The following is a 144,179-nucleotide window of genomic DNA, read 5'->3' on the forward strand; positions in this document are numbered from 1 at the left end:
TACTCTTTTAAACTGTTAAAAATCATTTCGGGCCATGTTTTATTAATCAAATTTAAACATAAACATTAAGTTTTTCAAATTAAAATATGTTTTTTTATTTATAATGAAAAACCGGTTAACCGGTTTTTTCTGAATTTGAAAAATATCAACCGGTTTTTTTTAAATGTCAACTATTCGAACTATTCGAAAACCGGTTTTTGGAAAATGTCGAATAATCGATCACCCTAATACATATGTATAATATACATTGTACACAAAGCTGAAAGGTATAAAAAATACCTTTATCCAAGTTTGAACTCTTTTTGAAGAGCTAAATTTTTAGATAAATTAGAATCTAAATGTTTTTTATAGAAATTAATTTGTTCCGATAATTAATACTTAAATAGTAAAAATTGTGAAAATAAAATTTTGAAAAATGTAAAATAATTTAATTAAAATCGCTGGCAAAATTCTTAAATTGCTCTGAAACTTGAAAATATCTCGACCATGAGTCCATACAACACACCATAAAAAACTATGCATTTGCATAATTCATAATTGAAAATTTCTGGCATGATATGAATTTTTATGTCCTTGAGAAAACGAAAGTTCTTCTTCAGGCTAAAGTACCTCGTATTATACATTTTGTATAATTAACAAACATTTGTAGTTTAATTTCAGTTATTTTTTATTGTTTAACGCACTTTTAGTGTTCATGGAAACTTTATTTAATTTTGTATGATTTTTATGTTTCCGCTTAACATCGTTCAAAAATTACATACATTTTAGGTTTACAAATTCTTTTATTATTTATGAAGTTGAATTTTTATTTCAAAAGAAAAATAAAATGAAAAGACTACAATTGTTTCCATATGTACTATGTATGTATGTAGTTTCTATTGCAAACGTATTACAGTAGTGGCTTTAGACGTCTTTAAGGTTTACGTTTTGTGGTAAAACTGGATTTGCACGTGCTATGTTTGTGAATTTGAATTTAAAGATTTAAGACAAACAAAATACATACTTTTACATACATACAACATACTTATGTACAGACTTACATAGTTAGACATAAATAAAATAGTTTTTTTTTTTTTAATTTAAAAACTAGTTTCCTTTTTTTATTAAAAACATTTATATGTTCAGTATGTATTGGTCCACAATGGCCATTTGCATAATTTTAATTAAAATCAAGAAAATTTTCTTGAGTCCTTAAAGGTTTTGAATAAAGAGTGCAACGCAAAAGTCAGCACACCTAAATTTATTATAATTACTTGTGTTTTTAATAGTTTACCATTTGTAAGTATATACATATGTATGTATTTTTAAATTAATCATACTTCATATATGTACTTCAAGACTGGCAAAAATCAAAAAAAAAAATCGTTTCAAGAAAAACGGCTTTAAATGTTTTATGGAATTTTAGTTTTTTTTTAAATACATTTTAAATTAATTATGGAATTTAAAAAATAGAATTAGATAACAAAAGTTAATGTTTCTCATCTAAATTTAAAACATCTTTTTACTTATCAAATATATGTGAAAAGCAAGAGTTTTGTTTTTGACGAACATTTAGAAAAAAACGGATTTTTATAATTTTGATCAGAAATAAATTATCTGATTTTATTGTTATACATATTGTTTGGAATTGTGTAATTAAATTTTTTTCTCAGGTGCTATATTTTATTTAAATTTCAGAGGATAACTGTCTGTTTCACAATATCGAAACAACATTTTCTTTCTTATAAATATATTGTAAACAAAAACAAAATTTTAAATTTATTTGTTGTTTTCAATATATTTGTAAGAATGAAAATGTTTTTTCGCATTTAGAGAAACCGGCAGTAAAACTTTTGAGGGTCAAAAATTAAAGTTGTGGTGGAACCAGTTCCTCTAGAATCAGATTAAAAAATATTAATTTTAACTTTGACCTTAAAATAAGGGGGTATATATTTAACTGCTAAACTAATTTTTATACCCACCATCAAAAATTGATTTAGTCTGTTCCGTTTTGATCATAGACCCACAAAAGAATATATATTCTAGGACCTTAATAAATTCTAAGACGATCTAGCCATGTCTGTCTGTTGAAAGCACGATAGAGTCCGAACGGTATGAAATAGAGGATTGAAATTTTACACAAATATTCTCTATAGGTTTGTTTGGTATTGAAAATGGACAATATCGGTCCACGTTTTCGAATAGACCCCATACAAGTGGACCCCCGAAAACAGCTTTTATAAGCATATCTGTTTCAAAAGTACGAGTATAGCAATGAAATTCGACATAAATAAGTTTCATATGATTCAAAATCTCCCCACCAAATTTTATAAGGATCGGTCCATAATTGACCCCACCCCCCATGTAAGGCCCCCTTCAGAATATTACTTTAACGCTCATTACTGACGAGTAATAGCGATGAAAGTCGACACACATAACTTTCAATGTAGCCAAAATCTCTCTATCAAGTTTTATGTGGATCGGTCCATAATTGACCCTACCCCCATATAAGATCCCCTTCAAAAAATTAATAAAACGCTCATTACTAGCTTAAAAATACGAGTATAGTGATCAAATTTAACACACATAAGCTTCATATGATCCAAAATCTCCCATAATTGATCGGTCCATAATTGACCCTACCCCCCATATAAGGTAGCCTTCAGAATATGACTTTAACGCTCATTACTTGCCTTAAAATACGAGTATAGTGATGAAATTTTTTCAATGAAGCCAAAATCTCTCTATCAAACTTTATGTGAATCGGTCCATAATTGATCCTACTCCCCATAAAAGGTGCCTTCAAAAAATTACTTAAACGATCATTACTGCCCTAAAAATACAGAATACAGAAAAGCGATGAAATTCAACACACATATTTTTTTATACGAGTTAACACCTCTCTACCGTATGTATTTGGGATCGGTCCATAAGAAAATTGCTTTAACGTTCTTTGCTGGCTTGAAAATACGTGAACAGTTATGAAATTTTATATAAGAAACATTTATAGGAACGTAAATCATCTTACCGAATTTCATGCGAAAAGTGTCGGAAAGTGATATTCGATGTAAAGATGTTTTGTATGAACCAAAATTGGCCTAAAAAAATTTTATGATTTTATGCTATAATTTTATGATATAATTTTATTTTACCCTATTTCTCATATAAGGTCTTCTTCAGTTAATTTGATTATTAATATCACCCTGATGTTTATAGGGGAGCATTCCTTTTAAGGCATACGGTTTGATGGTGGGTATATGAGATTCGGCACAGCCGAATATTTTTTTTTAATTTTAAGTTATTTAACAGAATTTTATTCCGATCAAAACGTAAATTATTTCCATATTAAGAAAGAGAAATACTAAAATTACTTCCGTAATGAAACCACTTTCAGTTTTTAAAGTGGAATTAAAATCAAAGCCTTTATTTTTAAGTAAACATTTAAATTTGTTTTTTTGCTAAATTAACAAACTTAAAAGAAAATTAAAACGAGGGACTTCAAACCATCGCAAGCTGAATATCTCACAGCCGAAAAAAATATTGTTACATTTATGGTTAGGAAATATTGCATTTAAAGTGTTTAAATGCAATATTTCCTATTCAACAATATGATGACATATTGAGTCTTTCGTCTATTGAAAGCTTTTTATGAATTCGATTAAAATTTAATATTTTAAGTATTAGTACACTGATATCATTTATACTCTGAAAATAGTAATTTCTATTTAGTAAAACTATTATCAGTACAAAATGTATGGATTAAGCTTAACATTTTCTGATATTAAAACAAGTAAGAAATTATAGTCGGGGGAGGCCGACCATATTATACCCTACACTAGTTATAAAAATAAAATGTGATTTAGTTTTCATTATAAAGCACTAGCTATACCCAGTGTGCTTTGCTACCCTAAAAGCAATATGTATAAATAAAAAACCCACTTAACCATTTTGAAGATTCTAACTACAATAGTTTTCCACATTTACAATATGTTACATTTGAGAGATGTCAAGCAAATTATTCCAAGTTCGCCTGTTTCTATCTATCGCCAATTTCTATCTATCTATGAAAAATTTGAAGAATATAAGAGTTTCCAAGATACACGAAATTTTGTAATTAATTCATATATGTGGTGCCAAGCCACGCATTGAAAGTCCGCCCGTTATCCTCTAAATGTTCCCATGAATATCAAAGTTCTTCATGTAAAATTTTAAGATTCTAGCTCTAATAGTTTCTCAGTGGGGCTTCAAGCTCCCCAGATGAAAGCCCGCACTTTTTCCCTAAAACGTTCAGATGAATATTAAAGTAATTTTTGCAAAATTTTGAGAATCAAGTTCTATTAGTTTCCCAGATAAACGAAATTTTATATTTAATTCATATGGGAGGTGTAAAGTTCCCCTTTGAAAGTCCGCCCGTTATACTCTAAATGTTCAGATGAATGTCAAAAGTCTTCAAGTAAAATTTGAAGATTCTAGCTCTAATAGTTTCTCAGATATACGAATTTTTCTATTTAATTCATATGAGGGCTTCAAGCCCCCCTAGATGAAAGTCCGCTTTTTTTCCTCCAAAATGTTGAGATGAATATTTAAGTTCTTCGTGCAAAATTTGACGAACTTAGTTCCATTAGTTTCCCAGATAAACGAATTTTTGTATTTAATTAATATGGGAGGTGCCGCTCCCCTCATGGGTAGTCCGCCAATTTATTACCCAAAATATTTAAACATTTTAAAGTTAAAGTTATTCATACAAAATTTTAAGATTCTAACTGTAATAGTTTCCAAGATAAACGAATTTTTGTATTTCATATATATGGGAAGTGCCACGCCCCTTATGCTAGTCCGCCTACTTTTTGTCCTAAATAATCATATTGACACTAAAGTGGCTCCGACAAAATTTGAGGACTCTAACTGTTATATTATCTCAAATATACGCATTTCATATTTTCTTAATATGGGCGTGGCACCCCGCTCACTTGGAATTTCAAAATAAAAAGTAGCCCATATACTTAAGCCATTTATTGTTAAATAAAATTGTGGACATTTATGTCACATTTTGAAGTGGGCTTTGTATTGGAGGGTCAAATGAGGTCCTATCATAATAAGATTCATCAGGGTCATTAAGGCCTTGGTTTTGCAGCGTTTTGTCAAGATACGAGTATATTAAACATACATAATTATGAACCTAAAAGCCATATTCAGGGGGTTCAGTTGTATAGGGTTTCGTCCCTGGGACAATAGAAGATCGTGTGCTAAATTTCATAGAATTATCTTCAAAATTGCGACCTGTAGTTTGATTACAAGGACGGTCAGACGGCGGACATAGCTAAATCGACTGAAAAAATGATTCTAAGCTATTTGGTGGGTATAGGACCAATATATTGTACGTTATAAACATCAGCACAAACCCAATATACCCTCCCCACTAAAGTGGTGTAGGGTATTAAAACTGTTAAATGGAATTCCTAAAAATTCTCAACAAAATTTTCCCGGGATTTCCGAAAAAATTCTCGGGTCATAGTTTTAAAAACAAATAGTACAATTGTAATAAAGTTTTACAAATTTATTGCTGTTATTAAAAGTTTAACAAACAAATAGAAATATTAATAAGTATTTTAAATACACATACATATGTATAACTTGAAACTATATATCTAAATGTTTCAAAGCCTTCTTTTTTCCCAAATTTTTTGCTAAATTTTTCTGTAATTGCCGTTCCGAAATCATCTGACATATGAAAGGAAAGCATCAAATGATAATATGTATATACAAATGATTGTGTAAATACACAATGTCTTACCGGAAAATATTGCAAAGAAATTCTAATAATTTTTTATATTTTCATGTTGCTATTTGTTAAATATTTTTTGATACCATTTTCATGGTATTTATTTTTTATGTTATTATAAACAAACACTTTATAAAATCTTAGAGAAAAACTAAAAATATAATTACAAAAATGTCTGATTCCATTCTGATCAAATGATAAATTTGTCGATGATGACAAACACAGGACATTTTACGTTTATTGTCAGCTGTAGAATGCGAGACGAAATGTCATCAAGTCGTCCCATGTAAAATGTCATCACCTGCTGACTCGTACGTAAAGAATCACTTCTGACATTCTCCATAAGACACAATTTCCAACTGGGTAGTAGTTATTGAAAAGTAAATCGTTCTGTAAGTACAAGTCATACCATGTTTTTGGCTTCATCAAAAATTTAATTTTCATTTTTATATGAGGCAAATAATTTCAAAACTGCGAAAAAGGGGTACATAGGTACACGCTAACTAATATTAAATGGCGTTAATTTATCTAATATAAAAATTGTTAATTTATACTGATGTAACTGGACACTAATTGCATATTAAACTCACCTTTTCAATATCTTTAATGTCAATACATGGTAATTTATGTATTTTTCATTGTAACACAATACATACACATAGTGCATATTGTTTTAAATTCAAAGTTACATTAGACGTGTCCTTTAAAACTAATAATAATAATAATCAGTAGACCATCTCAGTTTGTATGGAGAGCAAACCAGTGTTTTTATTCTCCCCATCAAGAACGGTTATACCGATTATATAGGAGCCAAGTTAATTTTGTTCGACGAGATCCAAAAAATACTTAGTTACAAATAAAACTACAAATAAGTTAATATTTATTATTGAATGGGCCTAGAGTCAAATGAGGTCCGAGCATTACGAAAATCAGCCATACCATTTAGGCTCATATAAATTACAGATATGCTGATGTTACTATTACTAAGGCAGGTCTAATGTACACAATATTGGATCTTCATGTAGTATGAACAATGGGTATACAAAAGGAGTCAGACTAGAACGAGGATTTTTTAAGTATTTTAAGTCAGAGTTGTTAGAGAATGGTGTCCTCACAGATAATCCTATAAATATGTAAATGTGAATCGGAAAACTATTTTTTGTAAAACATGTTAAAAGCATTGTTAGCGTAAATCATATTATACCTCATTAACAACATAGACATAGATATACATATACATATAATACAGCGAAGTTTTGTGAACTTAATGGATTAAAAAAAGTTTGAATTAAAATCCCAGTATTACCAGTTTTGTTTAATATTAAATATTTCATATTGAGTAAAAATATTAAATATTTGCCGGTGGCAGGGATGGCAAAATTGGTACGATGGTACTTTTTTTGATACTATTTGATGTTCAAAAGTACCGTTGTACTCCCGAGTCTTATTTGATACTCTCACGGCCACAATCACAATATCCGATTATCGTTTAACAGATAGATAAAGAATTTTTTTTAAAAACCTTTAATATATCGTTTCGATAAAAAATAACAGGTTAAAGTATATTTAAAATTTTAAATTCCAAGAGTGTTTTACACTCTAAAAAATGCATGTAAAATTACTATTACAAAGTATGTAAGTTTTTTGCGAAAATTACAGAAGATGCGTAAGTTTAAGCATAAAATGTTTATAAGAATTAATTACAACATTATGCCTGCAAAAATACAAATAAAATGTAGTATTTTGGTTATTCATAAACATGTATCCAATAAAATAAACATTTCAACTTTATAATTACACATGTTGTGTTTAAATTTTATATTTTAGCCCCAATGTGTGTAATTTTAATTTAGACGAGTAATATTGAAATGTCAAGCAATTTTTAAAAAAATAAAATATTTCAACAAATAAAACATTTTCAATAAGATTATGTTAAGAAGCAATAGAAAAAATAATACAAATAGCAAAAATATTCAAAAAATTGTATTAATTTGGTCCACTTAAATCGACAATGAACTAGTCCAAGACATCGCTCAAACAAATGCTGCATTATGCTGTTGTCAAGTTTGAATGAAGAAGGATATTTGAATAAAAATCCAATTAATGTGCGTGCTCCGTGGCTACATTTGGTTCCCATTGGTTTCTTCCAATAGAACATTAAATTATGAATATGTAATCCATCCACAAATATGCGAATATTCAAGATTCCTCAATATTTACTATATAAAGATAAAATTTACATAAAAATCCATTTAAATACAAAAGTGCATCAAGTAAATGAGATCTAAAGATAATTCTTTTGTAATTTTAAAATTAAAGCATTCTTTCAAAATAATTTTAATGTGTTTTAATCTTTTGAATAGAAAGTGGTACATTAAAGGTTTAGATTTCTATGTACAATTAAACATTTCAATATTAAACTTACATGTAAAAATGTTTTATTTAAACACAAAAAATTTAAATTTAGACGATTTTGGAATGTTGCTAAACATTTTTATAAATACAAAAGGGTAAAAACACACATTTTGTATCAAAGGATTTTACATACAATGTGTTTAAAAATTTTGAATATTTTTGAACATGTATTTTTACACTAATTATACTAGGAGTCTGGTTACCTACAATAAATAGTGTAAATTTAAACAAAAATTTATAAGAGTGTAGCACATTGTTATATAAATTCTCAAAAATGCATCAACTAAAAGCCGTTTTTTTTTTAAATAATAATAAAATTATAAACGGCTAATAAAGTTGTACATATTTTTATATTGATTGACATTATATGAATATTAATCTTATTAAAATTTCGCTGTTAATATTTTATGAGAAAATTACCAGAAATTTGAATTTTGAAATAATATTTGACTTTAAAACAAATGATTTCCAAATGATAGGAACTCGAAGGATTCAATCTACTATAAAACGATATGTTTTGAAACTAAGCATTTAACCAAAGATAATATAAGAAGTTTTAGGTCAAAAATATTTGGACTTTTAAGCAAATTAATGTTTCATGTCATATTCAGAATCGGATGTACGAGTAAATATCCTATTTAAGGTCCCACGACGGATTTTAATTCAATAACACATATTTAAGCGATTTATTGACAATGAACAGTCGATACTTATACTTGTAGCTCAATTATTAGCATTAAGTTGAAATTCTAAATTCGTCCTTTTATAGGGCGAAATGTGGCCTAATTTAATTAATGCCGGATTTATTAAAATATAATAAATTATATCATGACAGCTTTAAATTTAAGATATTTACATAGTACAATATCTGGCTAATATTTGAGATGTAAAAAGGTGAACATTGAGGGACGGACAAGGATTCATCATATTAACATATAATGCCTTTCTACTTCTGTTATGGATTGTTTAAAAAAATAAATGTAGTTAAGAAATTGCCATCATTTAGCAAAAAAAAATATTTTAGTACTTTGAGATCCAAAAAAGTACCCTCTGAAATATTTTTTGATACTGACACAAAATCTCATTTTGCATCCCTGGCCGGTGGTTTACATAAAGTTCCTATAAATTGTTTGATTGTTAATTTCAATCATGTTAAATGAATTCATTATGTTAAATATCGCCGTAAAGATAGTTTAATAAAATGTGGCTAAACACAATATAATTCTTATTTGCCTCCATGTAACTGCTCAGCGTGAATTTTTACAAGAAGAATGGAGGATGTATAGTAAGAAAGGAGGAAAAACATTTTTATTTCTTTAACGCTGTGTCTGACGTGGAAATAGATAGGGATAAAGGTACATTCATACATACTTATGTATGTATGTATGTATGTATTTCTGGTAAGACAGATTGTGTGTACATATGTATGTATTTAACTGAAAGGATGAAGTTGAGGATTTTTGAGATGATGGAAATGATGTTGGACTTAGAGATGGCAAAAGAGTCTGTTTAGAGTTAACAAAACGAAAATGAAGATGCGGCAACCTGTTGCCTTATTTGTGTTCACAGTTGTATGTATGTAGTTTATGGTTTATTTTGGTTTGAACTTGGTCATTACATTGAATTAGTTGTATGATAGTGTGTATCGGCTGCATTCGTGGTGTGTCTTTGGTTGCAGTATGTAGATATGGGCCTTACATTTGGCATAAAATAAATTTATTGTTTATTATTGATATTCTGTCTGGTCTGTTATAAATTCGCAAACGAATATGTATCTGCTTTCAAATACTGGATGGGATGTAGTGGTTAACTTTGAGGATGCGAATGAAGATGATGACGATGATTTTTAGATGTTATCAAAAGGCGTATATTGGTGTATTTTGTTTGTTTGCTTGTACCTTACAGTTGTTGTAATATTACCAATTGGAGTTTCTTATACCGAAGTATTTATTAAACATAACATTAGTGTAAAGTGTAGAAGATACTTTACGTACTATGCGTTGTGTATACACATGTAGATGATGTTCGATTAATGTTATTTTGATGTGTAAAGAAAAGGATCTTCAGTTTGTTATTGGCTTTATTTACATCCAATGGACCTGTGCTACCCAGGTGGTCTAACTACGCATGCCTTTATCACGGTGAGTAGCAACAGATAGAAGTTAAAAAATTATAATGGATATTGAAAAGAAGTATTCAAGTGTCAGAACTAATATAAACTATAAACAATATGAGACAATCACAATTTCGCTTTATTTTCTCAGCAAGAATCGAAACGAAAACCAAAATAATTAACAAATAATTTTATATTATTTTGTTATCGACAAAAAGAAACAACAACGACTACAACAACGACAGCAGCAACCGCTTTAAAAAAGTCTACAGCCAATACTTGCAGCAACAACAAGAGGTTGCCGTGAAAATTCTTTAAATTCAAAGAGAGGACATTGACTCGATAGAATTTCTAGCAATAGAACAGTGAATTGTTGCTGGCTGTGCATGTTTGTATGAATAGTTATGTATATGTATTTGTTGTACTACTTGAAAATGTTTGTTGTTTCTGTTGCTGTTGTTTTATTTGTACATTTATTTAGCAACAAATAAAACAACACACCACAGCCTTTTCGAGACTCGAAAGTAAACGAGTTTAACAAAAACAAATAGCAAAAACAACTACAACAATAATGCAAACTAAATGCTGTCTTTCGACTGTTGATGTTTGTAAGTTGTAATTTGGTATGATGCAACCCATTTTGTAAACCTGGTTCAAACCTTCACTTCAAACCATGACTTAATGCCTAAACCAGTTTTTTTCTGTTTGACACTCTCTTCACTACCAACTACTCATATCGATGAGATTTTTACACTACACCTGTCCCTCAATATAGCACGAAAATAAATGTGATAATGAGTGTGTACTTTTTTAATGTAGGTATGCATTTTTTCGTAACTGCTCCTGAAAAAGAACAATTTTAAATGAGAATCTAACATCTTGATCCGGTAAACGTTAACAAAGTGAAGATATACAATATTTATGTATTTTAAAATTGTGCAACTAAGCTGTTTAACTGACACTGTATTAGATGACACAAATAACAATTGGGTGCTTTGAAAACAGTTTAGAAATCCAGGTCGGGGAACCTACAACGCAAGAATCTTCTTTTGAACTAATTATTAGTCTATTTTTATATAATTTTTTTTTAAGTGTATGAAAATTTGAAGAATTCCTCCCTCCTTTTTAGGAGTCTTTCACTTCCTGTAGTGTTCTAGGACAGAAATTTTATTTTAAAATTCAAATTGCTCTTGCCTCATCTTTCACTGTAAGGGACTTTGAATCTTTTGGTTTTCAATCTAATATGGATCGTTAAATCACCATTTAATTTTAGATCCAAAAATATTTAATATATAATATCATCAAATCGGAATGTTTCTACAAATAATTTAATGTTAAGAGAGGTATTGGTGTTAAATGTTCGGCTTGATTTAAGAAAGAGTATGTTTTTGTTGTGACGTGTTGTGTAGACAACAACTTCTTTCTGGTCGATTGGTTGTCAGTATCATTACGACCTTTCTGCGGTACCGGTGTTGGGATCGGTAATCAAACAAATATCGTTTATAAAGTTTTGAATACAATAATATTCTCTTGTTAAGTGAGAGTGCAAAAATAAAAACAAAAAATATTTGAAACTAGAAATAAGGATAAAAATATATATATTTTTTATGAGAATATTAAACTTATCTATGTATTTTAAGTGCCATTCAAATAAGATTTAAAAATGTAAAAATATGTATGTATATCTAAAAAAAAATATTAGTCTAATCGCGATCCAATAAGAATTGAAAGTATATATATAAATTAAATATGTAACTAGTGATAATTTAATAGTTTTATAACATGTTTACAAAAACAGTTATTATAATTATAATTGTAAAAATAAATTTATAATGGTATATTGGATTATAAAAAGAAATCGTGCAATCTCGCCTGAAATTAGACTAAGTAATTTGTTAAATCATCCACAAATATTTTAAATTTCTTTTATAGAAATAAAAAAACAAATGAATTAAAAAAATCGAAAACAAAACATATTATGAAAATAACATAAAAAATATCGCACTAAACCTCGACAACTATAGAATGAATAAATAACAAAACAAATGCTAAACGTGTGATACTTTGTTTATTTACTTTTATTTTATTTTTTTGTAAAATCATGAATATTATTGTGTTTTATAAAGTGAAACCACTTGCTGCATGTGCAAATAAATAAAAGAAACGAAAAAAAAAACAACAAAAGAAATGAAATTTGAATTGATTAAATGCAAAAGAGAAAAAATAATTAATGAAATCCCAGCACTTTGTAAATTTCTTGTTATTTGATATCCCTCATAATATCTCACCAAAAAAAAAAAAGAAAAAACAAACACAAAAAAATTAAACTATAATTAAACATTAAAAGAAAATAATATCATGAATTGAAAATTGTGAGAATATCGGGCTTAATAATTTTAAATAAACAAAATTTTTAATCTCAATTCCATATTGATCATTTAAAAGAAACAAATAAGACAATTTCATCAGCACATAACAAATAGAATCCTAAGACACCGATCAATCAGATCATATTGGATTAACTTCCTTTGATATTCAGAAAAAGGTATGATTATTATTTGCTCTCCTCTCCCAGGAAAATTAATGTCTCAAAATGTAACTAGATTTGTTTAATGATGCCTTTGAAAATAATGGCCGTTCGTGAGCGTAACAAAATTCAAAAAGGTTATTTTTAGTTATTTTATTCAATTTTAGTTTAATTTCATGAACTGAACTGACATCTAAAGATTCATATGTAAATTTGTATAAATTTTAAAATATGTACATATTTTTGAATATTTTGTTTAATACCGGTACATACTGCTCGCGAACTACCATCACTTGACTTAATATATTTTGGGTATTATGTAAAAACATTTAGTCTCAATTTAATTGTTGTATATTTTAGAATTAGAAGGACTACAGGAACTCCATACGTTTTGATTTGCGTCAAATCGTATGGTGTTCGGTAAAAGTTTTATCTAATTTCTACCAAAACATTTGGATATTCTTTAGGTGAATCATCATTTGTTTAGTTCTCAAATCATATACATATAAATATTCTCAAACCATTCATATGTATAAATATCAAATAAAATATCAAATAAATTTAATTTTTTTTTCATTATTTCCAATATAAAATAATAAATTCCTGCAGTTAGCAATATCATTATGTTAATTTTCCGAGAAAATGTGGCTAAGAGTGGTATTAAATAGCTAAGTTATTTACTCTCAGATGTATCCAAACCTTACGTCTGAAAGTTTTTCACAAAGGTACGAGCAAAAACAACGACTTTTATACTGTGTGTAGTTGAAAAGTTCTTTTTAATGTTTTCGTTCTTTTTTATACAAAGCAAAATTTTTTTTATACAAATTAAAAAGACGAATTTTTAGTTTGTCACAGCATTTATATTTTTAGAAATTTCAACTTTAACCACTTACAGCTTTTAATTTTAAATACATATTTTTCGTACATCGAATTCGCGAAATTTATAAATCAAAGTGTTTTTAAATTAATTCTGTACCAATTATTACTGGTCTGCAATGAAATCCTACTTCAATATCTACATCTGGTATTAATTTCATTCTATCACGTCGAGTTTCTGAAATAAAAAAATTTTGTTTCAGCGACCTCACTCCAAAATATTTTTTCTAAAATATATTTTTTTAATACCATTATCATATTTATAACATTAAAGGCTATGTACCTGCTAAAATTTAAAACTAAGTGTGTTTCCATCTGGAAGTTATAAGCACTCAAAGTTGAAAATTTTCAAAAAATTAAGATGAAAAATTCCTAAACTTTTGCTTAATCTTAAAAAAATAATTCTTAATCTTAATAAAATAATTCTTAAAAAAATCCAAAAGAATATATATTTTCTCTTAATAAAAAAAAATAATTATCAGGAACAGCATCGCGGCTCAAGTTCAGATTATGTATTTAAAATGGATATCGAGTAAAAATTCGACGTGCTAAAAATATTTTAAAACCACATCTTGATTCAAGAGCACTTAAGCTATCATAACCATGCACTAAAATATAAAGGAGTGAAAAAAAAATATTTTTGCAGATATGAAATTAAATAGCACTTCATTTCATTAAAAAAATAAATATTTCTCATTTTAATGTATACGTTCATATATGTTTACCATATAACGGTAAATAAATTAAAAAATAATTATTATTTTTTATTTCTTTACGTTTTTCAAAAGGAGTTAATGGTTTTTGCAATTGAGGCATCTATACGTAAGTCAGGTTCATCGATATGAACATTTTTTGGGACTTGACAATATACATTAAATAATACACAAAAAACAAAACCTAACTAATGTCATTTATGAACGGCAGTATACATTATAAATGTTTTATAGATTTTATGGCATTAAAACTCAACTAATATTCATTTTTTAAACCAAGTTTTGTAGTTTGACGCCAAAAATATATGTATTTACGAACATACATACATACTACTCTTAAAAATTCTTTAACGATCACAATAAGTACATGATCGTACAAATACAACAGAGTATGTATTTATGAGTATACGATAAAATATATTACTAATAAAATACGATACAATATGGTGAATAATAGTTTTTTTTGTATGAGCAATAAATTACTCACGTAACGCGATTAAAAACATAAATGCGAATAAAAGTCGACCTCATTGTTGAGCTTTCAAAAACATTAACAGCAACTGAAATAGCTGCAAAAAAGCTAAAACAACAACGATTTTTGCGAATGGCAAATTGTGGTTTTAAACATAAAACATCTGTCGTACGTTCGCTTTGCGAGAATTTGATCAATCGATGTTGGATGACGACAACTACAGCGATTCCAACTAAGCAATACTTAATAGCTACGAGGTAGAAGTTTTATTCTTTATATGTATTTACGTATTTGTGTGTGTGTGTGTATGTATATTTACGGTAACGACCAGATAAATAAATATTTTTGTATAAATATGCTTTTAAAAACAACAACCACAGACAAACAAGCAATCAAAATATGTATAAGAAATACGCAAAATCTGAACGGCCTTGTCTGACCCACTTTAAACGTACTTTGCACAAAAATGTTAAGACTCTTAAAAAACGTTGACTTGAAACACAGAAGCTCAGATACTACAGACATGTGAAGAATGAAGAGAGGGTATTGGGTAACGATTGTATGTTAGAAATATTAAAAATAATAAAAATTCAACTATGTAGATATTGTTTGGAACAGCCAGCCAGCCAAGCCACCTACTTGAATAATTGTAAATTGTCATTTTTTCGTCTAAGTGAATGAGCAAGCGAACAAACGATCGAGTGAGTGTATTTATGTGAATGTCTTTTTTTTATTTATTTTTAAATATTTCTATATTGATAATCAAAACTATTTATGTATGCCACAATCTGGTGTGACAACTTTTCATTAAATATTTTTATGAAAATATAAAACGCACCACACAATTTTGTCGACAGCAAATAAATGCGATACAAACGAAAAGTGAATAAATTGTTAAACAAATTCCTTTCAAAATATGTACTACGATAATACTTTTGTGACTTTTACTAAACCAACTCTTGCTTAACTCGTGTGTTTAAATACTCAACACTTAATTGCCACAAAATATTTACTTTAATGATTTCAATTCCTCGATCCTCTACTTTCATAATGCTTTTTTTCTTTCTTTGTTGCTTCACGTACAGATATTTACAAAAAATATTTTGTAATTTACTAGGTATTAAGAACACCCAATGAATCCAAACATATGTACATATATAAATTCTGTTGAGAAGGGTACTAAAATGAAAATCAAATCGAAATGTTAGATAAAAATCTTTTTCTCATGCACACTTTAAAAATAAATGTTCTTTTCTTAAGTCTTTTGTTTACTTATTAACAAACAACATGTCAGTGTGAGTGCACGCATGCACGCACTTCATTTCATTTGATCGCTACTAAAATTCTAAACTTTCTCTCCCTCTATCTCACTATAAATACTTTTTTAGTTTACATTTCATTATCATCTAATGACGCTTAATTGGGTAGATGGAAATTAATAAAAGATGGAAAAAGGTCTATTCTCTCCTCTCAAATGTCAATAATAATAACGAAAATACTTCTACAAACACACTAGAAAAGTGTTGAAGAGAATAAAAAGTATTTAAAGCTTAAAAAAACTGAGAAACTCCTACGTTTCCCTGTTTTGCTAAATAATTAACAATTGCTTAGCCCGAAGACATGAACAGAATAGTATGCTTTTATTAGCAAGTTCAACTATAAAAGTACATATGTACTAAAAATAACGTTGTTCAACATTCGCATATAGAATTAATGTTTATTTTCTTGTTAAATTTTTATTACCTTAAATTTGAAGAAAATTTCTAATGTTATTTTATATTATATTGCAAATTATGCATTTACAGCCAGTAGAATGTAAGAAAATAAATAAAAAATTTACTTTATACATAAATATGTTCGTAACTAAAATTTTACAGTTATTTTCGCAAACTCTTATTTATTAAATTTAATTAAGATTTTTAAATAAAATCTATTTCAAAAGCCTTTATCGTTTTTAAATAAATTTGAAAATTAAGAATGGTATTAGAAGAAGATCTAAAACAAGTTTGAAATAAAATCACACAGAAGTTTTTTGACAAATTGGATCCAAAGTTTTTCATGAATTAAATTTAGCTTTAATTTCAAATGAAAAACTTATTTCTAAAGTGAGAATTTTCCAGTTTTAAATGAAATTGCTGTTTTCTTCTTAATTTTAGAAATTACAAAAGTGAAGATTACCACCTTTGCTTCTAATTGCAGTTTTAAAAAATCTCAACATTTGTAAATCAACTAAAATATTGATCCTTTGATGAATTAAAATATTAGTTATTACAAATTTGTATTTAGATGTTAATGGCTTGTAATTATTTTAAAATATGTTTGTGTGTAAGAAATTTCAGTAAAATGCAATTAAAGTTTCATGATTTTTAAAAATGTTAATTAATTTGTATTTGTAGTGTTCATAAATATATTATGAGTTATAATAATATTTTATGTAATTGAGTGCATTTAATATAATTATTTTGCTGTACAATGTTTTAATATAGATACTTATGTATGTACATTAGAAAAAAATGCAAGTTGCTGATGTTCCCACCGAAAATGAAAATTTAGTTCATTCTAAGATACCATTTCTCAAAATGTTTGTCCTGGCGTCAATATTTGGTGACCTGGATCTTAGTATAAGATTTTTCTGATTTTTATCATATTTCTTGCAAATAAACCATATGCAAATTTGGTTGCATATAAAAGGTCTTTGGGAGACGATTTCAATGACAATTCCAATACAATTTTGTATACAACTCTAAAATTATTACAAATGTCGTATTTTTTCGGAAAATTTAAAAAATTTTCAAATTTTAACATAGATTTATTTAATGTAATTAATTGAAATTATTTCATTATAAACCTCATATAATTTCACCGAAATGTTTTTTTCCTGTTTTTCGAAATTCGATATTTCTCTTCAGTATTGTGCTAGCTATATTTATCATAATATACATAATATGTACAATTTCATTAGCTTTTTTTAGTTTATGGTTTCATTTTATTTTAGATAAAATTTTTCAGTAAAACTAAAATATGAACACAATTTATCCTAAGCATCTACTTGTTTGTTATGCTTGCTTTGTATGTTGTTGTTTACATTATTTTGCAATGTTTTGGTAGCGTACATAGGTGTCTATAAAATCAAATAAACTTCGATCTAGATTGAATTTTGAAAAACGGAAAAAACCGTTTCCGTAGATTTTATTGAGGATTATCATGTATTAATTTCAACGAATTATATTAAATTCATCTATGTTAAAATGCAAAAAATCTAAAAATTTCCCGAAAAATTAGAAAATTTTGACTACTTTTGCTGTTACGCAAAAATTTCTGATACAGAATTTAAAGCGTCTCTCAAGGACCTTTCTAATGATACCAATATTTTAAATCTTTCCTTTGGAAGAAATATGAAAAAAATCGTAAAAACCTCAAAAAAAGGACCTTTTTATCCTTTGATCCAGCTCACAAAATATTAACGCCAGGACAAAAATTTTGAGAAATCGTATCATAGAATCAATTAAACTTTAATTTTAGTTGGGAACATTGACACCTTATTTTTCCTCCATACAAATGTAGATATGTATATATTTCTAATGTAGATATGTATATATTTCTACTAATTATATAATTTCAAGAATTTTTGAACTTGAACTGTCAAACTCTAAAGTTTCGTTCAAATCAGCTTATGTTAATCCGTACTACATATGCTCTAAATGCTTAAAATTTCAAACAAATGAAGCAAAAAAAGTATTTTAAAACAATATAAATTTGAAACAATCTTCAACTAACTTCAATATTGTGAATTGAAAATCATATCATCCCAAAATGAAATTTAAAACCAATTTCCAAAATATTATAGATTTTTTTTAACGTTTTACTTTTACTGAGATCAAGATTTTCAATCGCTGATAGGAAATTGATGACCTTTTCAAAAATTATTTTTCCCCTAAAATAAAAAATAATTTTAGTTCGGAACTGTCCCCCCTAACTGCTAGGCTATATGTATGTACCTATGTATATATAAGACTGTTGGTATGTTGATATGTATGTTTTTACTTATGTACAAATGTACAATACTGCAACCATGGCTTGTTGTCGGTTATTATGTCTATTATTATCTTAGTCGTTTGTTAAGTATCCCACGCACAATTTTTTCTTAAAATTTTATGTGCCTTTTGCACATTTGTGGTATTTGGTAAGTACGTGAGTGACTGAGTAACAGAGTCTTAGGTTTACTTTAGTATTTTAAGTTGGCAAACAGTCCTGGGCTTAAACATAGTGACAGTGCAACACAATTTATTTTCTGTTTACTGCATTATCAAGGTTTTTATGCAGTGTGTTATTTATGTCATATACATACATATTGAAAATATAGAAAATATATATGTATATAGTTTCTCTATAAATTACCCACCCGGCTAAATTTCCATAAATAAAATATGATGACATTCCAAGTTATTCTAAAGTTTATATTTTTTTAATTTATTTAAATAATTCGCTCATATATTAAATAGCTGAGGCATTGACGTGATTCTAACAGAAAATATTCTGACAATCTTTGTTATATTTTCTAAACATTGGTTAACTTTCTTCAGAAACAAATTAATCTCAACGAACATTTAAATAGCATATCTCATTGCTTTCAAAGTTTGCTTGACTATTGTTAACCCAGAGTTAAAGAACCAGTGTTGCACATAGCGAAGAGTTTCTGATTTATCGGTCTATTCGTTGCACTTAATATCACATCATTAAAGTCAAGAAATTCGTTACACTCTTTCTTTAGAGCAAGTAAGAAAAATCACGCTGTTAAAAATGAAACCCTAAATAAACTGAAAATTTTGAAAGAGCCACAAAAATGTACAATAAAACACAACAGAACGTAAAATGCAATGTATGAACATTCATACATACATATGTATGTATATATGTAAGTATGTATGCATGTTACTGTCCGGAAAGAACTCAACTAAAGGTACTTTGGCTTAAAGATAAATTAAACTAAAACATACTAAAAGGCAGACGGGCAAATATTACATCAAAAGACATCGACAAATGAGACAATTTCTTCATTATTATCACAATAATTATCATTTTGATCGTTATGATCACCATTAACAGAATTGTTGACGAGTTAGCACACATTCCATTTGCACAGGCAGTTGCATGTGATTTTAAATGGGCCCCAACATCATCACATTTTCTCCCGGATTGTTCCATTTACTGTGTATATGTATATCGCTCGTTCTTTTATCGGTAATGATTATCTGTAGTAAATGCTGTCAATTATAAAAAAATTAAATCTGAAAAAGAAGAAGAGAAACTCTGCTTCACCTTAAAAGATTACAAAAACTTAAAAGAAAAAAGTCTACAAGTAACTTACAACACCGAGTCAAATAAGTCATCTTGACATGCATATATAATACATAAACCTACATACTTACACATTCATAATTGTAATAATGATTTTTTACAGCAACACAATCATTATAATGATCATTATCGCCATCATTGTCATCATTGAAATACACGTAATAAAGCTTGAAAAATTCATTTGTGATGGTCTTGTGTCATAATGACATCCACATCGACTAACACACAATAAACATAAAATGTATTGGCCCCACTTGGCTTAGATGACTTGACTTGTATTGGCCTGGTCGGCCATATGCTTGTATTACAAATGCAGTATACGTACAAATGTACTATGTACATATATTAGATCTGCTCTTAAAAATGAAATTTAATAAACGACTTTAACACAGTTTGCAGAGTTCGAAATCGATTTTCTACGTAAAAAAAAGTAGAATAATGTTTTATGAAATTTATTTATAGAGGCACTACTAGTTCCCTGGTCCGCGTTGGAGTGCCTTGGTTGGACATGTGGATTATGCACGTAAAAATCTATAGACTCCTCAACTTTTAAAATAATTGGTTCGGCGGTTTAAGTAAAGTTGACCAAAATTTAAAACTACGACGCCGTATAACGGATAGTTTTAAAGTTTATTACCACCGCTGGGGTCAAAAATTAAATAAAAATCAATAATTCCAATGCAATTTACAAATTTACTATCTTTTTCGACAGAAGTTTTCATTACTCAAACAAAACACATTTTTAAAGATTGGTCTAATGTACAGCATACTCGTACATACGAATGTATGTTTGTATGTATGTAGATATGCTTTTGTAACAGCATTAATTTTGGTGGGTCATTTAAATTAATGTGTTTATTGTTAATGCCATTTGGAGTTGGAGTGAGTATCTTGAAACTGCGTCCATTTTTTTTTTTTTATTTGGTTTGATGGCTTGCGCCGCCTCAAGTTAAATTTATTTTTAAATGCATCTAATTTTTCGTTTTGCTTTATTATTAACATTATTTATTTTTTTCACATAAATATATTACATTTTTCCTCATTTTTTATTTTGCCATCATAAACTATGTTTTGTCTACATTTACAATAGAGTGTAATAAATAAATAAATAAATAAAACAACCATTGTTATCCTCAGTCTAAGACTCAATTTCAGTCCCTGTCTCGTCAACTTCATCTCATGATCTTTTATTCTCGTCTATCAATGGAGGCGTCAGTATTCTGGCCAATACACTAACAATTTTTATTTTGTCATGTTTCTTCTGCATGCCAGTCCGTGCTGCTGGCAGACAACTCAACTCAAGAGGTGGTAATTGATTTAATTTAAAGTTTTGTTTTATCCATCCAACTAACGTGATCATAAATGCATTCATTAGTTTCAGGTGAGATAAAACAAACAAACAAACAGAAAACATACAAATACAAACATTTTTTAGATGTGTTTGTCTTTCGAGTAGTTTTTGACAAAACGTGAGAAAATATTTGTCTGTCTAATCTTTTAACTTTTGTATCTAATTAAATATATTTCGTTTGGTAAAAAGCGACATTTAAATTCAGATCATTTGCTAATGAATTTTATTGCAAAATATATAACGAGGCGCCATTAAATATAAATAACTATTTGGTTATACATATGTATGTACATATTTTGAATACAATAACTAGTTGCTGATCTGATTAACAACGCATTTCTTAAAGGTATGCAAGCATTATGCTTCCGTTAACAGATTATATTTAATATTTATCTTAATTCCGATATATTTATTTATCTTGATACCGATGCAAGGTTCTCCTTATATATTTTCCTGTATGAATCCTTGTGTATGATTTAATATTATACCCCAAAGATCTCTTCAATAACTAACAATTTTTACTAATTGTAACAAATTTTCTCAAAAATATTTAAAATTTGTATTGAAATACAATATTGTCACCTGAAATGCAAAAGGGAGTAACGAGATTTTCTTACAAGTATTGTATCCCAAATTCGATAAACATTGTCTATTATGTTGCTTTTAAGAACTTTCTTACTTGTGGAAATGGCTGATTTGTTACGCCCCTTTTAATCCTTTTTTACAATAGGATTTTAAAAATTTGCAGCAACATGTATTTTGATGCAGTGGACCATTTTCAATCAAGAAGTCGATTTTAAATTTTTTGGTTGTTACGCCTTTTTTGCATTTCAGGTGACGATATAGTAATTTCAAAATATGCATTTTTTATTTTAAAAGTGGTACATATTTCAATAAAAACTTACCTATATTTTTATATTAAAATAATAAATCATTTACAGATTTTATCAGCATCTCTGCTAAAAATTGATGTTTGCAGAGCCCTGTAATAAATTATGATAACTCTATATAATAAAAAAAAACTATACGTAATATTAAGATCTATAACATTCTTTGGTTCCAATTTAGAATTATCTCTATGTAAAAGCCTTTAAAGATTCAAATAATGGTGTATCATTAAAAAAATATTGGTACTTTTTATATTCAAACATTTCATAATATAAAATATTTGTATTGGGAATAAGTAATAGTAGACGAACAGATATGCCATATGATTTCCTACTTAGATGACGTAAATTCTGTTTAATGGACTCAAAAAACTTCCAAGCTCTCATTCTCTTAGATTGGAAAATTGGTAAAATTATACACTAGTTTATTGTCTAGTTATAGACTAGTCTCCCGTCTATATATAATAGCCTATTGCCTAGTCAACTTTCTTATTGATACATACAAATATTGATAAGTTTACGGACTGAGGGAGTCGGCGTAAAATGCTTTTGATAAAGTTGCAAAAATATGGATTTGGTACAATCGGGTTCAGAAAAGTACACATTTAGATGCTGTTTTGTACAATTTGAAAATTCCATTTGTCATCCCTGTTACGTTAAACAAAATATTTCATTAAATGGTAAGATAACTTACAACAAATATTTGTTCTTTTTTTTTTTTTGTCGACTAAAAGGTACTATCGTAAAAAAATCGCTTAAACATGCAAAATATATATTTTTTTTCATAAATATTAATTAATAAGATTGTTAAAAACGTATTATGGAAGAAGCATTTTCATCTTGGGCAATAATTAGTGAATTAGCGCCTTTTGAATAACTAATATAAGGTATCATATGGTCGGCCAAGCGCGACTATTCAATTTCGTTTAATTCTCGATTAACCATTCACACATTCAATTAATCAACCCAACAGAAGAATGATGAATGAATCAAACAAACATACAATTCAAATCTTTAAAAATTAAGCCATATTAACAGACTTTTTAAATTAACAATAAGTAAAAAACATTTAAAAAATTGTGAGAACATTTTTGGTGGCATTAGCATGACAATACATATTAATAGAATGAAATAATGAAATTCATACCCGCTAAACAATTTTTGTCGAATTCTTGAAGTATTCGTACCGACAGTCTGCACAAGTTTCCGATTTCGTATCCGAATTCCGTCAGAATTCGTTTCGAAAATCGTTTGAAAGGTTGCTCGGAATTCGGAACACTTTGTGTGAGGAAATTCAGAAAAGTGTGCAGAGTCGTCGGTCAGAATTCGGTACGAAATCTGATGTAAATTCCTGGGGAAATTCTGAAGGAATTTTGCGACAAATCTGTTTGAAGTCGGACAAATGTCTGATACCATGTCTGACATTCTTTCGAGATTTCGTACGAAAGTCTGATCAAATATAAAAAAGTCTGATAGATGTCGGATAAATGTCTGATAAAATGTCCGACAGTTCGTACAAAAGTCTGATCAAGTATAAGAAAGTCTGATAGATGTCGGATAAATGTCTGAAAATAATAGAAACTTATAGATATAATTCTTAAGCCATTTTATATTATACTTAAAAAAATGTACAGACTACTCTCCTTTATGTCTAAAAAAAATAATATAGGAATAAAAAACATATTGTCCTCCGCCAATGTGCAGATTAGTTTCATAATTGTCCCAACACTGAAATTCCCTTTCGACGATGTACAGACAAGTCTGATGTTAATCGTTTACTACTTCAGAAAATGTGTAGAAAAGTCTAACAAACAGTTTGCCGATTATTCTGTAAAATGTCTAATAGAAATTCGTTAAAAAATTCTGAAAAAGTATAAGAATTATTTCAGAAAATTTCTGACATCAGACATGTCTGAAAAAATGTTTACTGGGTACATACATAGTTACACATATACATAGTACAATATGTATGTATGTGACCAACAGAATAGAGCAAATTTAAAAATAAATTTCAAAAAAAAAAAATAAAATTCAAATTAACATATTTTATCAATTAATTAATCTAACTCTAGTTTTGCTCACAATTGTTTCTATTTATGTATTAAACTTGAAACATAAAACTAACAGCCCATTAACAAATTGTTAAAAACTTCTTAATTAAAAAACAAAGAATTGCAAATCAAACGCGAAAAAATTAAATTTATATATCATTAAATTTATATAAAATATTTAAATCATTGTCTTTGAAACCGTTTTAATGAGATCTTTATAGTTAAAAACTTTTCACTTTCTACTATTTTTAAAAATATATATGTAGAAAAAAACATTCACATTCCAAAATGTCGATATTTTTTATTTCCTTTATGTGTTATAGTTTTCCTTTATAATTTAACAAGGTCGATATTAAAATTCCATTCACCAATAATATTTATTTTGAAACATGGGAGTGCGTTCACAAAGAGTTCCTCCCCTACATTAGATATGCAATTTTTATATCATGTGAAAGGTCTTTAAGAGACGCTTTCAGTGGCGTATCATATTTTTTGCTAGTTCAAAAATATTCAAAATGTTATATTTTTCGGAAAACCAAAGACAAAAATTTTGATATATGGTATCTTAGAAAGAACTAAATCTAAATCATCAAGAAATATAATTTTGATGTAAATTACAAGTAATGAGCTAAATTCACATTGGAACCTACAAAATATAATTTTGTTGACTTATAAATAGGTAGTTCTTTTTCGTATTTATCAAGTTTTTCATTTGTTTAAATTAGCAATTTTTGATTTTGTCGTTGTTGTTGTTTTTGTTATTGTTTCGTTACTTGGCCATTAAATTGTTTAACATTTAGTTTGAGCGGTCAAAATCATTAAAACCAAAAAATTTACCTTCAAATTTTATTTTACAGTTCATCTCTTGGGAAATACTCTAAAACCATTAAAGTTATTGCTGTTTTGTTGCTTATTGTTTGTTGTGTATTTTATGCCTTCAAAGAAAGAAAATAATAAAATAACAAAATCTTATTACCAATTTGTACGTAATTTAAATTTAGTTTTTATGTTTAATTTTGGTTTTGGCGAAACAATTAAAGCGCATTTTTTATCATCATTAATCTTGTTTGTTGAGTTTTACACCTAAAACACACATTTTATTGGCTGTAATTGCTTAAGGGCTCAAGGCGAATTTAAAATAAATTAATTTGTTTATATTCTACTAACAGCATCTTTTGCCTCAATGCAAAAGTTGTAAAATTTAAAAATATTATGTATTTGAGTATTATTTGTAACTTTATTTATGTTTAGTACTATTGGATAGTAGGCCAGACACACATTTTCAGCTCCATCGGATAAGACCTTCCGGAGTTAGAAGAGGTCAAAGTTGGACATTTTGTTCATACAGGGTTTTCAAGAAAATTGTACAAAAGAAAGTTTATACAATTTCCTTGAAGGGCTTTACAGTCGCTTAATAGGATGCGAGTGGAAATTCTATTAAAAAAATATCTTTTATCCCATCAACGCCGAATGGGTAGAAAAATACCCAAAAATATTTTAGAAAATGTAAAAAAATGCTAGGAGAATAATATCAAAAATCTGCTTTTTGGAATAGATAAAGTAAGAATCGTACTTCTTAAAATAATAAGACCATGTCTTGGTGGGGAACTAATGAGCCAAGTTTAAGCAATTTAACAAAATCACAAAATTTTAAAATAAATGGCTCTAGATAGCGGGGTAGTGGAAGTCTCCAATGTCCTCTATCATGTAGTTTTAGTTGTCCTCTATTATAAGAAAAAGTAACCAAGTGATTAGGCCCACTCCCACTAAGCCCACTAAGCTACAAGTACGTTTTTGTGGATTGGGTATAAAAATACCCACTTCGGCATACGTGGACTCTAAAACGTATGAAATATGAGTTTAATTTTTTAAATAATAATTACTTTTTTTTGCAAAATCATAATAAGAACTTCTTATGGTATAAGAATATATGACTATATAAAATATTTAGATGGTGAAAGTTTGACACAACCTAACTAACATATTATCGACCATGAAATAATGATTAGACCCACAGTTAGATGAGACAGTCCGGATCTAGCAATCTAACCTGCTTTCAGTATACTACTAGCCACAGAATTAGAATTAAATTATAAATTATTTTAACTAAAGCTTATTCTAGAAAGGATTCAATAGACTCCTTGATGACAGTAACTACATTTTGTCTATTATAAATGGAAAATTTACTCTGCGTTTGATTTATTATGACAGGTTAAATCTAGACTACTTAGGACCTATACTGGCGACAAAAAAGAGAATAAAAGTCGTATGATTTGTATTTTTATTTTTTTTCGTGTTTACACGATTGGTATAAAACAATAACAAAGTATGATGGAACAGCTGTTTCACTTTTTTGTATGTGTTTACAAAAAAATACATCCCTGATCTAATGCGACTTGCTTGTTTTTTGAATCATTTCAAAAAATGAAGAGAGCCATACGACTGTCAAATTTTCCATCCGTATTTTCTCTCAATGTGTTTCATTACATATTGCTTTTAGACCATCCCATCCGTTCTATTCTACACAAAATTTTGATCATATTACTTGTGCGCTCGTGTGAAGGGGACTTAAGACAGTTATTTGATAATATTGTTATTTTTTGACAGTTGTTAAAAACTTTCTCATCTGATAATATATTTTGATCTAACTGTCTGAATTTTTTTTACAATGACAACAATTGTCAGATTTTTAACAATATGTTATCAAGCATCAGTCTTACAATGATCAATCAATGCTTTCCCCCCTAATATTGCCACACAACAATTTTAAGTTCATACGATTTTAAGACATTTTCGGACCATATTGTTAGATCTGACAATGTTAAACAGTTCAAACAAAATTTTCTTATAGAAATGTCCACTGTTTTAATTTTTAAAATTTAAAATCGTGAAATTTATGATACTTTTTGTCAGTGATAAAAAAAATTTCAGTTTAATGCATCGTACGGTTTCATTTGCCATAGATTAAAACTACGTATTTAGTGAAAATGAAATAAAAAAAAGTAATAATAAGTCAAGTAAGAAACATGTACATATTTTTTTAAATATTAAATTTTTGTTTTTCCAAAATTGTCCATTTGGTACACAAATGAAAATAACAAAGAATATTGTCAGCCATAATGACGAATGAGGACAATGCGGTTGATGACAATTGTTAAGATTAAAAAAATAAAAAGAAACAACCTGAAACATGTCATCGAAATAGTTAAAACAGTAATAAAAATGAAAACAAAAACATTTTTCTTTTATTTAATGTTGAATTACTTACTGTAGGAAAGCACTTTTACACTTTTTTATGATTTTTCTTAACGGTTTTTTGTTTTTTATTTGATTTTAAACCGACAACCGTTTGTTAATGTGGATTAAACGAAGTGACAATGACGATGAAGATAAAGATCTTGTTGATGATGATGTTGATGGGTTTAAGGAAGGCAATTGACACAAATGACACATGTCATTACTATACGAAAATAGAGACGATAATAGTGATGCCTCGCTCGTTTGAAAGTTCTTCTTGTATATTTTTTTATCACTTAATCAAGTTTTTTTTCTGTTGTTTACATATATTGTGTTCTAAATTTGTGAATTTTTTTTTTTTAATAAAAAGAAATTAATGTTTCAGTATTATAGTTAAATTCAGTAGTAACTTTACAAAAGTACATTTTGAAAACTCTAAAATGTTTGACTTTTAAAATTAGGAGATACATAAACCTGTTCAGTTTCCTGTTTTCGTTCCGAATTCCAGTTAATGTTCTAATTAATTTTTAATGTGAGCCGAATTTGCTAAAATATATAAAAGTTTTAAAAAAATAAGTTTCCGGTGGATTTAATACAATTTATAAACAACCCTTTACACAGATTAATTATTCATCGACATTTTCCAAGATATTTCATATATTTATTTGAATTTTTTGCTGCTAATTTATAAAAGTGCCAACTCGAAAAAGTCTAGCTTTGCGGGAGCAAAAAAACTGTTTAATTCGTGATAAATTGCACAAATAATATATGTACATATTTTTAATTTCTATTTTTGGAAAATTTTTCATATTTCTCACATTTTAGCAAATATTTTTAAGGGAGCACTTTTTAATTATTTGCATACAATTTATAACTTTTATAGCTGAAAAATATTCCAAATTACAACAGAGAATATTATAGAGCAACGGTTCCCAAATGGGGATCCGTGGACCCCTAGTGGTCCGTAGTAAAATCCTAGGGGGTCCGCGAAGACAAACGAAAAAAGCCATGAATAAACAATATTGTATCACTTTTATAAAGTAAGAGATTGCCTGATATGTAATTTTTATTTCCTGTATATGTAGTGAAACAATGTTTTTTTATTTCAGACGGATAATGATCTGTCTTACAATTAAATAAGGGATACTGGTATTCCGGAGTATGAAGTTAGGCCACATTTCATAATTCAAAGACAAGCTTATACCAGATTTAAGTTTGTCAAATTGTAAGCAAAAGTGTTCTTGTTTGTAAGGACTAAAATTATATATTTCAAAAACTGAGGTGACTCTTTATGCACCTTCAATACGTTAATTTAGTTAATTTTAAATATAAATATTCCCTTCCGACGTGATACAAAGATTTTAACTTGATTTTATCGACCAATATTATTAAATTAACATCAGAAAATCCATATCGTTTCGCATAAATATGTAGGCAAAACCATGCAGTAAAAGAGTTCATGTCATATATTATGCGGATAACGTATTCCGCAACAACATGGAACAAGTCCAACTTTCTTATATTATTTTCCCGAAAAATTAGCTCACTTTACCCCTCTGCAATCGCAATAAATTTTTGAAACGTGACTCCTTAAGCACTTGTCGACAATATTTGATAAAGAAACCTTTTTGCTGCCTTGAAGAAAAATGAACATGAAAGATCTCACGATCATAAAATTAAACATCATGTTAACATTTCAACAAAGAAAAAAAACCTATCGGGAATATTTTATAGATATGACATCTCTACATTTATTTGACCTAGGGATTTATGGACTAGGTCAATTTTCGGACGAACAATTATTTAGAACAATAAGATATCAAAATATGTATGTAGGTCCGCGAAATTAAATAAGTTCCTCAAGGGGTCCGCGAAGTAAAAACCGGTGGGAACCGCTGTTATAGAAGGTATATGGGGTTTGTGCTGATGTTTGTAACGCTCAATAATTTGGTCATATACCCACCTTAAAGTATACCATCGGCTTAGAATCATTTTCTGAGTCGATTTAGCTATGTCCGTCCGTCCGCTCGTCCATGTAAACCTTGTAATCAAAATGGTTAACATCGGTCCATTATTTCACCTAGCCCCCATACAACTGAACCCGACGAATAGTGCTTTTAAGTTCATAATTATGTTTAATATACTCGTATATCGAAAAAAAGCTGCAAAACCAAGTTCTATACCAGCCTTGATGACTCTCATGAATTTTATAATTATAGGGTCTCATTTGAACATATTCCCTATACAAAGCCTTAACTTAAATGTCCACAATTTTGTTCAACAATAAATGGCTTAAGTATATCTGAGGCAAGGTACAATTCAACTTAAATGCTTTATTATGAAAAGTAAATCACATTTTATTCTTGTAACAGGTGTAGGCCTCGCCCGACTATCATTTCTTACTTGTGTTTCTTTCAAAATAATATCAATACTAAATTCGCCCAAAAGTTGAGTTATCACTTTTTGCATATAATGTCTAGATATATTAAACTATAAGATAAATAATATTTATAGATATATGGACCAGACGGAGAGTTCATATTTCACATTCATACCCTCTATTCCTAAGAACCGTTTAGGTTATTAATGCTAGCTCAATTATTTAAAAAATTCGTGCATGTATTTATTTTATGTTAACGTTATTGTTTTTGCCATTTTTCGTTAAATTTAATTAATAGGAAAAAACGTATTAAGAAAGAGTTCAATATTTTTTGTTGCTTTTGAAAACTAGTTTATAGTCAAATTAAATTCCTTTAATTAATTCAAAATGAATTGCGATTTATAAAACGAAAATGTGCCAGCAGGGAAAATTTAATTTAAACCAACTTCTTAACTCCCATATACTACAGATATAGAAAACGCAACAATCTAAAAAACGACTTGGAAATGAAAAACCTTTAAGGTGTGTTTTGAAAACAGTCTGACTTCAGTTGTGTGTGTCCCACGCAAATTCCTTTTTCTTCAGAGTGAATTAGCATCTGTCGTAAAAAGCGTTCCCAAAGAAATAGCTAGAGTTTATTACGAGTTCATATTTCGTGGTTGTTCGTGTGGTTGTTAGTTTCTTTTTAATTTGTATAGACATTATTTTGCGTTTTGAATTATGCGTTCGAATGTGTGTTGACACATTTAATAATAAAACTGACTCCTTACGCCACTGGCCATGTCGGTCGGTTGGTTTCTGGAACTCATTTTGTTTTTTTTTTTTTTTTCAAATCGCCATATAATAATGAGATTTTGAAAACTTACAGTTGCTGCAGCTCTGCAACTGATTACTTATTTAAGTGGTTGTTGTGTTACGAGAAGTTTTAAAACTAAAATTAAGTTAAAGTAATAAAATAGCAACAACAGCAACATGTTTTTATACTCCACAAGAAATATAAAAAAATGTAATAAAAAATAAGCACTCGTAACAAAATAAATGCACATTTGTTTTAAAGTTGCAGTTGTCAACTTTTCATTGAGGTGTGGGCGTTAATAATTTTATGCCACCAATATGCGAATAAATGCCTTGTTGTTGGCTAACAATCCCAGTTTATTATTATCATTTGCTGTTGTTGTTGTTATTAACAGACACTTAGTCAGATAGTCAGGCAGCCTGTCACATATACTTGCATAAGTAGTTAAAGTTCTCAGTTTGTCAGTCACTCAGTTAAGTACGTACAATATTAAAGTTTAGTTTAAATGTAACCAATGCAAATATTATTTCGAGTCGATACTAAATTAGTAAGAACTGTACAATGGTATGGACTAATTGTCCGTTTATTGCGCATTAGACTGCATAAAAATTAATTTAAAAAACTTTGAATATCAACTTCAATAAAAACTTGTGGATTAAAATATAACGAAAAAGCCGTGACCGAATTTCCGCATATTTACATGATCGAATAAGCTTTCGTATCAAAAAATGTTTCGATATCGAAATTTATTGTTTAATATCGAATTGGACTCAAATTGGAAACTTCAGTTACTCAATATCAAACACATTTTTATGTGTCTGATAATTAGGTGCGTTTTTTTGAGGTTTTTCTCAAAATTGGACTTCTATAGCTCCAACCATTAAAGTTGGATTTTTTTTATCAAACAATAACAATACGCATCAAATATCTTTCTGTTTACCAGTTATAAATATTCGGAGCAAAATCATTTTATACTGTCAACTGTCAAACACATACTGGAGTGTTTGGAGGAGGGAAATACCAAGAATACAATAACGTTTAATTACTTAAATTAGCTTTAAGTTATGTTTCAGAAACTATACGATAACGTTTTGAAATCAATTTTGAATTGATGGGAAAATATATGATTGTTGCTGGTATGGATGCCACCACATTCCATCATTATGAAATATTTTTGTACATTTTATTTTTTAATATTTTAGTACGTAATAATCATATTTTTCAGAAATTCTCCATATGGTGTTTCTAAGATGCCGCAAAAATTGTGTAACGAAATGTATTAACAAATATTCATTTTGTTGTTTCCTTCGTTTTTTTTTTTTTTTTTTTTTGTTATTTTCCTTGTTTAACAAGCTCAACCACATACATTATGAACGTGGTACTTATGAAATATGTATGAAAGTATATATGTATGTACATATGTATGTATTATTTATATGATATATATTTTTATGATTGTGTTAGTTAAAACTCTCAAGAAATACTCAAGCAAATATGGTCAATTGAACATACCTGGACTTACAATGTTTATCCTCATGAGATTCACATTATATTCGTAAAAAAAAGAAAACGCTTAAAAAATACGAACAAACAATCTTCCAGAGCAAAAAACTAGAAACACAACAGCAGAGATACAACAATACATAAAACGGAGCATCTAATGCCCATCCAAATACTCATTCAAAACATACGATTACGTTTCGATATTTTTATGGGCATTAAGTTGTAACGCTTTGCAACAAGATGCACATTTTCTAAATCAAACTTGGAAAAGTCTCTGTGCACATTGTTATGGATCTTTCGCTTTTCGTTTTGTATCGTTTCGTTTCAGCTGCAAGCTTAAGGAAAAAAAAAAAAACAAAACTTTTTGCCGCTGTTGTTGTTTATTGTAGTCGCAATAAGTAGATTTGTGGCAAATAAATACATTTGCGCTCTATGTAAGTGAACATGCAGCTGTTTAACAACAAAATGTTGTATAATGTTGCAATGTAGCAATTCCTGGCAACAAACACAGAGGCACGCAAACTTGCCCAAAAAAACACAGACACATAATCTGTTGCATTCAAGAACCAACGGCAGCAACTGAAACTACCGATTGCTGCTTTTCGTCTAACTGCCTGCCTTCCCCAGTGTTGTGACTTCAACTGCATTTTCTAATTTTCCTCGTCTTTTTTAATGTTTGTTTTTCTCTCTTTTATTTTTCTGCAATTTCATTTTCTTCATCACCATCGATTTTCTAGTTAATTATATATTTTGATCATACGCATGATCAAAAAAAAAGATCAATAGATCGTATTTATGTGAATGTATTTGTGTGGGTACGTGTGTTAGTACATTCATATGTGTTTGTAGAGTGTTGCATTTTATGGATATAAATTATATTCCTTGTCGACGATTACAAATGTTTGAACCCATATTTGGTGAAAATCTATTCATTTTATTCCCCGCCACAGATCATTTTATTACATTACAGTTTGCTCGCAATATATACTTAAACTCGTAAGACAGTTAGTAAACGGCCGAACGATCGAATGAACAAACGACCCACAAAACAAAGGTGTTCCCATTGCAAAACTTTTGTTTTATTGCTCGTTGACTGACCCATATTTACTCGATGACACGTTTTGTCTAGTATTTATTTTCTTTTGTTGTTTCACTTTGTGTTCGTTTTTTATGTGAATATCGATCTTTTTTTATCGGTTTACGTGGAATTGGTCCATTTTTGCTTTTGTTTATTGCTGTTGTTGCAGCTTTTGATTGTCTTATTCCCCCTTGATTTTAATTCCTTTGACAGTATTTAGTGATGTGTACTCGATATTAAGTAAATTGGCACATTTGTAATCATGTACATATGTATGTGTGTATGAAATATTTATTATATGTATGTATCTGTAATGGCTTTTTTCCGATACAATAGATTAATCTTTGAACTTTGCATTTAAAAGATTATAAAATTTAAATTTTTATATTCGAAAGAATTTGTCGTTTATACTTCAGTATTCCAAATTATTTAGTAATATGTAACTATACTGAATATTTTATTTAAACGAATTATGTTCTAAAGAGGGGCTTAATACAAAGTCCAGTAATACGGGAACGTTTTGAAGCATTTCACATAGAATTAGAAAGAAAAACAAAAGAAAAATTATAAAAATGTTCCTATTGTTAAAAATTGTCAAACTTTAACTCAGATCCATTTTTATGTATGTAATTCAATTTGGATTTATTTATTAATGGAAACATAAGTTTTGTGCAAAATATTTGATGAAAGTTTAAGCCTTAATTACGCTAAAATTATTTATTCATAACAATAAACAAACAAATAGTGAGTGAGTGAGTTGGGGAATTAGGAAAACATAGTTGTGGCTTAAAATGTAAATTAAATTGGACATTTAACAACCAGTAAAAAAATACATTTAAAGCAAGGAAAACTTGAGCAACAAAGAAACTCTAAAATTTCAATTAGTTTATGTGGTTAGTGGCACATACAACAACAGAATGTATGAATGTGCAACAAACTACTCAACATTGTTGTAGTAAATTTCCATTTTGGCAAATATTCAAAACGACTTTTTTGTTGTCGGTCTATGTTTTGTATTATAAGTAAATGTTTGTCAGCTTGTTTGTATGTTTTGGTTTTTTCCAACAAAATTGAGTGCAGTGGCAAATTTACTCGTATTTAACAAACAATTTTTAAGGAACTTATTTCGTTTATTAAGTGTTTATAATTTAATAGTTTTGTATAAATAAACATTTTACACGGCATTTGTCAGTTGTGGGGAATGACACCGAGTCCAAAAGACAGACAGAGTAACAGGCAAACAGACAAATATTCAGTCACTTTTACAGAAAATAAGAGATCTAACGAATGAGGACAGAGAGGCCGATGGAGGAGAAGGATGAAGAAAACCGATATATTATAGACACCGAACGAGTTAGTCTGTCATTTGGTCGATTGTTGTTGCTGAGTCTTTAACAATATGCATGAAACACGAAAGTCATGCGGCCAAGCCTTTCAAATTCAGGAAACCACAAAAATAATAAAAAAATGAAACTTTATTTGCAAAAAAAATAAATAAAAACTACTAATAAATAAGCGACATACTAAACTATAAATTTATTTAAGCACCTTTACACTCTCCAACATTCGTCGTATATGTATGTATGTAGATGTAAAATACACAATGAACATGGATCCAGCTGGGGTGGAGGGGGAAGTTTTCTCAGTTTACATAGGTATATTCTGTCTACTCCAGCTAGACATTAAACAGACAGTCGTTAGGCAGACAAAGAGACAGACTAACTAGTGTTGAGACAAACATTGGGAAGGAAGGACGTAGAGACAAACATTTTACTTTCGAATTGCATATAAATACATATGTATATGTACGTATGTATGTATGTCCAAATACTTTTAGTGTGTCAAAGAGGTTAATAAATTTACATATCAATTTTAAAATATTTATACATACATATAAATATATTTAAGTTGTTTCTTATTTTTACGTTCGTAATTCTTTGATAATCTCTTGTGTCATGTTATTATTGTCAACAACATGCGACACATACATACAAACGTATGTATATAAAAATGTTTCAATTACAGATAGATTTGTGCCCAAATACAAATTTGTCTGGACAATTTACTAACCAAAATGGCTTTTATTTAAAACAACAATAACCCAAAAGGAAGAAATATTTTGCTAGGTTATTCACAAGATATATCATTGGATACTTATGTAGTAGCATTTCATTAGGTAAATAAATTTTTTGAGAACAACCCAGTAGGATTTTTGGTATTTCTTCTAACAAAAGACTCGCAAAAGTTGATGTTCGTTCGTGCAGAAGCAAAACAGATTGACCCTACTTCCTGTAAAAGGCGGCCCGAGTAAATACGGTTGTCTTCATGACTCGAGTACTTAAATCTGACGAAATACCATAAATCACTTTCTTAGTCGATTAAGCCATATCTGTCCGGATGACTGTCCAATGAACCATTGTGAGGTACAGGTGGCAATTTTCAAGATATGTTTATAAAATTTGGCTAATTTTTTACAGTTTTATGTAATTGATATGAAATGAATCTACATATGTATATATTTTCGTAATGATCGGGCATCATTACAAAGTCTAGCCCCGATACAAAGTGCTCTTTAGAAAATGACTTGAACGTTCATAATTTACTTACGAACACTAGTATAACGATGAGTTTTTTTATGTATGTATATAGGCAATTTCGTGACCCAAGGTTAGTACTATTGGATAGTAGGCTAGAAACAAATTTTCAGCTCTGGACATCTTGGTCATACAGGGTTTTAATTATTCAAATGTGTATAACTTCTCACCTATTGGTCCTAGCAAAAATTGAAAAAACATAAAAAAATAAAAAAAAATATATATAAAAAAATGTAAAAAACATTTTTTGGAAACAATGAAGAAATAACTAGCTGAACTCCTTTGGACAATTTTCGCTAGCACCAATAGGAGAAACGTTACACTCATTTGAATATAACCCCCTCTACGTACGACAGTTTTTCTGTTTGTTTCTGGCCTACTATCAAATAGTACTAAACGTGATACAAATTTCATCAAAATCGATTTTTTGAGTTGGGTCTCTTGAAATTTGCTCATATGTATGTATGTATATGAGTTTTTAAGCTCAAAAGGACTAAATCATAAACAAACTTCAATAAATTATAAAAATCCTTCGATATGTTTTGATTCCTTTTCATTTATTAGGTAGTAAGTAATACGTTGTTATTTATTTTTTATATTTTTATTTGACCTAAAAATTGTTTATCAAATTTAAACAAATTTTTCATGTTGTTTCCAATTTTAGAAACTTGATCATTGGTTTTTATATATTATTGTTGTTGTCGATGTGTTGCAGTTACACTTCAAGGACGTTGTATGTATTATTCGTACGTACATACATATAACATGTTGTTGTTGCCGTATTTATGTTTCTGGTCCGTTTTTGTTGTATATATTTGTTGATTTGTTCATGTTTTTTTGTATTTCACTGCATTGGTGTCTTGTTTCTAAATTGTACAGTCATGGTTCCGTTTAATTTTTGGGGTTTTGTTTTATAATATTTTTTTTACTTAAAACGATTAAATCTTTACTACAAATACATACACACAATCATATACCTTGATACTTTTAAAGAGCAATAACAGTTTTAAACTAAATACTATTTATTTACTTTGTAAAACTAATTTTTACACACATCTAAACTCACAGATAAATTAAAAATACGATTTTTATTTTCAATTTTTCAACACGATTTCTAATTTTGAATGCTTAAGAAATAATTTTTTGAGTTAGTTTTTAAGTCTTATTTAATAAAAATATTTACAGTTTTTTAAAAATCTAAAATTAAAAAAAAAAATAAATTTTTCTCATAATCACACTTAAAATTTTTAATTTTGAACTTTCTGTCGTTTCCCAATTTTTGACTCTAATGCAGCTGTGAATTAGAAATGGTGGTCATTCATTAATAATCGATGTGGTATTGGGTATTTTGGATAACTTTACAAAATAATTAAGTATATAATACATAAATGATTGTATGTTTCTGAGTATTTTTGTTAACTGTATTACTATTGTTGCATTATTGGCAATATGTTTATTTAGAGTTAATCGTTTTTAGTCTGTCTGCTGCTACAAACCCACAATTGCTCTGGAGATTTGAGTAGGAAATTAAGCCATTAGATGAAATAGAAAGTATACATTTTTAAATATCTATACATTTCGTATTTTATTACTGCATTGATGTAGTTAATGTTTAACATCATTAATAAACTTTTTTCAAGTCAATCAATTAGCGATTGTATTTCAAAAATTGTTTCTTTTTAATAATTTGCTACAGGAAGTAACATTTGTATTTCATAAAAAAAATCATAATATATAATCAATTACACAAGTTCATCAGAGACCAGAGTCGAGTTGTTACCATAACACCATAATGATAATATACCGAACTATCATTTGAATTGAAAACTGTATACATATTTGTGGCAATGAAGTAAGCTAATATTCACCGATATTTTTTATCAAAAATATAACCAGACGTTATACATTTGTTCTTATTTTGTTTTGGAAACCGAAACTTTTAAAAAGATAAAAGTTAAAAGGCAATTTGTGTACAATTTCCTTTCCACAATTATTTATATAAAAATATTAAAACGTAAACCCTCAGAAAAAAGAGATGACAACCGTTATCTTTGTCGATCTAGTTAAGATCAAGATTTTAAAAAAAAACTTATAATTTTTAAATCGATTAAGGCATCGTTATATTAGGTTTTAACCGATTTTCATTTCAGCGATTATTAGTGCAGTCATACTATTCCTAATGTCAGAACTTAAATCATTAATTAATTTAAGTCTTATCGATAATATTTGCAAAAATCTAATTTTCTCCGGCAACTTTTTCGATTTGTATATAAATATGTTTCTGAATGTTTAAATTTAAAGTGATTTTTAAATTTGAATTCTAATTAATAATATTTTTTATTAACAATCTCACTTAAAAGCGCACAAATTGACAGAATAGAACTCTATGATAAATAGAACCATAAATATAATAACCATATGTATAAAAATATTAGAAATATTAAGTTGATCTATTATTCAAAAACACACATAGAGATAACTACAAATAAATTAAAAATATTTTTAAATAAATTCAATTTATGAAATACATACATACATACATATGTACATATGTATGTAAATATGGTAAAATTCAGTTATTCAGTCAACAAGTCAGTCAGTCATTAAATCAGTACATGAGTAGGTATTTGTTGGGGTTTTTTTCAGTGGAACGATAAATATAAATAAAATATTTTTATTTCAATTTTACAAATAAGGATAAGCTGAAATGGCGCCATAATTCTTAGCATATTAAATACATTTCAATTAATTGCAAATGACTTTGCAATTGGTAACAACAACAACGACAACAACCGGTTAAAAATATTTATTTGTATATAAAACAACAAATATAAAAAACACTAATCTAACAAATAAATTACTTACTTGTTGCATAACATTTTATACATACAGTTTATTGTACAATCTGTAAAATTTGATTAAAGGCAGCTAATAATTTTAAAATTATAGCAACAGAGGATATTTCAAATAGTTATTATGTGTATATTTTGTGTTTTCAGTTATTGCATATTTGAGATTGTAAAAAAACAATTTTAAATTTCAGAATGACTTACTTTTCGAATTCCAATTTTCAGTTCGATTATTTAGTTCCGAATTACCGAAGCTATGATTGCCCCTTCGAACGAATAAAATTAGGCAACTTTGTGCGTTTTTAGTAACATAAAAACAGATTCGGATGCTGATGATAGAGCATGGACTCTATCAATTTATATAAAGACTCCATCATTGAAAATTCTCTGCTACTATAACTATTTTTTTTTTCAAATTCATTAATAACTGTGGAATTGTGCATAATTTTTAGTTGACCATTGAATATCGCCCTATTCCATAATTATAAATAAAACTAGGCATTTCCATCTTCTTTCAATTATTTACTTCATGTTTACACTTGTCAAATATTCACAACACAACACTTAACACTGAAGAAAAAATCCCTGTGATATGAATCGTTTCTTTTATTTATTCTATCAGACAGTTTCGGAAAAGAATAATTTTCCACTGAAATCGATCAAAAAATCGATTTGGAACCAAGGTTAGTACTATTGGATAGTAGGTCAGACACAAATTTTCAGCTCTAACGGTAAAGAACTGCCGAACTTAGAGGAGGGAAATTGCCAATTTATATATTCTAGTTTCCAATGATAACTACTGCTTTTAAAACAATTATTCTGAGTGTTTTTACCAAACACGTTAAGCAGTAGTCGCATGTTTCAAATGAAATATATTGGAACGTAGAGTGTTAATAAATTCGTACGTTTGTACATTAGGGTGGCTCCGTTTGTATGGAGGTAAAATAAAGTGTAAATGTTCCCAAATAAAAATAAAGTTTAATTGATTCTAAGATACCGTTTATCAAAAAATGTTTGTCCTGGCATTAATATTTGGTGAGCCGAATAAGAAGGTTTTGAGGATTTTAAGATTTTTTTAAATATTTTTTCCAAATGAAATATATAAAATATTTCTATCATTAGAAAGGTCCTTGAGAGACGGTTTAAATTCCATATCAGAAGTTTTTGTGTAACAGCAAAAGTAATCGAAATTTTCTAATTTTTCTACAAATTTTCAGATTTTTTACATTTTAACACAGTTGTATTTATATGAAATTCGTTGAAATTAATACATAATAATCCTAAATAAAATTTATGGAAACGGTTTTTTTTTCGTTTTTCAAAATTCAATCTAGATCGATGTTTATTTGAATTTATAGACGCCTATATACGCTGCCAAAACATTGCAAAATAATGTAAACAATATCATACAGTACATGTTTAGGATAAATTGTGTTAATATTTTAGTTAAACTGAACAATTTCATTAACAATAGAATAAAACCATAAAGTGTTATATACCAATGTAAAGCTAATGAAATTGTGCGCATACTAAAATATGGGTAAAAATATTTTTATCCTTAGATTCAGCTCATCAAATATTGATGCCAGGATAAAAATTTTGAGAAATGGTATCTTAGAAAGAACTAAATTTTCATTTTCGGGGCCACCCTAATGTACATACATATGTATATATTGGAGCATATACAGATACATTCTATTTTTTTTCTAAGTATTCAAAATACATTAAATGTATATGTTTGTATGTACACGTGTAGTTAGACTATAAAAAAATACTCGTTTACCAGTTTGCTGCATGTTTCAACTCCAAACATTTTGAGTTTAAATGAATTTGTAACCTGGCTTTTGCTTATAATTTCGCTTCAGTTCAACGTTTTTTTCTTAATCTTTTTCTTTTTGATTATTTATTAATGTTTTTTCTGTTGTTAGTTTGTTTTTTTATGGGTTTTTGGTATTCTCACCACATTGACCTTAAAGATAAACATCTAATGTTTTATACAATTTTTATTGGAAATGGTTCATTCTCCATCTGCTCTGCAAAATTAGGAATGAAATTCACACGAATCTTTTAATAAAGCCGCAAACCCAAGAAAGGGCAACAAAAGCGTTTCTCAAAACTCATTCATGATTGAATTTTTCAAATACAAAGGTCACTTTCGCTATAAATGCCAAAGAATAAAAAAGAAAACCACAAAAGAGATGAAAAGAAATAATGCCACAGATTTAGATAGAGAACATGGCAGCAACAAAAGCTACAAAAGGAATTAATTTAACCCCAACAACAAAAGCAAAGAGTATGATACGAAAACAATCAGATTGCAACATGTACTTCCATTTTAAGTTTTAAGTAGACAAAATACGAATTTTACTATTAAAACTAAAGCAAATTTATAGAGCCAAAAAGCTACAACTAAACATAATCAATGAAGAGAATCCACTGGATAATTACAATACATCTACAATGTAATATAATAAATATGTTTGACTGTTTGTTCTCCTTCTTAAGTTCAATCTTTCATATATTCTAGGGATGCCAATTCAAGTATCTTGGAATTTTTCGGGATTGGAAAACCCTAAAAGCCTAATTTTATCCCGGGAAAATATTGCTATTAAATTTTGATAAGAATTGGATTTTTTACTTTATTATACCCTACACCACTTTAGTGGGGAGGGTATATTGGGTTTGTGCTGATGTTTGTAACGCACAATAATATTGGTCATATACCCACCTTAAAGTATACCAATCGCCTCAGAATCATTTTCTAAGTAATCAAACTACAGGTCGCAATTTTGGAGATAATTCAATGAAATTTGGTACATGATCTTCTATTGTCCCAGGGACGAAGCCTATTGAAAATGGTTAAGATCGGTCCATTATTTCACCTAGCCCCCATACAACTGAACCCCCCAATAGGGCTTGTAATCCTTGTAATCAAACTACAGGTCGCAATTTTGGAGATAATTCAATGAAATTTGGCACATGATCTTTTATGGTATCGTAGATGAAGCCTGTTGAAAATGGTTTACATCGGTCCATTATTTCACCTAGCCCCCATACAACTGAACCCGCCGAATAAGGCTTTTAAGTTCATAATTATGTTTAATATACTCATATCTCGACAAAAAGCTGCAAAAACCAAGTTGTATACAAGACTTGATGACCCCCTCGAATTCCATAATAATAGGTTCTCATATGACCCTAGCCCCTATGAAAAGCCCCCATCAAAATTTCACTTAAATGATCACAATTTTATTCAATAATAAACGGCTTAAGTATGTATATCTAAGGCAAGGTACAATTCAACTTAAATGCTTTATTATGGCAACTAAATCACATTATATTTTTGTCAAAGGTGTATTGTATTATATGGTCGGCCTCGCCCGACTATAATTTCTTACTTGTTTATTAGTGCATTCAAATGGTGTCATTAGGCTCATATGTCGCATTTATTTTATTCCATAAAACGGTCGCAAAAGTTTGCTTTCGAAATACATAGTACAGATATTATCGAATGCACCGTATATAGTACAACGACCACATCGGACCAATTTCAAAAGATTCGTTCCATTAAAAATTAAGTTTTTGTTTACTTTAAGGATATTAAGGTCGTGTCAGAATAGTATAAGAAAAATATCACTTAAAAAAATATTTTTTTATAAAAATTTTATAATTTTTAATCCTTGTTTAATATACTTTTATTTATATAAAATTTAAATTGTGTAAATATCTAATTCCATGTAGAAGTTATTCAATTTTGTACACATCATATTTTTTGACCTATATTAGCGACTAGAAAAATTTAATTTTGAGAGTGAAACCTTCGAGCCAAATTTCTCCATTAGCGGACACTATATCGGATTTTTGCCGATGTTTCCATGGAAGTCTTAGGTCACTTGAAATCGTGAAAATCGAACCACTTTTTGTTTTAACTTTTGTCGTTCCAGATTGGGAAAATGTGGCATTATCTTGAAATAGTATTTTTTGAATTTTTTATAATATGAAACCTTTCATTTCCTGGACTGCTTCTGTTCATATGGGTGATTCAGACTCCAGTTAATATGTATGTTTACGTAAAAACATTGTTTATGTGTTGGAAATGTATATAAAAATATTTTAATATTTAAATTTTAATGAATTAAACACTTAGGTGGGTCGAAAATAGGCTTTTCTCTCGTATCAACTTCTACTAGTGAAATTATGTTGTATTTTAACGTCAAATGGAAGACGATTTTGACCCCAGTGTTTAGAGGGTTAATGATTTTTAATTTCGAAAATTTGATCAGAAATAACTTTCCATGGACTCGGAAATAATAATCGCAATTTGCTTGATCAAAATTAAGCAACAATTGGTAATAATATAGTTTTTGCTTAATTATTGGCAAAAATTGCCTTATAAAAACTGTAAAACTATGAGAGGTATTGAGCTCATTCTTTTTGTGTTCATTTCTTATATATATCGTTTATAATATGCAGTATAGAAAAATCTAATTTTTTAAAATCCATTTAACAAAATTTTTTAAAGTTTGAAAATGGAGTTTTGGAGATGCTGTTAAAATAATGGCTCTTTTTTACCACCGACTAAACCGAACAAGCGTTATCCAATTTGAACAAAAATTCGTACAAGCACTTTTATGAATCTTATAAAGATGAATATAATATTTTTTTGTAAAATTTTTCAAAACTAAAAAAATGTTCTTATATTTACTTTTATGTGTCTTCAGGATCACAAATTTCTCGGGGAAAATTTTAATAACTCAAAACTTTTTTAACCAACTTTGAGTTTTTCTATCTATTTGGAAAGACAATTTTGTAGACATTACGATAATAATAAATACTTATAGCTTCATTTTGTGAAAAAACTCCAAAAGTTCCATTTTCTCCCATATAAACGCATTTACAAACTTTGGCTGCGATGCGCGGGCTCGTACACACAAAATAATTGAATAATATTTTACAGTCTTCCATTTGACATTAAAATACAACATAATTTCACTATTAGAAGTTGATCTGAGGGAAAAGCCTATTTTCGACCCACCCTATTAAACACTCTTAATTTGTTTAAATGGTTCCAATAATTTCTTACATGAATTAAGATTTTTTCACAAAAATTAATTTTTAAGCAAAAAAGACCCTCCAGAGACTGATAATCATTCCAAAAACAATAACTTAATATATCCAGCATCACATGAGACCATATCAATTTACAAATTTGTTAATTGTCCATGTATGTATTAAGTATTTGTATGTTAACAATTTAAATTTTAACAATTTTTATTCAAATGAATGAGTTTGTTCGACTTGAAACCCGATACAATCAACATATTCAAAGCTTTTTTTTGAAAGCATGGGTTATTGCCAGCCTTTTGGCAAAAATTTGAAATTAACTTTTTATTAACATATTAACAATTTTTAGATTGACTTTATTTATTTTAATATTAAATCCTTTAAACAATATTATCTGTGTTGATATTAATGCTTATAAATATTAAAGAATAAAATATTTTAAATTTAATAACGTCTGTCAAATCTACACATAAAACTGTCAAATTTATTACATAAAGCTGATAAACTTTACTAATATTCATACACAAGAATTAACGAATACATACTTACATATGTATGTACGTACATATTAAGACGATTTTATTTTTTTACATCTAAAATTTTTTACAATAACAAACTAAAATTTTTTTCCTGATATTGCGAAATACCAATTTTTATTTTTACAACACAACACATTGGTGTCTTTAACTGTTTTTATAAAAAAAATGATTGTTGAATTTAAATTTTCATAATCAGCAACCAATTTCTCTACAAGAACTATGTACAATGTACATTGTACATAAGTAGTATGTACAGAACTTCTGCAACAACATCATCGTCATCTTGCGCGTCAGTGTCACCACATCCGGTGACAACTGATGTTGCGTAAAAGAAATGTATATTTGTGTAGATTCGTATTTTCTTCAGAGGTGTTTTGTAATTTGTTGTTTGTTGCAAATGTATTATCATTTTTTATTATTATTGCTGATACTGCCGTGCTTGGACGTTAAAGTTGGTCCACTAAATATGAAGAATAAGTTTTTAAAAAAATTTTAATAGAATTTTCTATAATATAGAGGACTGAGTGCAGTTAGAAAACTTTTATACCTATAGCATTTGAAAATATTAAATATTTTACAACTTTTTCTTGTTTAGAACTTTTTCAAGTTTAACGCACCGTTTATAGGGCATTGGCGGTCGTGTGTCATACCAGTATGTACGACTATTTAAATCCAAATATAGCTATGGAATGCATGTAGACACATTGACAGACAAACTGACAGCTAGACAGGCGGACAGTTCAGGCGAATGGTCAAGCAAACGCGAATATAACTACAATGTAAAGGAACGAAACAACAAAAAATGCATGTAGTCCTACATACGATTGGAATAATAAACAAACATTGAAAATTTCTTGATTATTTCATAAATAATTACACAAATCTCTATAATTGCCCTGCAGTTCGAGATGAAAGTCCTTGTTATACCCATTTCCAGGTTACCCTGGGTTACAGAATTATCTGATCCGACATGTTATCATATACAAAAATTTACCCACCTCAGACTACGCTTGGTCAAATTGCTCTAAATGTGAGAAATGTTATAAAAGTTCGTCATCTTAATTAACAAGTTAATTACTAATTTAATCTTATTTACTAAAAGTGAATTACATAATAAATAAAAATAAAAATGATAATTGAAATACTAAAAACCATTGTGTTCACCTGGGTGGGTATTGGTAATCCGCGTAGTAAAATTGACAAAAGTTAAAAAAAAAACAGCTAAAAATATAAAAATTTAAAATTTTTTTACGGAATTTGAAAGAACTGCGAATTTGTTCAGTGAGTTAAAATTTTATATGAAATTGGAGCAAAATTGACCGAATTATTAAAAAAACAAAAACGAAAAAGTCACCCGGGTGGGTATTGGTAAGGCGAAGGTTAAAGAGTGCTTAAATATAAAATAAGTACATACTACTATTTTAAAATATTTCTGATGTTTTCGGTTTGAGAGTAATTTTAATCGTCAAAGCTAAAACAACTGTTTTTTGTTATATTTGATAAAGAAACATATTGTATGTAAGTAAATAAATCCCTATAGTATATATGTATGTAAATTCGAGAAGATATTGACTCCTTGTAGAATGGTGGGGTTAATTCTGTCTTGCCTTTGCAAAAGTTGTAATAATGTATTTATTTGGATTTTAGTTAAAAATGGAGGAACAATATTAACAAATAATAAAAACGTTTTATTTTTATTTTCTCGTTACAGCAGAAATGGCTTCCAGCAACAATAATACCCACACAAAAACTAGCAGTAAAAGAAGAAGAAAAAGACACAATCACAGACGATTTACACTGCAACAACAGCAACCATACCAAGAGCAACAAACATCTTTGACGGCCATTCCTTCTTCAATAACAACAACAACATTACCATCAACACTCAACTCCTGCCTCTCCCACAACAACTCTTCAACATCATTATCATCAGTATCGTCTTCGTCATTATTATCCACATTCTCTTCATTCAATTCATATTCATGTCGAGAATTTACAAAAACCACAGCGACTACAACAACTATGAAATGTTGTGATACAACGTCGTTGTCGTCATCGACAACGATGACACGACGACATCTTTCCACCACTGCCTTGTTAAGCTGGACAACGGCATATCGAATATTGACAATCAGCCTGCTAATTGGCATTCTCAGTCCGTCGTCAGTGTTGTGCGTGGATCCCAAATTTGATCCATCGACGCGTATGCGTCTTGTTTTAGTGCCAGCCGATGCCCAGGTCGGCTCAGTCATTTACAGATTGCGTGCCACTGATGAAGAGTTTGACTATCCGTTAACCTTTGAGTTTGTGGGCGATGCTTCATCGTCGACGGTCAAGATTGAATCGCTTCCATGCACAAAGTACAATTCGGTGTGTCAGGCGAATGTCGTATTATCACGTCGCCTGGAGCCCGGTCGCTATTACGACTTCCAAGTATCGGTGAAAGACACAAAGGGAGGCATGGCCACTCAATTGTGTTCAATAACAGCCACAAATTTTACAACTCCACACGACCTCATCTTTCCTCACAAACCGGGTATTATTATGATACCAGAGGTAAGTAAATAATCTTGCAAATATTTATTTGTATGCATGTATGTATGTAAGAGCGATCCGTTATGCGTATGTTGCACGCAATTTTCATTAGCTTTTTACTCATTAGCAATGATGCATGCTACTTTGTTGCCCCAATAGAAGACTTAGCTTTGAAGTTTAAACATCTAAATATTACACTACAGAGATTATTTCCCAAAAGCTTCGAAAATTCTTATTTGGTAAGGTATCGTAAAGATTTAATAGTTTACATTTACGAAAACCTTAGGTCTTGAGGTTTAAAATTTTATTAAAATTAAATATCGTTAGCTTAGTACGCAAACGTAACAAGTCCTCTTTTGAAAATTTTACAGGAGAAGCAAAAAACTTCATAACTTCTCTTGTATTTCATATTTTTAAAATCTGTAAACGTAGTTTTTTTCTTAGATTTCTCCTTTTTTAATATCGGTAGTAAAACAATTTAAAAACTAGTTGGAGTACTATATTCGGCTATGCCGAATCTTAAATACCCTCCACCAGCAACCTACTTTTTATTAAAACTCATGTAACTATCTAATTTTCAGATAACTTGGCAAATTTTTGTTTCCGTATTGAGGGTACTAACATTTATGCATATGTTAAACTAATTTTAATTAGGTCGAGAAAAATGTATATTAATTCCGTAGAATGATTTATATATACAAAATACACATTTATGTCGAATTTTATCCCTATAACTTTGATTGTAAATGTGCATTTGAGTAATTTTCGGAAATGGTCCTTACATGGGAGTTGTGACCAATTATCGACCGATAAGGAAAAAATATCGTATAGATATAGATTTACTAATTAATGAAATATGTGCGTTTAGGTGATTTTCGGAAGTGCTTTATATGTATAGGAGCTATGACCTACACCAATCATATTTTTGTTGAATTCTATCAAGATATCTTTATTTGATAATAAAATATGTGCGTTTAAGTGATTTTTTTGAAGTGGACCTTATATAGGAGCTATTAACATATTTGTGTCGAATTTTATCTAGATAACTTTATTTGACAATTAAATATGTGCGTTTAAGTGATTTTCGGAAGTGGGACTTATATATATGGGAGCTATGACCAATAATGGACCAATCCGGGAAAAAAGTGGTAGAATGATTTATATGTACACAAAATATATTCAAGTCGAATTTGATCCTTATAGTTTTAGAATTTAACGAAATATATGCGCTTAAGTAATTTTCGGAAGTGGACTTTATATGGGAGCTATGACCAATTATGAGCCTATCCGGAAAAAATTTCGTAGAGTGGCTCATACAAAGACAAATTTGTGTCGAATTTTATCAAGATAGCCTTATTTGACAATGAAATATGTGCTTTTAAGTGATTTTCGGAAGTGGGCTTTATATAGGAGCTATGAATAATATTGGACCGATCCGTAAAAAATTTGGTGGAATGATTTAAATGTACACAAAACATATTTTTGTCGAATTTTATCCCAATAGCTTTAGAATTCAATTAAAAATATATGCGTTTAAGTGATTTTCGGAAGTGGACCTTATATGGGTGCTATGACCAATTATGGGCCTACCCAGAAAAAATTTAGCAGAGTAATTCATATTTAGACAAAATATATTTATGTCGAATTTTATTACGATAGCTTTATTTGACAATGAAATATGTGTTTTTAAGTGATTTTCGGAAGTGGGCCTTATATGGGAGCTATGAAGAATAATGGACCGATCCGTAAAAAATTTGGTGGAATGATTTGTATGTATACAAAACATATTTAACGCAAATTTTATCACAATAGCTTTATTCATCACTGAAATATGTGCGTTTAGGTGATTATATGGGAGCTATGACCAATTGTGGACTGACTGAGATCTACGTTGACGGTATGATTTCTGTTCATATTATATTTGCATGTACAAAATTTTGTGTTGATACCGATATATTTGAGGGAGTTATTAACGATAAACTAATTTCCGGGAATATATACCTTTGTATGGGGGCTATGGGAAATATTGGATCGATTGTAAAGATTTTGAATATAATTGGTCACTGCTCTGAAAAAATAATGTGTGACAAAATTCATCGAAATATCTTTGGTAGTTTCTGAGAAAACTTCAAAAGAATTATGAAAAAAACTTAATTTTTTTCGAGGTAGTCTGAAATTTTTATTCACAACTCTTTACATTGTGAACCGATTTTGCTGATTTTCAATACCAAACTGCTTAGGATAATAGTAAAAATTTTGGGTGAATTTGGTTGATATCCTTTGCTTAGTTTTAATGTTAGCGTGTTTTACACAGACAGACAGACGGACATAGCTAAATCGACTTATTTCATAAGGACCCAGAATATACTTTGTTGGGTCTTAGATGAATATTTCTTGGTGTTACACACGGAACGACAAACTTATATATACGCTCTATCACCACTGATGGTGGTGGATGGTATAATAATGCTGTTGAATATTTATGGCGGTTTTTTTAGGACTTAGCACGTTTTTTTCTGAATTTTTATTTTTTGCTGGACTTAGCACACTTTCTTATAACTTTTTCCATACGTACAGGTTCTATTTTGAAGATAATTTCATATAATTTGTCCTTATTATTTGATATATTATTTGATCCTTGTCCCCATATAAGATCCCCTTCAGAAAGCTCTTTTTAACGTTCATAAATCCATTAAACCTATCAGTATAGCTTTGAAATTCTATATAGAGAAAACTTTAATGAACTTAAATTGCTACGCTAATTTTAATGAGTATAGGTCCATATTTGATCATAGCTTCCATATAAAGTACACGATTTCTCGAAAATGATAAAGATATTCTAAGGACAGTTTCAGTTTCAATCCTTTTAAAAAATGTTGGTCTCCAAGTTTGGACATTTTTCAATTTTTTGTGTTATTTAATCATTTTCCCGGGAATAAGAAATAATTCTAAATTCCGTGAAGTTCAAAGGTACATAAAATTAGAAACTCTAATTTTGACTAACCAGAAGTAACTTTCTTCTGTGAATAAAAGTTTTTTTAATGCCTTGTAATTATTCCTAACTTTATTGAATTGCAACATCATTATGCAGTTGGCGATTTTGAGAGGACAAGGAATCAAAAAAGACTGGGAGTGGTACCTTCTCATATCAACCGTACAATTGAAATTATAAACCTATTAGTTGTTACTTCATAATATTGGTATATATTCGAGTAAATATTAACATTTTATAGCATACTCGAGTACTTTTCATTGAATTATATGTTATGAAGGTATTTGAACTCTTCTAGATTTGTTTATAAATATTCTGCCCCGCTCACACTACTTCATTCGTAGTTATAAGAGTAATACATATTATTTTGATAGAACTTTATATTTATGTTTAACTGTTGAAGACCTTTTAAGGCCATTCGCTTCATTCATTCCTTAAAAAAATCTGTGAAACGTGAATACAGACAGTGTTGCCATTGTTAATTTTCATACATTATTTACCAAATAACGATGTTTTTTCGTTGTACAAATATTATGGTCCCTTTGTAAATTTGGGATTATTTATAAAAAATTTGTTTGTACAAAATTCAATATGCAAAACTATTTAAAATTTAATATAATTACGACAACACTGAACAAAGACAACAACTTGTTTTCAAATAAAAGTACTTTTGAATGTACAGAATGGTAGATTGGATACATATGGATGTATATGTATGTCTGTGGCACGTTTTGTTTATATTTAATATTCCTAAGCGATACAGTCCCATTGACTAAATAAACCTAAATGTTGAAACCTTACAGTCATACTATTGATTAATGATCTATCTTTCGCTCTTTTCTTTGAATTTCATTTTATTTTTTAATTTCTTTGGCGAATAAAAAGGAAGGATGATTTAAAGTTTTCTTGAATAATTTATAATTTTGAACGGTTCAAAATACAGGTAAATCCCACTATAACGAACGGTATCTTCTCAGGAAAATTGAGTTTTACTCTTTCCAATTATGAAATGCAAAACAAGAAACTTGGATGGAAGGATATTTCATTATTTTCAATTCGCTTTTTTAATGCTATTTTCAAAATGTTTGTGATAATGATACATAGATATTACATTTTTAAAATTTAAATGTACATAAAGTCGAATTCTCATTAAAAAAGATTCGTTGTTTTCGTGAAAAAAACAAATTTGAAGCGATTAAATGATTATTAAAATTCTTTAGAAATAGTATACACCAAAAGTATATTGCCCATCCACCGAATGGGACTTGTTAACCTTGTTATCAAACTACTAGTCGCAATTTTGAAATTAATTCAATGAAATTTGGTACATGATCTTCTATTCCCAGGGACAAAGCCTATTGAAATTGGTTTTAATCAGTCCATAATTTCATTTAGTCACCATAAAACTGAACCTCCCGAATAGGACTCGTAACTCGACAAAAAGCGGTACAACTAAGTTTTATACTTGCCGTGATGACCCTTCCGAATTTTGTAATATAAAAGTACTCTTGATTAAAAAAACAAAATTTTTCCGAGTTTTTAGTTTATGCTTCATGATCGGTTTTATCGATACGTATTTTTCGTATTTCGATGAATTAGAATAGCCCTCATAATTTTTGAAGATGGGTATGAATATGTGTAACAGTTTAAGAACTGCAATGAAATTTGCAGACAAATTAATCGTCCAAAATCGCCAATATTAGGAATATCAGTGCGATAAGTTGACATTCACCCCTATCGCCAATCAACATTTCTGGTGAAATATGTTCCCTTTTCACTTTTTTTCGTTCACTAACTTTTTTGACGTGAAAAAAGTTTCCCCTGTTGTGAAATTTTTTTGATGAAATTTAGTAAACAATACCAGATTTTATATACAAAATAAACTATTGTGAATGAATTGTTCGGAGCAAATTCACGATAGCAATTGGCGACAAAAATTTCATTTCTATTGACGATCAAATATTAAAATTTTTCAAATACAAACATTTTTAATTGGCAAGTTTAGGTTTAAATTTACTTGATGAAGTTAAAAACTTATAAGAAAATTTTATACTAAGCTCTGTTGTATGAGTACAGACAAAAGATGATTTCAATATTATGAAATTTAGCATTTATAATTTTTTTCTAAGTGTAAAAGAAGAACAATAAGATTGAAAAACATCATCGAATTCATTAACCCGTTTTAGAAAACCACATGTGATTAGAGGTAAATTAAGTAGTGTTTTAAAAAGTTGTATAGACACAGCAAATAGTGTGGAGTACGTGTTGTTACAACAATGACGACAACAAGAGCAAAAACATTGCCACCAACACCATTACCAAGGTGCAATTATCCTTAATTATGATGAAGCACCATTATTATCTTTTTTATGAACAACCACAATAAACTTTTGAATTGAATAGAATTGACGACTGACTGACTTACTTATTGACAGACAGACAAACAGATCGACAGACCTACAGATAAGTTAAATGGCAAAGACTAGATACATAAAATAACAAGGTGAAGAGAAAATACCCATAAAAATGAGAAATAATATTTAAAAGAAGTGTAACAATACGAACAAATCATATATATGAATGTATGTACATTAGGGTGGCCCCGTTTTTATGGAGGTAAAATAAGGTGTCGATGTTCCTGACTACAATTAAAGTTTAATTGATTACAAGATAGCTTTTCTCAAAATTTTTGTACTGGGGTATATCAGGACAAAAATTTTGAGAAATGGTAGCCACTCTAATGTACATATATATGTACGTGTATGTCTGGAATAATTCAATACAATAAATCATAATGATGATGATCATCATCATTACAAAGATTTTTATTATTTTTTTGTTATCTGCCTACCAGCCAGCCATTCAGCCTACACTCATTTACGTATAATAAATGTTCTTAAAATCATTTATTTTGTTAATAACTGACTCTGTTTTACAAATATTTATTCCATCTCGTTTGCTGCTAAATTGTTAACAAACTTAACAAATTATAAACATTATATTTAATTACACACATCATACTTGTATCCAATTTTTAAAATTATTTTTCATGTAGATTGATTGTTCATTAATGAGCGTTTTTTTATTGTTGTGATTTTTTTTTTTCATTACAGGATGCTAAACGTGGCACCGAATTGGATTATGTGATTGCACGTAAAAATCCATTATTCCAGAAACCAGTCTACCTCGAACTATGGGTAAGTCAATACATATTTTTATTATAACAGTTCATAGAGCGCATAAATAATGTATTAATTTTCTATACAGATTTTTTAAATTGACACTCTTTCCCTTTTATCGTTGCAGGGTTCTCCCCTTTTTGCCATAAGACAAAAAATTGTTTCTCCTGAAACAACAGAAGGAACTATATTTTTATTGGGACCATTGGATTTTGAGAAACAAGCCATGTACCATTTGACCATATTGGCAAATGTAAGTAAACAGCATTTCAAATACAAACAAACATCCAAACATACTTCCATACAAATTTACTTACAACTACATGAATACTCAAAATGAAAATACCCGTTCGTTTCTTTGTTTAGATGTAATAAACCTAGAGTAAAATAGCACTTGAACTAGTTTATTGTCCAACCAACTATGTATGTATCTATTTAGCTAAACCTACAGTCAACGAGTAAACGTATTGCTCGTAATAAACCAAGCCTTTTTTGAAATATGTAGTTGCAAACCAAATTTATACATGTTTGGTACAAGAAAAATATTTCCTCATCCTCCACCCCCTTTCAAGATTTCAGTAGTTTAAAAGAATTTATTGGAATTTTATATGAATGTATAAACAGTTAAAATTTTAACTTAATGCCTGATAAATAACGAAGAATAACAATTACAATTGATCTAACGACGACACTTTCTTCAGAAGTGAGAAGTTGTCTTGAAAAGTTTGTATTGTTGGACTCGTTCCCTTTTCGAAATACTTAATTAATTTAAAAATGTCGCTCAAAGTGATTTTAACCAGATATGATGATGTAGGAGCTTAAATTTTAACAAAATAACAACGCCAATTTGAATAATGTCTCAAAAAACGTATAAAAACTTACAAAATCACAAATAGAAGTCGTTCAGTCTACAGTTTTCTTCATAATAAATACATTATTCGATTAAAACGGACCAAAACATGTTTCTTATAAATGCATATTATTCATACATACTATTTAAATATGTAAGTACATTTAAATATGTACATTAGGGTGGCCCCATTTGTAAGAAGAAGAAATAAGACACTGATAATCCAAAAAATTTTAAACTTTAGTCCATTCTAATTCCTGGGAATTACGTCCAGGAAACTGAGTTTCCGAACATTGAAAGATAATGCATTCAGTGAACACTATGTTTTTGTTTTTTGGCCAACAAAAAGTTTTCTTCCATGAAAAAGAGCGCAGAACAGCCCCGATAGTGGCCTAGATATATTTCTTCGGATTTATTGTAGTATACATCTTCATTCATTCTGAAATACAGTTTCTCAAAATTTTTTTTCCTGGACTGAATATTTGATAAAATGGGTAAAGGATAAAAAACCTTGTAAAAATTTGAAAAACTAAAAATATTACGGAAAAATTAAAAATTGCGGAAACATCATCAATTTCCATTTCGGAGCCACCCTAATGTACATATATTTCATGTTGATTAATATTAGTATGTGCAACAAGATTTTATATAAGATGTTTGGACACATAGTATCAGCAAAGTTCATGCCCGTTATAAGTTCATAATGGATGTTGTAAATAAAAATAAATAAATAATAAAAACACAACATCGTCATGTAAAGTTTACACCACACTAGAGTCGAATACCAAAAAAATACTGGTTGTATTTGTACAAAAGTTTGAACTGAAAATGTTAGTCGATCGTTATATGGGGTTTGTGTCTGTTGCCAACATTTAAAAGGGGAGTGAGTGGGTCAGTGTGAATGTACATTTGTTGTGCAGTATATAAATTACAGTTTGCTATAAAAATAGTTTGTACTTTGTGGCAAGAAATGGTTACCGACATACATACTTACTCGTACTTTTAAGTGAATTTACTTGCAGTTGTTGATGCTTCTGTAATACTGGCTTGATAACCTCTAATTCGACATTAATTGTGCAAATTTTTTTTCTGATCCAAATACACGTGAGTGTGTAATGCATAAGTAAATGTATAATTTTGTACACACGATTGGCTTTGGAAATTTAGACGAAGAGAAACTAGAAAAAGAAAGTAAAATACTAGCAATAATAATACTACAGAAAATATACATATGTATGTATCTCTTTACAAAAGAATCAAATTTCAAAATATGCATAAAAATGCGACAATATATAAACTTGCAAATATGTATTATAAGCATTAAAAAGTAAAATCACTTTTAAGAAATCTAAACTAGATGACTAGATGGATTCATAAGTATGCCATGACCACAAAAATATCTAATTATTACTAGATTACTACTGTTACATTAAACATTCACTTAATATTTAATTACTCTAAATTTATCACTTATTGCAAAACCTTTTCCTTTGCGATAATTTGTTGTTAATAAACTTTGGCATATAGTAACTATTAAGAACGTATAGTCGGTCATGGCCAACCCTACAATACCCACACCAGTTATGACTACACTGAAAATAAATTACAAAAAAATCGTAACTACTTTTTTAAAAATATTTGCGAAAATTTCGTGCTAATATGAAATGTGCCAATTTTTGGAGAGATAATAGTATATTTGATATAATTATGGCATAAATAGCCCAAATCGGGAGGTACGGTTGTATGGGGGCTAGGTGAAATAATGGACCGATTTCAACCATTTTCAATAGGCTTCGTCTCTGTGCAAAACATGTTTGGTCCAAATTTCATCAAATTATCTTGAAAATTGCGGCCTGTACCTTGCGCACAAGGTTTACATGGACAGCCAGCCAGCCAGCCGTACAGACGGACGGACGGACATGTCTCAATAGACTCAAAAAGTGGTTTTGAATCGATCGGTATACTTTAAGGTGGGTGTAGGAACAATATTTTTGTGGGTTACAAACATCAGCAAAAACGTATAATACCCTCCCTACTATAGTTGTATAAACAAACATTAATCATTAATCAATCAATTACAATTACTTGCAATGTGTAATTGAGTAATAACCAATTGCACTTACTTATATTGTAATTGAAGTTTTTCCAATTACAATTACTTGTAATGTGTAATTAACTAATTACTTGTAATTGAAGTTTTGATAATTACTTGTAATTGTAATTGAAGTTTCCAATTAAAATTACTTGTAATTGTAATTAAGTTATTACTAATTACAAATTACATATAATTATAAGGAACAAAATTCACAATTATAAGTAATTGTAATTGGAAATTCTTCGATTACAAGCAATTGTAATTTGCAAAAATTCAATTACCATTACAAGTAATTGTAATTGTCAAAATTTTATTTACAATTACAAATAATTGTAATTGGCAAAACTTCAATTACAAGTAATTGTAATTGGTAAAACTGCAATTACAATTACTTCAAATGTAATTGTAATTGAAAATGTAGTCATTAAACCCGAAACCGTATGTATATCACCCAGAATAAAACTCTTTTTAAGAAGTATTGAATAACTGAATAAAAAGCACAGCATTCAATCAAAGGAGAAATATTAATTTTACAATTCCTATCATTGCTTTTGAATGACTTCTATCTACTACTACAAGCTTTTTCTTTGTTGTAAAGTATTCTGTGAAAATTAAAAAAAAATAACAAAAACTTATAAAAAAACATTTCGTTAAAATCTTTATTTTTAATGCTGAAGTTGTTTAAGAATGAAACGAGTATACAAAAAATATGAAATAGTAAAACCTAAGCAGGAAGCATTTTATGGGTGTGTTTAAGTAATAAATATTACAACTTGTGTGACAAGATAAATGTTAATTCTTAAAAACGTCTTTCTAGCTTTATTCATTCATTTCAAACTTGTCTTCTAAAATATAAATTCATACATACATCCATATATACATATGTACATTGTACAAGTACATAAATGAATTGCATGGGAACATTTGCCATTCCACATACGCACTTGCAATTTTATATGTCTTGATTACGGACACAAGTACTCCAAATGTAAAATTTATAGCAATTTTCAATTTAGATACATGCATCGTTTTGCTGATGGCAACTTTATTATTACTTCTCATTTTGTGTATATTTTTTATTTAATACATGATTTAGAGTTATTTTCAAACTTGAAATTAAGTAAATCGTATTTGAGAGAATGAGGCATTTAGAATTGTATGATTTATAGCGAAGCTAAATTGTTTTATATTAGACCAACTAACTCTCTATAAGATCCTCTTAAAATTAGCATTGCTTTGTTTTATGATGATTCTTAAAATATTTTAAAGTTTTTGGAATTGGTCTAGCTCATGGGTCAAAATAATTCAGTAAACGTAATAAAACAAAATTGGGATTTGAAGCCGCCATCAAATTGACATTAAACAAAGTGAAACATTTTTAGCATAAGTTGTTAACTATGTACTATGTATTCCCTATTTAATTTCATATGTTGAAAAATACTGAAAATTTTTAACAAATAAAAAATTGTTTGTAACATTGAGAAATATTCATCTGATACCGAATAAAGTATTTTTGGGCCTTATCAAATTCTGTCGATTTAACTACGTGTTTCTGTCCATCTGTCCGTCTGTATAATACAGAAACCACATTTTTAGCTCAATTTCGCTTTTATTGTATGACAAACTCATAGGTCTCAACTTGTTACAATTATTCTCATAAAAATCCGTTTTATTTAAAAATCTCTTGATTTGTAAAGATATCGTGCAATGACAAAATTAAAGGCAATATCAAATGTTTGCGATTTATGGTTTTTCAAGCTTCAAGTTAAGATATATCGAAGAATGATGAAGATATGACAGCGGCTAAAACATTAATTAAAAGTGGACTGATTGGATTGGACTTTAAGAAGACATAATTGATTTTTTAAATGAAGGTGTCTTCCGGTTTTGATAAGGTCTCAAATAAGGGGCATATTATGAAAGATCCCATCGTGGTGTGGTTGAGAATGTCGGTTAGAAAACTGATGAACGATGAAATCTATAATTTGGATATGTTCGGTGCTGTTGCCGAAGTCAGCATATACCCCACAGACTGTGACTGTGGGACGAAGCGTTGGAAATGAGTTGGTGTTAAGTGTATACCTAGAGTGAGTGTATCGAATGTTGTTCTTTATGGGTGTGGGTAAAATACACGTTCACGTAAAGCACTTCGACATTCGTGTCTCAAATATGGTCAAAAATGTTTTTTTTTTTTCAGTTTTATGGACTAGGATTCTGAGGCCACATGTACATTTGGGTCTCTAGGTTAAAATTTTTGCCAAATGTTGTTTGCCCGTATTATTTATACAAAATGTTTCGAGATATCATTTATGTAAATATAAAACTGACATTATAAATTAAATTAACAAAAATTTGGAGCCAATACACTTTAGGGGTAAACTTTATTTTAGACACACACAAACTTTTTTCTTTAAGTAGTTTTCAGAAATTTTCTTTTGGGATTGAAATGAAAATTTGTGTAAAAAACGTACTCAAACACTTACACTCAACAAATGGTCATAAATGGCCTAATCTCGTTCCAAGTAAATTACGTAATTTTTCATCATTGTACATTTTGTTTTTATATCAATATAACTGGATACTGGTCTTGTTTGTTACTTGTTTTTGCAAATCACCAAATGGAATTTAAGTTATTAGGCACCCATCCAATCGCCAATTTAGTTTAGTCCATTTGCCGCTAACTTGTTGTTTCATTGTATAGGACGGACTTGCCTTTGGATTTGCAATGTCTTAGACAAAGTATGCTTTAATGGCAAATGTTTACTTTTTTTTTAATTTCTTCGGTATATTCGTTAGTGGTAAAATTGTTTTAAATTTTCTTAAATATCAAATACAATCTTTAAAAGAAAGTCATGCATTAAAATTAGTTAGTAAAATGTTTGGATTTTTTAAAGCAACCTAGTAAACATATTTATCTCAAAATATTAATGCATATTTTAACACAAATTTTACTTTTTTAAATTTCGATCCAAATATTCTTAAATATTAAACGTGCGTAATTTATGCAAATTTTAACCACCAATTCAATCGATATATGTCGAATGACAATGTTGGGGATGTACATTTACATACGTTGTTGTTTTTGATATCTACTGGTTTGTTGCAGTTAAAAATCAAATCATTGTCATTTTAGCAGTCCGAAGTACTCTTTGTAACCGGTAGCTTTTTCTCTGAACACAACTACTAAAATTTGCCAATTTGTACATATTATCTGAAATGTTAAACCAAAAAGGGGACGGTAATTTAAAAAAAAAAAAGTTCGAAAAATTGAGAGAAGACAAGTTAGAGTGCTATATTCGGCTATGCCGAATCTTAAATACCCTCCATCAGCAAGCTACTTTTTATTGAAACCCATCTAACTATCTAATTTTTAGATAACTTGCCAAAATTTTTGTCGAACTAATTTTTATTAGGTCCAGAAAAATTTATATTAATACGCCAGTTCGAAACATTTTAATAGAATGATTTATCTATACACAGAACATACTCATGTCGAATTTTATCCGGATATAATAATTTAATAACGAATTAAGTGTTACTAAGTGATTTTCAGAAGTTAACCTTATATGGGAGCTAAGACAACTTATGAACCGGTCCGCAAAAAATTCCATATAATGCATATACATATATAGAAAATACACATTTATGTCAAATTTTATATCTATGTATAAAATGTGCGTTTAAGTGATCCATATGTGCACAAATCATATTTTATCAAGATATCTTTATTTGATAATGAAATATGTGCCTTTAAGGGATTTTTTGAAGTGGTCCTATTACCAAATATGGACCGATCCAGAACAAATTTGGTAGAATGTTTTATATGCCTATCCAGAAAAAATTTCGTATAGTGATTTATGTAAAGACAAAACAAATTTTCTCAAGATAACTTTATTTGACAATGAAATATGTGTGTTTAAGTGACTCTGAGAAGTGGACCTTATATGGGAGCTATGACCAATAATGGACCGATCCGAGAAAAAAGTGGTAGAGTGATTCATATATACACAAAACTTATTCAAGTCGTATTTTACCCCTATAGCTTTAGAATTCAATGAAATAAGTATATGCGTTTAAATGATTTTCGAAATTTGTGTTGAATTTTATCCCGATAGCTTTATAATTCAATGAAATATACGCGTTTAAGTGATTTTCGGAAGTCGACCTTATATGGGAGCTATGACCAATTATGGGCCTATCCGGAAAAAATTTCGTAGAGTGATTTATATTTAGACTAAACATATTTGTGTCAAATTTCAGCAGAATAGCTTTAGTTGACAATGGGCCTTAGTGGGCCTTATATGGGAGCTATGACCAATAATGGACCGATCCGTAAAAAATTTTGTAGAATGATTTGTATGTATACAAAACACACCCTACTCGAATTTTATCACAATATCTTTATTCATCAATGAAATATGTGCGTTTAAGTGATTTTCGGAAGTGGACCTTATATGGGAGCTATGACCAATTGTGGACCGACTGAGGTCTACGCTGACAGTATGATTTCTGTTTATATTATATTTACAAGTACAAAATTTTGTGTTGATACCAATATATTTGAGGGAGTTATTAACGATAAACTAATTTCCGGGAATATATACCTTTGTATGGGGGCTATGGGAAATATGGGATCGATTGTAAAGATTTTGAACATAATTGATTACTGCCATAAAAAAATAATGTGTGACAAAATTCATCGAAATACCTTTGGTAGTTTCTGAGAAAACTTTAAAAGAATTATGAAAAAAAAACGTAATTTTTTTTGAGGTAGTCTGAAATTTTTACTCATTACTTTTTATGTTGTGAACCGATTTTGCTGATTTTTAATACCAAACTGCTTAGGATAATTATAAATATTTTGGGTGAATTTGGTTGATTTCCTTTGCTTAGTTTTAACGTGAGCGTGTTTTACACAGACAGACAGACAGACAGACAGACGGACATAGCTAAATCGACTCAGAATTTGATAAGGACCTAGAATATATATACTTTGTTGGGTCTTAGATGAATATTTCTTGGTGTTACACACGGAACGACAAACTCATATATACCCTCTATCACAACTGATGGTGGTGGAGGGTATAAAAATGAATCATCATCTGCAGCAATAGTAATGATTATTAACTGGGAGCATTTTGCGCATGTCTAATGGATACAAACGATCATGATGGCAGAAAATAATTTTTTTTTCATAATTTTCCTCACATGTTAACAAGTTACAACATCGTTGTACTCAGCTACCAGGCGAACAGAAAAATGCATCAGTCGTCGATTATGTACATTAAAAAATGCATTGCAATTGTTGTTGTTTTCGTTTTAAATTGTGTTTCTCTTTAATTTTTATACAAAAACAAAATACAAGCATGTTTATTATATTGTGCCTCCTTCATACTGCAGTTGTTCAAACACTTACAAAATTCACTTAGAGAAGAGACTCTTATTAAAAGTAAAATATTATTATTAAAAAAATTATTTTTATAGAAATGCTGACTTAATTGAATAACGTTATTAAGTTTAAATATTGGCTTTTATTGAAAGTTTTCACTGTACATAATTAGAAATGGGAGTAGTCCAAAAAGATGTAATACTGGATCAGAATCGTCCATTATAAAGTACTAGTTAAGCACAGTCTGCCTTGCGCGACCTTTCCTCTTTGAAAAATCACAAAATCAAAGGATAATAATAATACTACATAATCTACATACATACATACATATGTATATTAAAAGGTAAGGAGTCTTATCACATCAACTAATGAAACTGTAAAGTTAATTACCACGGTCATAAAAACGTTTCCGTAAATTAAAAGATTTTTTCTTTTTTTTTTTGTTGTTATTTTAACATACATTTTACAAACATGTACTTATTTTTTATTATACGTGCCAGTATCTATTCAACCATAAATGAAATGTTCTCACTGAACATCTTCGACTTCTTCAGATATAGAGTACACTCAAATAAAAAAGCTTAAAGCTTTAAAAAGAACATTAACAAAGTTATTATGGAAATTTTTCAAAAATTAAATTGTTTAAAAAGAAATAAGTTATATTTATATTTCTCAAAATAGCATGCTGATTTCCGAGTCGGAAATATATTCAGGATAAACTATCAGATGAATGGACATCTTATAAACACACAGATTTCGCTTTTTATCGAAATAGGTGTCAAAATTGTCGTAATTTTTAGCTAATACAGAAAAATATTTAAAAAATAGTTCGGTATTTGGTTTGGTTCATTTAAAATTTTTCTGCCCCTAAAACTAAAAGTCGTTTTGCGGAATAGAAATACACTAACAACCATTTTAATTATTTTTTCCGTGATAAGCTCAATTACGGAATTTTTGAGACCCTATTCGAAAAGATTGCAGAATTTTTTGAAATTAATGCTTGGTTCATTCTATGATTCCGACTCTCAAAACTTTTGTCCTAGGGTGAATTCAATCTTTCAATCTTTTCAAAATATTTGGTTAACTGTTTCAAAAGATAAATTTGTCCTTTTACAAGAAAATGTATTCAAAAGGCGTTTTCGCCATGGTTTTCACCATATATTGATGTCAAGACAACAAATTTGATAAATGGTATCTTAGAATGAACTAAATTATAATTTTATATATATAATAGTATATACATATTTATATATATATATTTATATATATATATATATATATATATATATATATATATATATATATATATATATATATATATATATATATATATATATGTACATACGTATGTATATACATATGCATATGATGCAACAGAAATCTGTACAAAGGGGTTTTATGAATAAAACCCTAAATATTTCAAATATTAAAGAATAATAATAATACTATTTTTTGAGTGTACATATCCAAAACTCATTGGACGGACAATGTTAATTGTCAATAACGGTATCAGTCGGTTATTGTTAATGTACTGACTCATGGTATATTTAAACATGTGCTGCCACTCGTACCATTTCCAATGCTCATAAACATTTTCTATTATAAACTCATCAAAACTACATCGATGATGACGGTGATGATAATAATGATGTTAAATTTGTCGCTATTGTATACTTGTTTTTGTTCTTTTTATTATTGGTGATGATGTTCTTGCAAGCAGCAGTTCTTTTAAATTACTGTATCAGAATAGAAAATAATGAAATAAATGTGGCAGGAGAGGAAGAAGTACAATAATGAAATGAAGCAGAAGCAAAAGTTGATGTAGAAGTAGAAGAACTTCATCATATGACAGCTTACATTAATTTTATGCATCAGAATCATATCAGTTGTCGTTTACTGCCTCTTTTGGCGAGACAAACATTAAACTATTTAAGCGTATTATTCCAATCCAGCTCCACTCTTCTACAGCTGACTAATGCAATTGGCAATTATCACATGTTCTTAATGAATCCATAAAAACAACATATTGAAATACGTACTTACATATGTATGTATATATACGAATCGTCACCTGAAACGCAAACGGCCCTAACTAACCAAAAATAAAATTCAAAATCGATTTTATTGTTGATTCTAATGTATTGCATCCTCTAGACTCTTCCGACAAAAAAAGCGATTTTATTGACAAAAAACAAAAGGCCCTATCTACAAAAACATTTAAATATTAAAGGTAAAAAGTCCAATTTATCCATTTTTATACCCACCATCAAAAAAGATGGGGGGTATAATGTTTTTGTCATTCCGTTTGTAACACATCGAAATATTAATCTAAGACCCATAAAAGTATATATATTCTGGATCCTTATTAAATTCTAAGACGATCTAGCAATGTCCGTCCCTCTATATGTCTGTTGAAAACACGATAATGTCCAAATGGAAGTAGCTAGCTGGCTGCAATTTTGTATAGACATTTTATATTGATGCAGTTTGTTTGGTATTGAAAATGGGCAATATCGGTCCCCTTCAGAAAATGACTTTAACGCTCATAACTGGCTAAAAGAAGCAGCTATAGCGATGAAATTCGACATAAACATATTCTTTAGGATCCTTAATATCTTTGTAAAATTTTATAAGGATCGGTTCATAATTGACCCACCTCCCCATATAAGGTCCCCTTCAGAAAATGAATTTAACACTCATAACTGCCCAAAAGAAGCGATGAAATTCGACACGAACATATTTTATAGAAACCTTAATATCATTGTAAAATTTTAGAAGGATCGGTCCATAATTGACCCTATATAAGGTCCCCTACAGAAAATGACTTTAACGCTCATAACTGTCTAAAAGAAGCATCTATAGCTGGAATTCGACATGAAAATATTTTATAGGCACTTTAATGATCGGTTCATAATTGACCCTACCCCCATATAAAGTCCCCTTCAGAAAGTGGCTTTAACGCTCATTACTAGCCTAAACTAAAATCGTTCTAGAAAATTTGACGAGGATCGGTCCATAATTGACCAAACCTGGTAAAATTATACATAGATGTAATAAGTGAGAAAATTGTTTTGATAATAACAAAAGCATCAATTCTTAAATATCAAAGTTTATTTATAAGGAAGCATTCCTTTTCGGCAATGATTTGATGGTGGGTATACAAGATTCGGCACAGCCGAATATAGCACTCTTACTTGTTATATACGCCATTGTCAACATAACAACTGATAGGTTTCACTATTAAACAATTTGTTTATTTACTACTACCTGTAAAATTTTAAAAATGTTAAATAGGGCCGTGTGCGTTTTAGGTGACGATATACATATATGTGTATGTGTATGATCGTCCGTCGATTTCATTATACCATTACCATCGTCATTGTATATTAGAAAATTGTGTGTGTATGTTTACGAGAAGAAGAGTAAATTTATTTTGTTCAGACATTGAGAAAAAGATGCAGGCTTCCGTTTAACGGTGCTTCAGTATTAATAACTTTTCTTGAGATCGCAATCAGAGAACCAGTGAAGATCAGTATAGTTACTGTTATTTATATGATCATGCTGCTGCTGCTAATATTGCAACAACATGATGTGCTTTCGTTATACATGCAACTCGTATGGACGGTCACTTTAATGTGCTGTTAATTACAAAAATTCCAACATCCAGTTGCGTTGACTCAATGAAAGTCTTGAAGAATTAATTAGTTTCTTTCTTTCTTTAGTTCGTTACACTCAGAGATTTTCAGAGGCCTCAAAGAGTTTTTTCATCCAAATCTGTTTAAAAAAAAAATAAGTTTTTACTATGTACAACTTAATCCTTTGCAATTAATTCTTAATTAAAATGCTTTATTTTTATGAATAATAACTTACTTCGTTGAAACAAACAAACAACAAAAACAAAAAACATTAGATTATTTTAATGATCTGATTACAAATTACTGATCACTGGAAAGTTGTTGTTTAAAGAAAAACGAGAAAAAGAAAGCAAAATCAAATGACATAATATGACGACAAGTGCTATTTATGGATGTGGTATAAAAAATTAATACCAATAATTACACAACACCGCAATGTACTAATTTCTTTATTTCAGATACTTAAATTAGACTCGTTCAGTTTCGTATAGCGAACATAGCTTATTCATATAAAATCATAAACAAACATATTCATTTCTAAGTTACCGGTCTCAAAAAATTGTACAAACTTAAAAACTATGGAATTTTTAAAACGTATGATATATGAATCAAACAATTAATTTTATATTCAATGCTTATGCACGATTGCGCATTTTTTGAGATAAGGGCATTATATGGGAATTATGGCCAATTATTGATCGATCATTAATCAAATCTCAAATTTCATTTATCTTCAAAATTGCTCTATAAAGTTTGATTAAAACTTAAAAGACTTAGAACATGATTAGATTGGCTAAAAGCAACGTCAAGAAACCTCGAATACCCTGCCCTTTATAATGACATTGGTTAAAAAGTAAAAACATTGTGTTCGTTGCATTTATCTCATCTTAGATCATCACCCCTAAACCCAGCAATACTAAAAAAAGTACTTTATACGATTCATAACATATATACATACATATGTATTTCGCAAACGAATTTACGAATCTTACATATATTTCATCTTTGAGTAAACGAAATTCTTTATAGGTATGTATGTGCATAAATATAAAAACCAGAGGTTTAATGAAGATAAGTTTGCCTCTATTCATACCAGTTCAGTCAATTCATTAAAATTAGTCATAATCTGATAATTAATTGTAATGATTTGTTGCAGTTGTTTTTCAACAAAGTACACAAATAAATATTTTTTTAATTTAATTTCATTTTGTTTTTTTTTAAGGATGCCTATGCTGAACCTGGTCAAGATAGTCGTAATATAGCTGGTATGGAGATTGTTGTTATTGTACAAGATGTTCAAGATCAGCCGCCAGTATTTACATCGGCACCACCTGTAACTAAACTACCACCTGGTATACTTCCTGGTGACAAGGTAAGTTAATATTAAAATCATTCATTCACTTTGAATCTAGTTGTTACATATGTTTACAAACATATATACATATGTATATGAACATGAATTTGCCTATAATAACTATATAGTTACAACGTTTGTGAATTTTAATTTGTTTATTTATATGTATATATTTATGTATATTCCGCAGAATTTTCAATCTCAAATTCCCGGAAAATTGTGCGGGAATTCCTTGCAATTGTTTTCCTTAGTTTTATGTGATATTTTTGACAAAAAAAATTTTACAATAAATATGTTGATTTGAAATGTTAAATTCAGAGAATATATCGAGGGACTATATTCAATAGTCTCTATCTAAAATAATAGAAGTTTTCAGTAGAGCAAAAAAACTGCTTATTTAGCTAGTTCGTGAAGATTTTTTTTTTTAAATTTCTTCTATAAAATTATTCACAAATTAATATCAGATAAAGCTTTTTTTTCTATGAAAATTTTCATACAACCAACAGTTAGAGAGTTTTTCATAGAAATATAAAATTTTTATTTGATTTAATATCAATCAATATTATATTTTATGCAAGTTGGTAAAAAAGCACCAGATTATAATGTTTTGGTCCAATATCAACGTTATATGGTTAAACAAGACAGTAAAATTAAAGTAAGTAGTGACATAATGAGCGTTATCTCGAAAACTATTAAGCCGATTTTAAATATTTTTACTTATTAAGAAAACTAGTTTTGCAACAGAAAATTATCCAAAGGGATAGAGTTTAAAGCAATTTTTGGAATAGATAGAGTTTTGCATTCAGAATTTTTTCTTTTTTTAAGATAGAAAAAATTTCAAAATGCTATAAAATTGCCAAAAATATGTTTTTATCTTTGAAATTTATATCACGATGTGATGTGGAAATAAAAAGGTCCGGGAAAAGAAAAACACTAAACAATATTTGCCTTTCAAATGATTAAAATAAAACATTTTCAAACTTTGAAAGATTTTTACTGCTAAACATACGAAAAAAATGTCGATATTTTTGGGCATATCTACCGTACATACATAGATATTAGCTGTGTTATATTACTTGTCAGTTTTGTAGATCTATTTCCTCTGTGTCAGATTTTGAAGATTTTCGGATGATATAGAAAAAAATACCAAGCAGCAAAAAATACCAAAAAATAATAGCAAGAAAAATAAAATTAAAACTAATTTAAACTAAAATTAAAAAAATAACAAAATATTAGTTGGCTAGTGTGTACATGTCCATGGATATAACGAGAATTTCATAGAAATATGTTTAAGTGCAATTATTTTTCATTATCGCATTGCATGAATGAATGAAAGGAAGGATGGATGTACAAAAGCTGCCATAACCACAAATTCGTTTTCAAAAATTAAACAAGATTCAATACAAATATTTAGACTAAAGAAAATTAAAAAAAAAAAAAAAAACACAGTACAAAGGAATTATGGTGTTATACACTTAAGATAATAAATATAAGGAAACAAACGAATTTGTACGACACCCACTTGGCTGTAATCCCTTCGATTGATAATAACATTGGGAATGACTTAACGATAACATATTAAAAGCAAAAACTTGGCAATGAACTTCTTATAGTATTTATAAATTGGATAAAAAGTGTTTCTTTATAAATTTCGGATTATCCCAAAGCGGTTTATTTAAAAACTTTGATTTACCGATTTATCAGGTTTTTATAGCTCTGTGAACCAGTTTCCAAATATTTCATAAAAACTGTATAAGGTTTTTCATTTGATTTAAATGCGTTAGATATTTACTCATTACTAATAAAAGTTTGTGGACGTGAATCCATGAATCCATTTCATCCATATTTTTCATGTGGATGAATTTCCGAAACTAGCTACAATTACAACTAAGTACAATTCAATGCCCAGTGGAGAAGTTTTAATAAAACCAACAATTATTAGGTTAAGAACCTCAACAAATGATACACAAACTTTTGTTGAGGTTCTTAGTCCAAATAAACTTTTAGTTATTTTTAACGGTGTAATTTTACTCACATACAAACATACATAAATATATTTATTGCTATACTAAAGGCTATTAAATAAAAGTTCAAAAGATCTCATAAAAATGAAAATGGGAATAGGAATAGGACGACGTCGACGAGAAATAAGATAAGATTTGGTTTTAATGCCAATAACTATCGAAGATTTTTAGTCTGGGTTTAGTTTTATGTTCCTTTTAATTTTGTTGTTGCATTGTAAACTAAATTGCATGTTGTTAAGAGTGCACAGTGGGGTACGATGGAAATATTTTGCAAATAAGTCCATTATCTCATTGATATAAAATTTCAATGATTAAGTTGCGATTATGGACCCAAAATTATAATTTTATTGGGTTTGAAAAAAATATTTAAAACTAAACTAAAAATAGGCGATTTGCCTGTACTATATTTGTTCATGTCCATCAGAGAAGAAATGTAAAATAATCCGAATATCTATATATTTCCAAAAAAAAAATGATCTTGCTAAACTGTGCAGTGCCTGATTTTGATGATGCTATTATTGTAGTTGTAGCTACATTAGTTCTCCTCAAAGGCCACTTATGGTTAGATGAAGCAAAGTTAAGGCCAAAATAAGCAATTATGGATCTATTCATATACATGCACACACAAACATACATACATGCATCCATGTATGTTTAAGCTATATACTCTGTGTACTTGTACCTATAAGTATTTTAAGTGCTTCAAAGAAAATTGTTGGCCAAGTCCTCATTTTTTCGCTTAGTTGTATTATTTTTCTGCGATCATCAAAACCTTAAAATATTTTTCTTAAGTTCAATTGTTCTTTTATTCACTCGCTACATAGTTTGGCTTACTTTTTTCCAGTATTCTTACTCATAGATACAGCTGATGTACTTAAAAGTACATAGATACATATACCCAAACGCTCTAATACGAATCGAAGAGAATTTAAGATTTTTTAATAACTTGACGGTTTGGGTTTGTAAAGAGTATAACTTCAGTTCAATTGTTCGCAAACACAGATAATTTGCATGTGTTGTGTAGTGTTGAATCTATGTGCATTCCATGCAATAACAATTTCTCGATGGAAACATTATTGATGGCGTAAAAACAGTTCTTGTTGCTAAATTTATGCCCAGATAGATGTGCATAAAGTTCGAAACATAATTTACGATAGAACATTACGTTCGGAAACTAAGTAATAAGACTCGTTGCTCTGAATGTGAATAAAGAAATTTGTAATAAACATTTTAAAATTTAAAGAACATAAATCTCTAAATTAGAATTTATTTTAAAATTTCGTTGCAGATACTTCAAGTACATGCTGAAGACGGCGACAAGGGTAGTCCACGTGAAGTACGTTACGGTCTTGTTTCAGAGGGAAATCCATTTACATCATTTTTTGACATCAATGATACAAGTGGTAAGTTTAGAAAAATAAAAAACTTAAAAGTCACACACATAAACATTAAGAAATAAACTGTGAGATGCATACTAATGATTGTAACTCGTTCTCGGATTTATACGGTCTTTAACCTCGTTTAATTGTGAAGAATAATAAAAAAAGTTGTAATCAAAAATAAGAATAGAGTAAACGCTAACTTTTGCCTACATATGTACCAGTTCTAATATTATCCCCTTTGAAATAATGAAAAGTAAAAATACGGTGATGATCTAAATTCTTAACTTGTCCTAATTTAATTTGTTTTTAAATAATTGAGGGTTTGTTCTTTTTTTCAATTTAAATCTTTTAATTATTTTTTTTCTGAGTTTTGTTTTTGCTACCTGTTTAAACTAAAAATAGATTGAAATTTATTTCAATTTAACTAGTAATTTGTTGGTACTTAATTATGTTTCATACGTGGTCAAATTGATAATTCAATTTAAAATAAATAATACAACAACTGATATACATACATATAATAATATACATACACTAGCTATACCCAGTGTGCTTTGCTACCCTAAAAGGAATATCTACAATAGTTTTCCAGATTTATAATATGTTACATATGAGAGATGTGTTCCATTAGTTTTCCAGATAAACGAATTTTTGTCTTTAATTAATATGGGAGGTGCCGCTCCCATCAAGGGTAGTCCGCCAATTTATTACCCAAAATGGTGTTAAAGTTATTCGTGCAAAATTTGAAGATTCTAACTGTAATAGTTTCCAAGATAAACGTATTTTTGTATTTAATTTATATGGCCCCCTAATGCTAAAGTTGTTCCGACAAAACTTGAGGACTCTAGCTGTTATATTATCTAAAATATACGGATTTAATATTTTCTTAATATGGGCGTGGCTCCTCGTCCACTTGGAATATTACCTATTCCAGACATACAGGAATACGCTGTGAAAATTTGAATAAAATCGGTTCAGCCGTTTAGTAGTCTATAACGTTCAAATATACAAACAAACACACATTCATTTTTATATATATAGATATAATAAAGTCTTCCAGCAATTTGGCATTCAAATTAATAAATGTCTAAAATATAGACATATGTATCTGCTCTACGTCTTAGGCAGGTTAGTAGTTAGTGTTGTAGCCTGTCAGACCGAAGCTTGTGGGTTCGATACCCACAACAGACACTGGTACTACAGGACCGATGGAGGCCTGTTATTATTGGAAAGGACATTTTATTTTTAAAGGAAATATGTACATCCTATACATCCTTTCAAAATAACTAGCTAACTACTCTACTTTAACCATAAGCGGACAACATTTCATGACAAAATGTTTACGAATACGCCACAGCACTATAATAGGGCAATATTTTTTTTTTTGTAACCATAAAGCATACCAATAAGCTCAGATTCACTTTCTGAGTCGATTAAGTCATGTCCGTCCTATCGCCTTTTTATATAAATCTTGCAATCAAACAACAGATCGAATATTTAAAATTAAACTAAATAGGCATAAGGTCTGTTGGTTTTTAGTTAAAATCAGTAAATTTTTTATATATCCCTCATACAAGAAAATACTTTTATGTTTATAACTCAACAAAAATTTGTAAAAGTCGAAACCCATGACCAGCTTAACATATCTCGAAGAAATACATACATACATATGTACATAAGCATTAGACTTTTTCCAATTGAATGCACTGCGGACATACATACAGACTTTGTGGTAATAATTACATTAACTAATTCATTACATGGACAATTACAATTAATTGTTATGTGTAATTCAACAATAACTAATCACAATTATGTATTTGTAATTTAAAATGAATCAATAACAACTACAAGTAATTGTGATTGGCAAATCCTTAATCACAATTACATACTTCTAAACTAATTGTAATTGAGGAAGTAATTGACATCCCCAAGCCTACATACATGCGTTAAACTAACAAAGGCGACCCTCGTATAAATAGGAATATACATAAGTATATTATGTACGTTCAGTTCACTTCCTTTTCATTTGACATCTATTATCGCTTTATAAGAAAAGTGTCATTATTTAATCCTAAATACATACATTCTTTAAATTAATTTCAATGTCAGTCACTTATCAATTAATCCACGCATCCACTGGCACACACACGTCTTTACAAAACTTGAACTTCAAGTAGTTAAAGTTGAAATGAAAGAGAAAAAATGTAGAAGAGATTTAACAACTTGTTTTGCATCTTGATATGATTGACACTCAAATTGAGGCAATTACTCAACACTAGAAAATTAAGGAAGCTTAAAATGAAAACGGAAAAAAATTAAATACCTTTTCATATAAGAATACATGCAACAAAAAAATTCGTAATGTGTATCTTGATACTAGAGAATATGTGTGTAGACATAAATTATCCGGTTTAGGAAAAAATAAGGCTAAACTAAAAAAGAAAAAAAGAAGTTCAAAATTTACTTTAAACTTCAAAGATCTAAACAAAAAATAGGACAAAAACAAAGAAGGTTTGGAATTTCATACTACTTAATATGTTTCCCACGATCACAATATAAACATAGATACACAGATATAGTACATATACACACACAGATACTAGTACTTACCCATACACACAAACATTTTTATACATACATGTATACATTATCGCACCATCTGTTGTCATTCAACTGAAGAAAAAAAAGAAAAATAAGAATTTATATACAATATTAACAGTTTAGCACGAAATTATTTGTAGCTTTAAGCAAAAACTAAACTTATAGTTAAATAAACAAACATACAGATACACTCAGATACGATACTATATATGTATGTAAATATGTGCATATTTGGATATGTGTATCCAATTATAACACAGTTCTTTTTTGCTTTTGATCGAAGCAACAAGCCAACAACCTTGGCTGGAATTTTTCCCAAAAACAAAACACATCACACACCCCTGTATTAATTTATTTCTTCGGTCATTCCTTAGCTGTCTGTCTTCATTTTATAAATAATTTGCACCATTCTTATATACACCAATTATAATTCAAGTGATGAACGTTTTTTATTTATTTCTAACAAATATCATAACATTTTAAATAACAATTCGATAACGGTATCTCACAATAATATTTGTAATTTCCCAACTAAAGTTTAGTTATTTAATTTCAGCACTGTCAAATATTCCGAAAAATGCAACTAATTTTTATACATACACTAGCTTACCCAAAACCATATTCCCATATACATTTTTTTAGTTTTTATATATTCCCAGATATACGACTTTGAGTATTTAATTTATATGGAAGGAGCCACGCCCAGTATTTCTAGTCGACTTATTCTTAAACCAAATGTTCATATTGATGCTAATGCTGCTTGTACAACAGTTCAGGTCTCCTACTTGTTGTAGTTTCCATAGGTGTCAAGTTGTTCTTGCAAAATTTTATGATTATATCTCTAATAGTATCCCAGATATACGAAATTTTGTATTTTATTTTTAATGGGGGTGTCAAGCCCCCTAATGCTTATCCGCCAATTTATTACACTAATGTTCACATGGATGTCCAAGTTGTTCTTTTAAAATTTGAGGATTCTATCTCTAATAGATATGCAATCTTTTCCACTTAATTCATATGGGGGGAGGGGTTATCACTCCCCCTATTGCTAATCCGCCAATTTATTAAACTAACGTTCACATGGATGCAAAAGTTGTTCTTGCAAAATTTGAGGATTCTATCTCTAATAGTTTCTCAGATATACTAATTTTTGTACTTAATTCACATGGGGGTATCTCGCTCCCATATTGATAGTCCACCCATTTTTGTCTAAAATATTAATATTAATACTAAAGTGGCTCTCATAAAATTTGAGGACTCTATCTTATACATATTATCTCAAAAATACTAATTCAATATTTTCTGTATATAGGAAGTGCCACGCCCACAATACCTACTCCGCCCATTTTGCCCACAATTGTTCATATCTATGTCAAAATTGTCCACTACAAACTATAGCTGTAGTAGTTTCTGAAATAGAATACTTTTAATACTTACTTTGTTAGTGGGCGTGGCACTTGGTCTACTTGAAATATCAAAATAAAAAGTATCCTATAGTTCCTTCCAGGCATAGACAAAGACACTGTGAAAATTTCAAGAAAATCGGTCTAGCAGTTTTGCAGGCTATAGACTTTGAACAAATAAACAAACAAACCCACGAATAAACACACATTTATATATACATAGATTCACGGATGTTGAAGTTCTTAGCGCAAAATTTGAAGATTCTAGCTCTAATAGTTTCCAATATAAACGAATTTTTGTATTTAAATTATATGGGAGGTGCCACGACCCCTGCTGCAAATACGCCCTCTTTTTGTCCTAAATAATCATATTGAAAATAAGTGTCTCCGGCAATATTTGAGGACTCTAACTGTTATATAAGATATACTGATTTATTATTTTCCTAATATGGGGTATTGGAATGTGCCACACCCACTATAGCCATTCAGCCCATTTTGTCCACTAATATCCTTATGGATGTCAAAGTTGTCCATAAAAAATTTTAGTACTCTAGCTGTTGCAGTTTCTGAGATATGCGACTTTTAATACTTATTTTGTGTGTGGGCGTGTCTTATCGACTACTTGAAATTTCAAAGTAAAAAGTAGCCTATAACCTCTTCCTGACATACAGGAATACACTGTGAAAATTTCAAGAAAATCGGTGCAGCCGATTAGAAGTCTATAAACTTCAAATATAAAAACATACAAACACACATTAATTTTTATATATAGACTAGCTATACCCAGTGTGCTTTGCTACCCTAAAAGGAATATGTATAAATAAATACCAGATTTATTATATGTTACATATGAAAGATGTCAAGCAAATTATTGCAAGTTCGCCAGTTTCTATCTATCGCCAATTTCTATCTATCTATAAAAAATTTGAATAATATAAGAGTTTCCAAGATGCACGAAATTTTGTATTTAATTCATATATGTTGTGCCAAGCCATCCATTGAAAGTCCGCCCGTTATGCTCTAAATGTTCACATGAATTTCAAAGTTCTCCATGTAAAATTTGAAGATTCTAGCTCTAATAGTTTCTCAGATACACGAATTTTTCTATTTGATTCATGTGGGGGCTTCAAGACCCCCCAGATGAAAGTTCGCTTCTTTTTTCCTCCAAAATGTTCAGATGAATATTTAAGTTCTTCGTGCGAAATTTGAAGAATTTAGTTCCATTAGTTTTCCAGATAAACGAATTTTTGTCTTTAATTAATATAGGAGGTGCCGCTCCCCTCATGGGTAGTCCGCCAATTTATTACCCAAAATGTTTACATGGAAGTTAATGTTTTTCGTGCAAAATTTTAAGATTCTAACTGTAATAGTTTCCAAGATAAACGTATTTTTGTATTTAATTTATATGGGAGGTGCCACGCCCCCTAATGCTAGTCCGCCTACTTTTTGTCCTAAATAATTATATTGACACTAAAGTTCCTCCGACAAATTTTGAGGACTCTAACGTTCAAACATACAAACAAACACACATTCATTTTTATATGTATATATATATATACAGTGGTGGCTACGATTTTAGCACACTTGGTATATGTTGCCTATAACATAAAATATTTCCTATAGTTCTTAACTTTTTTAACAAATTCTTTTTTATGCGTAACACATGTCCTTCGAGGATCACGACACATTACATTTTGTTCCACTACTTTGTTGCATGTAGATTTTTTTCTTTCCAAAGTACATCTACCCCCAAAAAAAATCTGGACATAAGTTTAGCACAAAATTAAAAAATCATTAAAAAATTAAAAATAAAACAAAACAACCGGTTATATTTATCTTATTGCACTTAAGATTTTATATTTTGTGGAATAGTTGCAGATTTTGATAATATCATTCCTCCTCCTGGACATAATCTTCACCAGAACCCTCTAGAAATTTCAGCCCATAAATTGGCAAAATTCTTGGTGATTTCTGCTTTTATTTGTTGGTGCATATCATGTTATATGTTCTCTATTGAATTGGAATCGAGAAAATATACTGGGCACTGCAAACATGACAATCCCGGTCGCTTCCAAGCAGCTCATCTCAGCACTTTTAGCATATTTACGGTCGATGTCGACCAAAAAACGCCATCTTTGTCCTCCGATTTTTTAATAAAGTATTTAAGATCCTATTTTGATAGTCATACGGATCCACTTCTGCATCCAACATCAATATAGGACCAACAGCATGCCAAGAAAATGCAATGAATACCATAAAATTTCCCCCCATTGTGATATATGATTTCTCTGGAACACTTTAGCTTTATCTGCATGATTGGAGGATACTAGTTGAAGATTAATAGGATCAAATTTGATGGAAAAATTTAATTATGCTGTACTCCAAACATGCAGCAACAACCAAAGTGTACATTTAAAACCATAAAACACAATGGGTGAAATATGACGAATTCGGAGGCGTTTTCCGGGCTAGTGGAGGTTCTATACGCAAGGTGGATGCACAAATGGATCAGTATGACTATCAAAATAGACCCTTAAATATTTTAGTAAAAAAATGAGTGGACAAAAGTTCAGTTAAATGGCGTTTTTTGGTCGACAATGACCCAAAATATGTTAAAAGTACAGAGAGGAGCTTCTTGGAAGCGAGCGAGATTGACATGTTTGCAGCCCCCAGAATAATTTCTAGATCCCAATCCAATAGGGAACATATTAAACGAAATGGTGCAACAAATAAAACACAAATTCCTAAGAATTTTGCCTATTTATGGGCTGAAAGTTAAAATTTATGTCATGAAATTTCTAGTGGGTTCTGGTGAAGATTATGTCCAGGAGAAGAAATGATATTATCAAAATGTGCAACTATTCTACAAAATATAAAATTTTAAGTGAAATTACATAAAATTATCCAGTTTCTTTGCTTTATTTTTAATTTTTTAATGATTTTTTTATTTTGTGCTAAACTTATGTCCAGATTTTTTTGGGGGTAGATGTACTTTGGAAAGAAAGAAATCTATCTGCATCAAAGTAGTGGAACAAAATGTAATGTGTCGTGATCCTCGAAGGACATGTGTTACGCATAAAAAAGAATTTGTTAAAAAAGTTAAGAACTATAGGAAATATTTGATTTTATATTTAACAGATACCAAATGTGCTAACCTCATGGCCGCCACTGTATATATATAGATAGATAAGAATATACAATTTTTTGTAATTACTTCACGTGAGAGGCACCAAAATTGGGGACTCTAGCTGTTATAGTTTTCTAGATATACATATTTTAATAATTAGATTTTAGTATTTACTTCATATGGGAGGTGCCACGCCCGCTTTTGAACTCCCTATTTTTGTCCAAAATATTTGTATTTAAACAAAAGTTACTTGTACAAAATTTGGGGACTCTATACGTGGGACCTCGCTCATTTGAAATTTTAACATAAAAAGCAGTTATAACTCCTTCCAGACATACAGGAAGATATTGTGAAAATTTCAAGAAAATCATTAAGAAAATCATTAATTTTTCATTGACGTTTAAGAGATGTTTTCCTTTTATGCTTCAAAATCCATTCTAACTTAGTAAAATACTAACTTAGTAAAAAAAAAAAAGTGGCCTCCGGTAGGTTAGTGGTTAGTGTTCTAGTCTGGTAGACCGGAGGTGGTGGGTTCGATTCCCACCTGAGGCACTGGTTAAGGAGCGCACAACAGGCCCGATAGAGGCCTAGGTGTATTTCTTCGGATTTGATGTATATACATCCTCCTTTCAAACTAACTAACTAACTAGTAAAATACTTTTTTTAAGTTCCACATTAAATGAATACAGAATATTCATTATTACTTTACCAATCTTAAAACGATTTCAATTATATTATGGAAAATACTGGTTAAGAATCTCTTGTCAAAATTGCATATCTAGATATACCAAATCCGAAAGTCCTAATACAATATTAGTATTACAACAACAAGTACAAGCATCTCTTTAACTCTCAGCTGTGAATAGCACATCAAACACCAAAAAAATATGAGAGGAAATTTAAATCCATGATTTTAAATGACCCTTAAATGAGACCTATTCTATGAGTACTTTTATGCATAACTTTTTTACTTAATGAATTTTATATCATCTCGATATCTTTTTTTACTTAACAAAAAGTCATTTGCATCATTTAAGTATCTCACGAAATTTTGTGAAACTTGAGGCTTCACATTTTGTTTAACAATTGAAATATGTATATATACAACCAACCACAACAACATCTAACTAACTGAACTAACAAAATCAAAATCCAAACAAAACTTGTGGCATTCAAAATAAGTAAAAGGCCAAGTTTAAGGTATCGTACGTCTGCAATGCCAATAACAAAAGCATCTGCTTTAACCACGATACCACTCTACTCGTGAAGATGCTTTTTTAGCATCAATAATGATTATTACAAAAATTGTAAGAAAAAAAAAATATCAAAAACAAAAAATTCAAGAATAAACGAAAGAACAGACAAAATTTGAAGAACATAATGATAAAGTTGATGAAGAAGAGTCAAAAAAGATACAAGAAGGAAACATACAACATTATGCAGAAAATACCCAGCAGTTCGGTCGGACAGTCCCGAACTCCCTATTTAACCTACCACATAGGGTTACATCTGGCCACCGACTGCCCAGGTGACTAGCAGCTTCTCGCTTCCAAAGGGGAAACTAAAGTGACGATTATCTTTACCCTCTTTTACAAGGAGTACATCCGTGGCGAAAGACGAATTAAAGCCCACCAGGTGTTTAGACGTTAGTGGAAATCACTGTCTTTTTCGGATGCATTGACTCTTTGCCGAACTGCAGGGTATTTAGTTAGTTCTACCACTACAACTATAACTACACACTAGCACAGATTGGTATGACAAAAACATTTTTACAAAGAACTCATCATCTTAAGAATAAGTATTAAATAACTGGCCTCAATGGATATAGTAAATACACTCCCGCTCATATGAAAAAGTTCACTACATAAGTATTTTATTTAAATGTACATTAGAGGGTCCTGAGGAACAGTATTGTTAATAATCTGATATTGGATTTTTTTGGAACTGTCCTCAGTTCCCCACCAGCGATTGAAATCATTATAATTTGTAAAAAAATATATATTTCAAAAATTACCTAATTTTAAACTGATTACGGGAAAATAATTAAAATTTTGTTTATATTTTTGGTCCTCTAAATGATATTTACTGGGATTGAGAAAATTTTTAGCTCATACAGAAAAATATTTGAAAATTTGTTTGGTTCATTTCAGATTTTTATAGATTATTTTGGAATTTATATGTCCCTTATAATGCACTAAAAGTCGTTTTGCGGACCAAAAATAGGCTAAAACAAGTAAGAGTGTGCCGAATCTCAAATACCCACCATCAAACCGTATGCCATAAAAGGAATGCTCCCCTATAAACATCAGGGTGATATTTGGAATATGGCTTAAGTCAATTATGGACCGAGCTCTTTTGAACTAACAAAATATAAATTTTTAAAAACCAAATATTTTATTTAAATTTTTAAACTGTGAGTGTATGAGTAATTTTCTGAAGAAGACTTTTATATGCGTTAATTATGAACCGATACTCATAAAATTTTGTACATAGATTTCATTTGTATAGAACTTGTTTATGCAAAATTTCAGCGCTATACTCGTATTTTAAATAAGGAAAACTCGTATTTCAATAACCAAAACTCTTTCCTGAAGGGAACCTTTTACAGGGGTTAGGGTCAGTTATAAATCAGTCCTCATTAAATACGGAATGAAGAATTATGTTCCTAAGTATAAACTTTTTTATGAATTTCATAACCGTATTCATAACTCATATACGGTATACGGTTATGAGCATTATAGTTATTTGCAGAGGGAGAAGGTTCATTTATGGGCCGATCCAAAAAAAATTGGTACAGAGGTTTTGGCTCGTAAGAAACTTACGTGTGTAGCATTTAATCGCTTTACTCGTATTTCTAAAACAGTAATGAGCGTTGAAGCTATTTCTTGAAGTGGACCAAATAGGGGGAGTAGGGCCAATTATGGACCTATTCACATAAAAGTTATTAAAAAGATTTTGGCTCGCGAGGAACTTAATTGTGTAAAATTGTATTGCTATATTCGTATTTTTAGTCAGTAATGAGCGTTAAAGTCATTTTTAGAAGGGGACCGTATATGGGGGTGGGGTCATTTATGGGCCGATCATAAAAAAATTCGTAGAGCGATTTTGGTTGGTAAGAAACTTACTTATACCGAATTTCATCGCTATACTCGCATTTTTGGACCAGTAATGGGTGTTAAAGTCATTTCCTAAAGGGGACCTTATATGGGGTAGGGTCATTTATGGACCAATCCTAAAATAGAAATGTAGAGAGGTTTTAGTTCATTAAAAACTTATTTATACGGAATTTCAACACTATACTCGCATTTTTGGGCCAGTAATGAGTGTTAAAGTCATTTTCTGAAGGGGACCTTATATGGAGGATAGGGTCATTTATGGGCCGATCCTAAAAAAATTCGTAGAGCGATTTTGATTCGTAAGAAACTTACTTATACCGAATTTCATCGCTATACTCGCATTTTTGGACCAGTAATGAGTGTTAAAGTCATTTTCTAAAGGGGATCTTATATGAGGGTAGGGTCATTTATGGGCCGATCCTAAAATAGAAATGTAGAGAGGTTTTAGTTCGTTAAAAACTTATTTATACCAAATTTCAACACTATACTCGCATTTTTGGGCCAGTAATGAGTGTTAAAGTCATTTTCTGATGGGGACCTTATATAGGGGGTACGGTCATTTATGGGCCGATCCTAAGAAAAATTGGTTAAAAGGTTTTGGTTCGTAAGAAACTTACTTATACCGAATTTCATCGCTATACTCGCATTTTTGGACCAGTAATGAGTGTTAAAGTCATTTTCTAAAGGGGACCTTATATGGGGGTAGGGTCAATTATGGACCGATCCTCAAAAAATTTGGTAAAAAGATTTTGGATCACAAGAAACTTATTTATGTCGATTTTCATAGCTATACTTGCATTTTGGGACCAGTAATGAGTGTTAAAGTCATTTTCAGAAGGGGATCGTATATGGGGGTAGGGTCATTTATGGGCCGATCCTAAAATAGAAATGTAGAGAGGTTTTAGTTCGTTAAAAACTTATTTATACCGAATTTCAACACTATACTCACATTTTTGGGCCAGTAATGAGTGTTAAAGTCATTTTCTGAAGGGGACCTTATATGGTGGGTAGGGTCATTTATGGGCCGATCCTCAAAAAATTTGGTAGAAAGATTTTGGCTCATATGAAACTTATTTATGTCGAATTTCATCGCTATACTCGTACTTCTAAAGCAGTTATGCCCGTTAAAGCTGTTTTTTGAGGTCCACTTGTATGGGGGCTATCCGAAAAATTAGACCAATATTGTACATTTTCAATACCAAACAAACCTTAGTAATAGAGAATATTTGTGCAAAATTTCATCTATCTAGCTCCTATCGTGTGGTCCCTATCGTGATTTTAACAGACAGACGGACGGACGGACAGACGGACGGACATGGCTAGATCGTCTTAGAATTTAATAAGGACCCGGAATATATATACTTTTATGGGTATATGGCCAATATTTCGATGTGTTACAAACGAATTGACAAAATCAATATAACCCCATCTTTTTTGATGGTGGGTATAAAAATATTAATTATTTTTGCCGCGATGAGCCCAGAATTACGAATTTTTGAGACCCATTCCGAAAAGATTGCAGAATATTTTTTAATACATTGCACAATGGCTTAGAAACTTTTATTTTTGGAAATAATTCAGTATCTCTGGAACTATTGAATATACTATATGAAATTTCACATGTTTGGAGCTAAGGTGTTTTCGAGTTGATAGATAGTTGTAGGCGATCGAGGGCGGAATGCGAACCAGAGGGTAGTAGAATGTAAATAAACCATCAGATATTGAAAATTTGTCAGCCGTATATGCAAGTGTTTTTATGTTAACACAGGAAAAATAGGAACAGCTGTTTTCATCTTACTTTGTATTTATTTTATACGGATCGGATTTTACTTCTTCATTTTTCAAAAATATTAGATATTCGAATATTTCTCATTATTATTTAAAACTATTAAATAATAATGTGAAAACCCAGATTCGTGCCCCAATGTTGACTATTCCCCACAACATTAAAACCAACTCCGATTTAATGTTTTTATTTTTCAAAGGAACTTTACAGATCACCCTCAAGCTTATTTGCATGAGCTTAGTTACATTAACACATTTACAAACATAGTTAATAAACTAGCGGTACAATCTACACTTATGCACATAAATACTATGTACTACGTATCCAGATATATACTTCTAACATGCATACTCATGTTAGCAATATATTAGATACTTACTTAGTTTCAGTTCATTTTAGTTGCCAACATAATTCTATGTACAATGTACATTGTATATGTACATAGTTTAATCATTTGATGATACACAACCACTGGATTTTCAACAAATATTGTAACTAATCCGGTCATACAAGCAAGTTTTGCGGCATTACGCAGAAGTGCGTATTTAGAGGTTTGCACTTTTAAACACATATTTACCAGACAATAATTCTAGAAAACCATTTACGAGTTTTAATGACTTTATAAGCACAGTCAAGGACTAAGTTTATTGCATGTTCTGTGTGGTTTTTGTTTTAACCACCCCACAGTGGTATAGGAAAAAAAAAAGAGGGAAATAATTCGGTAACTTCTAAACGGTTAATCCGATTTTAATGAAATTTGGTATGCACAAAGAGGAGGTGTTGTCGATTTTAGGTTTTGAATTTGGACCTTATAGGCCAACCAGGGGCCCGGCGGGGGGTCCTCAAATTAGGACACCTCGGCTATGTTAAATTTTTAAAACGATCCTATTTCTTCATTTGAGTTCCGATTTAAAAAAAATCATCCATATATGTAACAAATTTAAGAGTTAACCTTATGGATGAAAATAATAGTGCTAGGCAAATTTTCTAAAAGATGTTGAGTTTTCCCTAATTAATTTGTCACTTAAAAAACATTAGGTAGGCATGTTATATATCAATGGAAAGGTAATTTTGTCTATTTTTCAAAACTGTATATAATTTTTGAAAATTAAAAAATTCGCGGAATACTTTTTTTAAAAAAAATTAAAAAATGTTTTTTATTCAGTTTTTGCGAAGATACAAATTTTTCAAATTGCAATAAAAATTTTATTTATGAATATTTTTTGATGAAATTTTACAGTTAGGTAGATTTTTTTACTCAAAATCCAAAATTAAATAAAAATTTCGAATTTTCTTATTAGAAATCCCGGAATTCCCAAAAAAGTTTTAAAAAATCCCAAAAATGGGATTTTTTGGTTTTTTGCCTATTATATCCATACCAGGGGCGGGGTTATCGAAACCCGTTACAAAATGATTAAGAACTTATTGGGTCATATAAAACAGGTCACTATAATTTGATATCGACTATGCGATTTGAGAATTTTTGCTCAAAATTTAATTTTCCATAAAAAATAGGGTTTTTTTGGATGGACCTGGTCCCCTCGGTATCAAAAATTTTTAGGTTTTGTTTCATTTATCGTATTTTATGTAAAGTCAGCTTTCCAAAAAGTATAAATTCTATATACATCTTCTTAGAAACTTTTTAGATAACTTAAAAAGAAAAAGATACTTTTTTCCCAAAAAAATGACAAAAAATCGCCTTTTTTTAATTTTTTAAATTTAAATGCCTATAACTTTGGACTCAGTCATGATTTTTACATAATTCTTTCACTGCTTGGTATATAAACTTGTTGTTAAGCAAATAAAAAAAAAATGGCGAAAATCGGAAATATTTGGACCTGCTATTATCAAAAAAACTAAAGTAAGGACGGTAAAAATTTTAAAATTTTAATATTCAAATGCGAATATCTCCTAAACTATAAGAGATAATTTACTGCTACGACGACATTTTTTATAGTGCTCGATGAGGAGATTCTATATACGAAATTTTTTTTAAATCGGAACTCAAATGAAGAAATAGGATCGTTTTAAAAATTTAACATAGCCGAGGTGTCCTAATTTGAGGACCCCCCGCCGGGCCCCTGGTTGGCCTATAAGGTCCAAATTCAAAACCTAAACTCGACAACACCTCCTCTTTGTGCATACCAAATTTCATTAAAATCGGATTAACCGTTTAGAAGTTACCGAATTATTTCCCTCTTTTTTTTTTCCTATACCACTGTGCACCCTAATGTACACGAATAAGATTTGAATTAAGTTTCACGTTGAATTTTCTATTTGGAAACTCATATTTGTATCGCATGTTGAATTGAGTCAAATCAAAGTATGTACATATGTTATTGACGGAAAAAACTCCTAAAATATTTTGAAATTACTAATTTTATTATATTTTGATCATGTAGCGTCATGGATACTTGACCGATTTAGATAAATTATGCAGTAATATGTATTTCATTCAAAAAAAATTCCATTTTAAATGAACTGATGAGTAAGTAAAATTGGCTTAACCGACCCTTTACTACAAGACAGGCTTAACTGCAAAGTTATTTAAGAAATAATAAAATTTCCTAAATCATTCAAAGTCGTTCTTCTCGAAGCAATGCTTTTTGACCTATGACAGTCTTGTAGTAAATGAGCAATATGTATTTACTCATTTGAAGAGAAAAAACACACAATTATTAAGTAAAGTGATTAATTCACAACACGTTCCAAATGAAATATGACAGGTTACTTCCGAATAATGTTTTATAGCCGGGGTACTTTATAAAATTGTGTTCTTTATGTGTGTGTGTTTGTGTATGAATAAAAGTTTGTTTTTTATTATTTAATTATTATTTTTTTTTCTTTTGTTATCAACACCTGTTAGCAGATAAATTTATTCTATTGTCTTCGGTGACATTAATGATTAAATCTTAGTTTATTTACAAGTGTAATTCTTTTTTTTTAAATAAAACATTTTTTTCTTGAGTACGATTGATTGAATTTTTAACCTATGTTATAATACGTGTTACTTTTTCCATTCATTATATGTATTTTTGTAATAAAAGTCGTTTTTTTGATAAAAACAATTAAATGTTTTAACGCGTTTATCTACAGAAAGTTTAAATTTAACGAAAAAAAAACTTTGTATAAATTAAATATGTATTTCTTAAATAGAATTTTAAAAATCTAAAAACTAAAATATAACTATGTTATAAATTCTTATAGTGTACAATATATTTACTATGCATATATGTATGTATGTAGTTAATGCCAAATATCCCAATTAATAAGGAACATTTGTGTAAAAAAAGTATCCCCCTATTAATCCCTATTCTTAATGTCATATGGAGCTTTCAACAGATGGACATACAAGACAATATTGTCTTATAACTTTCTGAAATAAAAATGTATGTATTACGCTGGTTTGCAATGAAATCCTCCTTTAAAAAATGTTATAGAACTTAAGATATCGCCACACTAAATCTACACCTGCTTTCGATTTTTGTCTATCACGTCACAATTTCAGGTAATTCACTATTTTACTTAACCATTATGGGACCGAACATAAATCTTAAAAAATTTTTCAAGTAACATTTTTGTAATAAAATTCTAATAGTATAGTACTCACAATATTCGACTACAAGTTTTAAAGACCATAGGTAGATACATCTGCTTATGATATATTTGTGAGATATTTGTTCAATAATGTCAATTAGGGTTGGAAACGAAAATATATTTCATATTTCGTCCATGAATGATCGACCAAAAAATAGTTATATGATGACAAAATTTAAAACTTTTTTTGCAAGAAATTTTTTGGGTTTATAAATATTGAAAATTCAAAAATTTGATTCAATAATTTCGCATCGTATATTAATGTATAGAACTTTAAGTACTAAAGTTAGCAAGGATTGTTAACAAAGAGGCCCTACAAAGGTAGGGCCACAAATACGGGAACTTATGGAGGATTGTCATTTTTAGGGGAAAACAAAGAGCTGAAAACTAAAAAGAAAAAAGTTAAAGAAACTCTCTCAGCATATCAACATTTTAAATGACATATGTCACTAAAACTTAATTTTTTGAAATCACACTTTTGCCCTAAAATCTTAGTGCAGTATTTGAATTTTACAAAGTAGTAACTTATATACATCCAGACATCCTTATAGTAAATTTTATTTGTTTTTGTCAATTTTGTCCACATTTTAAAATTTTACTTTCTTAAAACACTTTTGTGAAAAAAGTAGAGGTGATAAAATTTTTTTGTTACCACCCCTGGATTCAGGAGCAATAAATCTATCCCAATCAGCCATTAAAAAATAATTTTTTTTTGCAGTGTCATTATCAAAAATATGAATTTATAGGTTTGATTTTTTTTATCTTAAGAATTTAAAATAGCAATTTTAATTTGTTAAGTAATCTGCAAATATTTACATATACTCCACAGTCATTAAAAATACTTTGAAAGGATCGTCTTCTCTACAATTGATATACATATGTACATACAAATACTTATTAACCTCGTCATAATATCTTTCTATACAGAGTTTTTATGCAAATTAAAATCAAGAGAGTTAAAATTCAATGATCATTCACGACTATTTCTCATAGGAATAGAGTAGACATACTCGTAGTAAATTTGGAATGTTCATATACCCAGCAAAAACTTTCATTGAAAAGTAAAATGCTAAAATTTACTTACACAATAGCATTTTAAGTCATTATTTTAAAACGGTGATAACATTGGAGGCAAGTACTTACTACGCTCGATGGCAAATAGGGAGTTAGACCTACTACGATCGCCTGTAAATTAGGTGTTGAGTATGTTGTTTTGATTCTGAGAAAAACAGTAATTACATATTATTATTACATGAAAAGTAAGTAATTACATATTATATTATTTGTATTAATAAATTAATAGACTCATTCTAAGTAATGCAGATGGAATGTAGTAGTCATTGAAAAGTAAGTTATTGAGTAAGTACAAGTCACTGACATGTTTTTGCTGGGTACATACATGAATACGAAGTCTGATATAAATATAAATTTATTATTCATATGTGCATGAAATAAAATGGATGCATGCATGCATGATGCACTTATACGAAAACATGTATATATGTATGTATCCACATACACATACATATATACACACATATGTAAATAAATTTTCATATTATGGTGGCACCATTTATATTAAAAAACAATTTCTCAATTGTTTTTTACTCATATTTTTCCAATGGGAACAATATATTTTGTAAAATTTAAAACTTTTACAAGAAGCGTGGAGTTATCAAACATTTAACTGTTTCGATAATTTAATTTAGGTAAATGAATTAATTTATGATCAAAATTCGAAAAATTCCATTACTTTAGTTTTTAAAAATTTTATGTATCTAAAAATTTGGTAAAATTTAATTTAATTTAATAAGATCTACAATTTCTTTTGACTACCCTAATGTTGTACATCCAAAAATATACACTCTGTATTCTAAGAGTGAGTGAGAATATGTGCACATTTATTATCATGCATATCCTGAATATGCTAAACGAGTATCATCACAGACAGGGTAGAATATTTAAAGATCACTTGAAAAGTATAGAATCTTGTTGAGTTCTTAAAAGAATACTTGATATGGTAATCAAAATATTTTATACGTACATACATATGTATGTACAGTAGATATGTACTGTACACATCCATACATTGATTCAACGAATCAAAGAACAATAATTTCTTGCAAATAGTATACATATCGTTCATTCACTACAATATCGGCATAAATCTAAAAACTTCGTTTTGAGTAAAATAGCATTGAATCTTTTATGACATTTTACATTTTTTAAATAACTTTTACACAGATCGACTGTTTTGAAAAAGATTCGGCACAGCCGAATATAGAACTCTGACTTATACACTCGTACACCGAAAATAGTAGCCATTTTTAAAAATACATAGTCAATACTATATGACTATGTATTTCCTATATAATGCAGGCATGGATCATGTTTGATATTTTTGAAAACAACATGGTCCATAGCCTGCATTAAATAAGATCATGTTGCTGGTCCCATAATTTCAGCATGGAACTAGTTTTGGGATTACTCCGATGTAATGCATTTATGGATTACGTGGTCCTCACCTAGAACATCACAATGTTAAATGGAGTATGTTTTTTCCATATAGGACTGGCCAAAAAATAAACCAGTCTTAGTCCTTTGAGGAGTACTCCTTACACGCGTTTGCGGAGTGGTCTCAATTTTCGCAGGGAAGTTGGAAACCCCCGAGTTTTGGATTATGCCAGTCATGTAGTGAATGAGCGATACTCTTGATCAGGATAATATGTGTAGAGTTTAAGTTAGATTAAAACTGTTAAATAATCAAAATCCACAAATTTTAACCATACCATCGTCAAAACGTTAAAAATAAGTACACTGGTTCCCCGGTTTAACGAATACTCAGTTTAGCGAATTCGTGATTTAACGAACGGACAAATTGTTTCCATTGAGTACCTTATATTACGAATGAATGAGTAAGTTTTGTACTCGATATAACGAATTTCTAAAAAAAAATTCTGTAAAAAGAGGTGAAAATACTACGGAAAGATAACTAAACTTCTTTATTAACCAAAAGCAATAACATATTAATATTTTATGTAAGTTCAATACCCAATTCAATGGGTACAAAATCTACAAATACAAAAATCCGGGAATAGGAATGAAAATATCATTTAAAAAATTATTTTCGGATATATAAATAAAATTTATTAAATACATTTTAATATAAAATTCTTTATTTAAGGGAATATTATGATTATTTTATTAATAAAGTGAGAAATGGAATTGTTTGTAATGAAAATTACCATAAAATACTTAGAATTTCACATCGATTAAAATGGGCATCAAATCCCTATTTTTTATAAGAGAAGAATTCATTTTCGAAATGAAACAACTTTAACATCAATAAACAAAAAATATTGTTTTTTACCTAATTGTAATACAATTTTTCATAAAATCTTTAATTTTGGTTTGATTGCAAATTTAACTAAAAAACTAATTTCTATCTTTTGCACACTGCATAAAAATGCATGTAAATTGTCAAAAACTTTATGGGTGCATTCAAAAAGATTTAAAAAATAGACTTCCTACCTTCTATTACCGTATAATTATCAATTAATCATGTAAAAGTAGTTTTTCGGTTTAACGGACTTTTCGTTTTTACGAATGGGCCTGACATTATATCTTTCGTTAAACCGGGAAACCACTGTATTATAAAATTTTGTAAATATTACATCGACCCCATCTATTCCACATAGAGCCTAAAAAGTACGTTGGAAAATTATGTACATATGTGCATATAATAAATATTTTGAACCACAAACAAATGAGATCTTGAAATCAGTGACCTTTAAACATATCTTGTTAATTTGAAATTCATTTTTGTTCAATTCGTTTCATTATTGTTTTAGCAACAACCTTTATATGTGCATCCCTTACTTTTTTACATTTGGTTTGTTTGGTAGATGCTGTCATTTTAGAATATAGTCCCATATCTTCATTAAGATTCAAAATTCCCAACTAAGTCACACATGACAATGGGATCAACAGAACTACTCATACCTAAAATCATACATATATGGATGAATGTCGTGTCTTTCCTGCCTTCAGCCTTGTACTTCTTCTGCAGTAGCATAACATAACAAAAACAACGTCGTGTACGTTCAATGGATGACTACTAACTTCTTCCTCAGCCTTTTCTACACAACACACTACATACGATACTCCGAACTCTAGTTGCGAAGGACAATGATATTTAGGATGTAGAAACGCACATAAGTATAAAAGTTTACTTATGGATTTTTTTATGTTAGGAAAAAGCTGCACGTAGCAAAATTATTTTCTGAATTATACAAAAACACATCAAATATTTTCTAATCGATCAAATATGTTTTTTATTTTTTTATATCCACCACTAAAAAAAAGATTTTGCCAATCTGTGTATTGCTTACTGAAATATGCATTCCTATCGGGTTCGGATCAAATAGGTTCCGATCAATACAAAAATCGGTATAAATAAATTTGCTGAAATCCTTAGTGATACTACAAACCCTCCTTCAGAAAATTACTTAAATTTCATAATTCTCCATTTAATATCAATATCACGATGAAATTCAGCATAAAAAACTTTTATAAAAACATAAATTCTTCCTTTACAAGAATCGGCCCATATTTAGACATCGAGTGGGGCTTCAAAGTTTAATACATTGCAGTTTAGTCGCTTAATAGAGATTTTCTGAATAGCCGGTCTGTGGCCGGGCGCAAGGACTTTCTACTGTATGGTATGTCCAACAACGGCTTCGTTTAATAAATATTTCCTAAATAACAGGCCTACGGCCGAACGCAAGAATTTACCACTCTATAATATGTCCAACACCGGCTTCTCTTAGTAAAGTTTTCCTAAATAGCCGACCTAAGGCCGAACCCTCTTGATACAGGGAGAGTGTATTCTTAGCAAAGCCGGTGTCCAATATACCCCAAAGGATAAAACCTTTGCGCTCGGCCAAAAGTCGGCTATCAAACATATGTATGTATGTTTTTTATTTCGTGTCATAAAAGTAATATAATGAAATAACTCCCCAAAAATATTTGAATTTGGAGCAATTCTTTCATAATGAAATAACTCCCCATTTTAAATTTGAAATGCGACGTCATGAAATAACTACCCTCGAAATAACTCCCCAAAATAAAAATGAAATAACTCCCTAAAAATTTGTTCAGAATGCAAAAACAACGAGATATGGGGATTTAATTCGCTTTTTGGGGCAATTCCTCAAAATTCAAAAATGAAATAAATCTCTAAAAATGTTTTTGGGATTATATTACTTTTTACATTATATTACTTTTATCACACGAAATAAAAAAAATATATGTTTGATAGCCGGCCTTCGGCCGTGCGCAAGGATTTTATTCTCTTGGGTATATTGGACACCGGCTTCGCTATGAGTACACTCTCCCTGTATCGAGAGCGTACGGCCTTAGGCCGGCTCTTTAGGAAATTCTTACTAAGCAAAGCCGGTGTTGGACATATGATAGAGTGATAAATACTTGCGTCCGACCGTAGTCCTGCTATTTAGGAAATATTTATTAAGCGATGCCGTTGTTGGACATACCATAGAGTATAATCTTTATTAACCGATTAAACTGAAATGTATTAAACTTTGAAGCCCCACTCGAAAGTATGAGCGACCTACTTTTTTAAAAATGTCACTAAACCCGACTTGTTCCATAATTTGGTATTTTCTTTATCTAGATGTCAAATTTTTAATGAGAACTTATTTCATTTTAAACTTAGGGATTTGTTCCATATGAAATAAATCCCCAAAAATGGGATGTTATTTCATTTTAATTTAGGGAGTTATTTCATTTCGTTGGGGCTTTTTTTTAATTTTTTAATTTGGAAATTATTTCATAATGAAATAAGTCCCCAAATTTGAGGAGTTATTTCATTTTTGTTTTGGGGAGTTATTTCATGACGTCGTGAAATGCCCCAAAAAGTGAATTAAATCCCCAAATTTCTGAACAAATTTTTAGGAAGTTATTTCATTTTTGTTTTGGTGAGTTATTTCGTGTGGAGTTTTTCCATGACGCCGTAAAGCATGCTTCAAAAAATCAGTTTTTGAACATCGTCATTCGTTGAGAAACTTAATATAGATTGAGATTCAACTAAGTTACTGAATTATAAGTGCTTAAAGGTACGAAAACCCGGGGTTTTACACGTATATATCTCAAGATTTTGTAGGTGTTTAGCACATATAATCGACGACGGTTAATAGTTTGAATACCCCAATATGTAGTATGTATATATTGAAGATTTTTTCGCAAACAACATCTAATTTGGAATGATTGGAAACATTAAAACAAAATATGAAGAAAATAATATTTATTATCTATATAATTTTTATCTATATCTATATTTATTATCTATATAATATTTATTATCTATATAATTCGAATCTATGTATATACAATATAGCTTCAATTGCGTTTTTGCAATATTAAAAATGTTATCAGAATGTAATACATACATTAGTATGTATCTGAATACTACATATGTATGGCATATGTACTACATATGTATGGCACATATTTTTTATATCACTATATGCAAACATTTTATATAGTATAAGTTTAGAATGCAATAGTAAAGGAAAAACTTGAAATTTAAGTCGAAAATAAGCCAGTTAGAGATGAATATACCATATTATGAGTAATATATTTCTTTATGTGTAAAATTATATTGTGCCTATAAATTCCCAAAAAGTGCAATGATCCAAAGTTCTTTTTATTTACTTCAAAGTTTGAAATTTGAGCCATCATTAAAATGGCAACATCACGAATTTTCCAAAAGCAACAACAAAATCCCAACCAACAATAACAGTGACGACCTCTTCAAGTACACGAGTATAAACAAGTTGTCTATCGCAGTTGGAGTACATACGATCAGAACTCCAGACCATGTTGTCTTGTAGTTTCTTTTTGTTATTTTTGTATTTTAGTTATTCCTTTTACATGAAGAAGGAGGGGGAGTAAGAGGAAAAACTGGTGTGTGTTATTACAACATTCTTATTTTGTTTATTTTTCCACTTTTATAATTTTCGTTTTATTCATTTTTATTTTTCGCAAATTATTTACTTCTTATTTTTTCGTATTTTTGTCTTTTCAGGCGAAATCTTTCTAATGCGACCTCTGGAGGATATCGCTGCAATCACGCATGTGGGCGATCCCGTCTTGCTCACAGTAATTGCGGAAGAGGTTAAGGTTGGTCGTGACGAACCGCCAGCAATGGCTTCCACCGTTCAATTGGCATTCTTTTTACCCGAACGTACCAATTCGCCACCATATTTTGAGAACGATCAGTAAGTTTTGAAAAGAAAACAAAAAATAATAAAACACAAGAAAAAAGAAAACATCATGACTACATTGAAATAGACCATTATGTTGAACTGGTTGATTATTACCTTCCATCTTTGCATTGCATTGCAGTGCCTTCTATTGCAATGAATCCATTGAATGCTTTTGCCTGATTTGCATGTACCCATTATTAGCATATTGCTTGTTTTTCCTCAAGTTTTTGCTTGTTTTTAGCCATCAAAAAATAAACTTAAAATTAAAATACAAGAAACACTATTTTCTTTCGTTAGCATTCTTTTCAAGTAATTTTAAGATTATGTCGTCCAATAATCCGTTATACAATATTTGTATTTATCAGCTGCTCTCAAACCTTGCCAAAAGTTTTCAAATTTATTTTAACAAGCTTACATATTGTATGTATCTGCAAACTTAAAACTCTGATATTTTTTTAGTACATAGTTCTCTACAGTTACATACATATATAACTAAGTTTCTTTAACCGTAACCAAACTTATTTTACGGATTAACCAGTACTATTTCTTTGAGTCCATATCATTCAGGTGGAGTGTCATAATTTTCAGTAACATAATGTCCATGGACGTTATGACAATTCTTAAAAGTGTCATAATGTCCATGGACATTGTGACACTTGAAATGAAATGTATTGGAAATTTTTTTAGAAATTAGGAATTATCCCGAAAAGAATTGCTCCTAAATTTGACGTATGTTGCGTTTTGGATTCCTTTAAAAAAGTATTCTGGATAGACGGCCTTCGGCCGGGTGCAGAAGGTTTAAACTCGAATAACGGCTTCGCTAAATAAGGCTTTTTTTGATAAATGGACTCTTTTAAATCCATGCATTTTATGTCATTATGCTCATAGACATTGTGACACCTTTGAAATTGTCATAACGTCCATGGACACTATAATTTAGTGTGTCATAAGGTCCATGGACATCATGTCACTGGACATTATGACACACCACCATCATCCATATCATACTCTCTCAAAATTTCTTTCGGTATTAATGTCGACATCATCATAACTTTCAATAATCTGTAGTCATTCCGCAAATGATTGTCACTAAAATTTCAGTATATGCATGTATATTTAAATTTGAAAACTTATTTATAAAAAAATCGAACAACTAACAAATTTAATTTAATTTTGTTTCTTTTTTCAGCTATGTTTCACGAGTTGATGAAAATGCTCCTCAAGGGACGGCTCTTACATTTGTTGATCCGTATGTGCCACGCGTCTATGACGATGATACTGGTAAAAATGGCGTATTCTCGCTGACGTTACTGAACAATAACGGAACATTCGAGATTTCGCCCAATGTCGCCGAACGTAGTGCGTCATTTTTAATACGTGTACGTGATAACATACTTTTGGACTATGAAGAACGCCAAACGGTTGAGTTTCAGATTTTAGCTCAGGAACTGGGACCCGCAACTAATCTCTCTGCCATCGTGAATGTTACCGTTTATATCAACGATGTCAATGACAATCCTCCGGTCTTCACACAGCCAGTGTATACGGTAGAACTACCGGAAAATATGACGGTCGGCACCAAGGTCGTTCAAGTTCATGCTGATGATGTGGATACGGGGATGGGTGGTCGTGTTCGTTATACCGCAATACTGGGTTATCTTAATACCTCATTGAATTTAGATGCCGAAACCGGGTTAATAACTGTGTCCACAAATAACCACGGCTTTGACCGTGAAGTTATGCCCGAGTATCATTTATATGTTGAGGCGCGCGACAATGATGGTACCGGCAATAGAGCTCAAGTGCCATTAGTAATTAAAATGATTGATGTGAATGACGAAACGCCGATATTTGAAAAAGACGTTTATGAGTTTATTTTGGCTCCAGATTTAAAAAGTTTCACCACAACAGCCGTCATACGTGCAGTAGATAAGGATGCCACTGCCCCCAACAATGAAGTACGTTATGAGCTCATCAATGGCAACTATGACAATAATTTTGCTTTAGACAAAATCACGGGTGAATTAACCGTCCGAGAAAAAGTTAATTTTCGTGCCAAAAAAGAGGTTTCCATGAGAAACAGAAGGCAGACAATGACAGCATCGTCACCTTCGGCCGAAGAACAAAACATTTTTATACTTACGGCTCGTGCATACGATTTAGGCGTACCAGTTCGATCAAGTACAACCACTATACGTATATATCCTCCAGAAAGTCGTACAAGAGTGGTTACCTTTGTAGTGCCCGGTTTGAATCCAGATAAAGCTAAAACCGAAGAGACATTGTCCACTATTACTGGTGGTAAAGTTATCATACACGAAATTCGTGCATTAAAACCCGATGAACCAGGAGCACAAAATATTCCACCTTCGGGTAATCCAGATATCAAGGACAGAAGTGTAGTTACAGCCACCGTACTTTATGATAGTTCATCAGTTGTCGATATATCACAAATCCAACAGCGCCTCTCTCAACATAATAGTTCCTTTGCTATTATGACTGGTCGGGAAGCCAGCACGAGTGAAACGGATGTAAGTAGAAATTTTCAGTTACAGTTTCTTAAATCCCATAAATTTTAAAAACAGGATCTTACCCCATTGCAGACTCTATATAAAGCTGAAAATAAACTCTTATTTTGGTTACTAATACTACTTGCCACATTAGTGGCCTTGACTATACTGATACTACTATTGTGCTGTATATGTTCCTGGTGTCCTCTGTATGGCGCTACTAGGTATGTATTTTATATACTTATTTTATTATACTTATTCCTCTATCTATAATAATACCTAATTGAAACCATCAAGCAGTCATATCAATTAAAAATTTGAGACAAATATTTTAATTTTATTCAGTGATTAATTTGAAAAAAAAATACAAAAAACAAAAACCTCGTTTTTTATCATAATGAATGACTGCTCGATAAATTAATCAGTTTTAGCAAAAATCATTCATACATATTTAGCTTCGGTATAGTTAATATGATTGAAGCATCACCATATTAAACATTATCCAATCAATCCATACCATCTGTATATCATCCTCAATTTTATAATACATAATCCCAAATGATCCCATTATCAACTATTTATCCAAAATATCCATTGAATTGACTCATCATACATACAATCATTCACCCATTCATCCATCCATCCTTTCATTCATTCTATTCTAATTATTTCTTTTTCTCTTGTAGCAAAAGAATAGTTAATATCAGTAGAACTGAAGACGATGTTCATCTAGTACATAGGGAAATGGCAAATGGAAAACAAACAAAATCTGTTCAGGTAGATTTTGACAAAAATTAAACAAATTTTTGCAATTTTGCAAATCTTTCCTATAGTATACAGTATACAATTATATATAGAACAAATACAAAAAAACTCACTTATGACCTTTGTAATATGTAGTGGCAAAAAGAAAATAGATGTATCGAACAATATCGTAAATGCTTCAATGGGTTCCTTCACTTTTTTATATTTTTTTTTCGTACTGGCTTAAATGAGCAAAATATTTCGTAATTTTTTGTACTGCACAATTTTTCTTAAGTTTTTCATTTTTTATTTCCTTATTTGCAAGCTGTGAATGACAGTAGTGGTTTTGTTTTAGTTCTTTTTTATTTTAGCTAAATTTTGGTTATGTGCTTTAGAAATATTAACAATTTATCAATCAAAAATATCATAAAGAATAAAAAACGCAGATTTTTGAATTTCATTTTCCGTGAAAATGAAATGCAAAAAGGTGCCGCCAAAAATATTAATATTAAATTAACATCACTCACTCACTTTTGCTACAATACTAGATTAACCACTCTTCAGTTATAGTTTTAGTCTTATTTTAAAATTTAAATATTTTTAATGTTTTAAAAAATACATTTACTCATTCTACTATCGCAACTCGTTGTTAATAAAATGTCAAAGCAAATCTTTATAATTGAATCGAGGACCGTTAAATTGTTAAAGGGCTTTCAGGTATGACAAATACTATATTGTGGAAAACTATTTCGTTTGTTATTGTGGCAAATTGTATTATTTTTTTTAATTGGTTTTAAAGTTATGATATGCTGTTGTAACGATAACAATTGAAATTCTTTCAGGTTTGGGAAAAAATTATAGTTTTACATTAAAGCTAAAAAATCGACTGGAAATTTTCCGATTTAACGTAAATACATACAGCAATCAATTATAAATGCTCTAGCAAGATTTTTTGTTTACAATACTAATTTTTTAAAGTTTTCCAAATTAGTTTTTTTCAACAATTTGTAAAAAAATTATTTATTTATTATAAATTTGTGTGAAAATTTTCAAATATATATTGCAAAATTTTATTATTGTCATCGGCCGTGAATAAGTTAAATTTTATTGATATCTATGTATATGCATTTCCTATGAATTTTTCAATCAAACATAAATAAACAAGAGTATAAAAATATTTAAAACATTTTTTGTATGGAAACTGACAATATTTAACTCCTATTTCAATAAAAATTACCTAAACACATTTTTTATTTTATTTATAATTATATAAATTTTTTCTTAAATTGAAATATAAATAGCGTTTAATGAAAAAGCCCACAAAACTTGTAATTAAATAGTTTTCCTAAGACTGCATATAAAATAAAATCAGTTTCCACTATTAAAAATCTAAAGGTATAAATAAGGCCCACTATTATAACTAACCTATTAAGAGTACTTTGGTAAAAAGTAACTTCAACCAAAGTATATTAAAAAGTGAACATTATTTATGTTCATTATTATAATTATCACACAAAAAAAATTAAACTACTTTCCACATTTCAATATGTTTTCATTGAATTTAAATTTATTATTCCTTCATATGTTGCCAGATACATTAATATGGCAACATTTAATTCCATAACCTTAGGCTAAAAGTTAAAATTAAGACTATCTTCCGTTGGCTTATCGGTCTCTTTTAGCTTAATTATTATAATCTATTATCTATACGATAAGCATATATTGACAAGTTATAATAATGGTCCTAAATGTGGCATACGGTAACGCTTTAAACTCCATTTCGATTTCTTAACTCCTTATGTATATAGTATCTCGCTATCCGAATAATGAAAACTATGTATAACTATACGCATAAATTTAATTCCATGCTTATAATCTGTACATATTAAACAAATGATAAACAACTAAAATGATAATTTATCGAAAAATCTACTGATTCTTTCAAGGTCGCCGAGTGGATGGGAAGACGCGAGGCCTGGTCCGCGGACAAACCGACCGATCCACGAACGAAGCCTACCCGTTGGGAGTTCCACAATGGCCGCCAACAGTTTGACGAAAACCTAGGCGTAGTTCATGTGACCGACGTAGGCGAAGCGAGAGCACATTCTGAAGAAACTCGTCGCATACGATCGGCCGAGGAGCATCATCGAAGAGTTAAAATAAAGTAAGTTGCTATCTCCATATCGATGTACACACGAACTGAAATACAATAATTTTCTTTATTTACAGAAATACCCGTACAGCCAAAGACGATACTCATCTTAGTTTTCATAATTCTAGAACTAATCTTATTAATGATCGTGATGTCTACATTGAAGACGTTATCGATGAACGCGAACTAGTTGATGAAGATAACGAGGAACAGGAACAATTTCGCCGCAGTAAAGTTAATCGCCAACAAAGAAAACGTTATGACAGTGAAGAGATGGCTCAAAGACATCAAATCGATGATGATTCCATGCGTCGCCATGAAATCGATAGGGGAAGTGATATTGACTATAATACTGCTCGAAGCAGTCTTAAAAATAAAAGGGAGTTTTTTATTAAAGATGGAAATGTTGAAATCTTGCAATTAATGACGCGAGACAAGAATCGAGATTTAGGAGCGATTGGAGGAGCCACTGGTATGGCAGATGACGATAACATTTACGTTAACGTACCACTGAAGAGTACAAACCTCTCACACCCGCAGTTGTTAATGGTTGATAATTGTGGAAAAGAGATTCTCATGCGCCGTTTTATAGAAGAACAACCTGATGGTAAACAAATTATACGTGAACATTATCAAATTGTTCCAGGAGCGACCTACATCCAATCGATGCCAAATGAAATACAACAAAACTCGACTCTAAAAGGTGATACATTTCCTTTGGGAAAATCTGGTCCAAATAGTATTGTCTACTCCCAAACAGAGCCGGAGGTGAAAGTAATTCATACCCAACCAGCCCAGGGTGCAATTAGTACTTTGCAAGTTGATGGTTTTCCCAACCAGATGCAGCCGGCGACGTCGAATCAATCATTAACCCAAGAACTAGAGAATTCTCTTAAGCAACAAAATGAATTGTTGCGACAAATTCTAATGGAAAAGGAAAAGATAGAAACTCGTTATGTTCAGCACGAAGTAGCGCTTGAAACGCAGAGCCTGCCCGGCCAATCAATGGCAATAGCCACTCAAACCGAGTGTGAAGCTGGTACACAAACGGAGATGGATGAAGGCTTTTCACATAGAACGTCAGTAAGTACGCAAGGGCGAACGGTAAGGCGAAGAGCACGAAGTGAAAATGATGATTCTGGTTCTGAAGAAGAAAACTACGAGTACATTCGACTTAGTTCTCCTAACAGCCCTGAAGGGGTTGTTTATTGCATAAAACGCCGTAAGCCACGAAGACGAGGAAAGTATCGCAATGGAAGTCATCCGCGCAAACGAATTGTCATGGTGGAAGAAGTTAAACGAAAAATTCGAACACCCATCAAGGAAGAAGATGACGAGGAATACTATAAAGCACGAAAACGTCCAACTCCAAAAAAGCCACCACGAAATAATGGCGAAACAAAAGCCAGTATTTTGAGACGTCTTAAAACTGAAGAAAAGCAACAAAAAACCAATTCATCCCATCATAAAGAACCCTTAAATCGTGACATACTAATGGAAATATCTGACTCCTTAGATGAAACATACGATGCAAAAGACAACCAAAAACGAAGAAAAATTCGCGTTGAGCAACTAGAATACTACGATGAACAATCAGACGACGAGGAATACCAGCAGCAACTCGATGTTGACGCTGACTACTCCAACGACTCTGATGCTGGCGAAATAGTCATAAAAAGCAACGCCTTCACACCAAGTAACCAACATCGAAACAGAAGTGATTCAAGAAGAAATTCATCGCAACAGCACCGTTTCGAAATTCACGTCAGTGATGGGGGTGGCAGTGGAACCAATATTGTTAAAACTAACAATGGTTCCAATTCACGATCATCTTCGGAACATCGAGGTGAAGCTATGCCTGAAGCCAAACCTCGTTTATCGCGCAGCGACAGCTCCCGTGCCAGCAACGCCTCACAACGTAACGTAAAAAGGAAACAAACAGTCTCAGAACCTCCAAAAAGTCGAGTTTCCATAACGAAATATCAATCAAATGGTGAAACTGGCACACAAATCACTACTACGGAAATTCACGAAAGTCGAGTTTCACAAAGCGAAACAGATTTGTTGGAACGTGATGAAGCTTCCTACGGAAGAGCTAGAGCGGGCAGTATTCCCAAATACATGGAATGGTACTATGATAAGAAAAAACCTTCGGTTAGTGGTCGAACCTCTACTGAATCATCAACTAAAGGAAGTCAGGCAGCTCGTAAGAAGCCCCCTAACTCCAATGCTCCTGAAAAGAAAGTCTCAAAGACTCGACTTCATATTAAACATGTAGATGCAGCAACTGCAAACCAAGATGAAACCAAATTTAAACCTGAACCAGCGCCACGAAAATCTCCTCCCAAAGGAAATCGTTTACTTAAAGAAGACATTGTTAAGAACAAACAGCTCAAACCTCGTATTGAAACGGAGACCAACCACCCCTTAGTACAACATTCAGAGCATCGTTTTGAACGTGAAAATATTCCCGATGTTCCCGTACCGCCGTCCAAACTGCCACACTATATCTACCCCGAAACACCACCAACCTTCTCAGGCAACAAAGATGCTAATGCAAAAGTCCCAAAACCGAAACCATCCCCTATCAAAGAAAACGAAGTGAAAGTTTCAAAATCCTCCTCCTCAAAAATTAATCTATACATTGAGGATCCTAATGGCACACATCCCACTACCTCACACAATTCCTCCTCCACTTCTGTACAGAAACAACTTAATGCTGCTACACTCGAGGACGATCATGATTCAGGTATTGCCATGAATTCCCTGCTCAACAGCATGGGCCGTCGAAATCCGATTGCCGAAAAGAAAAGCGTTTTCTCCATTGCTTATGACGATGTCAGCCGAGTTCAAAAAATAACATCAGGCGGCGAATCTCCACCACAGTATTAGAGCGATAGCTGTCATCTCTTCTAGCGGATTAGACGTTATAAATGAACATCATTGTGATATACATACACATGTACTTCTACATACACATTCATAATTAACTAGAAATTGTTTCTTTTGTTGGCATTTACTAAGTACATTCAATATACATTACTATACTTACATAAATACTTATACAGATACTTACTACTTAACTTACTTAATTATTTAGATATTTATTTATAAGCAATCGTATGTAAATAAACATATTTTAGGTATTTTATTGTCATGTTCATGCAACTAGTTTCAAAGCACCGTTTTTGTAAATAGATGTAAATTATTTAGAATTATTAAATGCTCGTATATAAATAAATATAATCGATATAAGTAATTATATTAAAACATACATACTTACATGCATTCATACCATACTTGTATGTATATCCATTAACTTTATATATAAACATATTATTTTATACATACCTATTAAAAAACAAAACAAATAAACATAAACATAAACTATAATACTCAAATCCTACTCCATCTCCTTTATAACTCAAAACTATAGCCAATTAAACATTGATTTGATTTAGTTCAAAAAGTCATAACTTTGGTTGAATGTTTAGAACAAAAATATTAAATAAACGAATTTTGAGAATATTAAAAATTGGGTTTAATATATTTTATATTAGGTTAGGTTGAAAAGATGATGTATATTACAGCAAATCCGAAGAAATACACCTAGACCACTATCAGGCTTTTTGTGCGCTCATTTTCATGGAAGAAAAATGTTTGTTGGAAAAAAAGTGTTCACTGAATGTTTTATCTTTCCATATTCAAAAACTAAGTCCAGGAAGGATGTAATTCCTAAAAATTTTCCAATCAGTGTTCGTGAGGAATGCCATAAAAAAAAAACAATTCTATCAAAAAAATCCTTTTTTTTTGCTAAAAAAAATCTTCATTATAACAAATTTTAATTGTAAAACTTAATTAACATTTATTTTGATTAAAATCTAACCGTAAATAGTTAGATAATATGTATATGTGTGTCCGTTCTCGTCAGGTTTGCAAATATTAAGTGAGAACTGTAAAGTAATTTAACACGATTTCCTCAATTAAAATATTTTACTTGTTCAATCGATGAATTTTCTTATTTCAGCCTTCCGACTTCCCTTTGTTTAGGCTTGTCTTTGGACAATCTATATAAATATATGTATCAATATAGATACTGCATTTATTTAAAAATGCTATAATTCTGAGTGTATTAGATTATCGAATTTTAAATTTTTGAGAAAAAATTACTCCTGATGGAGTAAAAAACTTAAAAATGGCAACTTTATAAAAATCGTCTTTTTTGGTATAAAAATCTTCTTATCTTCAAACCACCTCCAAAAACTTCAAAATGAAGATAAATCTTCATATATGGCAACACTGCATGCGGAATAATATTTTATATTAAGTGTGATTGATACAATAACTTAATTTGAGATTTTATATAAATATTTTTCCCGAAGCAGTTGTAGTTTTGGCTTCAAAATTGAAAACAAAAATTAGATAAATTATAAATCTGCGGAATTTAAATACATACATAAGTATATAAATAAAATTTTACATCAATTTACGGTCAACCTCTTGATGTACTACATAGTGTACTAAAAATTTGTATGCATTGTGCGCTAAGCTCATAAACACACAGTTGTCCAAATGCTCAATGTAGTCGGAAAAAAGTCAGTCTCGCTTTAGCAATGCCGTATCAAAATAACTTTACACTTCATTAATATAAACGGTTCTACAAAAAATGGACAAAATCTATTAAATGGGCGTGATAATTCAATGATAATAAATAATACATCTATTTTTATGCTATACAGGTTATGTTCAGTTAATATCCATTATTTTAATACGTTTACTACCGTTGGTCTGTCCATTTTACTCCTAAATAGTTCAATGAATGGTAAATACTTCATTAGAGCAGAATTAAATTTAGTGTGTTAATGTCTTTAATTCTATTATAATTTTTCTTAATGAAGGATTTCACTGCAGACCAGTGTAATTGGCTTAAAAATGCCAGTATAGCATTCTACTCAAACAATTTTTATTTGAACTAAAATTTTTCCGTCAAATTTCATAACAATTAGATCCATGCTACTTTATTGTAACCAAAATACCTTGACAAAATTAACCCCTTTTGCAGAAATCAATTTATTTATCTACTAGTATAGTCGGGCATGGCCGACCATATGACACCCTACACCACTGAGCATGTTAAAAATGTGAATTATTTTTAATAACAAAGCATTTAAGTAGTTTACCTTAAATCCGAAATATTTTAACAATTTGTTGAAAAAAAAAAACGATTTTCTAAAAGAGGGGTTATATGGGGTCAAGGGTAAATATGGGCCTATCCTTATTAATTTTGGTACATGGCATTACGTTTACCTTAGAGTTATGTATGCTGGATTTCATCGTGATACTAGTGTTTATTAGTGAATTATTGACCTTCAAGTCATTTTCTGAAGGGGACTTTGTATGGGGGCTAGGGTCAAATAAAGTCCGATAATTACGAAAATCGGTAGCATTATTAAGACGTATATAAAACTAAGTTTTGCCGATTTTTGTAGAGATACTTCAATATTTAACATAATTATGAACTCAAAAGCCCTTTTCGGGTTGTATGGGGGCTAGGTAAAATAATGGATCGATTTCAACAATTTTAAATGGCTTCGTCGTTAACACGTTTGGTCCAAATTTCATCAAAATATCTTGAAAATTGCGACCTGTACCTTGCGCACAAGGTTTACATGGGCAGCCGGACGGACGGACGGACTTGGCTTAATCGACTTAGAAAGTGATTGTGAGTCGATCGGTATACTTTAAGTTGGGTGAAGGACCAATATTTTTGTTCGTTACAAACATCAGCACAAACGTATAATACCCTCCCCGCTATGGTGGTGTAGGGTATAAAAAGAGTAGCGTTACTGACTGACTGATTCATCATCGCACAGCCCAAACGGCTGAACCTAGAATTATGAAATTTTGACAGTAGGAGTATTTTAGTAGGAGGGATTTTTGGAAATTTGTACATTTACGGGTAAAAAGGGAAAAAACGGGTAAAACTAGTTTTCTTAATTATCTTACCTAATATTAGTGATACAAGAAAAATTTTAAATGCACCTCTTAAAATAAGTAGATGGGTGTCTGGTACTTTTTTGAAATTCGTACTTTTAAGTGGTGAAAATGTGTAACAAAGGTGATTTTGGTACCTTTTTTGACCTCTTATAACTTTTTAACTAATAAACAAAATAACATTTTTGTAAATATTTTGAATATATCTGCCAAAATTAGGAAACACCTGTTTCGCACTTTTTTTAAATGCAGTCCTTTTTGGGTGTAAAAGAGAGAAAACTGTATTTTTGGTACTTTTTTTTAGCACATTAAGAAAACTTTTTCGATTTATTGAAGTATTCCTATTAAATTATGGACTAACTCTGTAATATTTATTGAAACAAAATTTTTGCTATTTCAATGGGGAAAAAACTACCAAAAAGGGGAAAAACGGGAAATTTAATTTTATTTAAACTCATTGAGCCAATTTTTCTAAAATTTGAAAAAGTAGTTTATTTACTCACACAAAATAAGCTATTGGTATATTATTTTAGAATTCGAGTACTAAGTCCTATATATGACCAAATTCGAGTAAATTCTTTGGTAATTTTTGAAAGCACAATTTTTTTTTGAACAAATGAGTGCAGATTTGAATCTTTTGGGTTTTATCTGTGATATATAAATTTAAATAGGGAACATTTTGTAAACTTAATTCTCAAAAAAGTAAATTTCTAAGCGAAAAGGGGAAAAATTGTACTATTTTTATTAGTACTTTCCACTAAGGTACAATTTATTTCACTTTTGGTACTTTTTCTTTCTTCAAATGATACACTATGTTCTATAATATGAATTCAAAACATATGATTATTAAACATACACGGTTCTCATTGAATAGGATTCTTTAAGAGAGATCTTTTTAGTACATTTTATCTCATAAATGGTACTTTTTGAATTTTCTAAAATATTCAACCTAGACACATAAATTTTAACATACAAAACCATGTATGTTAAAATTTATGACTGAGTAATATTCTGTACTTTCATTCTGTACTTTTTCATTCTTCAAATTGTACCTTTTAGTTTCTCTATAATGGTTAACCGCAACACATCCTTATTAAATGAGAATTTATTGAGAGAGATTTTTGTACATTTTCGTTTTTCCGATGGTACTTTTTGATATTTTTACGATATTGAACATAAAATTTAAAATATAGGGACCTTAGTGAATGAGAATCTACTGAAAGGGACTTTTGGTACTTTTTCATTCATCAAATTATATTTTTTGAATTGTATATAATATTGAACACAGAAACATAAAATTTTTGAATAAATAAGAGGTATTTTATAATACTTTTTTCAAATAGTAATTTCGAAATTTTCTATAAAAGTAAACAAAATTTTGTATGTATTTAATTTTGGTAAGGATAGCGAAGCACCTAGCATATCCTGGGTACTTCGCTATCCTTACATACATATAAACGATAAAAAATTAGAAAAAGTGTAATAAATGAGGAAAACATATAACAAGGTGATTGGTTTATATAGTATAGGGCTACATTCCGAAATTCACTTTTACGGAAATGATTTAGTAGTATTTTGAAGATTCTACCATATTCACTTTCCTTATTTTACCCTTCCCCTTAGTGAGAAATTTGGAAAAAATGAAATAACTAAATGGTCTCTTCTATGCTTGTTAACACAAAAACCACGTTTTTAGTAGAGGTTTACATTAAAACCTTAAGAAAATCCAAAAGTTTTCGTTTACTTTTTCTATAGAAAGAAAATAATTTTTAATTTTTTATAAAATTTATGGGAATTTACTAACAGGGAAAAATGCTGTCCCACTTGGGAACAGTGGACGGGGAAATTTTGAACTTTTTTGGAAATTGTATGGCTTCAATTTTTGTACCCCTTTAATAGAAGATATCGCCAAAAATATTTTGGCATAATTTTAAAAAATCAAAGGATTGAAAGCTGATTTTTTTAATTATAAAACCTATATAATCTCTAAAATTGATATACATACGTTACCAGCCATTTAATTGGTAACTACAGGATAAAAACATGAATTCTGGCTCTTAAGGGTCAATTGTGTTTTGATTTCCTGTAAAACATAATAAAACTTAACATAGAATTACACTGCTTTACCGTAAACGCTGTAAGGCTGTTAAAATCTGTGTTATCTTCTGAATCACAATTTTTTTAATGATTTATTGAAATTAACTAATTTTCTTTTATATCGATACTTTATATTCTAAAATTGCCAACTCAAAAAAGTCTAGTATTTACTAATTTTTAATTTGTTAAACATTGTACATAAACTGTTCTTTTTATATTAGTTGTGTTTTGTTGCTAACGTTCAAAGGCAATTTCATATAAATTTAAAATTTATAAACGTTAGGAGTTAACGTGTAAAATTATACAAGTTAATTTTAACGTTGATAAAAGTGCTACCAATTCAAAAATAAAAATACAAATATTAATGTGTTTATGTCAAACAATAAAAAAATATTTTAAAATAAAATTTAAATCAAAGAAAATTACCAAATAAAAAAACCTTTTCAAGAAATTGTACATAATTTCAAGATTTAGCAGATTTCTTCTGTGGAGTGATGCCAAGTCAGGTAATGTTCGTTTTGTTGCTAACTTTAAGCGTTAACACTCATTGATAGCAACAAAACACAACTATTGTGTATGTTTTAATTAATTAGACTTTCGATTATGTATTTCCATTCACTGTGCAGCTAAGTACTAAAATAAAAATTATTTGAATTACCCTGTAAATACGATTTGACAGTAGACATATTTGAAAGTAACATGTCACTTTACACAAACAAAATATTTATGTTTTTGTTCATTCTGTATTTGTTTCCAAAACAACTCAACCTTACTCAGCGTGCCTTTGTCGACACTCAGTAGCGTTTGGTACGCAGTAAGTGGCGGTTGGTTAAATTTTGAGGTCTAATTTCTTTTAATTCAATAGAGTTTTATTTTCTGCAAAAAACGCTTGCATACAAAAAAACAATTTAATAAAAAAGTCAAACACCTTTTAAAAAGAAAGCAGACAAACAAATTCTTACAAAATGTGCAAGTGTTTGGCCGGAAATGTTGCCTGCTGGTAAGTGTATTTTTACTATTTTAATATTTTTCTTTTAATCTTGTGTTTTATTTATTTTAATTTTAATAAAATGTATATTTATTCATTTAACATTTTTTATCAAAATGTAAACAAGTATTTTACTTAAATAGAGTAAATAATAGATGAAGTTTATTTAATTGTTTTCAATGTTCCTCTTTCAACACAATTTCCTCGCCACTTGCATCTACACATATTTTTTCTATATTTATTATGATGCTGTGTAATTTTATTTGTGTTTAGGTGTAGGTACATACATATATAGTAGGTATGTTTGGATTAATATTTTTATTTGAAAAGTAAATTTTGCACAAAAATGGAAATTTATATCATCTGTCTACCTAAACGCTGCGATACTAAGTGCAAATATTGTTTAAGTCTGTTTTAAATGTGATACATAAGTGTATATTTTACTAGGGCTGCTTAAAAATTATACCCACTTGTGCTTGATTAAGCATAACGTAAAATTTTTAATTTTTCTTATTCTTTAGAGATACAAATTAAACCGTTAAATTTTAGGTTTTTACTCAAACAAATTTTATTTGAACAAAGTGTTGTTTCAAACCGAAATCAATAACCCAGCAAAAACTTACATTAATAAGTAATGAGTTAAAAGGATAATTAAGACTTGCTAACATGACTTGCTAATAACGACTTGCATATAACACCGTACGACACTCAAAATTAGACACGAATAGAATTGAAAACCTAAATAGATATTAAAGGATAAAAATTTTAAAATACATTTTTGACACCTTTTTACCCTGATAGTATGAAATAAAAATAATACAAAATATGTCAAAACTCTCCTTGTTCTATTAAAATCAAATTTGGTAATTTTTTTTGCAGTAGAAGTATTTTAAAATATTTTTTTGAAAAATGTACTTCTCTAAAATTTTGAAGTCTTTTTAAAGGACATGGGATCACGAAATGATAAACCAAAAACGCAGTTTTTCTCCGTTAAATTTATGATTTTAGACGTATATCATCCGGTTCATGTCTAACGATTTTTTTCTTTTTTGTTGGACGGTGTAATCATAGATGTAAGTACTTATTTTGATTTTTGCCAAATAAAACAACTTTTTAACTCTCTATTTATAAGCGATCGTGGTAAGTAATTTCTTCCCAAGGTCATTGCCGTGTAAAATAATGAGTTCAAAAACCAATGCATATGAAAGTAGTGAAAAGTGGTTTTATTAACGTTTTAACTCATTACATTTCAATGTAAGTTTATAGTTATTGTTAAGACTTCAGAAATTTATGCAAATTTAAAATAAAAATCATTTCCCAAATTTGTTCACATAAAAGAGCAATCCAATTCTTATATTCTAGCTGTCTTATCCAAAAACAATTATTAAATAAACATTGGTTATTAAAATCAGTTTTTATATGGAAAAGGTGTGTAGTAAATAGGGATGCCAAACGGGACTGGCTTTTACAAATCCCGGGATTCGGGATTTTGAATATTGCAATCCCGCGATCCCGGGATATTTCGGGATTACATAAATTTAATTATTTTATACACGAAAATCTTAAATCTTCATGTTTGTGAAGAAAATTGTATAATCTTGTGGAAATTAATCGACAGAAGATAAATTTAAATTAAAGCAATCCAATTAATTCCAATTCTTGAATAAAAACATTTAGAATATCATAATTTCAGAAATTTGGTAACTACATACATACTTCCTAAATAAAAACAAGTAGGAAAGTATAGTCGGCTATGGCCGACTATATGATACCCTAGACCATTTATATATTTTAAAAATTATTTATTTTTCATAAAAAAAATTTTTGAATTTTACCTTAATTCCAATTGCTTAATTGTATTTAAGCAATTTATTGATGAAAAACTAAATTTCTAAAAGAGGCTTTATGTGGGAGCTAGGGTCAAATATGGGCCGATCCTCAAAAAATTGGGAAGATAATTTTATATAAAGGTTAGTTATGCTGAATGTCATCGCGATACTAATGGTTATAAGTAAATCTTTGGACGTTTAAGGGTTCGTATGGGGGCTACGGTCAAACGACGGCAAACTCAGAAAGTGATTCTGAGTCGATCGGTATTCTTTAAGGTGGGTGTAGGACCAATATTTGTATGCCTCCCAACTGTAGTGGTGTAGGGTATAATAAATACAACGTTCAATCCTTCGAATATCAATTTAGATCATAAATGAACCTTTTCTTTGGAAAATGTTATCTACATTCAGAACAATTTTATTTAGATATCATTTAGATATCAATTTAGATATCATTTAAAAAATAAATTTTATATTTGACTGTGCCGAAATAAAATAAATATTCCGGTATGTGATGGAATTCGAACGATTTGAAATCAATCGATTTGAAAAGGTATGATGAATTTCGATCGAGGAATGGTTTATTACTTTCTTGCAAAATAATACGCAGACAACAAAATATTTTCCATTTAAGAGACTCAATTTAAAAAAATATGATAATTTGTATGAAAAGTCACAGAAATTGAATATTACACAATTTTTGAATTATTTTTGTAGATTCAAATCGATTCTACTTTAAAAGTGAATTTCATCAAATAGCTGTTTGTAATGTATTGATATTAATATTGGCATCAAATTGATTTTCAGAAGAGGTCCTTTTAGGATTTCTTGTGTTAATTTTGGTCCAAATTTGAGTCTACTATAGACAAAGAATGTGTATGAAAAAATAAATTTGTATGTACTATATATGGTATCATACCACTATAAAAAATAAAAAGTTCAAAATGTACAAGATTAGCTGTGCTGAATTTTGTTCTGCATAAGTCAAAAATAAACTAAGATCGTAATTTTTAAGCGAATTGAATGAAATTATGGCTCAAAAAAAAAAATTTAGTAACAAATCCATGGATATCCTAATCCCGAAAAAATCCCGGGATTTATTTTGCAAATCCCGGGATTCAGGATTTTCTAATCCCGAAAAATCCCGGGATTTTCGGGATTGGCATCCCTAGTAGTAAACCATTGGTAATATTAATAATCGTTTTTGAATAAGGCAGTTTATCTTTAATAATAGTTGTTTTTATTTTATGAATTATTATAAAACTCGTGGTGTATTATTTCTTTAAGAAACTTTTTTAAAAACGCTACAATAAATCTAAATTTACTGTTATTCACTTTTTTCAGCAGATATAAAATATTTAACTTTTAGTTAATAGAATAAACAGCAAAAAGAAGTGATGGGTTTATTACGTCGCGCTGTTGTCCAAAATCTCAATCTAGCCGGACAAAAGTCATTTTTCAAATACATATTTCGAAATCTATTTTTTTGTATGGTAATATGTTGTCAAGTGTCCATAGCCCATAACGCAAAATTTTGTTTTCTTAGAATAGCTACGCAAGCATTGCTATATAACTTCAGCAATTAAGCTTTCTCATTAAGCTTTTAAAGTGTCTGAAATATGTATTATGTAGCAAAGTTCCGTTTCGAAATATGAGAAAAGGCGAAAAAAAACAGAAAAAATTTGTACATCTATGTTTTAAGTCTGATTTTTTTTCATTCTAGAGTAAAAATATTTTAGACGATGAGTTTTTAGTTTAAGAGATATGTATGTGTATTCGAATGTCCACCCCTAGAGGGAAAAACAGGAAAAAGAAATTCAAAATAAACGGGCAAAAACGGCTAATTATGTGTTCCTTTGCTACATTTTTTGTACTTTTATGAAATTTGAGAAATATGTATATATTTTTTATTAATATTTTTCCGTAATCGGTCAAGAAATGTGTTTTTCAAAAATGTTTTTGCAAAACATCATTGAAGAGGGAAAGGTTCCTCTCTGACGTGTTTTTCTTAATAAATGTTCTACAACATCGATTTGTGAAATGATACAAAATATATTAAACAAAATACCTAAATTTGAATAATTCAATGGAGAAGGAGGGTATGAGTAGTAGTTTTGGTACTGTGAAATTTCAATGAAATTTCTTTTATAGCTTTATAAGATCACAAAGAAATTGCAAGGACTTTCTTCATAAGGAGACCTTCACCATGTATTTAAACACGAAGAAGTTAGGGAAAATTAGCACTTTATGCTTTAAGTCTAGAATTATTCTTTCTCCTAAGTTAAATATGTATACTATAGTTTTACCTAACTAGATGTATTAGAATTATAAATTTGGATTCTTTTAGCTTTATAAATTGGCAAAAAAATTTGTGAATTAATTTCTTAGTGAGAGGTAAAATGAGTAAAATTTTTTTATTTCGTAAATGCTATGTTATGTTATTTAAGTCAACGAAATTTTTATATTTCTAAACCACTTAAAACCCCGAGCAACGCCGGATACAAAAATCTAGTTGTAAAAAAATAATATGAAAAGTAAAATGAAAAAATGTTGGTGTAATTAAGGTATGAGTAAAAATTGCTGTTTCTATTTTTCATAAAAATGTTTGTTTTAGAAAAAATATTAAATTATGCACGGGTCTGAAAGTTTTGATCAATATCTTAATTCAGTTAGAATTTTAAATGGGGATTTATCTGACTTAATTGTAACGGTTTATATTGGTGTAGTCTATAAACATGCAAAATTTTATTTCGATACGGCTTTGCAAACGCGAGTTATGAGATTTGTTCGGCTAGATTGAGCATTTGGACCACTGTGTGTCGTTTCGAAACAGACTCATTGCATTTTCTGTTATCGCTACGTATGTATGTATATTAGACAGACTCACAAATAATGATGCTTGAGTTCCGCTCCTCAAAATAATCGTTATATCATATGGTGTTACCCAAAATATTTTGACAGTTGTCAAGAAAATATCCTATGATGGACACGAGTTTATGTGATCAATTCAAAATTTTACCCAGTTTCAAAAAAACTTTTTGTTTTATGATGGTTCCCAAATTATTTTGAGTCTTTCAATGGCCGCTCATGAGCTGGGCCGGCTTTTTTAAGAATTTCATGTAGGAATACCTATCAATCGATGCTCATTAATGTACTGAACACGAGAAAAATAAAAGAGTAATTTTTTTCAGTTCCCTACCAGCGATTGAAAATCCTAACCTCAGTATAATTTTTGAAAAATAAAATGTCGATTTTTTCAAAATGGGTCTCAAAAATTCCGTAATTTTCTGCTGATTACGGCAAAAATAATTTTAATGTAGAATATTTTTGGTCCACAAAATTCCTCCTAAAAAGTGGTCAACGGGACACCCTAATGTACATATATATGTATACATTTTCATCTGCAAATTGAATATGTCTTGTGACGAATCACTGACGATAATGTTGAACTGTGATAAGCTTGCTTAAAAAAGTTTTGGAATATCTTTTAATATGTATAACAAAGCTAAATAATCTTGGTAATCACTGGTATATTTTTAAATTGCTATAATTGAGAGACACTGTAGTGACATTATTTTTCAATATTTTACTTCTATGACAAGTAAAAGTAATCATCATAAATTTGGGTCACCAGTATAACAATTTACAGCAATCAACTGCATGCATCATAACGTTTTCAACAAACAACAAACTGCACTTAAAGGACTTCCCAACGAATGAATCATAGAAAAAGGAATGTTTCAAGTGAAAGTTGAGACCTCAATTGTTGCGGCACAGTCGCTCTATTGTTATTCAAATATAAAAGCCACAACAAAACTATAAACAAAAACTATTCATAGCTATGGATATGGGAATATACATACATATGTACAAATGTATGTACATACTTGCTAAATACAAACCCACAAATTAGCATACCACATAGTTCTAAATAGAGAATTGAGGTTGGTCACAATAATTATAACTTTTTTAAGATATATTTTTAATTTTCCATACCAAATTCTAACAGATTATTAAACTAACACTTATTTCAAAATTTCTTCATAAAATTTATAAATTTAATAATCTGTGCAAAATGTACATTAAAACACAATTATAATCCATTTAGGTTTTCTTGAAAAAGGAAAAAATATTACAGAGCTTAAATTTTTATTTTAAAGTCGGCAGATTGGGCTTTGAGATGACATAACAATTTTTATAAATAAAGGTATCTTTGAGCTGTTCAATGAAAGCAAAACGTTCGAAGTTTTCACAGCATTGTTCTTATAAAACGTTCGCTTTTTGATTTTATGCGAAGTACAACACACCCCTCAAATATGGCCAAGAACGTTTTTTTCAAACTTTATGACACGATGTCTGGATGGATTAATTCTAATGCCAGATTCGGATTCACAGCAGCTCAATCCTCTAGAAAAGTACACATTGGTCTCTGGGTTTTGTATTTCTTAAAGTTTTGTTGGTCTGTGAAATTATTGTTTTGAAAATGTTTGATTCTTAAAAGATCTGTTGGTATACATATATAGGATCATTTGTTAAAATATGATGTCATCAACAAAGCATAATTCAGAAACTAAGAATTAAGGTTTAGAAAACCTGATGTGATGAATACATTTTGGGGCTAGATCCGGTTTCAGATTTGATAAATTCTCTAGAAAAATATACTTTGGTCTCTGGGTTAACAATTTGTTTGTTGGTGTTATCAGGATCAGCTGTCCCAATCACTATATTTGTTCCTTTTTACATACATATAAGATATATTTTTAATTATAACACATTTGATTTGGTAAGGAAAAGTTATAATGTTTATGTTTACTGTTCACAAAATTCCACTGAAAGGAATTAAAATAAAGAAGAATGTTGTATTCTTTTTCGGGAACATCAGCACCATATAATTTCCCTCCATTCCAACTGGGCCTCCCTAGTATTCATACTACATATAGTTTAATGTAGTAAACAGCTGCCGAATAGTTTATTTACATTTTAAGGGTTTTTATTATTTAATGTTAGTTGTTGTTTTTTTTTATATTATTTTATTTACAAAACTTTTTTTCTTTTGGCGCCAATGTACATTTTCATATTGACATGCAAGAAAGGATAATAATGTACAGCTCTCATGAAATAATTCAAAATAGAATGGAATGTTTTCATAAAATGATTAAGACTGCTTTTGTGTCGTTCTCAGTGTCTCCAGTCAGGCGAGACCGTATTATACGCAATTTTTTAAATGTATGTACATATGTATGTATGAAAGTATCTATGTATATACATATATTATAATCCTGATACCCCACTAATTGTTATAAATTGTTTGTTTCGTCCTGGTATTCGCTCACCCCTACTCCAGAGATATTTAGATGCGACATAGATGAAAAAACAGGAAGTATATGATATTTCCTGTATGTTAGTGCTGCTTGTGGCGGCGACTATTTATTATCGAATAGCCCGCCAGACATTCAGTCATGTCTTTTAAGTAATGACGCATTATTTGTTTGGTATAATTTTTTTATTTATATTTATCCAATTTGAAAATTCCTCCCCATTTTATTCATAAATATTCTTTTCTATTATCATGACATCATCTTATAAGATTAAAAGTTTTGTGTGTCAAATACATTACGAAGAGAAAAATTAATAGTTTCAGTAGAATTACATACATATATACATACATTTTTATGTACTGTTTTATATATCTACGCGTATTGTTCTATAAATATTCATACATACAGTATACATATATGTATTTTTATACACATAAATGTAATAACTTTAAAAATAGATTAATAGCTTGTTTAATGATATCGAACTTCAGTTTTCTTAAGTGTTCTAATCGAAAGTAAACAAATTATAGTTTAACAACTTCGAGTGAAATTGTGTAAGGAGAGTCGAACTCCCGCAAAAAAAAAATAACTTCCAAAGAAGCAAAAATGAAGTAGGATTTACTCCATGGAAGTACTATAAAAAGCTGCAGAAGCAAATATTTTAACACAGGCTTGTTATAGGAGTGATGTCCTTTTTTATGATTCCAAATTCACGACTTCTGAAGTCGTGAATTAGTAATGCAATTTTGCTTTCGTATTGAACATTTTATGAAATAAACAATATATTGCTTTTATGTAAAATGCAATAACAGTTATATAAATCGATATACTGCCAATATGCATTAGTGCATTGATAATTTAAAATTCCAATAGATTGACCAATCAATCTAGGCAATATGAATTTACACGTATTATCCTGTTCAACATGGAACATGTCTATAGGCCTTTAATTCTTAGTCACTGTGCCCTCTATTGCACTTATTGCAATCAACACACATTCTACAAATACTTGTTGCGTTGTAATAAAGTTAGAAGCTGTAGAGACAACAAGTAAAATATTATCATATATTTGTAAATTTCAGAAAGAGGCCCATATATAGACTTGTGGTATTCCGTTATCATATTTTGACAAGATTGGCAAGCGAAACGAACAACGGTATAGGTATTAATTTTTTTATTATTTCAGTATCGATAACGGTATTTAAATTATATCGGTATATAATAAATAAAAATTGTATTAAAACTAATTTAAAGTTAAAAGAAAACATGCAAGAGTGGGTTCAACAATAGAACTATTATCACAGAATTTGGAAAAGTCAATAAAATTGTTTACTATAAATACTGTATAAATAAATAGTTACTATTATGGACCGAGGTCTACAGAATTTTATAGAGTGATTACTTTTAATATTGTTTAAAAGTATTATTAGGGTACTGTCAATGAACCGATCCGAACCGATCCTCATTAAATACAGCAAATAACACCAACAGAAATTTCTGGAGGCTCCTCCATTTGGGCCTTGTAACGTTTTGCAGATCATCTTAAAACGGCCGCAGAAAACATATTGTATACATTTGTGGGTGGACATTTTCTTTTTTATTAATTTAAGATTTAGGTAATACTAAAACTACTTCCCTGTAAACATTGTTGGACTACATGATAGGACAATAGGGCTGATCAAATCATTTTAGCAAGAGAGTAGTTTTGGGATTAGTCTAATGTAATGCATAGAAAGGTTACGTGGTCCTCACCTAGGACATCACAATGTTAAATTCATATATTTGGATTAGTTTTGGACCAGTCCTAATCTTTCTTTACACGCGTGTGCCGAGTAGTCTCAATTTTCGCAGATAAACAATAGACATATACAAATTTGTTCATGTTTTGGTAATGACCAGTACTTTTTTATTACATTGCATTGTAATGATTGCAATTTTTAAAAAAATATATAAATATCCAACTTCTACCACTTTAGATAACTTTAATGCTAATAGATGCAAGATATCGGTATTGAAACTGGTATAATACCGGTATTGCTAACGTTATGATAACAGTATTCTACCAGTATAAGGGTAAACGGTAATTGAATATCGGTATTTATACCAATAAAATAATTTCGGTATCGATATCAATACCGTTATTCCATTTTAAACGGTATTTAAACGGTATCGGCTGCCAACCTTGTATTTTGACATCAATATAAATATCAGAATGATTTTAGGAATATGGGTCAATTGTGGACCGAACTTTTTATCATAATTTTATAATTTTTGAATGGAAGTGTGGGATAAACTACGGACATTTATATGGAAAGGCGGGGATATATTTGGGCTTGTAATGACATATATCGACCGATATAAATTCTGGACGCATAAAACTATCTTGCGCAAAATTAATATATTTACATATGAGTATTTAAGCAATATTCCGGAGGTCTTCTATGGAGGCCAGGGGAAATTGTAGACCGATATTGCCCATATTTAAATATTAAGATTACGTTATCTTTAATCAATATTTGGGAAAATTATACGTTCGGACACTTTCAATTTCTATTCGTTATTATTCCTACATTCAAACGAAAGTTTTCGAGGTCGGTAAACCAAATTTGATTCGAATTCAAGAGACTAGCTTTTCTTCCGATATTGATGTGGCTATAAATTCGAATAATTTTAATTAAAAGAATATTATGAAAAGTTAAGTACATATTAATAACAAATGCGTTTAGTTAGGATCTGCTATCAAAAAGCAAATAAAATAAGGATTTTTTCTGCGGAATTTTAGATAGCTAATTGAAAATGGACATATAGTTTTTTATCAGAATAAAAATATTAAGATTCGAAAATATCATTGCAATGGAAAACCAATTAATTATGTGCTTCTAAAAATGAATTTCAACCAAGACGAAATTTGATTTTTTACCACATTAATTATGACCGTAAGAAGAGGCTCCTTAATAACTTGTAATTTAGCTATTTAAAGTTGCGTAGATTGTTATATTGTTTTTTTTTTGTACTAATTTTTCTGAAGTATTAAAATAATTTAATATTATGTAATAATTTAATATTTTGTTTATTTCTGTCTAATTCCAGTTGTCTCAATTGTGCAGTCGGAGTTTTAATGTCTATTATTAGTGCGTTCCTGGTTATCATTATAATCGTTGGTATTGTGGTATACTTTGTTTATTATCACGATGGTGACCACAGTGATGATGTTCAAAATTCTGTGGATAAATTCAAGAATGCCTTGTCGGATAACTTCGATAAAGCTTCAAAAATTCTAAGTATGTGTTGTTGCAAGCGCAAAAAAACTATTATTAATTAATATTTTTTTTCTTTTCAGATGATTAAATGATTAAATGAAATAACTATTCCTAAAAAAAAGTTCATTTTAGTTTTGCAAAATGAACGTGTAACGAATCTCCATCATAATTTTTCACCTATATATACCTAAATGTATTTATTATAATATTTATATGCCTATGTAATGTGTATTTAATTTTTAAGACTTAAATATTTTATAATATTGAAATTTATCTAATGAAAACTAAATCCTCCTAATAATCATAAAAATTACAACTAACTTATATTTATGCATTGAATATAACAAGATTCACAACAAAACAATCTTTCTCCAATAATAATGCCATTGTCTTAATACAAAAAGTCAAATCAAAATAGTGGACCTGTAAATTAATAATTAACTTATTAATTTTAGAAGAAGACAAAACAAAAAAAATGTACAATTTTTAATAAAATATGTGCATACATTTATTTTATGTATGTATTATATATAATATGTATGAATGTACAATGTTAAAATGTATGTAAGTTTGTTTTGCATGCATTTGAATAAGTTTCTCAGTTACTATTATTATATGTATGAATTTTTACTGTAACTTATATTTATTATAAATATTTAATAAATTTAAATACAAAAAAATATGTAAATGTTGTATTCGCACATATTTACAAGAATTATTTTAAATTCCTATCGAGAATCATCACATGCACTGTGTTTTCTTTAGTCCTCTCAATATAGCCGGTAGACGTTGTTCAAGTCGAAGCTGATTTGAAAATTGTCATATATATACATTAGAGTGCTCCAAGTTTGTATGAGGAAAACAAATTTGGTCCGTCATCTAGAATTGTTCTTTGTATATATCAATAATTACTCGACTATTAGTTTTTGTCCTTATATGTAAGATGATAACGCAAACTTCTTCTCAGCTATGGTCAAAAAAGTTAGATTTTTTTCAGCGGCTGTTTGAAAACTCCAATTACAGTTTTTTAAAAACTTTATTAAACAAGTTTTAAAATTTTTAGGAGATCTCTTGGGAATTATAGACATTAGATAAGGGAATTAACCGGTAAAAAATAAGATCAATTCTTCTCACAGTTTAGCTGTACCTGCGATTTAACTCGGCGGATTTCGAGAAATGTATAGTATAGTCGGTCATGCACGACCATATGATACTCTACATCAGTTATTAGAATATTTAATATACATATGTATTTCTGTGGACAAAACCATTTATCTCGACATACGATAATTTCCCGAAATATCTAGATTTAATGATATAACACCGATCAGATCAACTTATTTCGAATTTTTTTCGGAAAATCCTCAAAATTCGAGTCGCAGGTACCGTTAATATGTGAGACACATTGACCTAATTTTTTACTGTTTTATTCCTTTATTGTCCATGAGTCACATGGAGATCTTATACAAATTTTAAAATTTATTTAAACAAATTTTGAAATTGGAATTTTGACTACTAAGTATATTGACTGACTATATCCAAAAATAAGATTTAAGTTATCTAATGAAGATAAATACTCATATTTAAGTAAATACGAATATATTTAATTTAATGGTTTTATTAGAACATTTCCCAAAGTACCTTAATTTGTTTAATCATTCTCTTTTAAGATTTTTAGTAACTTTTGTTTACGGCAAAAACAACATGTAGCATTTTTTCCTTACTTTCGTTAATATTCCTTACTTCATGCAAACCCTAATTCCTTCTAATATATGCAAATGCTGATTGCTACGTGTTGCAGTATACAATTACTTGTCATAATGTTCTAAAAGAAATGTCATAGTTCGTAAATGTCATAAATGCTTATTTGTGCGAGATCAAATTCTACCTCCAAGCTAACCATACAGTCCAACTTCTCATATTCATATTGTTAAGAATCCACTGTCCAAATAGTTTAATAAACAAAACAGAAAAAACCTAATCCATTGTTTTATTTCGTTTCCTTTTTCTTTCCATACGTTTATTAAATTATTCTGAGTACAAATTCTATACGATTTTGTTTCGGCTCAGAGAGTTAAGCAACGATTACAAATTTTCCAGCTATTCCCTCTTACTTAAGAGATTATTGGAATGATAATTGCACACATATTTGACACTTTTGTTAAACTTATGGAAACTATTCTAAATCCCTTAGTTTTTTAGTCAAATGGTTCAGATCTTGAAAAAGTACCATAGAACACCTAAATTATCCAGGCGTTCGCATTGAAATTTTATTGAATAGTTTAGTCTAACTAACTAAAAATAAGAGCATCCAAAATTTTGTTTACTTTTCGAAAGTAATATTTGAAGAAGGAAAAAGCACTGTAAAATACCTCTTACTGATTTTCATTCAATGAAAAAATGTATGTTTAATAAACATTGTTTATGTGTTCAATATTATAAAAATTCAAAAAGTATAATATGATGGACGAAAAAGTACCAAAAAGTTCCTTTCAGTCCCTGCGTGTTAAATTTTATATTCAATATTAAAAATCACCCTCTATAAATTCTCATTTAATTTGGAGAATGAAAAAGTGCCAAAGAGTCCCCACTTACAGATTATTTTTCAGTCAGGACTCTGCATATTCAAATTCATATTTATAGGTTTAATATTTTATAAAATTCATAAAGTACATTTTAAAGTAGGTATAAAAGGTACTAAACAGTTATCTCTTAAAAAATATTATTAAATTAGGACAGTGTATGTTTAATAATAATATGTTTTGGATTCATATTTTGGAACAAACAAAAAGTATAATTTGTGGCATAAATTCTTAATTTATGTAAAGTACTAATAAGTACTTTACTTCCTTCTCGCCCAGGAATAGATTTTATTCAGTAGCGCGACTCTTTCATATATGGGCACTTTCATGTCAAGTTACCCAACTCAAAAAATCGAGAACTGCCGGAGTCAGGGTCATGCAGTGTTTTTTTCAAATGTAAGTTTTCACATATTGGTCCTTGCAAAAATTGTCAGAACAAAATTGTCCAAAACAAAAAAAAATAAAAAACTCAATTTTTTCCTCAAAAGAATGCTTAGACAATTCCCTTTAAGGGTTTTATAGTCCCATAATGGGATGCGATAAAAAAAAATATTTTTTTAACTTAAGAATAAGATTTTTTCAATATTTAGATAGGTTTCGTTTCCTAAAAAACTTTTATAAAACTCTATTATGTCATATTTCAATGCTGTACTATAATTTTAAAGTTATTTTCGGAAGGGGAGCTTGTATGTAGGTAGGGTCAATTATGGTTCAATCCTCATAAAAGTTGGTAGATAGATGTGTGTTAATATGAAACATGATTACGTAAAATTCCATCGTTATACTGGCATTTTTACACAAGATATGAACGTTAAAGTAATTTTCTGAATGATTTTTGTTACCATAAAACTTGTTTATGTTAAATTTCATTGACATTGTGGCATTTTTAAGTCAGCAGAGTAGGACCAATTATGGAGCTATGTCATCATACTTTGCCTCTGACTCTGTTGCAGAATCTATTTTGGCCCAAGTACTTTAGAGTCTTATTTTATTTTATATTTAAAGACGAAAAAGACACACATGTTAGGTTAGGTTGACAGGAGGATGTATAGTACATCAAATCCGAAAATATACACCTAAGAATTTTCCAATCAGTGTTAGTCAGGAATGTTATTTCCGGAATAACATCACTTCCAAGGTACTTGGATCTAACTTCGACGAATGCTTGACAGTGGCAAAGAAAGTGCTCCAGAGTTTCACTGTCCTCTCCACATGCTCTATATTCGTCTGAATCCGCACGGCCAATTTTGTATAGATGTGCTCGTAATCCTGTGTGTCCACTCAGAATACGTACCATCATACTAACTTCAGACTTGCTCATTTTGAGGAGATTTCTCGTCTTGTTCTCATCAGGGTCACCCCATATGATCTTTGTAGTTCTACCCACCGTTTCAATATTCCAAGATCTCCCCAGTTACCCAGGATTTCTCCTGGGTAGATTTCCGCTCTCGCAGAGGGCAGCTGTCCTCGAACGATTCAACCAGGGCACTTGTGAGCATTTCTACTTTGGCGTCTATGTCCTCTTTATTTCGACATTGATAAGTGTCCTGACATAAACGGTGTTTTAGTAAGGAACCGAACATTTTCCAATTAGTTTTAGAGTTATTCCGAAACTTTATCGGCTTTGGTGGCGGCCGTAGTATTTTGAATCTTATGTATCAATGGACAGAAAAGGAGTGCTCGTCCGAAACTCTCCAATCCTGAATTTCGTTTACAATTTTCTTATTTTTCCTTTGTGCCTCTTCAACCAGTTTCATCAGCTCCGACGTTGGTGGTAGTGTCGGAGAATCGAAAGGCAGGTAAACAGATGCAAGGTATATATTGCCTCGACCTTGTTTCAGCACCGTTGCATCCGATGTGGATAATCCTGTTGAGAGGAGTAAACATAAGTTCTTGTGACATAAGATACATGTTCTCGGTCGAGACCCTTTATCAGCGTAGAAAAGTTGGAAATTTTTTTTAGTGTCCTTACATAGACACATGAAATATAGAATACAAGATAGCGCATTCACGTTCTCAAAATTTTATTGTTCTGCGCATGTACGTCACAGTAGTAAATAAACAAAACACAATCATACGAACACTTGTATTTAATATGGGGAAATTTTGTCTACATTTATATTTTAATGAAAATATTGTTAGATTTCGCAATAACTTTACTTTCATATTTTTGCATTTCCCGATTTAAAATTCTTATTTTTAAATACATTCTGGCACAGAAGAATAATTTTTTAATTTTTTCACTGCACTTTATGTGTTGTGCTCGTTGCAAATGAATTTTTAAGAAATTATTTGTTATTAATAAATCGTTTTCATTAACTGAATTGAAAACGGATTCTAGTCCTTTCATATATGTCATCATTTCTGGTGTTGGCTTAGACAATCCACCTTCACTGAGATGGTCTACCCATGTAAAGGAAAGAGCGTCTGTATTTTTATGCTCGGCAATATCTGGAACCGCGTCTTTCAATTTGTGGCATATATAGCCAGCGAAGTTCTCCAGACCATCGTAAGGTAAATCGTCAATTTCTCGTTCATCTGAGAGAACCGCGTCATCAATAAATTTAATGTTGTTTAAACAAAAGAAGTGTCTGGATTTAACTTCTTCCGGCCGCAAAAGCTAATACACTTCTTTCGAAGCGTTACATTAGCTGGAAAACGGAAAAAACTGCAAAAAGAAGCTTTTCCCTCATTGCTTTTATTGCAGTTTACAACAGCACACTTAATTTTTATTAATTTTTGTTTTAAACTTTAAATTGTTTTTAATAAATCACAAAATACAAAATACACAACCAAATTTTCTACTACAGTGACGTCACACAAAAACAGCTGATTAACAAACAAAAATAACGGACCTGCGCAATGAATTATCTATATTTCTTTGTTTCATGACACAGACACACATTTGAATTTCACTTTTCTTGGTGCAATATTATAAAAAACTAAATGGCACCAGCTAAAAAACGAAAAAAATAGTTCTTGGGATCTCAGTTCCATTTCATTAGCATATTTAATGTTACCAAATCTACCAATTTTATCAAAATTGGTTCAATGAGTTTGACGATGAGACTGACGTTAAGTATTCATACATATAAATCAATAAATAGGTGAAAATATCCAAAAATACTAAATTTATCAGTCCAATTATTCCCCTGGAGTTTGTTCCCTTTTGCGTGCTTTGGTATAGAAGAGGGGACAAACTCCCATGGAATTTATTATTCAGAATAGGAATGTATATTTTTATTTTTTCGTTAAGTTATGAAAGAATTAAAAATTTGTATTTTATGTCTATCATTTGGGGTGAAAAATGTACCAAAATACAGCTTTTAGCCGTTAACTCCCTAAAAGGGCTGAACTTGAAAAAATTACCAGACAACCGTCTGCTTATTTTTTAAAGGTACAATGATAAGTATTAAAGTTTTGTTGAAGCTTTTTTAGTTTATTAGATATTTACCTGTTTTTATATATTAAAATTTCAAAAAATTCCATCTTAGTGGATATATTTACTTAGTAAGTGAAAAATAATTTTACAAAATTTCAATATTCTAACTTTATCCGTTTACGCTGTGTGATGATGATGTGTGTATGTATGTTGGTAAATAGCAAACAATGTTTTATTATACTTTGGTCTTTAACTTTAGATTTTTTTCATTTCCTTTAGTATCATTTTTTGTAATTTTTCTTTAAAAATATTACAAAAATATTTTTGTTTTCGGTGTAAAAAATTATCCAAAACAATCCAAACGTATGCGTACAAACACGTTCGAACATAGACAATAGTTTGTTTGAAAGTACAACGTTACCCTACAGTACGAAAAGTGCACCTTTCACTAGTTAAATATATTACAGCCTAACCATCCAATTATCCAACTAACTAGTTACCTTTAGCAAATAAAGTGATTAAAATATTGCCGAAACGTTGACTAGTATACATTTGATAAAATTTCCCATAATGTTTAGGAAATAAATTTTAGATAAATTATATATTTTAAAAATGTCCCGTTGATGGCCACATGTATGGCTTAAAGTGGCCGCATGGCACATTTCAGACTACATGTAGTGCTGAAAGTGTACGTTTTCATTTAATGAAGCAGAAAATGCAAATATTTTTACAAACATTACATGTAATTCGTAACCACAATTGAACAAAGTTCAATACCAGTTTCAAAACTATTTTTATCTTTTTTATTGGAGAATTTGAACCATTGTTTGAAGCGCAATAAAATACCTAAGCAATGGTGCAGTGAGTAGAACATTTGACTAATAAACCGATGTCCCTGGTTCGTATTCTCGCCCGTTTTTTTATTATTATTATTAAAAAGAAAAGAACTTACTAAACAACTTCTTTGCAAGCGAAATTACAAGTACTTCTTTAACTCCCTATCTGTTAGCAAGCGTAGAAGTACTGCGTCCAATTTATTCAGCTTTTAAAATGTTAATGAAGAATTAGTGAAAAGAGGTTTTATTAGCATTTTAACTCATTTCTTTCCAATGTAAGTTTTTCCTGGGTATTAAATACAACATGCTATGCATAAGGTACCAATCGGCCACTCCCGTACTAATCGGACATCTCCATGTTAAATTTACCAGCAAATAACATTGCTAGTAAGTTGAAAATTCACTAGTGGCTATTCTAGTGGATCTACATAGTTCTTCGTACTGCAGGGTATTCATTCATTCATTTAACATGAGTACAGTTGTACACGAATAGGATGAATTTGGAAGAATCGAAGAAATTTTTTTGTTACACATATTCGTAGGTACATACGTACATATATTAAGTTTTATATACATACAACATACATCAATTGACTGCAACACTACATTTATATATCCACCAACAAAACACGATTTTGTCATTTGCACAGACAGTTTGCTTGATATTGAAAATTGGCAAAAGCGGTCCACATTTGCCTCATACAAGTCCTCCTTTTGAAAATTACTATAACGTTTATAACCTCCTATATATAATTGCTTTATTATCGATCAATCTTTCGAATTCTTCCATAATTGACACAAGTCTCCATAAAGGGACTTCCTCCGAAAATCACCTTGACGCTCATAAAAATATCGATGTATGATGATGGTAGGTATAACACTCTCACTTGTTTATATCTGTATTCGTTATAATCATGTTTAACTGTATTATTTATGTATCCAATATGTATGTATATGTACTCTACATAGATACTACTAGGGTGATCAACTCGGGTTTCAAGTGGTTTTAAACCCGCTTTTTCTGTTTTACTATTGTTGTTTTTTTCTAAATGTTTATTTTTATACCCTCCACCACCATCAGTGGTGATAGAGGTGATAGATATATTAGTTTGTCATTCCGTGTGTAACACCAAGAAATATTCATCTGAGACTCAACAAAGTATATATATTCAGGATCCTTATGGAATTCTGAGTCGATTTAGCTGTGTCCGTCTGTCTGTCTGTCTGCCTCAAACACTACCACGTTAAAACTAAACATCATCAATGTGTTTATTTAAACTTTCACAATTTATTAAATACGTATCTAGTAATATTTATAAGGGTTTTCATAAAAAGTAGCTTACAAGTGGAGGGTATTTAAGATTCGGCATAGCCGAATATAGCACTCTGACTTGTTTACTTTAAAAAATCTTTTTCGAATACTTTTATTTTTGCTTTGCATTCAACGGATACTTAAATGAAATGTTGAAAATGTGAAATAATCGATCACCCTAATAGGTATGCACATACATGGTACTACTACGTAGTATGTGTATATGTGGGAATATTATTCGTTATTGGGCAAATAGGCTGACAATAATTTCTGTTCGCCTGTTCAAATATTCACCACTAAATTTCAACTTAAATCTGTATTGCGCAATTAACATTGCATGCTCGTGTATACACACTGTGTACGTACACGGCACTTGCTCACTCACTACGTCATTTACAATTACATACATATGTATGTACATTTACTGACTTATTCATAAACATTTATCAAAGGTTTATTGAACAAATTTTGTATGAAAATTTTATTTATAAACCTTTGATAAAAGTTTATGAATAAGGCCCGGTAACTTATCAACAGAGCTTCGAATTAATCAATTCAATTTGAGCTTAATTCACCAAAATCTTAATTCAGAAATATAAAATTTAATCTACCAATCCTTATTTTAATTCTCAGGAATTAATTCAATAGCTTAATTCAAAGGCTTTCAGTTTATTTTAAATCATTCATATACTGAATTCATTCATGTTTGAATTACATTTCGCTTTGAATGATTCAATTTTTCTTTAATTCAAATCTACTCCAAATTGAATTACGAAATTTTTCTTAAATTCAATTTGTAGTAGACTGAATGAAAACGCTTTCGTTTGCAGCCAGAGTGTTGTATCTCAAAAACTAAAATTTCAACTTTCAAGGTTTTTAAAATTTTAAGTTTTTTATCTCTATATAAAAGAGTGTATGCGTATAAGTTTTAAATAACTAATTTTACAGCTGATATTTGTAAGTTTGTATAATAAGAATGATAATTCTGACTAATAATAAACACAAATTCTGTGCACAAGAACATTTTTCTATTTTTAAGTTATAACATTATTGCTGCAAATAAAGGTACATAACATTTATGTACAATATACAAACAAACATACATACATAGTATGTGACCATGAGTTTATGATCGTAAAACATAACAAGTCCGTTGATGTTTGCTTAAAACAGAATCGGTCCCTAACACAAAAGAATCAGCCAATGAACGCCTTTTATAGTGCTAGATTTTCCTTCTGAATAATGTACTTTTTAACTATAGGAACTCTGATTAATCATAGTATTTAAGTATTTTATTGTATTTACTGCAGCATTATCCGCTAATGCAGGATTTATCCGCTAATCAGAATTTCTGTAATGAAAACATACATTCCATCCATATCCAATACATAGTACATTTGAAAATTTGAATTACAAACAAATAAATTATAATTTATATGACAAATATTAAAGCATGTGTGTATATTAGGATTGTTCAAATAAATGTTTAATTTGAAAATAGTTCTTAAATAATATATCATTTGTTATATTTGGTTTCGTATAAACCTTTCTTGTTTCCTTTTGCCTAGGAACCGCATAATTTTTATCAATGGTTGATCTACATATTAGATGAAAATTCTAATTCACTCATGATAGCAATTATTTTGGAAAAATAATCTTTAATTTGAAAAATAATTTAAAATTTATTTCAAATTTGAAATATTTATAATTCTGTTTATACGTATGTATATGTTCAAACTTTTTTCGAATGGAAGTTATATTTGGAAAATATTATTAAAAGGCGCACAATAATAACGTTTAAAAAACTTTATAAATAATATGCTTCGAACAAGATTTGTCATTTATGTAAAATTAAATAGGGGCTATATTTATTTTATTTTAATTTCATCTATAATATAGTTTTTATTTATATAATATAGTGCATATTTAATTAGCTGAAATTAAAATAAAATTAAAATTAATAAAATTAAAAACTAAAAACAAAAGACCCCCTAATGTATATACATTTTTATTTAAAAAATTTTCATTAATCCCCTACAAAATGAAGAAAAAACGATTAAAGCTATTTTGTAATAGATTTGAATTCGAAAAAATTTAAATCATTCAGCAAGGAATTAAGCCTTTAAAGAATGAATTATACAAGTAATGAATTCAACATTTTTAAAGTCCTAAGGAATTCAGCTTATGAATTAATTCGAATGAATGATTTTATAGAATGGTGAAGTAATAAATTTTAATTTGATTTAAAAAATTGAATTAAGGCTTAACAATTTTAAACCTTTGCTTATCAAACACTAATCAGAAATTAAGTGTATAATCATTGGTTATTTCATAATTACAGTAACTTATCAAAAGTTAATCTATGATTTTTCTAAATCATTGATTAAAATTATACATACATAAAAATTTAAACAATGTTTGACAATCATTTTTTATTAAAAACTAGCTATACCCAGTGTGCTCTGCTACCCTAAAAGGAATATATATAAATAAAAACCCCACTTAACGATTTTGAAGATTCTAACTACAATAGTTTTCCAGATTTATAATATGTTATATATGAGAGATGTCAAGCAAATTATTGCAAGATCGCAGTTTCTATCTATCGCCAATTTCTATCTATCTATAAAAAATTTGAATAATATAAGAGTTTCCAAGATGCACGAAATTTTGTATTTAATTCATATATGTTGTGCCAAGCCACTCATTGAAAGTCCGCCCGTTATGCTTTAATTGTGTAAAAATGTTCAGATGAATACTAAACTAATTTGTGCAAAATTTTATAAATCAAGTTCTATTAGTTTCCCAGATAAACGAAATTTTATATTTAATGCATATGGGAGGTGCCAAGTTCCCCATTGAAAGTCCGCCCGTTATGCTTTAAATATTCACATGAATTTCAAAGTTCTTCATGTAAAATTTGAAGATTCTAGCTCTAATAGTTTCCCAGATATACGATTTTTTCTATTTGATTCATATGGGGGCTTCAAGACCCCCCAGATGAAAGTCCGCTTTTTTTTCCTCCAAAATGTTTAGATGAATATTTAAGTTCTTCGTGCGAAATTTAAGAATTTAGTTCCATTATTTTTGTCTTTAATTAATATGGGAGGTGCCGCTCCCCTCATGGGTAGTCCGCCAATTTATTATCCACACGCAGAGAAAAAACATGGTTCAAAATGGTTACTGCAACTATCCCATGCTTACTGTAACAATATATTGTTTTCAAAAACATATAATTGTTATTTTAATTAGATTTTAACACTATTTTAGTTACTGTAAACATTTTCATGTTCCAGGCAATTATAAATATGAGTATAATTCACTGAATCATAATTATTTTTACAACAACTAAATACTGATAAAAAGGAAAACACATTCTGTTATTAACAACCATTTAAACTTGCAAATAACCATAAGGTGTTAAGTTATATAACCATTGTATGTTATGTTGTTACAGGGATGGCAAATTTGGTACGATGGTACTTTTTTTGATACTATTTGATGTTCAAAAGTACCGTGATACTCCCGAGTCTTATTTGATACTCTCAAAGTATCTTTAAAAGCTCAAATTTGAAATTCTAAGAATGTTTTGAAATCTAGTTTCAAAAGCCACTTTTTAGAAGTATGTTTTGCAGCTCATTTCGAATTTTTATCTTGATTGACATTATATGAATATTAATCTAATTAAATTCCATTGTTAATATTATATGAGAAAATTACCAAAAATTTCAATTTTGAAAAAATATTTGACTTTAAAACAAATTATTTCCAAATGATAGAAGCTCGAAGGACTCAATTTCTATCTAATATAAAACGATATGTTTTGAAATTAAGAATTCAACCATAAATAATAAGAGAAATTTTTGGTGAAAATTATTTGTACTTTAAAGCAAATTATTGTTTCATGTCATGGATGGTCTTATGTATGGTCTCATGTGTAGAATTTGATATGACTATTGATTTTTTAACAAATGAACACCTATGTACATCGAATTTTTATTTAATAACACATATGTATATTAGGGTGGCCCCAAAATGGAAATTGCTGATGTTCCCACCGAAAATGAAAATTTAGTTCATTCTAAGATACCATTTCTCCATATGCAAATTTAGTATCAAATGAAAGGTCCTTGGGAGACGATTTCAATGACATACACAACATCTACTTGTTTGTTACGCTTGCTTTGTAAATAACGATTTCTATGTTATTGTTTAGATTATTTCGCAATGTTTTGGTAGCGTACATAGGTTTCGATAAATTTTAATAAAATTTGATCTAGATTGAATTTTGAAAAACGGAAAAACCCGTTTCGTAGATTTTATTGAGGATTATTGTGTATTAATTTCAATCAATTATATTAAAATCATATATGTTAAAATGTAAAAAATCTGAAACTTTTACGAAAAATTTGGAAATTTAGATTACTTTTACTGTTACTCTGCCATTGAAAGCGTCTCACAAGGACCTTTCTAATGATACTAAAATTTTATATCTTTCCTTTGGAAGAAATATGAAAAAAATCATAAAAACCTCAAAAAAGGATATTTTTATCCTTTGATCCAGCTCGCCAAATATTGACCCCAGGACAAACATTTTGAGAAACGCTATCTTATAATCAATTAAACTTTAATTTTAGTTGAGAACCAGGCCATCCTAGTGTATATAAGAGATTTATTGACAATAAACTATCGTTACTAATATTTGTAGCTCAATTGTAGCGTATAATAAATAAATAAGTTGAATTTCTAAATTCATCCTTGAGTAGTGCCAAATGTGGCCTGAATTTCTTTAAGACAGGATTTATTAAAATATGACAAATTGTATCATGACTGATTTTAATATACATATTTACGAAGTACAATATCGGGGTAATATTTTTATGGTAGCTATATGATACCATGGACATTGAAGTTCATAAAATTATATCTAAAAGGTTAACATTGAGGGACGGACAAAGATTCATTATATTAATATATGTATATTAGGGTGATCGATTCTGTTTTTCAACCGGTCTTAAAACCGCTTTTTCTGATTTACCAGTGTCGGTTTTTTCTAAATGTTGATTTTTTCGAATATCGAATAACCCGGTTTTTTAACTTTTTAAAAGCCGGTTTCGAATACTTTTATTTGTATTTAAAGATTACTTCAATTAAATTTTGAAATAAATAATAATACAGCCTGTCTAAATTTTAAAATATTCGAGTCAAGAAACTAGAGTATATTTTTCTAAAGCACCTTTGGTGAAACTTTTTTGATTTTCCTAATTAATTACAAAAATTTATTTGTAAAATTGATTGGAATAACTGTTGGATAAAATTTTATCAATCTTAAGATTACAATAATTAATTTGTCGCTGAAATATTATTGCAGTGTTGGAATGCTTATGAAAATTTACTAAACAGGGACTTTAGAATAAACTAGGATTATGATTCTTCCCAATTTTTTACATTAAAGAAATAATGTTTATTTTAAAAAATCAGTTCGGGTAATAATTTTTTTTCAAATTAAACTAGATGTTTTTATTTATAATAAAAAACCGTTTTCTCTGAATTTGAAAAATATCAACCGGTTTTTTTCAAATGGAAAATGTCGAATAATCGATCACCCTACGGTATATATAATACCTTTTCTACTTCTGTTGTTGATTATTTAAAAATGTGAAGGTGTATTTAAGATATTAACAACTTTCAGCAAAAAAAAATATTTTAGTACTCTAAGATCCAAAAAAGTACCCTCTGAAATATTTTTTGATACTGAAACAAAATCTCATTTTCCATCCCTGTGTTGTTATATGTCTGCTGATACATCAACAAATTAATAGAACAACAAAACAAGTTTTGCTCACACAGATTACTTATTCGTGTGTGTTTTTACGCGGCAATAAAATGAGTTGAAATAATTCTCATTTGGTTTATAGCATTATATGTATAAGTATTTCAGTTTGCATAGGATAATGTAGTTATGTTTTTAACGATATTATGTTAAGACTACAATCATAATTTTAACCATAATATGTTGCTCTAAGAACATGGTTACCACAACCATGTTTTTTTTCTGCGTGCAAAATGTTTAGGTGGATGTTAAAGTTATTCATGCAAAATTTGAAGATTCTAACTGTAATAGTTTCCAAGATAAACGTATTTTTGTATTTAATTTCTATGGGAGGTGCCACGCCCCCTAATGCTAGTCCGCCTACTTTTTGTCCTATATAATTATATTGACACTAAAGTGGCTCCGACAAAATTTGAGGACTCTAACCAGTGTTGCCAACTTAGTGCTTTTAGCACTATTTGCGGTGCTTTTTGGTGTGCCAAACGCGGAAAATTATGCTCATGGTGCCTTTTTTCAAAAAGGCACTACAGTGGTGCTTTCTAATTTTATGACAGTGCATTTAGTGCTTTTTATACCCACAATCAAAAAAGATGAGTGGGGTATATTAATTTTGTCACTCCGTTTGTAACACATCGAAATATTGGTCGTAGACCCACAAAAGTATATATATTTTGGGTCCTTATTAAATTCTAAGGCGATCTAACCATGTCCATCCGTCTGTCTGTTGAAAGGGTTAGAACGGAAAGAGCAAGCGAGTTAAATTTTTCCCCAAATATTTCACAAGCTTTAACAGTCACAACTGTTTTAAACAAACGAGTATAGCGATAAAATTTGGCATAAATAAGTTTTATATGCGTCAAAATCTCTGTACCAAATTTTATGGGAATCGGTAAAAAATTGACCCTACCCCCATACGAGTATAGCGATGAAATTCAACATAAGTAAGTTTTATATAAGCCAAAATCTCTACTAAATTTTATAGAAATTGGTCTATAATTGACCCTACCCCCCATATAAGGTCTCCTTCAGAAAATGATTTAAACGGTCATTACTGACTTAAAAATACGAGTATAGCGATGAAATACGAAATAAACAACTTATATACAAACGTAATCTTCCTACTGAATTTAATTCGGATTTGTCGGTAACCTACCCTACCCCCTATTAAGGTCCCCTTAAAAATATGAGTACAGCGATGAAAATTGACGAAAAATAAGTTTTATAAAATTTTTTTACACAATTGAACCTATCCCTCATATATAAAGCCTTCATCGTTGTACTCGCAATAAAAAGATTTTTATTATTATTCTTTATTCCGAATTTTATAACGATTGGTCTATAACTGACCAACAAAACAAAATCTATGTACAAAATTTTATGGGTATCGATATATAATTGTCCCAACCCCATATAAGCTCCTCTTTAGATAATAACTTTTACGCTTATGACTGAATTAAAAATTCGAGAACAGCAATGAAATTCGAAAGGAATAAGTGTTATACGAAATCTTTCTACCAAATTTTACGACAAGCAGTTCATAATTGACACTAGCTCTGATACATGTTCATGGTTAAAAAATTGGACAAACATATTGTTGTTTTTAAAAATTAATATTTTGTTAATTCGAAGATCACGTACATAATTGAATTAAGCCTGATGTTTACAGAGGAGCATTCCTTTTACGGCATAAGATTTGATGGTGGGTATATAAGATTCGGCACAGCCGAATATAACGCTCTTATTTGTTAAAATATTTTAAAATATGTATTTGAGAATTTCAGGAGGTAATTTATTTAATTAATATTAAACATTTTCTCTATAATGTTAAGAACACTGAGGGATCATTCTTTGATCTTTCTATTTATACCACTTTTTGTTGTTTATTAGAATACGATCAGTTTAATAGTTTACACTAAGGACTAAATTTTTCTTAAAAACTGTTTTAAATTTTTTTACACGGGTGCTCCAAAGTTTTTTTTAATTTGTGTTAAGTTTAAAAAGCAAATATTCTCCAAAAACAAAAAACAAAATATTCAAAATACGTTAAAATAAGTTATGTTATTCACTATCATCACAGTGGGGCAGAATGGAAATTTTTTGGAAATAAATCTGGCATTTCTAAACGGCCGATCCGATCGGGATAAAATTTGGCGTGAGCGTAGCCAAGGAGTATTCGAGTTTTGAAGATGAACCCTGCAGATGCCACAGGGACGGCGCTGTGGCGGCTCAAAGTAGGGTACCTACGACATGTAAAATTTTTAAACTCGTGCCATTTTTTTGTTTTTCACCCAAATACAAAGATTTTTATATTTTGAAAGCTCTCGACGAGATCTTGAAAAAACATGCTTGGGCATACTACTTATCTCTTATAATATCCGAGTTATAGGCATTTAAAAATTTAGTGATACAAAATTTACCATACCTTGGTCCGCCTTTTTTTGAATACCGGGCGTAATTTTGGACCAAATGATCTCAAAACTCTTGTTAGTTAGACAACAAAATTTCCAATAATATACAAAAAAATTCAGATCAATATCATTTACAGATCCAAAAATATACGTTTTTTAATTTAAAAATTCAAAAAATTTTAGATTTTTAGCGTTTTTTTTTGCCAAAAATGTGTCTTAACTCTTTTATTATTAAAATAAAATTTTCTTTAAGAACATATAACAATTTAATAGTTTTCTAAAAGGTATCTTTACGCAGAACGCTTTGGCGTAAAAAACTTGTCCTATTTTTTGAAAATGTTGCCACTGCGTCCTTCCGAATATGACCTATTTTTTATCAAAACTTCAACTTTGGGCGACATGTTCTAAAATCCCAAAGCTGGGATCAGAAAACTGAAAGCAGTTTTGGAAACCTCAATATGTTTTCTATTTACTCCAAAAGTATTTTCCCAGCCCTGAAAGAAATGTGGACCCTATGGGCAAAAAAGTAAAAAATCCCATTTTTGGGATTTTCATTCCTATTTTTGGGAATTGCGGGATGCCCTTTGACCTTTTCAATTTTTTTTAGCATTTTCTTATTTGAAATGACAAATTTAACAAGCGTTGAAAATTTCATTGAGTTTTGTTCATAAATAAAGATTTTGTCATATATTACATATTTGTTTAATTTCTAAAACTATGATTTATATCAAAATTTTAATAGGGTCGCAGATAGCTACAACAATTTAGTCCATATTTATCCCTTAATATCATTTTTTAGTTAGATATGGAAATTCTCGACCCTTTACAAAAAATTTCAAGCCAATATCTCAATTACATTCAAAAATGTTCATTTAAACCTGTGTCCTTTAATTTCATCTTTTTCGTATTTTAGTATTAAGTATGACAGAACATACATTTGGTGTTGAATAAAATATTTGGACAATTTTTAAAAATTATTTAGTTAATTATTTTATTAAAGACTATAAAATTGTATATACAATAAAAAAAATTATAATTTTATTATGAGCCACGCACAACAACACCTAAATCACCCCACACAAACCACCTTTCCCGCCCACCGAAACATAAAACACAATTTAATACAATATCATCAGTTAGTATAATAGCTATTTTTATTTGAACTGTTTATCTTAAACATAATACAATTAATTCTTACAACCTACTTATAAAATAATCTGTCATATCGGTATACATATCCAGAAGGTAATATAAGTCCTTTAAATCTTCCTTGTTTTGAGATGATAGAGTTTCATAACAAATCCATCTTTTTCGCATAGTTGAAAGAACAGAATCAGAAGATAGAAGTAAACTATTAAAAATATCTTCATTCTGTGATTGCCTGGAGCATTTTCTTGAGCTGAATAGTTGAACATGCTTAAAATCTCGATTCCTCGCTTAATGGGCTTCTTCTGTTAACTCTCCAAGTGGAAGAATATTCGATTCAATTATTATTTGACCATGACACAATACTTTGTGTACTGTTGGTGTTAGTTCCCTCCATGGATACAGAGATACAAGTAATTTAGAAATTTCAGATGTGTATTCCCCAAATCGATTTCCATTAATTTTATGTTTACTATTCAGTGCCATTAAAATAGTGTTAACTCTTCGAAGCAACTCCTTGTCGATTCCAGTTATTTTTGAAGTAATTTCAAAATCACGAAAAAACCTTCTCGCCGTATTACCGTCATTTGTACTACCGCAACTTGAAAGTGGTTTGTCGATGTTTAATCCCATCTGAACTTTAAATTCTTCTTGGATTCTGTTTTTTTCCGCAGCTCTCAGTTCTTTCAATTCTTCATTATTTTTTGTTGATTTAGTAAGATTCTCTGGCACACTTCTATATTTGAGGTCGTATGCTATGTGTAAAAAGTAATCCAAAAATCGTATTCTGGCATGAAGTGGTAAAATTCCGAAAGACAGGACTTCTTCATTAATACTTCTGCTTTTGTTTATATTTGAGAATTGCGACTTTTTCTCATTACATATTGAGCATCTCCAGAAGGAAGAAGTTTCTGTTATGGCATTGCTGACCTTTCCATCAATCATTAAGCTTAGCTGATATGATACGTTAATAGAGAATTCCTTTATTTTTATGCAAATGGGCTCCAGTGCATTTATTTCATCTTTTAAATATTCCACTAAATCTTTTGTTGTTTTCTTTGACTCCTTTATATGTTCAAATCCAATGGGTCTACAAAAATTTTTTGAACCCGGAGTTGTATTGATCCATATATCTTCAAATGAATTTCCGATGCTTGACGATGATGGATTAAGGGAATATGAACGAATTCGTAATGGCACTAATGATGACATAAATACACTTTTGTAGTCTGCTAATGTCCGACTTCCACAAGCTTGTTTGTATTCTGAAAGTGCTGATAAACCGACACATCCCCACTTACATATTAAGACAACATCACAGTTATGAATTTTCCTTAGTTGGTCTTCTGAAAAGTCTGACACAATTCTTGATGCTGTGTTTTCGAGCAAAGATGATATATCAATACAAGCTTCCACATCATTAACAGCAATAGGTGATGGTAGGATAGTTTGTTTTTTTCCTGGATCGCCTTGTATGATGGTAATATATTGTGTCCTTTTTCATGCAGAGCTTTCCTTAATATTTGGTACTTATTTCGACTGAGACAAAGTTCCAACATAAGCGCTATTGCTTCCTCTTCAGTAAAATTTGATTATGATGTTGGAGTTGGTATACTTTCCACAATTCGCTTAAGTCGTTTTGGTGATGCATTAGGAAGAATAGTTGCAATATGTACGACATCCATAGGTTGGTTTTCCTTTTTCAGCATTTCGTTAAATGTATCAGCAATATCCTCATTTGAGATTGAAAAAAGTTTTTGTGTGACCCTCTTTTTTTTGACCTTGAACATAAGTCTTCGTATGACTTGCAAGGCGCTCCTGTTGATGTGTTGTAAGTTGAGATTTCCGTAGTAGTTTCCATCCAACTACAAAATTTTAATCGAAATTTCTTTTGATTTCCATCCACAGACTTACTTTTTACATCAAAAAGTTTTAAAAAGTTTTCAATTTTTGATATGCCTGTTTTGTCTACTTTTCTACTATATGTAGTTTTTATATAATTTGAAATGTCTTCAATTCTCTCTGGCCCTTTTGAAGATATACTCCATAAAACGGAACACAACTCTTCGTACTTTAATGTAATCTTCATTGTAGATTTATTAAATATGGTACTTAAAATCTTAAATCTTTACTTATATACCAATTCTTGTCATTTCCGATACAGGTATTCCAAAGTAAAAAATTACGAATTGTCTACCTATTAACATTTAGGACTATATTACTATAACCTGTAATTCAGTCATTGATATTTCTTATTAGTGAATGAATCGAAATTATCATTACCTGTATATTTTTACCTACATGATCATAAACGAAACAGAACGAAATGATCTGTCGAAAAAATTTAGGTAAAAACTAGTTATAAATTTTTGAAAATTTAAGCATAATAGGACCTTTCAACTATAATGATAAGCAAACAAATAGAAAATAGGTAAATATAAGATTTAAATATGTTCTGTCATACTTAATACTAAAATATGAAAAAGATGAAATTAAAGGACAAAGGTTTAAATGAACATATTTTTGAATGTAATTGAGATATTGGCTTGAAATTTTTTGTAAAGGGTCGAGAATTTCCATATCTAACTAAAAAATGATATTAAGGGATAAATATGGACTAAATTGTTGTAGCTATCTGCGACCCTATTAAAATTTTGATATAAATCATAGTTTTAGAAATTAAACAAATATGTAATATATGACAAAATCTTTATTTATGAACAAAACTCAATGAAATTTTCAACGCTTGTTAAATTTGTCATTTCAAATAAGAAAATGCAAAAAAAATGAAAAGGTCAAAGGGCATCCCGCAATTCCCAAAAATAGGAATGAAAATCCCAAAAATGGGATTTTTTACTTTTTTACCCATAGGGTCCACATTTCTTTCAGGGCTGGGAAAATACTTTTGGAGTAAATAGAAAACATATTGAGGTTTCCAAAACTGCTTTCAGTTTTCTGATCTTTGGGATTTTAGAGCTTTGGGATTTTAGAACATGTCGCCCAAAGTTGAAGTTTTGATAAAAAATAGGTCATATTCGGAAGGACGCAGTGGCAACATTTTCAAAAAATAGGACAAGTTTTTTACGCCAAAGCGTTCTGCGTAAAGATACCTTTTAGAAAACTATAAAATTGTTATATGTTCTTAAAGAAAATGTTATTTTAATAATAAAAGAGTTAAGACACATTTTTGGCAAAAAAACGCTAAAAATCTAAAATTTTTTGAATTTTTAAATTAAAAAACGTATATTTTTGGATCTGTAAATGATATTGATCTGAAATTTTTTGTATATTATTGGAAATTTTGTTGTCTAACTAACAAGAGTTTTGAGTTCATTTGGTCCAAAATTACGCCCGGTATTCAAAAAAAAGGCGGACCAAGGTATGGTAAATTTTGTATCACTAAATTTTTAAATGCCTATAACTCGGATATTATAAGAGATAAGTAGTATGCCCAAGCATGTTTTTTCAAGATCTCGTCGAGAGCTTTCACAAAATATAAAAATCTTTGTATTTGGGTGAAAAACAAAAAAATGGCACGAGTTTAAAAATTTTACATGTCGTAGGTACCCTACTTTGAGCCGCCACAGCGCCGTCCCTGGGGCATCTGGTTCATCTTCAAAACTTAAACTCGAATACTCCTTGGCTACGCTCACGCCAATTAAAATTATCCCGATCGGATCAGCCGTTTAGAAATGCCAGATTTATTTCCAAAAAATTTCCATTCTGCCCCACTGTGTATCAGTGAAATTAAAAATAATATACATATATAGATTTTGCAAAGAAAAATATATTTCATAAGTTTTGTACAATTTTACAATTTGGGTGTGGGTACATCGGTTGGCCAGTTGGTAGTGTGCCTGTCAGTTTGAATGTTTAATGACATTTTACTATTTTTAAAATAACTTTTAAACAAATTAAGGAATTTGAAAAATTCTCATCTTATTTATCTAATATTCATCAAACATTAGTTTTAGTTCTTACGTTACTAAAAATCTAACTCACACAGATGAAAGACTTTAGTATGACGCATGTTTTGTTTTGTAGCCCAATGTTCTAAAAAACGAATTTTGGAGTCTTGTAGGAAATGAGCGAAATAATGTGCAATTTTTATTAAAATAAACAATAAAAAAACGTTAGTGCTTTTTTAACCATTTTCAGTTAGAAAATTACGCTTTTTTACCCCTTTTTAATTTTTTTGCGCGCGTTTTGCTTGACCAATGTTGGCAACACTGACTCTAACAGTTATATTATCTCAAATATACGGATTTTATATTTTCTTAATATGGGCGTGGCTTCTCGCCCACTTAAAATTTTAAAATAAAAAGTAGCCTATTGCCTATTCCAGACATACAGGAATAAGCTGTGAAAATTTTAAGAAAATCTGTTCAGCCGTTTAGTAGTCTATAACGTTCAAACATACAAACAAACACACATTCATTTTTATATATATATATAGATAAATGTAAAAATTCAATAAAATTTCAGTTATTTTTATCAAAAATGAAGATAGAAGAGTTTTTGGTGGTTTTGAGAATGGTAAGGACTCAATTCTACGTTTCTTACACTTCAGGTGCTAATATGCTGTTGTTTTGAGTGAAAATTTGTCTTAACTCTTCAAAAAAGTAAAAAATAAATTTTAAAACAAGGTGCATCCATCGAAATATTGAGTTCTTATCATCTTTTTATCAATAGTGCCTAGAAAAAAAGAGGTATAAGTGAAAATTACAACGCAGCAAGATATTGGCACACAACAAGATTTGGTAAAATGATGTTTATATTGCCAGAAAACTGGCAATATACATATATACCTCCGAATTTATTTACAAATAAGATCCACACATATTTGTTTAAACAAATTTTTGCAAGGAAATGCAAATATTGTGGACACCATAATTACATCACTTTTATACCCTACACAGTTCTGCTGATGTCCGTCCATGTAGACATTGTAGTCGCAATTTTGAAGGTAATTCTATGAAATTTGGCAGACGCAATACTTTTTGCAACAAAAAATACCCTATTGATTTTGTCAGTCGGCCCATTATTTTACCAAGCTCCCATACAACGAGACCTCCTTAATATGGCTTTGAAGCTCATAATTATGCTATTAGGCCGATTTTAAATATTTTTACTTATTTATGTTCAGCATGTCCAAATTAGTAAGAAAACTTTTGCAACAGAAAATTATCTAAAGGGATAGAGTTTAAAGCAATTTTTAGAATATATAGAGACTTGCATTCAGAATTTTTCTCTTTTTAAGAGTGTGTGCCAATCGGTAACAATTTACTTGAAAATGTAAATTTTTGATAGATATGAGGTGAATAAAATTTTACTAGCTCATCGGGCTACATAAATTTTTGACAATTGAAAAGAAAAATTTGAAAATACAAAAAATAAAATATTTTATAATTTTAGTTTGTAATGCATTTGTGATTGTAGAAATTTATTTTAAAAATAAAAAAATCAATAGAAGTGTTTCTTTTATTAAAATAAATGCAGATTTTCTTGTGAAATTAGTGACAATTGTCAAAATTTAATGTAATCAAAAAAGATTTCGTTTGGCACAGCAAATGTGATAATATTTTCCACCATAAGAAAATTTTATTTTACCATAGAACTTTGCTGCCGTTTGGCACACAGTCTAAGATAGAAAAAATTTCAAAACTATAAAATTGCCAAAGTTATGTTTTTATCTTTGAAATTTATATCACTGATGCGGGATTGTTTGCTGGATATTTTGCCATCAAAGTCTCACTTTCATGCAAATTACAGATAGCGACTATTAAATATAGTCCATCAACATAAAAAACACATGTACACTTTTGACATACCCAGCGGCGGGATATTCCCGAATTAAGCACTTAACCTACCACTTATGGTGGCCCCTAGCCTACCCACTTCCCAGGTGATTAACCATTTTAACATGGGCCTATAGCCTACAATAGACGTGTCTTAGGAGAGATGCAAGTGTCTCCAAGTAGCTAGTCCAATGAACAGGTTTGCAATAGGATTAAATAACCAGTACGTCAAATATTTAACTCTAAAAGTTAAGAAAAATAAGAAAAAATAAAAAATACTTTATTTCTAGTTTAAATAAATATTAAAATTAATATTAAGGGTTTTCATTTAAACGTTCAAAACCCTCGTAAACTGTGCAACCTGTACATGTTTCCATTCTCGCAATTGAATTGTATGGAAATTGATTTGCCCAACCCTTATAAGTTTGAGCGACTATTTAGACTGGCAAACTTGAGCAAACTCATTGTACATTTTATAAATCCGTTCACTATTGATCACTTTTGAATTTATGGACTTGAAATGGACATTTTAAACATATTTTGTACAATTTTTTGTTAAAATAATTTATTTTTTAGTTTTTTATTTAGATTGACATTGTTTTAAAATATTTATAAATATTGTAATTGAACAAAATTTGAACAGGGGTTTCATGTAACAAGTCGAATGAACTTGCCCACTTGCACAAATCGTAAACTTATGCGTTTAAATGAAAACCCTTATTATTAATGTTGCTGTTCATTTGCATCATCAGTAAAATCTCATGTTTTACAATTTATTGTTACAAATGGATGACTGTGAAAGAATGGAATTTGTTATGCATATCAAAAAAAAATATTTTTTTACCTTTTTTTAATATATGTACTTAAAAAACATTTCCTTATTTTTGCGAGAACTGTCTTAAAACTATTCATTGTCTTTGCACTCAGAAAAACTGATCATGTTTTTCTTTCTTCTTCATGCTTTCTTTCTTCGCCTTCAATTCTTAAATTATTTTCAAGTGTCCCCTCTTTCGTTTTCTCGGGGGATAGTAAAGAGACGACTGTCCACTCCCTTGCTTACTTGGTGTACAGTAAAGTGGCGACTGTCGCTTTCGATTACGAAGAGTACATTCGTGACGAATGACCAAAAACATTCAAATTGAGTACAACCAGCTTGTTAAACTTTTGTGGAAAATAACAATTGTGTCTCCTATAGATGTGTAAAATATCTATATTCTGAAGTTCAATGGAAAAAAACATTTTTAATTGTCCCCTCACTCGTTTATTTAGGATACAGTAAAGTGACGACTGTCTTCGCTCTCGTTTACGAAGAGTACATTCGTGACGAATAACCCAATATGTACATTTGGGTGGTTTTAAAAATTCGAATTTCTTTAGGGGACACCTCCCTAAAATGTTTCATTTTGTTAGATTTTAAAATTGCCAAAGTTTGAGCACGATTGAAAGATATTAACACGTGCTACTGGAGCCTCAAAGTTTTGAAAATCTCGATTTTTTGGCAGTTTGGCGACTTTTCCGACCCATATCTCTAGAACGGTTTGACATATTTGCCCGTATAATGCATCAAATTGAAGCCAATACTATTTATAATATTTTATATGCAATAAAAATATGAAAGCAGTACTAATTTCGAGAAAATGAAGCCAATGTCCCTAAAACCGTGACTATATACCCATTAGAGGGAAGATGGAACCTCCATTATTTATTATCAATTTTTGGAATGAAAACAATTACATATTTATTTAAAAAATCAAGTATAACAAATGTCTTTTTCATTTTATTCTTATTTAATTCAAGTGACTGACATAATGTGGTTTTTGCTGCTCGTCCTTTGCAAGTAATTGGTTGTAAACTGTTATGAGCTAGCTTGACTCCTCGCCTAAATTCGGTGTACAATAAGTAATAAATAAATCACACTTTTCTCAAAAAATAATTTTATAACGATTTTGGTAGTTTTTTGCAAAAATTTGGTAGGTTTTAAATTTGGTCAGTAGCAACGCTGTACATAAGTGTGAATGGTAATCCACTTATCTTTCTAGTGATAATCTATGCCAAGTTATAATTTTCTAAAGGATTGAACAGAATCCGAATCTTACCTCAGATTTTATCCATCACGTCTGTGATTTGAGATATCGTGTCCTGAAATTTAAAAAATCTAAAAGTCCATTCTGTCAGCTTTACAATAAAGGCTTGACATGTGACATATCTTGTTTATCCTTCGAGATATCTTCACCTAAAGCGATTTTCGGTATATTTCATACTCTACACTACTATAGTACGGATTGTATTATATGAAAGGGCTGTACAAGACACAACATTTTAAAATTTATTTTAGATTTGGACCAATGGCAACAATGGAAAAAGTTAACAAATCATTCATAATTTTATGGGTACCTATGTAATTATTAGTTCCCCTAGAGGAAACTAATTTCTATTGATTTTATGGAACTACTATTATGACTTGTAAAAGGACATCATATTGCATAAACTTTCCAAATCTTAAAAATGTGTCTATATCCAGAGTATTTTCAACTACTTAGTGGATCTAATAAATTTCATTCAGATTTCTATGTTTTTAACATGTTTTGCATAATTACGTCTAAGTTAGTTAATAAAGAGTTAACTTTAAGCTAATTTTTAAGTAACTAACTTTAAGTTAGTTGAAAAGTCATGCAGAGTCGGACAATTGACTCCTGTCTAGGACATCTCCATGTTACAATAGTCAGTTGGCTCTATTAAAAATGTATGTATATACTAAATTCCAACGGCGACGAATGATGTAGTTTCGCGGCATTTTTCCGTAATTTTCATTGATTATTTGTAATAACCCACTTTGAAATGGAAGGAGATTTGGACTTAAACAATATGCTTCGCTAAGTACACGAGAGTCTTTTGATGGGATTCTTACATTAAATACATACATATATCAAACCAGTAATTTATGATTTGAAATAATTCAGAACTCTGAATAAATCGCTACATATCACCTTTTACATTTATAATATTTAAATCGGAATGACGTAATGATATCAATTCTTCAGTAATGTGTTTTGTGGAATTTGTATTTTTGAA

The 144,179-nt window shown here is 29.7% G+C and overlaps 2 protein-coding genes across 6 annotated transcripts; both read left to right on the top strand.

Moving 5' to 3' along the window:
* Positions 1 to 11,737: 11,737 nt before the first annotated feature.
* Positions 11,738 to 101,853, top strand: LOC119616276 (cadherin-86C). Of its 4 annotated transcripts, none has more exons than XM_037972616.1 (12): positions 11,738 to 12,834; positions 46,276 to 47,120; positions 53,205 to 53,288; positions 53,398 to 53,523; positions 66,462 to 66,611; positions 69,906 to 70,020; positions 92,738 to 92,930; positions 94,108 to 95,449; positions 95,504 to 95,652; positions 96,115 to 96,205; positions 98,119 to 98,336; positions 98,402 to 101,853. In XM_037972616.1, the coding sequence occupies exons 2-12, from the start codon at positions 46,281 to 46,283 to the stop codon at positions 101,214 to 101,216; spliced, it is 6,123 nt and encodes a 2,040-aa protein (XP_037828544.1). In that variant the 5' UTR covers positions 11,738 to 12,834; positions 46,276 to 46,280; the 3' UTR covers positions 101,217 to 101,853. The 4 variants fall into 4 exon arrangements, 3 of the variants coding, with proteins under 3 accessions (XP_037828544.1, XP_037828545.1, XP_037828546.1); XM_037972617.1 differs by having other exon boundaries at positions 46,279 to 47,120; XM_037972618.1 differs by having other exon boundaries at positions 95,522 to 95,652; positions 98,402 to 101,845.
* Positions 101,854 to 107,204: 5,351 nt separating this feature from the next.
* Positions 107,205 to 118,498, top strand: LOC119616278 (protein midgut expression 1). Of its 2 annotated transcripts, none has more exons than XM_037972619.1 (3): positions 107,205 to 107,415; positions 117,641 to 117,831; positions 117,891 to 118,498. In XM_037972619.1, the coding sequence occupies exons 1-3, from the start codon at positions 107,381 to 107,383 to the stop codon at positions 117,896 to 117,898; spliced, it is 234 nt and encodes a 77-aa protein (XP_037828547.1). In that variant the 5' UTR covers positions 107,205 to 107,380; the 3' UTR covers positions 117,899 to 118,498. The 2 variants fall into 2 exon arrangements, with proteins under 2 accessions (XP_037828547.1, XP_037828548.1); XM_037972620.1 differs by having other exon boundaries at positions 117,899 to 118,498.
* Positions 118,499 to 144,179: the final 25,681 nt, after the last annotated feature.

Source organism: Lucilia sericata, unplaced genomic scaffold, assembly GCF_015586225.1.
Source record: "Lucilia sericata isolate MDLA Ls3-8-SP2 unplaced genomic scaffold, ASM1558622v1 Contig000064F_arrow, whole genome shotgun sequence".
NCBI lineage: Eukaryota > Metazoa > Arthropoda > Insecta > Diptera > Calliphoridae > Lucilia > Lucilia sericata.

Excerpts from the sequence above, each read along its gene's own strand:
- LOC119616276 (XM_037972616.1), top strand. The coding sequence starts at position 46,281 with ATGGCTTCCAGCAACAATAATACCCACACAAAAACTAGCAGTAAAAGA. Across the intron at positions 96,206-98,118 it reads AACAAACAAAATCTGTTCAG|GTCGCCGAGTGGATGGGAAG; the intron begins GTAGATTTTGAC and ends GATTCTTTCAAG. Across the intron at positions 98,337-98,401 it reads CATCGAAGAGTTAAAATAAA|AAATACCCGTACAGCCAAAG; the intron begins GTAAGTTGCTAT and ends CTTTATTTACAG.
- LOC119616278 (XM_037972619.1), top strand. The coding sequence starts at position 107,381 with ATGTGCAAGTGTTTGGCCGGAAATGTTGCCTGCTG. Across the intron at positions 107,416-117,640 it reads GCCGGAAATGTTGCCTGCTG|TTGTCTCAATTGTGCAGTCG; the intron begins GTAAGTGTATTT and ends GTCTAATTCCAG.